The sequence below is a fragment of the Liolophura sinensis genome, chromosome 10, assembly GCF_032854445.1.
Source record: "Liolophura sinensis isolate JHLJ2023 chromosome 10, CUHK_Ljap_v2, whole genome shotgun sequence".
Classification (NCBI taxonomy): Eukaryota; Metazoa; Mollusca; class Polyplacophora; order Chitonida; family Chitonidae; genus Liolophura; species Liolophura sinensis.
This window is the reverse complement of record NC_088304.1, coordinates 19,804,501-19,948,679: the sequence shown is the minus strand read 5'-3', so window position 1 is coordinate 19,948,679 and position 144,179 is coordinate 19,804,501. Positions and strand designations below refer to the sequence as shown.

Below are 144,179 nucleotides of genomic sequence, written 5' to 3'. Positions count from 1 at the left end.
TCGGAGACAACCAACAATACGTTCTTCCAAAGGCCTCGCTTTCTCAGACTGTCAAAGCCTCACGGCTCGCTGCTACTACCTATGATCAATTATGTCGCATTTTCGAATCCAGCACATGGTTTTTCATTTGCAGCCTTTATGTCAGGAAGCTCAATCCTCGCACCCTGGTCCTGATCGTTCATACAAATGCAAAATTCTTGAACACGGCGTTAAAAACCTTTAATTTAAAACCCAGTAGAATGCCGTGAACACAGGTTATTGACAGGAAATCTTGTTTTATCTTGCGTGAAGTGCATGTTGCAAAGTCCGTCATTCTGTATGTGAATCAAATATTTGACACGATATATCTTTAACATGGATCATTCACTTAACGAGGGGCCTGGGAGTAAAACAACATCGACTCTTTTCTTACACGATGTCAGTCATTGAGAATTTACGCCTACAAGAATGCCATACGGAAACTCGTCGAGTAAATCGCTAGTGCGACAATGACTTATGGTTCCGCAAACATTATATCTGTATGGAGAAGCAGGTTCTGATAGCACAGTTGGTAGAGCGTCCGCTTCCAAAGGCGGTAGATCCAGGGTCAGTCTTGGGTCGGGCCACACCTAAGACCGTAAAAGAGGAAGTTGTAACTTCCTCGCTTGGCGTTCAGCATGAAGGGGATAATGCAGCCACTGGTTATACTAACGTGTCAGTGTAATGTTTCGGATGTCGTCTCAGTCAAGCAGCACCAGATGAAAGAGCGGTGGAAATCCGTGCTGCAAAAAGGATCACATTACATAAACTCTAGAGACTCGTCATATGACTGAAAAATTGTTAAGTACGACGTTAAACCCTAAGCACACTCAGTCACTCACTAAATGGAGAATCATACATACGCCTGTTGGATTCCAGCTAAGATGATAACCGCCACTCTGCAAACATAGGCCTGCTTTGTTCCAACTAACAAGATAACCGTCACACTGCAAATATTTGCAAGATTATTTACTTTCGAAGTGGCTACATGGTCTTAATTAAAACCTTTCCGAGTTAACATACAACCGTTAGAAGGTTATGAGCTATAACCAACACGACTGTGTGGGCGACTTACTTGCCGGGTTGTAACTCTTTGTCGTTCATGACGTGATTAATCAGTTCTTGGTAAAACTAATGGGGAAAATTTCTTCAGCGTCACCGTCATTTAATTCAGGTGATTATCTCGAGGATTTTTTTCTTCACACACCCACACATTTCCCTGACAGCAATTTTCTATGTTTAATCAGTAAACCAGATTTTTTAAAAAGATCTCATGAACTCTACTTACACGGAAAGATATCGCATGCTTTATGCCCTGAAGCGTCGGGCAGCCTTATGCCCCCCTATGGCCTGCACTGGTTCAACAAGTTGAGAGGTCAGCAATCCCAGTTATCCAAACGATCACGTGTTCCACACAATCGAGGCTTCGACGTTTAAAATTCTTCACTTTCAATTATGAAAGTCCTTTTTTTGCAATAGTCGCAAGTAAACAGCGAGTAACAACATTTTAAGAAAAATCAGTGTATCGTTTTGAAATGAAATGAAATGAGAACTGAGGGCAAAAACGTTGTCCCTCTAGAGATCACCGATGTCGTAGTCTTTCAGTATTCATCTCGTCTCCTTGATAAACAGAACTTCTGCCTATATGACATAAACAGCAATGCGTTTTAAGGATAAGTATGTGGTGCTTAATCTTGTAGCTATTCTTTACATCGCCTTAACAAGACACACGCCACCTACACTTCTGGCCGAGTAGTTAGCGAGCTGGCACAGCAATAGTGCCTCAGGAGGTCCTAACCAGTGCAGCAGATGTCAGTTCAAACCCAGCTCGAATTGTCGTCACATTGCTTCTGGACTCCCCACCGAGGTCGCATCATTATGATATCGTATCTACAATGAAGTTGCCCTTTAAACCAGGCTGTTATGTCTTATCCGGGCATCGGCTGGTGTAGTAGAAATTACTTAACCTCCATTAAGCTACAGGTTATTATCATCCCAATGCTGGCTCTGGGGAAGAAAGAGAGGACCCTTTTACTTCAGTATAGCTGTATATATGTAGCTGACTAGTCTCCAGAAGCACTTTGGCTTGTTTGTATAGCAAACAGGGTGAGAGATACATAGGGGCGCTGTGCAAATTATTGGCGAATACCATTTGTTATAATCCCCAACGTCCCCAATCCCACACACGTATTTTAACAGTTCCTGTGTGCTGCACAATCTGGTATAGGGACCTGGTACAGACGGCTTTGACCGGGCATTTGATTTTACTGTTGTTTCTCTTACTATGGAGAACGCATGTTCGAATTTAGCTGTAGCGTGTTCCGTCGTATAAAAGAAGGATGGTCACGTACCTCGCAAAGGGCAGTAGTTTTACCCCGGCCATTCCGATGGTCTCTGCTCTCAACATTGACATGTGGTCGCTGTGAATTCAAGTCCAGCTCATGCTGGTTTCATCTACGGCCGTACGTGGGAAGGTCTGAAAGCAACCTGCGGATGGTTGTGGGTTCCGACGGGCTCTGCTCGGCTTCCTCCCACCATAATGCAGGCCGTAGTCGAATAAGAGAAATATTCTTGTGTACGGCGTAAAACACCAATCAAATAAATCATATAAAAAAAACTCTGACAAAAAGTGCCGTTTCACTGACCGCAATGTTAAACACCTACACGAGCATATGTATGTTTGATACTTAACAGAGCTACAAACCTTGGGACTGCAAAAAAAATGTTGTTAAGCATTACGAGCTAAGAAAGCTAAGAAATGCGAACGAAGAAATCTAAGCAATGACAGCGAAGATGGTTAAGAAGTGCGGGCGGATAAAGTTATAAGCAATGCGTTTGAAGAAAGCTAAAAAATGTGAATGAAGAATGACTAGGCGGATGCGTACCAATTGCATAATGGTTATGGCTTTTTTACGTGTGTCAAATATCAAAGATCGTGTATAACGACAAAACGTATATTTCTTAAGGCTATGCACATTGTCTTAGCCGTTGGACCAACAACCATTACAAGAGTGAGTGAGTGCGTGAGTGAGTGAGTATTTGGGGTTTAACGTCGTAGTTAAAATTTTTCAGTCATATAACGATGAAGGAATCCTTAGAGTGCATGTAATATGTCTCCTTGTTGCCGAACGGATTTTGCTGCTTCGCTGAGAACTTAACCAAGCCAAGATTGGTGTTTTACGCCGTACCCAAGAATATTTCACTTATACGATAGCGGACAGCATTGTGGTGGGTGGAAACATGGCAGAGCCCGGGGGAAACCCACAACCATCCGCAGGCTGCTGAGAGACCACAATCCTTTGACAATCTCTTTCGGGAAACAGAACTGAAGATTGGGTGCTTTCCCGCCTGTAAAAGACAAAGGTCTGTAAAATCAACAAAGTACTGTTTTGTTTTAGAGAAAATAGTTGAACATCGACAATCCGTTGGTGACTCGCCTGAGCCAAAATTATTATTTTTCCATCCTTCCATTTATAAGAGCGCGCGTTGTTTTCTATTTTGGCAATGCAACATAATTATGAAACTCATCAATCTTGTCACTTCCTCCATATTTTAAATGGCAGATTGATACACGTCCTGATTGGCTTGAGACGTGAATTCTGTTTTTGATTGATATAGATCAAAGAAACAAGAGACGTGAACCTCCCCCCCCCCCCAAACTCAATGTACCGAATTAACGAATTGGCATGCATTTAGCACGTAGGTTTATTAAATCACTTCTTGGAAAATATGAAGACGGTTATAGAAAAGTCATAACTTTCGTGGTGGGCAGAAAATGATGGGAATCAAAAGGGACTCTGCATATGTATCATTTTGACATCCGATCCCTGTTGGCATTCCTGGTATCTCCGCAGCGGGAATGTCCGCGTAACTTTTGTGTCAGCGAAAGCTGTATTGGAATATTCCATGAAGTGTTTTATCTAATTTCTTTTTAAATTACGCATTCATGTATTTATTTATCCCTATAAATACCAGTGATACTCTACTTATCGATTCCCGTAGTAGCCGGTGAGCAAAAGACCTTGCCTTCACGGGTGATCGACTGTGAAATCATGGCCACGTGGGATAGGTCCTGCACGGGGTAACACATCACGAATAACAATTATGTCGATTAGTGCAGTCATTGGGGGCTCACTAGATTCCAGCGTGTCCGAATCAACTAGTATGTGCAGATCTGATAGCAGTACCCGAAGGCCTGTACGCAAGTACACGGGAATGCCGTGCTAGATCGTGACAAATGAGCAAGCAGGTCGTGGTATGCCAAGCCAGACAAATAGTCTCGTATGTTACGCTGGATGACAGATGGACAACCAAAATATCAGACTGCGGCGCTTGTCTTGCAAATTTATAATAAAAATGACATAAAGTACGTATACTGTAGTATTAATATATTTAACATTGTACATGTATATATTGTATATATCCCAAGGCAAGCTTAAGAGCAGACAAACGGCAAAGAAAACTCATCTGTGAAGATGTTCATTTGTATTGAGTTTTTTTCTTCAGCATGCTTATGTAAAGCTACACAGATTGAACACGTTTTTCTTTTTTTTTCTTTTTTTTTTTGTAGTTTATGTCTCAATACGAAGCTAAACTGAAAAACATGTATTTATTTATTTGTTGACAGAACAGAGTATTATTATTTGCATTTTTGATTACCGACGTGACATATAAATGAGAGTGAAATGGCCCTTGTTATAGACATTTTGGACCCACGGTGGCTCAGAAGAATTATGCTTTCTTCTGTAAGTCCCTCAAGGCCTAGCCATTGAGGTAGCAGGTTCAAATCCACATAAAGCTGTTTTTTACTGCCAGATATTGTTGGGGCGAAGGGTAAGATTTGCCCTTTATGGTTTAAACACTCATCATATAATCACGCCTTGACTAATACTTGCTATTCCACGCTTCAACGAAAGCGAGTGATATTAATGTAGGACCGCCTGTCTCTTAGTGTTTGGTAATTGAGCAATTTTTGTCCGATTTTGATATTTTGCGTTGCCGCTTCCTCCAGTTCGAAAAACATTGAGATCCATGTCGTTGCTTTCTGTTCATTTGTTCCCGTGTTGATGACACTTAGTATGAAAATCATATATTGGTCCTTTAGATGAAGCTTCAACCTCGATCTTTACTGCATGCGGTGGCTCAGTTGGTTAGCGCGCTAGCGCAGTGTAAGGACCCAGGAGCCTCTCACCAATGCGGTCGCTGTGAGTTCAAGTCCAGCTCATGCTGGCTTCCTCTCCGGCCATAAGTGAGAAGGTCTGCCAGCAACCTGCGGATGGTCGTGGGTTATCCCCGGGCTCTGCCCGATTTCCGCCCACCATAACGCTGGCCGCCATCGTATAAGTGAAATTTTCTTTAGTGCGGCGTAAAAAACCAATCAAATAAATAAACTTTACTGCATGCTGCAGTTTTGGATATTTAGCGGGGTATATATATTTACTTGATTCGCACTGTAAAAAGGGAAGACAGATTCGAGTCGTGGAATATAACACTGGTGTTTAAGTTTAAAACACTTTCCAACTAGAAGAGTGTAAACAATGTTAATAATCGCCTGTAAAACCCTTTTACATGTACGGTAAAATTGTTTTAATCCATGACATTTTATTTCGCCCAAGGTTTAGTCGCTTTTAACACTAAAACAAGTGCTTTGTGATAATATTTTTTGATTGCAGATAGAACACTATGAAAGCTAAAAACATGAAACTCGTATGAAACTGTAAGTTAAAGCAAAGTTTACCCATTATAGGTATTTAAATACCCTGTTATATCTGCACTGAAGCGCGTCATGGATCACGTTGTTTGGCGCTCATATTGGATTTATATGAAAAGTATTTCAGAATCGTTTTTCAAAACCAATCAGGCAGTCAAGTTGATATTTAAACTGTAGCTGCTCAGAGCCTATGAATGTTTAATTTAGGCATGTAGTCTGAATGAGTTAAAAATTGGTGAAAATGTCACGTGACGAGAAAATTCGTGTTTCCAAAACCCCATGCAGACCCTGATTCCTTCTATACCAATATTTTAAACCTGACATGCTAGCTTGAACCAGACATCGCTGCTTTAGAAGCTCTTTTTTATGTCACTGCCGAACGGCACTTTAAAGATTTTTTTAACATGCCATGGTGGCCACTTTTAAACTGGCAAACGTTCCCACGTAATTTAAGTCATAAGGTGAAACACAAGGGGTATCCAGGGATATTCATGGAAGGTCACACAAAAGCGTCATGTCAGCCAGGCCGAGAGAAAATTGGAAGCAGGAGGAATTATGACATTTCTTAACTGGATTAAACCCACAAGGCCTAATGATGGGCAGTGAACCATGACCAGCTGCCCCAAAAGGAGTGAGTGAGTGCTTGGTGTTTAACGCCATACTTAACAGTTTCTCAGTCATGTGACGACGAAGGAGTCTTCAGAGGGCATGTATGTGTAATGTGCCTCCTCCTTGCAGGAGGAATTTCCACCGCTCTCTTATCTAGTCCCCTGGAACGACCAACTGAGCCATCGTGGCAGGTCACAAAAGAAAATGTGTCAAGACTTTTGTATCTGTCGTTTAATAAACAGCCATCAACATTGGTATTTGAACTTTTTCATCAATAATTATTTCAATTACTGAGAAGATAAATGTCTTGTATTTCTATTTGCTTTATTTTCTGTATACTAAAGCATTGGATAATCAAAGCAAAATCAATATCTATCATTGTTTTCCATGGCAAGACGTTTTTCCAAATTCTTATATATATAGCTTACAATATTCAGTTTAAGAACGGAACAAATTATAAATGTTATTATTAACTATCAAACTAAACAAATTCAAAATACTTACAAAACTATAAGACTACAAGTAAACTCTTCACACAGGAACATGAGCTATCGTTGAACAAGCTAAAACTGGATTACCATTATTCAACATCGTGACCAGATGCAAGAAACGAAACAACTCCTTACTGGAGTACAAAAACAGCATCCACTCTTTAATCTGATGGGTAAAACCCGGGTCATACCCGAGTCAGGTCATACCAAAGACAAGAAATGGCACTTGTGGCAGCCTCGATTCTCGCTCGCCACTGAGAGGTTAGAGCAAGGAAACAGGACTGGTTAGCCCGGGGTTAGTATTATATGACAGGGTGGGATGTCTATGTCTGGTGTCTTCGACATGATACATCAGTGGCATTTATCTTTACAGTTTCAAGCCAAAGCGATTTCCCACGCGTCCCATGCTGAATTCTTCACGCCAATAAGCTTGCTTTGTGTGCTTGCAAATCCTCGACATTGGCCGGTTTTTGTGTTGTAATTGAAAACCCGGCAAGGATGCAGGCAGAGTCGGGAACACATTGTAGCGGCATACGTTTTCTTCTCGAACACTTCTTCATCTTTCACTAGGAAACCCCGCATCACTAGCCTGGAAACTGAACGAACACACGATGTTGTTTCACAACAGTTTCAGCTGTCTAGCGTTTCCTTGCGTCCAGACGAATAAAGGCATAGCCAAATTTACACATTGACAATAAAGAGGGCTTCAAGTCTCATGACCACAAATTGCCTTAGCGTCAAGTTAAACTAAATCTTAACTTCAACAAATTTTTCTTTACTAAAATTTGCGCTTAGCTGGAGAATTGTTTTTATTATTGTTATTAGAACAGCATGACATTACAAAAATGACGAGAACCCGAATTGACCATGAGAGACTATTGTTTTAACAGTCCTACGTACTTGTTTTCTTTTCCGTCTTAAGATTTCGTGGGCGACGGAGCTGAGATACTCCAGGTTCTGCAAGAAAATAATACAAAATAAACCGTCCCACTTAACATGATTTGATTTCATTAACTATTTATTTGATTGACTGCTGTTTAACATCACACTCAAGAAATTTTGGTTTCTACGATTATCGGTGGAATCTAACCTGAATTAATGATTTTTTTTTATTTAAACGTATATTGGAGTAAACGCTGTACTTAGTGATAATTTACTTATACGCTAGATAGAGACAACCTAAAGGAGCTCTGCTAAAAAGCTCTGTCATTGTCCAGTCACAATGTACTTGACCAGAGCAATAGGCATAGGTGAAAACGCGGCACACCAGCATGACGTGACACGCAGATTAACCCAACCTCTCGGATACAGGACAAGGGCAGATATTCGATGGGGTGGTATTTGTGTGTATTCACAGTTCGATTTTACATTATTTGAAAGTCATCACCACTCACCGCTTTGGTATCTTTTTCTTTCATTTTTAGTTGTACTCAAATGTTTCAACAAGGTTGTATTGTTCGGGTGTGTATACCGACCATCGCAATAGCGCAGCATTTCATCAGGATACGGAACAGAAGAAAAGTGGCTGTGTTGTTTACAGCGTGTTATCTGTTATGAGCTATGATCTGATCCGGGCCTTTTCTTAGGCGGGGATTTCAATGGTCGGGCAGAAAATCAACAACTTCATGAAATACATCTATTCAGGTGTTCAAATACTCATGCAAATGAGATAGATCTGATTAGGAATTTCCCGAGACCAAACTGTTAAGAAGTTTAGGGCAAAGTTGTTAGATTTATATAATCCATTTAAACTTTTTTAAAAGGTACACTTAGTGTGACCTAGAATCTGGGCTCCGGGATCACTAGGCGTTTTTAAACTTAGGTCAAAATATCATATCACTAATTATTATTGTTATTTCTTATGTAACAGCGTCAAAATAGTGATTGACATCGTAAATTCTTTGTAAGTTATTGTAAAACAAATTTCAGCTAAATTAACCTAACATACAAAGGATAATGATTGAAATTTTAACTCAAGCCTAAGATCTCTTCTTGATCCCAGGCCATGAACATCACATATCTGTGCCATAGTGGAGATAGTGTAATCGACATATGCACTCCCATGGTTCTTCCTTTGATTGAGCTGAGTGAGTTTGCTGATCTGATAAGACTGACTTGATTAGCTTGTGTTATGTCCATGACCAATGATTGACGGAATGGGAGACCCAAGACGAACTACACAGAAGGTCTAAATGACAGCAGAACGTATCGTTTTCATCTGTGACGTTGCAGTGCGTGTGTAGGTCGTGTATGTTTTATGAGCACACATACACCGATACTTGTGACGTAATAAAGGAAGGATGAATGGGTTCACAGCTTTGGACAGACTTGACACAGGCGGGATAGTTCATTAGTTCCCTGATGGACAAACTAGTGTGTCAAGTTTATTCCATCAAACGTCCTCACTCCAAATTTCTTAAGTTTCACAATGAGTATAGTTCTCTCGTAAGTAAACATGGACTGAACGTCCAGAATTTCTGGCCCTCTGGTTCACAATTGTGTTTAATTCCGCTTAACCCGAGGTTAGGGTTGTATATTCATCGTGTTGAATAAGCTCACCACGTTGAATATATACAGTTGCAATCGACAACTGATATTCTAGCATGTGTGATGGGTCAGTTAGAGTAACCTCCCTTTAGTGATGTTCTTTTGCCATGTTATGTAAGAAAGTTACTCTTCATTCAGATTACATCATGAGTAGATCACATCTAATCAGGCAGCTGAAATAATCACAAGAAGATGTTGGAACCTGTGACATGTTCAGCCCTCAGTGAGCAGTTGTGATGCTGTAAGGCTAGTAAGAACAGTACCAGTCCTGTCAGGTGGCTGTGTTCCCTAGTGGTGAGGTGGTGTACTATAAGCCATGTCAGACTATGGACCTCATGAAGAATTAACCGAGTCGCCTAAAACATAGCTTGTGTCTTTTTAACATCACTGAAAACTGGTGACGGCTTCTCTTTGCAGGATTCCATGCTATTTTTTAGTTTATGTAATTACTTAGTTCTTTGGTGGTTTGTTTTACACGTCGTTTTGGGAATTGGCCCTGCGGTTAAATATCTGGAACGACCTTATTGGTTGACGGCTGTTATACGAATGTCTGCTTCGGCGCATAATAAATATCTACTACCCCAAGAGCCCAACTGCACCCCTGTTATCCCCACCAACTTCCGTCCTTCTTCCATTTACACCTGCAGACAACAAACTGTACCGTACCTGTTGTATGTGTACCAGGCGCTCTCGGCGATGGCGTTAGTTTGGACTGTTTCAAAACACATGCCACTTTGATATCTAATATATCAGTTTGAATCCATGATGAGAAATTACAACAATCTAGTATGTAACCATTTGGGCGAAGTTTTGGCTGTGTTCTTGAGTTTAAATGTGATGAAAACACGATATTTTGAGTAATTCTACACCAGTGACGTCTAATAAAATGCAATTTAACATCACTGCACTTTTTTACCCAATTCTGCTTAAGCCATGGTGCTAGGGAGACGTGTAAATTCCTACTATTTATGCATTTACATGAACAGTTAGAATAAAGCCCTGACTGAGGTAAGTTGACAAGAGGCCGTATTTCACCTGTTACGTGCGACCATTTGCCAGTTATCACACCGTCGTCGATGATTTGGTTTTACTCTTTGTGCTGTACGTCTTTGATTATATTAAACACAATCATCCTGATTACAGATTAACCATGACCACTGTTGGCTTAGTTCTGGATTGCGGTTGATTTCTATAATTGACAATAGCCATAGTTCGCTTTTGCGTGCAATTCGTGAACGATCTACAGGCAGTCTGGACTATTGTCATTCACCAGAACGTATACATGCTTGCATTGTGATAGTAGGCAATCGCCATATGTTTTACAGTAGCTGATCACGTAAATGCGTAAATAGCAATAACTTATACCCCCCCCCCCCCCCTCTAGCACCAATGGTTAAGCAGAGTAAGGTTAAACTATTCAGTAATGTTAATTGCCTTTATTAGGCGTCACTGATGTAGAATTTCAAAGGTGCTAGCCCAACCCCTCCATCTTCAACTCCACACTTCCCTCTCTGCACCCTTCCGCCATTTACATCTTCCTGAATTCAAGAGAAATTTTCATTTTAAGGTTGGTGAGGCTAAGCTGCTATTCTGTTTGTTTCCAGAAATTCATTCCCATTACTTACTAACTTACTTTCGCAGTGTGACGCAATACTATCTTGCAGTCTTTTATAATGTGACCAAGCTGAAAAAAAACAAATTATACTAAACCTGTTCTATGTTCACGAGGTGTTGTCCATATCTCAGAGGCTACCGTTGTTGCTCTTTCTTCTGCAATTAGATACATAACAGTGCGTTGATGAGTGACTACATATGAGATGGTTCATCGCACATTTCACGTTGATATGCAACATGTCTGTTTTAATCCATGATGGAATCCATGATGGGAAATCACAGTATGTGGCCCGTTTGAGTACATTTTACGATTAAGATTCGCTGTAACCACTGTTACATGTAGCTCAGTGCTGACTTACGGTTGTGGTTCCACACGCGGTTTTGATTACTTTAACTGACCATAACAGTAGCTCTCTAATGTCAGCATTTTGTGGTGATTGTACAGACAATCTGACGACTGTCATTCACCGGAACGGCAGTCCGCTTATTGTTAAATTTTGGTTCCTCACACAGATGAGGTAGTTGTAACCTGACGGAGATATCACCACTCTTATTAATAAATGCTAATGGTGGGGATCTTGTTTGCATTTTCTTATTTCTGACTCCAAGAATAAATAAATCTGCTTCGTCGGTTGTGATAAACAATTATAAATATTAAAGACTTACAGAATAGAAAGTAATACCAGAGCAGCGACGACAGTGTGATGGCTGTTAGTCACACCTAGCTGATGAAATTAGATCTCTTGTGTCCTCAGTTAGGGTTTTATTTCAACTGTTCATGCAAATTCTTAAATTTTTTTTTTTTTTTTTTTTTGATTGGTGTTTTTACGCCGTACTCAAGAATATTTCACTTATACGACGGCGGCCAGCATTATGGTGGGTGGAAACCGGGCAGAGCCCGGGGGAAACCCACGACCATCCGCAGGTTGCTGGCAGACCTTCCACATACGGCCGGAGAGGAAGCCAGCATGAGCTGGACTTGAACCTCACAGCGACCGCATTGGTGAGAGACTCCTGGGTCATTACGCTGCGCTAGCGCTTTAACGACTGAGCCACGGAGGCCCCAAATTCTTAAATAGTAGCACCGTAACACCGTCGCTTTAGATTATTTATATATTTGATTGGTGTTTTACGCCGTACTCAAGAATATTTCAGTTATACGACCAGCAATCATGGTGGGAAGAAACCAGGTAGAGCCCAGGAGAAACCCACGACCATCCGCAGGTTGCTGGCAGACATTCCCACGTACAGCCGGAGAGGAAACCAGCATGAGCGACCGCATTGGTGAAAGGCTCTAGGGTCATTAGCCTACGTTAGCGTGGTAAGCAACTGAGCCACGGAGCCCCTCCCCCCCCCCACACCCCCACCCCCCTCCCGTCGCTTCAGAGAAAAATAAAAGAGAAGTGAATTTTGAGCCTAACTGTTTTACCTTGCATATGTGTTATATTTGCCATAGTACTGACTGGGACATCTACAGGAATTGACACTCCTTTGAAGGCAGCCCTAAGATCTGGAAGATAAGAAGCAAACAGTAAACAGTATGTAATTGACAAAAACACAGATAATTTACAAGTAATGCTTTATTTTCTACATTCCTAGAGCTACGCGATGTTGATAAGAATCAGACATATGCCCGACACTCAGCCCCTCGCCGGACTTCCAACTAACTCTGAATCTGACGTGTGTTTATGGATTTATTCGAAATTAAATGCAGCGGTGAAGTTTTACAAAAAATAATATGTTACTGGTAAGTCAAGTCGTCTCGGTATTTAATTGTAATTATACATACATATATGTGCAACACGGATCTGGATAAATCCAGTTCCTTTGTACATGGTCTGACATTATATGCGCAGTTATTTTTTTACATATGTAAAAATGTTGACAGTGAGTAGGGGCAAAAAAAAAGCTGTCGGATGGCTGACAACAGGGGTTCCCTCTCTCAAAAGTAGCTAATACGGCTGCCCCTGATGAATACAGCTCTCTTGTAAGTAAATATGGAATGAGTGTGCAGCATGTCTGTCACTCTGCGAAATAATTGTCTAGATCTAGATCTCTTAACATTAACAGTCCCACAAATGTTTCTAATGTATCTTTTACGTCTTCCTCTCATCCGAATTCGTGGCAAGCTGATGAAAAGAGGAAATTTGAGGCCTTGTCGGCCCTGCATGATAAATAGACCAGACAGTTGGCCGGCTTTCGTTGCTCTCTCAACGAAGAGTGAACAACCGGCCTCAAAAATTATCTCATGTCTCATATATTTGTTTTCACATCTCCTCAGCATTCCCTGAACAGCTGTCAAGGAATGATTCGTTATAGGGATGGCGATATAATTGACCTATTCGAAGAAGAAATCTACAAACAACTAAACTCACGCGGTGTTATCAGAGTTAAACGTTTCGCGATGAAGAAGTCTGGTAAAATCCTTAAACTTAATACATATCTTTTAACCTTCAACTCTATCTCCCTTCCGTCGTATATCTACATTGGCCCGTATATGGTTAATGTGGATTTATATATCTCTAATCCGACACGATGTTTCAATTGCCAAAAATTTCGTCACGGAAAGGGGCAATGCAAAAATATTGTTTTGTTTCCGATGCGGCAGTCAAGGTCATGATGGTTTCGACTGCAGCAACACAGTTAACTGCTACAGTCGCGTTGGAGATCACATGGTCTCCTCTAGGGACTGTCTGCCTTTCCTTAAGCAAAAAAATATCAACTTAAAGATAAAAAACGATATACCTGGAAATTGGTCTCACTCTTTGATGCTTCCCCGCAGACTTTGTTTGCCAGTGTGGTCAATCTAGTAACATTTGTTGCCACTCAAACCTCTTTGATTTGACCCATTGGAAACGACAAACCTAGTTCTATTTCAGTTATTTTTTTACATATGTAAAAATGTTGACACTGAGTAGGGGCCAAAAAACAGGCTGTCGGATGGCTGATGAGAGGGGTTCCCTCTCTTTAAAAGTAGCTAATACGGCTGCCCCTATTCCTCCGGCTTGTTCTTTCGGCTCAACCTGTGATTTATTCTTGCTCAACCCAGACTACTTCAATACAACAAATAAGCAGTAAAGAGTACCGAACAAACCGATAAACTCGAACCCAATCCCTCTAAACATAATAATAACAAAGGCGAGTTCAAAAATAAACCTCAAATTTATTTATTTATTTATTTTATTGGTGTTTTACGCCGTACTCAAGAATATTTCACTGATACGACGACGGTCAGCATTATGGTGGGTGGAAATCGGGCAGAACCCGGTGGAAACCCACGACCCATCCGCAGGTTGCTGAGAGACCTTCCCACATACGGCCGGAGAGGAAGCCAGCATGAGCTGGACTTGAACTCACAGCGACCGCATTGGCGAGAGACTCCTGGGTCATTACGCTGCGCTTAGCGCGCTAACCAACTGAACCACGGAGGCCCCTACCTCAAATTAATAATAATCAAATTAATCAACCAAACAGCGTCCCTATGAGACCACTGGGGATACTGTCCAAACTTTCAATGTCTGTATCGTTGGAGGACGTTGGTCCTTCAACATCAGATGCGGATGTAATGGATACAACACCCGCACCAGGGAGAGCTTCCAGCCGATCTGCAAGGAAGGCTCATGTGATGCATTCATAAAATGTACTGGACCAGGTAGAGATATTTTTACCTTTATCCTAACTAGATTTTAAGCTCAAGTTGCGTTGTGATTAGATTTGTTAATATTTACATTTTAATGATTTTATTGTCTTCTATGTTATTTTAATCATACTTTTACATGTTACACGTTTTGTACATAACATTTGTCATTTCTCTTGCTGAGGTTTACCTGTTGACCTTTAAAGAAATAGAAATAAAAAGTCATTTGTTTTACCCAATAATTGTATGTGTGTTCAATATTTCCTGTCTGCATAAGAAGACTAGATTTCTGTAAAGGGTAGGGAGCAGAACTAATATTGGGTATCTTGTTGAATTTGTGGGGAAGATATGGGGCGGTATGACAAATGTTGCGCGAAAGCACGTCAGACCACCATCATGCTCATCACTAGACAGGAAGTGAGCAAAACACGTACTTTGCATCGCTTGTCACTGAATAGGTAAGTTATGGAAATGTTTGCACATATGGAGAGAAGAATTCCACGTATATAGAATGATGGTTTATTCAATTGTCTGTGTGCCATAGGTTCAATTGTGTGCATACAGTATGTGAAATAACTTTATATTTATAGAACAAGTACAGAAAGCACATATGTATACATATATTTTTACAGACGCACAAAAAAGCACTGCTTTATAGAATACACATAAAAAGGATTTTATATAAGCTAGGATTTATGAAAAATGTTTGTCTTGCTATTTTTGTAATGTACACTATAGGCTTTACATCACGTCTGTATCATGACCTGTTTTACTAAAAATGTAGTCTGGGGAACAGGAAAACCGTTATAGCTTCCACAAGGATAGCATTTCTGAACGCTTCAGGAGAGAGTTGTTTTATTCGTCAGTGTGTGTGTTCTTTTTACTTATGTACGGTTCTTGTAGCCACTGTTGACAATGGCAAAGTGTAATATTGGTTTTAAGAACGCTAAGAGTTTGTGTCAATATGTGCGCCAAAACACGGATCCAGTGACATCTGTTAAATAATCATAATGTCGATTACGCCTTCTGACAACGTCTACACCGATTTGGGGAGCTCGATTTAAAATGGTAACCGTCACATTATGAGTCTCGAGTTTTAAAAGTTATCTATTTTAGTGATTGATTAATATGCAACATTGTTCTCCTGTGTTCATACGACGATGTGATACACGTGGATTAATTTATTTGGCTGTGTCAAAATGCTACACGCCTGATTATTTCACTGATGCGAAAGTGATTGACTTTACGCGTGGATGAAACCGGAGTCCCTGGCATGCCACCCTTTGGTCAAAAAATATTGCCATACGTGACGTACAATACTAGATTGGTGAGAGAAAAATAGTCTTCACGGAAATTTAATAGGCCACTCAGGCGTCCCACAGGTATTGAAAGCGAGGGAAGCCTACCCGTCATATGCCCAACTCCAGTGTTAGGGACCATATGATTTGTGCTTAGTTTTTGAGTTTTAAAGTATTTTTGGTTTGAACGATACCATTTTAAACGTTCTTGTGTTTAAAAGGACTTGGCATTTAAATGGCATTTTGTGGGTGTTTTATTTATGCTCCATCTGAAGTCTGAATTCATGACAACCTATGCTTTGTCCAAGGGTTTCAACAGTGAGAGTATGAATAAAAACAAAGTATAAAAATAGTCCTTACCATATTCACAAACATATCGCTGCTCGTCTGAACAGCTGTACTTTTCCCAGAAATAGTCCATAGCACCAAATTCAATGAACCCACTCTTTAAAGTTATGCAAAGCGTCCTTGTTTTGAACCAGGAATTAATGTTTGTTAGCCCGTTTATAAAAGAGCTCCAGAGAGCACCAACAACAGGAGTACCTAAAGTCAAGAGAAACGACGAGTAATATACACACTATTAGCGTTCCAGAGTAATCTCTGCGTCGAAACAAACATTCATATACCAGCCCTAAACTAAAATGGACGCTCTAGGCCAAAGACTACCCACCATTTTTTCAGATCTTTTTAAGAGTGTTGAAAGGTATTTCAATAATTGAATATTATGGTGGGCTTTATGAGCCATGCTGACGGTATCTAGGAACTCTTGGCGTCACATCACATTTTTTTATGATGTGCACCAGAGAGAAGAATTTTTTTGGAACATCGTGTCATTCATCATTTTCGCATGGGTAAAAAAAGTTATTCCAACATTCTGTATTGTGATTAGTGGTGGGAAAACTTCCGGTGACGTCAGCGTTCCTAACTCTGATAGTATGGTCCATAAAGCCCAGATTAGAATTCACATGGTTGAACGCTTGTCAATCTTTTCGCAAAAATCTAAAAAAAAAATTAATTAAAGTATATTTTTGCACAGGTTTAAGTGGTTTGTTTAGTTATGCCTAATTCCATTTTAAAATTTCTTTTCCTTTAAGCGAAATCTGACACAGTTATGACGCAGTGTTTTTTGGAATAACCTTCACACACCAGCTTCTGCAGTAATGGACGTTAATCGAAATCGTCACATAATATACACAGGATCCAACAAATCCTACAGCGTGAAACATCTACACGCCACATACACAATCCATTGGTGTGCTGCTATCCAAGTGAGGCTAATATACAATGGAATTTAGTGCTTCCGTTGTTTAGTGGTTGGCTTGCTATCGTAGCACAATGACACAGACGTCCTTTCCTTAACAGAAGAGTATGTCTGTACCTTCGCGTCACACCGATATGCCGCAAAATTTACTAAATTCCAGGAAGGTATGTCCCCATACAAAGCTCGCTTTATTTCGGGGTCGAGAAGGTGTACCGCCAAAACTGTAGCTACTCTCTTAACGAAAGCACAAGGAGAGAAGTCATTTTAGATAAAGTTGTGTTGTGGAATTGCGAAACATTCTGCTGTGAACTGCATATGGATTCTTAAAAACTCCAAACGTCTCAGAACTTAACGCCTAATAGCACGTACAGTATACGACCATCTCCACACTACCCTTCCTCACACAGATTTAACTGATAAGATTCCATCACTATCTGTATCGGTGTTTTAAAAAACTGGTCACCACTACATTAATGTCAAAGGCAACAAATCATTCTTCAGTTCCACTACATACAACGGGTACCATTCATGGGATGCTTCGTTGTCCATTGAGTTGCTTGACTCTTTTAATGACATCTATACTTTCGTGAAATCGGGGAAAACTATACATCGACAATGTATACGTATTACGATGGGTACAAACTGAATCCCCCTTTCTGATGACCTATACCTGTTCTCGTATGAATACGACTTTGTGCAGGACATATTAAGGAATAATCCTCAGCAGGTCCGATCTCTCTCATTCTGTAAGCGTTATATTGATGATCTACTGGCTCTACACAATCCGTATATAGCAAACGCCGAGACACCTTCGCTGGATTTAAAGGAAACCACAGACTCCAGATGGTACCTCTTACTTCGGCCTATATTTTACAAAGACCAACACGGTTTCCTCTCTCGAAGACTTTACAACAAGAGAGATAGTTTCAATGTTAATGATGTAAATTATCCATACTTACACAGAAATATACCGTAACATTTGTTAGATCCATTGTGTTTTGTGATGATTTCAATCAAAGCCACGTTATTACTGCAAAACTGGTGTATCAAGGTTATTCCTTTAACCAGTTTCACTCTAAGCTTCTTAAATTTTACCATGAATATAATTGTGTTATAAGTAAATATGGAGAGAGCGTCCAAAATATCTGGCACTGTGCTTAATCTGGGGTTGTATATTCAGCGTTGAATTAGATCGCCACATAAGATGCCTGAACAGTTGCAATTAAAGCCTAACTGGGATAAATATTTTGTTATTCACATTTTTTAATACTAGCATGGTAATTTCGAGCCTTTTACACTTTTTAGTTCTTTGTTGGTTTATGTTAGACGTCGTTTTAGGAATCTGCATTGTGATTATTGACCTGGAAAGCCCATATGGATTGACGGCTGGTACATGTCTGTTTTGACGCATAGATTTGATAGCCTTGCGAAAAGGCTTTTATTTTTTTTCCAGGATAAATCAAGGGATTTTATTTTCTTTCCGGGATAATCTATGTTCTTAGATAACGATATTAAAAATGCAAGTCAGTTTTCATTTCCTGCTGTGTATTTTTTTAAATTTTTAACATCGGGAAAGAATCAGGGAAGTAAAGTCTATATAAAGACTTGGAGCATTTGTGGGAGTGTTATTAGAAAACATAATACAATGACCGAGATTAATGTCCCGTATCCACCACTGCGAAGTGCCAACAGGTGCCGAGAGGTATACTCAGTTATGTGGTCTTTTTTGTACCGAAACACCCACCTTTTCTCCACCCCTGAAAAAGGTCACACGTATTTATGCGTCGAAACAAGCATTCGTGTACCATGCGTCCACAATCAGGGATATTCCTAGTCAATAATCGCAAAGCCAATTCCCAAAACATCGTTCAACACAAACACTAAAGAACTAAGGAATTATATAAAGCACATTATTAGGACGGAATCATACAAAGAGAAGAAGTCAGCTTTCAATGGTGTTGGAAAGACAAACAAGCACCACCTGATTGACCCCTGACCTACCAGCCGTCAGCCGTCAGGATCCCGTCCTCTTCGATTGCCGGTCACGGTCCCACGGCAAACAACGCCCGTCCCCCGAAGCTCTTATAATATCCTAACTTGGAGTTTACTTTTCACGTGTTCGTAATAAGTATTTAACGCGATAATGATCTCAAAGCTCAGTTTGCCAGAAAAGAGTAGAAATTCAAGTCATAGAACGTAAAACTAAATAATTAGTCAATAAACACTAATAATCAAACGTATAAATATTACCATCTATCCAGTAAGCTTTGCCATCTCGTTCTGTTGCAGCAATCCATACCGTCCAAAGTTCTTCTGTCAGCACTGTAACCACTTTTTCCTGGTTGTCCGGCTTAAACAGCTCGCCACCAGCGGTTCTGCAATCATTGAGCGCAGCTGACCACGTGAGTTTCTCTGCGTGTATGGTGTAGCAAAAGTGACTATGAATCACACTCTTCCATGCTTCAAGGCTGTCGCACCAGTCCTGCATTACGCTGTAGTCAAGGCGAGTTTCTGAAAAATGTATCAGCTTATATCCCTTTTTTGGTGGGGCCTCCGTGGCTTAGTTGGTTAGCGCGCTAACGCAGCGTAATGATCCAGGAGTCTCTCACCAATGCGGTCGCTGTGAGTTCAAGTCCAGCTCATGCTGGCTTCCTCTCCGGCCGTATGTGGGAAGGCCTTTCAGCTACCTGCGGATGGTCGTGGGTTTCCACCGGGTTCTGCCCGATTTCCACCCACCATAATGCTGGCCGCCGTCGTATATGTGAAATATTCTTGAGTACGGCGTAAAACACCAATCAAAAAAAAAAATCCTTTTTTGGTTATTTATGGAACTTACGGAAAAGTGATATTTCTTGCGATTTTATATATGGACCAATGCTCCTTGATTCATTCTTTATTTTGTAATGAGTTACCACTCTGATTGTGTAATGAGTTACCACTCTGATTTTGTAATGAGTTACCACTCTGATTGTGTAATGAGTTACCACTCTGATTGTGTAATGAGTTACCACTCTGATTGTGTAATGAGTTAACAAAACGTTGCAATTAACAGATATAACTAACCATCAACTCGGGCAGCATCCGAATTTCGCAAACTGCCTATTTCCGAACCACATGTCTTCGTTGCTAAAGTGAACTTGGCTGTTCTTCACAAAATTAGGGTCATTCTATTTCACAACGATTGTTTATAGTTCCTTTTGCTCATCATTAAAAAAACTTGTTACGACGTCCAAACAAGTTGTCAGTTGCCATTTTAAAGGTGTAAACCTCAAAGATCATTTCTTTCCGAACGATGCCTAGTGCGACAGACTCAAATCGGCATTAATGAAGTTTGGTTTGTTTTCAATGCGCCAGGCGCATTTGTGTTTATTGCGACGATATGGTCTATATTATTTCCAATACGAAGGGGATATGTCAGAGTTAGCGTAGGATAACTGATTTTATAGCGTACAGCCATGGCATACAGACGGCAGACACGTCAAAGCACCAAAATCCAGGTTAGTGTGTTGGAGGAGTATAGATCTGTATTTCTGAAACCTAAGGTGCGAAAAAATTAACTAATTAAGGGCGTAAAAATGTTGATACAGTCAAGCTTCCACATCATCCATATGCTACTACTGAAGTCTAGGCATCGACAACATTCATATGCTAATACTGAAGTCTAGGCATCGACAACATTCATATGCTACTACTGAAGTCTAGGCATCAACAACATGCATATGCTACTACTGAAGTCTAGGCATCAACAACATTCATATGCCACTACTGAAGTCTAGGCATCGACAACATTCATATGCTACTACTGAAGTCTAGGCATCGACAACATTCATATGCTACTACTGAAGTCTAGGCATCGACAACATTCATATGCTACTACTGAAGTCTAGGCATCAACAACATTCATATGCTAATACTGAAGTCTAGGCATCGACAACATTCTTGCGCTACTACTGAAGTCTAGGCATCAACAACATTCATATGCTACTACTGAAGTCTAGGCATCAACAACATGCATATGCTACTACTGAAGTTTAGGCATCAACAACATTCATATGCCACTACTGAAGTCTAGGCATCACCATATATAATATAAAAAGTTTCACAAGCTTTCTTTCCATATTCCGGGATCATTAGCAAGTGACTAACCACTTTATTTCAGATAATATAAATGGTATACAGGGAAATGTTGCCAATCATTGACAGAGTTCACGCGTGACCATGTTATTACATCACAATACATTGTATTTATTTATTTATTTATTTATTTATTTATTTATTTATTTATTTATTTATTTATTTATTTATTTTTTTATTTGGTGTTTTACTCCATACTCAAGAATACTTCGCTTTTCACAGTATTATGGTGAGTGGAAACCGGGCAGAGCCCGGGGGGAAACCCACGACCATCCGCACGTTGCCGCAAGACCCACATTACATTGTAATACAACGTCATAAACACATATGGAAAAATTATATATACCTGAATATATATCTTAATAAGTATCTAACAGTTAAATGCTTAACCTTGGTGAGTAACAGGCAGTGATAACACTTAATGCTTTAGTTGACTGTTGTGTTGTCTTTGTCGTTTATCTTTTAACGCCAAACTCAGAAGCACATTCACATTGTTTGACGGTTATCACGTTTATGTATGGATGATGATCGTCGCGTACCCTCAGGTGCATGTTAAACTTCCTGGCTTAATATCAAAACGGAACCAGTAGGAGAAATTCTTTGTTACGGTAAATAGTTTGATAATCGCACAGATGATATATACGTCTACATTATCAGTTTAACGCACCTAATAGCCAAATGAAAGTTTTGATGTTTTTAAAAATATTTTTGCATGATCCATTCACTCTTTGCTTGAGTACTGTAGGAGACAAAGACTCCAATAAGGACAGAAACCATTTTATGGTAAAATATCATATGATTAAAAACGTACAGCATAGAGAGCGAAACCAGAGCAGCGACGACAGTGTCATAGCTGGCAAATGGTGATGCCTTTCTGTCTTTTTGTAACTCCTATATGACATTTTAAGTTTTAAAGCGTTGTGTTCCTGTTATTAGCCTCCTCCCTGTACCCGTGGGGACGATAGGCAAACTAGGTTTCTGTAATACCGATTCATCACATTGAATTGATTTATTTAATTTATTTATTTGATTGGTGTTTTATGCCGTACTCAAGAATATTTCACTTATACTACGGCGGTCAGCATTATGGAGGGAAGAAACCGGGCAGAACCTGGTGGAAACCCCCGACCATCCGCATGTTGCTGAAAGACCTACCCACGTACGGCCGGAGAGGAAGCCAACATGAGCTGGACTTGAACTCACAGCGACCGCATTGGTTGGCCATTTTCGTGCCGTTGCGTAATTTGACATAGCTATTATTCTGTTGGGTCAAACCTGTAAGGAACGTGCATTGTGTTCCCATTATTTTCTGAATGCTTGGTAAAATGCCGTGTAATGGCATTGCAACCCGTGTATTATATCAACTCTTCTACTAACGATATATGAGCACGCTTAGAATAGAACAATAAATTTATGCGTCGAAACAGATATTCGTATACCAGCCGTCAACCAAGATGAACGTTTCAGGTCAATACCCGTATGGCCAACGCCCATCCACCAAATTTAACATTTTTAACACAATCCACCAAATAAACTAGAAAATATATAAAGTACGAAAATAGAACGAAAGCATACGAAGAGAAGCAGTCCAAAGTTTTCATTGACGCAAGGACTGGTCTATGTGCCTCAGTGAACTTTATGCACAATCCGTAAGTTTGCGTGGTGGAAATCTCGGCCATGTACAAGAGAATATTTTACAAATGAAATGTCTATAGTTTCGATTCAGTAAAGAAAGGCGCCACTTAAACTCACGGTGGTTTTGTCTTTATTTTCACCGGAAGACAGAATGACAACGCAAAATTTTGAGTCAATCGAAAACGTTTTCATGGAGATTTTACACGGGACATGCTTCATGAAAATAGACTATCTTACCGTTTGTGCTGTACAGAACCTGTATCGCCGACATAAGTATAGAAATATACCCATATTTAACACTCATTTTTCCCTCAGGCTATAGTACGTGTTCTCGGGCCAAACCTTCCACTTTATTATGATGATGATTACTCGTCCTCGGGTAAAGGTTTTGCATAATTTATCAGTATTGAATAACTACACACAAGGTGTTTACTAAATTATACATATGTATGTCTATATCTATTTACTGTTTGCACTGTGTACAACATGTATGGCGTTGGTAGCCGGTAAATAACATTTACATGACGTGAAAGAAAATATCTTCAAACATGATATTATATGTTTTTCTATAACTACTTCTCACTACTTTTCTATAACATACTGGTTCCCATTTGCACAGTACTTAACTTTTTAATTTGAAAGGATGTCCTTATTCATGTAACTTTTTACCTTATCCGGCGAGGTAGGATAATTTTTGCTTGGCCACAGGATCTTTCCTTCATTCACAAACCTTACCACACTCGTATAGAGGTTAATGTTTCAGCCATCTGCGAGAGAAGCACCTTGTATTAGTCATTAGGATTCCCACTCTCATTATCACTCAATCAACTGTCAGGGCTCTTCCTAGACATACCGTTTGATCTGCCCTCCTGTGCGTTGGGTGGCTCCCAGTGTTGAAGGACACCGGCATCTGCTCACCATTAACGCTCGAAATGTGGCGTGGAGGATTAACGCACGTCGGAGACACCTGAAAAGGTTTGACATGTTACACATGTATCAAAAATGCTAAACGCGTTTAGTATAGTTCACGAAGTGTCGGTTTCATGACGTTTAATTGCTAAACACGTAATCGTCGTTTACTGGCCATAAGGCATTTGTGTGAGAATATCTGAGGTAAGCATATAAATGACACAAGGACAAGCACTTATCTCCCTAAACATATAGAATTGCTTCACGGAAAAGTAAATACATTATTAAGAATACAAGTAACAGGTAAGCATGTTTATATGACGATTTTTATGACGCTAGAATTTAGTTCAGTTGCTAACCGAACTTGTTTAGTCTAAACGTGTGTGTCTAAACATGATGTTATTGAAAATCTTCGAAGCTAACTCCATCTCCTAACTATTCAGACACTCCTTGAATCTGTTATCTTAACATGAGGAAAGGGCTGCGAAGCATGTATGCAGAAGTAATGAACTGATATATATATATATATATATATATATATATATATATATATATATATATATATATATATATATATATATATATATATATATATATATATATATATATATATATATATATATATATATATATATATATATTATATTATATTATATTTTATATAATATATGATCTGGGAAAATATTGTCACACTGGCGAAATTAACAGATACATTTGGGAATCGAAACGAAATCCCATCTATGTAACAGCATAGCACTGAATGCCCTTGGCAACATGTACTGGAGCACTACCGATAGCTTACCGGAGGGATACATGTAGGCCTACAATGGGCCTGTATATTTATGTGCACCATGTATTGGTTATTTATTATTTCATTTGCGTTTCCAAAGGACTGACAGCCAGATATACGCGTCATTAATTTGTGTTGCAGATGAATTGATGTTGTTGAATGCCTGGAGACAATGTGGAGAAGTCAAACAAACTTCCCCCATTTGCACAGGTAAAACAGATTGCCATCTTTTTTGCTCGTATACAATTGCAGATCACTATGAGTTCATTTCTTGCTTAAACGAGTATTTCATGATTGAACGAGAGTAAGGTGACACTATCACCATATATATTGTACACAAAAATAATGCGAAATCCTTGCTATTTAAAACACAAAGTATGCAAGTAAAAGAATAACAAAATTTAATAATGATTTAGAATTGTGTGAGAAGCTATTTGCACATATACAGTACGGTAATAATACAAGGTAATGAATTCCATGCCAGATAACTCTTTAAATTAGTAAAATATTTACCAACAATATGCAAGGTACGAGTTATTTATACGTGATAATTCCATCTAACAACAGTGACCAGAAACACGTTAACTGCTAATGCTGGTAACTGCTTTGGTAAGGGTATATAGTATAATTTCAATGATTACCAAATTCATTGCTTACATCTTGTTTTGTATTGACTGTTCTTTGGCACACACATCGTGCTGCAAGTTTTTAAGGTCATGTTCCTTTATCTCTGCGGGGTTGTCCTCTACTTCTTTCATCGATAATTTGAGTTCAGTTTAAATATAGGCTACATAGCACGTTTCAACCGATGAAGTGCTAAAGCAAGAAGGTGATGCGGAAGTTAGATTATCCGTCTAAAGTGTGCACCTCTGACGACAATCAGGCTTGGATTTCAATAGGAACAACATGACATGTGACAGAAGATATGTGCTAAGCCTCACAAATTTCCGTGATTGACATACTGAAGACTCAATTCAAAATCGGACTACACGTACCTGCAGTGTTCAGTTGAACCAAGGTCCTACTGTAGCGAAGCGAATGTGAGGTAGGATTTTTAAAGGTGCTTAATTGTGGCATTTAAAAAGTGAGTTCATTATCATAATATAAGGACAAGACTTGCAAGACTGCAAATGTTTTCCTGGACAATGTCTATGGGTTATAAGTTTTCTGGATCCATTATAGTTGCAGACTAACACACATTGGGTTTACGAATTGTGCATAAACTACATTTACATTATTACACTATGATTGCATGTAGTTGTATGAATTTAAACTTTCAGTTCAGGCGAACAGAGTAGACGTATATCCCTCGTTATTATCATTGTTTCCATAGTAACATGGTTCCCTGGAAATGTTCATTTATTTATTACTTTCGTATAATTAAAAGTTCCATTCATGGTATCTTTTGGTGAGCTTTTATTTTCTCATTGCATTATTACATTATCATATGAAAACAATAACTCACAGGAAAGGCAATCCTGTTACTGGACATTGGCTGACGTACAATAGTGTTGTACTATTCAGGTAGAATGGTTGTAGATCTTGAGAGAGAGATTGTTGTTTTCTACGGTTTAACGTCATTTTCAGCATTACTACAATACTGTATGTTGAATGGTTCCTTATGTTGAAAAACTTTCCTTAAATACAGGTGTGAATGAAGACGATTAATTCCACAGTAAAACAAGTTAAGCACCTCTTTTTTAGATGATGACGTGAAAAAAAGTGGCAGCGGGTAATGTGTGAAGGTTTGCAGTTGCTTTGTGCATAGGTGTCAGCTTACCGTGTGTTTTGGGGTAAACACGTTTAGGATTTCCAGACCAAAAAATACTTTGTGCCCTCCACGTGTTTAATGCCTCCACATTTCAACCTAAACACCTTTTCTCATGACATGTTTAGCCAACCATGTGCTTCAAAGGTGAAAGCAAGATTGTGTGGAACTTTGTGTTTGGGCCCTACGTGCATATCTTTGTGTGAAATAGCGAATGAGTTCGTCGCAATTCATATTTTATCCTCGTCTGTAACTTAATATCTTGGGTGTTCTATAGAAATATGGTCCATGGAATACTGGTGTGTGCTGGATGGGGGGGGGGGCTGTAATTTGTTTCTATTTATGCATTTACATGAACAGTGAGAAAAAAACCCTGACTGAGGTAATTTGGCAAGAGGTCGTATTTCACCTGTTACATTTGATCATTTGCCAGCCGTTATACAGACGTCGCTGCTCAACTTTTTCTCTCTGTGCTGTACCCCTTAATTACATGTTATTTATTTTTAAACAGAGAAAGAGAGTTGATAGTTTAAGATATTAAGATGTTTGTTCCATTCTCGAGGACCTTTTTAATAAATCGAATACAATCCTAATACCCCACTCAAAACCATCCAAAGTCGTCAAACCAAAGAACTGTTTCGAAACTTGTGCTGTTCGTGTGCCACAAATCCAAGGAAATAACCGCAAACAGTTAAAAAAAAGTAGAATAGTCAGCCGTTTTTAATGACCAAGGTAAGCAACAAGTCCTCATGCCGATAAAAGTCAAACTTCACAAAAAGGACAACGGTCTTTCTTTTTAATACAAGCACCACTTGACCAAGAAAGAAAAACTTCACAGTAATCTGTAATAAAAACAATTGCATTGTCTTTGAAGCTGACAAATGTTAATAAAGTAATACTGTGTGGAGTCTATATGAACGAAAACAAAGATATGTTAGTCATTTAGACACACTGGACATTCCCCGTGTTCTACAGGTAATCAACATCCGCCTCCTCTGAGTCAGAATCTTCACACGTCGATGCTTTTCTTCTTCCAACACAGTCCGACTGTCAGTTTCTACTATCAGTATCCTTTGAAATATTTCTGCCGTGGGTGAACAAATTACCTGGTAAATCTGGCCCCTGTGAAGCTACATCCAAACAAACACGGTCAGACATCTCACCCATAAACACGAAAAGATTTACACAGGAATCATTCCTGTCCTTCTCCACAAGTTCTAGCGGTTTAGGTCAGCCTTTCCTGAGAAAAAGTGCGAACTCCTACATTAAAACCCCGAATCCCAATTATTTGGAGCAATGCATATTTACAGTTAACATTATATACGTATTTACTATTTTGTTGCACGCCTCGGTAATGTGAAGCTCATCCCATGCTCACCTTTAAAAAGCTTTACTCATTGAGGTAATGGAACCCTAGTAGTGCTCTTAATAGTTCTGGTTTGAACTCCTCAAGTATGTCTACAATGCTGGCAATATTAATGCACCCGCTTCCGTTGCCCATGCCACAATCCCTTAGTAGGCCTTATGTTGTTTCTGGATTGAAGATTAAGCTTTTTCTTAGCTCCCTAGTCTAAGCTATGGCCTGTAAATGTACGTACTCGGATGGAAGGTTAAACTTTTTTTAGTTCCATCATACTACAATAGAACGTTGTTTATTCTTAATGTTTTGGATCATGGAAGGGCGTGTACATCTACAGTTAGTTCACCAGTTCGGAATTATTTTTATTCTTTCGTGTCATATACCGATTCTGAAGTAGTTCCGGATCACATTTATTAGTTCCGGATTCCGTCATCTGATGATCCCGAAGGCAATAATACGAAGGGAAATAACTGAAATAAACACATCCCCAAAGGCCTCTGGACGCCTTGCGACGAGATGAGTTGCCCTGTCGCTCGTGTCAATTGTCAGACTGCTCACACTGACAGGTCGTCCGCGAAATGACGCAAAGGCTTCCCCGATCTGCGGTTGAAGTTGTCATATAACAGGTGTAGCCGATGAAAGCGTAATGGCCCAGGAGCCTCTCACCAATGTGGTCGCTGTGAGTTCGTCCAAATCATGCTGGCTTCCTCTCCGGCCGTACGTGGGAAGGTCTTGCAGCAACCAGCGGAAGGTCGTGGGTTTCCACCGGGTTCTACCCGGTTTCCTCCCACCATAATGCTGGCCGCCATTGTATAAGTGAAATATTCTTGAGTACGGCGTAAAAGACCAATAAAATAAATAAATAACATCATTCTTAATGAAAAACGAGAGAGAAAAAGCCCAAGGCAGTGACAGGTAACTTAAATTTCATCATATCCTTGAACAACTTTTAACTGTTGATGAAGTAGGCCTATACTGTATAGGCCATGCTTCATATCTTTACTGAATCTATTTCTGAACGATATGGAGATGCTGACGTTAAATGTTTATAACATATCTCCCTTTGGTACCTTTTGCCCGTAAACTTTCCAACTTGTTCATTGTGTGCTTAAAACAATGGTGACACCGTCATGTTCTAACCCTCTTCAATGTGCTCATTGTACTTCTGCCTTTGAGGAATAGGTAAGAAACTTTGGAGAACTTTGGAGAAATTCTGGTGACCCGTTGGCCTTCTCTGCCTCCAAGTCTTTCGATGTTTCTTACTTGTAATCTTTGATCTATCTTTTGACTGTGGCTTTGAAACTGTTGATAATTATTTATGGCTTATAGAAACCATCAAATGATTCTTTCAGTTTTTGTGCAAAATTAATCTTTCCAACGCTCGATTCAGGGTAAAGGTGATAATGCTGACGCAAAACTTGGTTAAACTGTGTTTTGGGAGGTCCAAATGCTGCTGTAGGAGATATGTGACATTTCGTACAAGTCTGTACAACTCAATACTTTTCTCCATGTCATGCTGAAAGACACCCATATCCACGTGACTAGGAAGACTATCAATTAGCAATAAGACAGGTCGTTCTGGTCCAGCATTCTTTTGCAAAAAAATCGATAACTTTCTTGAATACTTTAGCTGTCATCCAACCCTTCTTGCTGTATTCAATTGCTGTCCCTGTTGTGGCGCCAGTTGGTGGATAACAGCCCTTAGGAGCTGGTGTTCCGGATCTACTGACTCTACAGTAGTACAGCTGAAGACATAACTTAGAAAAGCGCCATTTCTTGTAGTTATGATATAATTGTATGACAATAAAAATACCAATGGTTCCAAGAAATCCGAAAAGGCAGCCAGAATCAGGACTCAAAGGAAAAAATTCGAAAGTCTCAAAATCGCTCTCACGTAACTTCGTGTCTAACCGAACGTTAATTTTCACGAAACTTGTGTTTTTGTAATCGCAACTGATTCATCTTTCATAGTAAACAAACTTTGTTTCATTTAGCACAGACGGTTTAGGAGTAATTTTATAAAATATACGAGGGTGATCCGGAACTACTAACGATCCGAAATTGGTAAACTAACTGTACATGGGGCCTGCTAATGAAAGGTTGAATTTTTTTGTTGGTTTCAATTTGTTTATTTTGGTGAATGATTTGTTTTGTTACTTCCAAAACTTTTACTTGTGTCAAAACTTCACTTTGCTTTCTGTACTAAACAAATCTTCTCTCGAAAGCATCTATAAAGACGACAAAGATTTCTATTAGCTATAGGGCTACAGTTTCTTATGCAAACATCTGTTTAGAGAAGTTTATTGTCTCTCTGGCTACTTCAACAGATTTATGGAGTCTCTATGTTTACCTTATCTTTGGGCTTCACTTTCCCTGATATACACATTATTTGCAGAAGTTTCCCATTTCCAGTGAGTGCTAGGGGCGTATGTCCATGATGACACTGATCGATACATGTGTCTTCCTAGACTGCAACAGAATGGTTAACCCATTCACATAGATAGTGACTGTTGTCAGCTAATTATTTGCTCAGCTAATCATAGGATTGCAGTCGACACCCATACTACACGGACAGTCGATCGTGGGTAGGAATTTGCATGTCAAAGACCACTCCAGCGGGAAGGTGGAGTTAACTGACCAGCTGATCTGGCTTAGCTTTTTGGGTTGGACATTAGCGGCTGTCTGGCAGGCAGTACCCACCAATGAAAATGTCTGGCAGTCCTCATTCATGACACCTGGGGATATGCCAAACATCTTTGATTTGGGTTCATCAAGTTAACTGACGGGCTGATTCAGCTTAACTTTTTTAGGAGGTGTCTGGCTGGCACTGTCCACCATTAAAAATGTCTGGCAGTGCCCGTTCATGACACCTTGTTTGATTTGGTTTTGTCTGGTTAACTCACCAGCTGAATTAGCTCAATTTTTGATATCATTTATGTACGTCTGGCGGGCACAGCTCACCACGAAAACTGTCTGGCAGGTGTCAATCATAACGCCTTTGACGATGCCAGACATTTTGCTTCACTGGGTTACCTTGGGAGATGATCTAGCATGATTTTAGACCTCTTTCTCTGGGCGCTGCTAACCACACCCACGAGAATATACACGGCAGACGCTCATTTTCCTTGCATGGCCATGTGCATGGATTTCTGGCATATTCTTAGACATTGGTTATCTTTCCAGCTACGTTGAACCCAATTTGCTTCCGGTCTGTGTAAGAGTCTTCTGACCACTTTTATAAAGGCCACTAAACGATGGTTAATCAACACCGTAATCCAGCACTTGAAACAGAACTTTCCAAAAAATTAACGCTTTTAATGGAGTTGGAATATCAACACCTTTACAGAGTGTTGAAGCATTAACGCTTGATAGAAATGGTCAGATGTTTAAACCCGAACTCAAGAATATTTCACTTATATACGAAGTCTGCCAGCATTATGGCGGGAGGACATCTGGGAGTGTCGTTTAGGCATTTGTATAAAACTTAATTCTTCATAGTTAGAAACAACCCTTTCAGCTAAACCAATGATAACACGCAGAGCGTCCTTCTGGTTATTTTTATGGTATTTAAATGGCTTTCAATGAAAATATTCCATATTGGTGATGTCCTAAAGCAGTTATACATAGCTCTTAAGCATTTTATACTCAGACGATATTTAAAAATTCTGAACATTACGTGGTCAAGGCCCGCGGCACGAGGACGGTATCGTTCACGTGCGATGTACTCTATGTTCGTACCGCGGGGCGCGGAGCCCGGGCCGAGACGCCCTCATCCGGCTTCCATACAACGCAAACAGCGATTAGTAAGTGCATTTCCGGTGCAATGGTGCAACACTGAGTGCGCTTTACATCAGGTTTTCAAGTGCAATCAAAAGAAAATCAATACATATGGAGCAAACATCTACGAGCTTAATTCTGGCGTGTAGTCATAGAGCATACCATGTTGTAAAACACTTTTGTAGAAGCAAAACACTTTCTACGTGTTTTATTGTAGGCTACCAAGTGGCTAAATCTTGAAGGAAAGGAAGTGTCATGTGGCAGAGGTGTTTTACAGGCGATTATAAACAGTTTACATGCTTTTAGTTGGCAAGTGTTTTAAACACGTCATGATATATTTCACGACACAAAAATGTCGAGCGTGTTTAGAGTGTCCAGAATAGCTGAAACAAGCGCATCATGTAAATGTATATTTTAGAACTTATACATGCAGTTAAGATCGAGGTTTTGAAACATCCTCTGAGGACCACCATACGAATTTGCGTACCGGTACTAAGTACGGAACAAAAAAAAAACGGAACAAAAATTTGAGACGGTTATTGCCTGGAAAGCAACGAGAGATAAATGAATCAAAGCGTTAAATATGCAAAACATGGATACCGACGTTTTTCAGAATTGATCGGAGGAAACGGTAACACAAAATGATATCAAAATCGGACAATATTTGCCACAGTTACTGCTAGGAGACCCAAGTCTACCAGACAGACAGACTTGCTCAAATAAATATCTCTTGTTTTCACTCTAGCCTGGAATTGCAAGTCTTAGTCAAGGCGTGGTCATGTGATGTTTAACTCCAAAAGGGCAAATCTTATCCCTGGGCCATATCGATCTCCGGGAGCCACACTATCTTTAACTGGATTTGATCCTGCTACCCCAATAAGCGTTGGGGGACTTACAGAAGAAAAGATAAGTCTTTTCTGCCAGGTTGGTCCAAAATGCCAAAGTATTTAAATAATAACACAGACCAGTTCACTCTCAGTTCTGGTTGTAAAATTTAATATACATGTCAGCAATTAAAAATGCAAAGGCTAATACGCTTAACTGTCTACAAATAAATAAATAAATATGTTTTTCATTTTGGCTTCGTACTGAAACATACAAAGTAACAAAACATCAGGTGTACACTCTGTGTAGCTCTACATAAGCATGCTCAGTTAATAAACACAGCACAAATGAACATCTTCACGGATGAGTTCATTTTTCTTGGCCATTTGACTGCTCTAAAGCTTGTCTTGTGATACATGTATGAGGTCGAATATAGATACTGTAGGTACTTTATGCCCTCTTACAAATTAAGTTCAATTATAAATTTTCTAGACTAGGGCCGCAGTGTGATACACAGCTGAGAATTTAAACCTAAAATCATTTTATCAACATCAATGAAACGGATGTATGAATGATAATACGTGGCTGTAGAGAACTGCCAATGGCTCTGTGTATAATTCGTAGTACATGCTACTGACTACTCATGACAATAATGTATACAATGGTACTGCAGAGGCCTATAATGTATAAAGCGGTACTGATATGGTATATTGAATAAAACGACAAAAATGGTACAGCAGAGATTTATTCAAGACAACAGCGTATAAAATGGTACTGCAGCGGCCTATGAATGAGAATGATGTATAAGACGGTACTGCAGATGTCTGTCCACGGCAATGCTGTATAAGATGGTATTCAGTCTCGTGTTGTAACAGTGTATAAGATGGCGCCACAAAGGACTATTCGTGGTACAGCAGAGGACTACGGGTGGTAACAATAAATAACTAGGTGCATCACATACATACTCATGGTGACACCGTATAAACAGGACCTTTCACCATAATGATATTTAAGATAAAGATTAATACATTATTCTTATACGCAAATATTAACTCGGAAATTATAGACTCGAGTCCTGGTATAAATAATGTATACAAGTTGCGATATCCTATACCTTTTCAGGATTTTTCTCTTCACACTCTGCTATGAATGCTAGTCGATCATACTACTCTAATTTTTTGAGACACTTTGTCTGCTCTTTCCAGACACTACACATGTAATTGTAGAAGAAATAATTAGTTCCTTTTTTTTTCACATGGGTTGTCCATCTAACGAAAATGATATTCATACCTTTAATTTTCCAAAAAGCCGCGAGAGAAATGTAATTCCTTGCTTTCAGCACTACTAAGATCTGTGCTAAATATGAGGAGAATTTGGGTTTACAGATACATATGTTTCATAAAACAGTGTAGCCAAAAGAATCTGGTGGTCAGGCACACAGCGTATATCCGGCATCATACCCGAAATTTGGCTGATAATTACATCTGGTCAAATAATTACAATTATGCGTACTCATATGAAGCAAAAAAATATATAATCTGTAAAACAAATGATAGCAAGTTTCTAACGACTAAGGCTACCAAGAGATGCCATTTAAAAGCGAGCAAGTCCAAAAAACACACGGCACATATAAAATATGGCATTGATCTCAAGAGAGAACAAAAACAGTAAATATTCGCTCAGTCAGAATACAGATCAATAATCTATCCAGTCTTTTTCAAAACAATTTTCTCGAACACTTGTGGAATATTGTATATAACAGAATCTTATTATAACACATACTATACCCTAATAAAACAAAGCTTATTATAAATTGCACAACTATTGAAGTAATCATAATGTTTGGGTAAAACTTTCATACAATCTGACAAAATCAGAAGAAAAAAAACTGTTACCCAATATATTATTATACAATTGATTTAAATATGGAAAATTTGCTCTAAATATTCGCCATGAGACAAATAAGGGTCATAAAATATTACTTCTGATCCTAAAACTCACATTTTCCTAAGAAGACGTAAACCTACAATCCACACAACCCTAAACCATCTTTCTCCGATTAATAAAACCCTCCGAATCAGAGAAAATGGGTAATTTTTTTTTGTTACAGTCAATGTTTAAAATCTTATGTCAAATACAGTAAAGCACAGTTGAGTGAAGGTCTCACATTACACATATCACTTATAATACTGTAGTCCATGATGATGAACATACAAGTCTTTAATACACTCCCAACCATTCGGCAATGCACGTCTGGTGCAACCACTGTTAGCCAATGGGTGGCGTTGGTGGGTCGTTCATAATCACAACATTATTTGGGCTTATAGGCTGAATCTTCCCTACAAATTCCAAGGGCGAATGCACTTCTGAGACAAATGGAGGTCGTACTTTTGGCGCTGAAATTCTCTTTTTCTGACAGGAATTTTTTCAAACAGACCTTAAAACATCTAAGACGGATAAACTTCACTATCACCCACAATGATTACCGTAACTTTATAGTTGAGTTTAAAATATTAGGTTAAAAACATGGCTAAAAAAAACTCTTACTTCCATGATGTAATAAATATGTTTTTTTATGTTAATACACCAATTTTTCCTACATCTTCACTGATGATGAACCATACATCTTACTGCGGTAATGTCTTGTATGTCAAAGAAATGGACAGATTCTGAAACACTTTATTTAATGCAAAAGCCTGTTTCTCACAGTGAATTGTCTTCAAAATGACAAGACTGACATAGCTGCGAACCAATCTGAGAACATGGAATTCTCGCACTAAAGCCTGAATTCCACTTACATGAATTTCACACCATGAATTTGTTTATTCCAGTCATAAGCTTACTAAGGCCACCTTTGTGTGAAGCTAAGAAAATTCTATAAAATATCTGTACTCATGAAGTTAACTGAATCCTCGATCTGAAAGGCTAAATACAATCATTTCTCTTTCATTTAGATGCATTCAAACGTGCAACTTCTGTCATTCATCCATACACTGCATCTATGTGATTCTTCGAAAAAAGCCAAAATAAAAACATGCCATAAGTTTCAAACTTCTTCCTTAGTAAATCTGGCTGATTTCCAACTCATTTTAATCTTGAAGACTATCGTTTTAACTCGTCATTACACCCACGAAAGTAACTGGGCTATGTTTTTCTTAGGGGCAAACAGGTGACTAGTATTACTGGAGAATAATGGGCCATCTGGCTCGGGCCTCGAAAGTTGCTGTAGCAATGGAAAAGGTACCCTACTCCATTTAACAGTCTTGCATTACATATTTCACATCTTTGCGGATACATTAACTGTAAAAACTTTGATTGCAATGAACAATTCCCTCCGATCTAACATTCTCAAAACTGTTAAAATATTTACAGGGAACATGACTGATGTAGATTTTTTCAAGTTAATTCTCAAAACATGCACTAACTTTTTATTAACTTAGTTTGTTTTCATCATTTATTTGTTTGTATATATGTTTTTTCATTTGCTTATACTCGGTTTTATGATAAATGTTAGAATTTTAAAATAGCACACTGAGTTTCCCTAAATGGACTACACCATTGACAAGCCAAAGACTGAAAGAGTTTGCTTAATCACTATAGCTTATTAAGGCCGCCTAGGAGATGCTACAAAATCTTATAAAACATGTTTTAGTCAATGCAAATTTAAAAAGCACCCATTGATTACTGGTGTTTGCTGATTATGTACGCATTCAATGATATGTGCTACACTTGTACAAAATAAAGACACTAATGCACTACTTCAAAATGCCGCTGTGTGGGGTAGGTGTGGGGGGGGGGGGGAGGAGGAGACTTTTGATTTTATCATAATACCAGAATATCAACATATTGATGGTAATGGAAATCATCTACATTTATCGTATAACACACACAAAAAATAAAACTTCATTTGATATGGCTTTTTACAGAAAAAAAAAAAATCTACAAACTTACCTTCAATAAAGATTACTGACTATTAAGAAACTTAGCATGCGAAGTTTAACAGAGGGCCGTCAATAACTGCTTCCTTTAGTCACTGTACACTCACTTCACACAACTTTCCAGGATGATTCGTAAATGTTACATGCTAAAGATAAATCGAAAAACATATACCTGAACTTCTGTAAAGGGATGCACATGTACCAAATTTTTCAGATTAGAAACAAAAACAAAATGATCTGATCTTCTCAACACATACAGCTGTTAATTTCTGAGACTGTTTCCAGAGGTCAATGTGAAATCACAAGAATTTACAATGTGTGCAAAAAAAAAAGTTTGAGACAGGTTTGTGTGTTTAACAAATTGTAGCAGAAAATATTTCTGACTGAGACTCGTTTGGGGTATTTCAGACTTCAGACTTGTACATCTCTATAAAAATTTCCAGGAAGTTACATTGACTTCTTCAAGATGAGTTCCTAAGGGTGGGGCGGGAATTGTGAGGAAGCTGGCAGGCAAGTCTCTGGGATGACTTTCACAAAACTTTGTCAGTCATATTTCTCATAACTTTTGTCATAAGACGTGCAGGTTATGTTTCCATAAGGTTACATCACTTACAAGAAAATTTACAAAAGAGTTCTGTGAAGTTTTGTGAAAGTGGGCCCTGATCAGTGTTGGAAGGTTTGGATGGATTGTCTCAAGTAATGCTTTATTTAATAGGAAGTTAATCTTACAGGAAGAAAATCTTTTGCATGAAGATGAGTATAAACTTCTTCTACTACCTGACCTCCATTAGCAAAACAAATAGTTTTGGCCATTTTGGCCAAAGATAAAATACTCTGAAAATCCTGAGTTCCGTAAAAACCAGATGAAACTTCTCATCCCTGGATGTAGATGTACTAACTGAGATGTTCTCAATTACTGTACTCCACATAAAGTTTTTTTTTCTCAAAATTTTTTGAAGCGACACAGAACGCTTGATTCTGAATTATTCATCCGCCTTTACGTGGCGCCAGTTTGTTGACAAGTTTGCTTATTTCCAGCAGGATTATTGCAGGAAGTTCAACATGGGAATGTATATAAACAGTAATGGAAATTGTCCCATCAAATGGCATTCAAATGCTGAATTGTTTTCTTCAGTGCATGAGAAAGTTAGAAAAACTGAAGACACCCTACATGAAGTTCCTGAAGAATTTATAGCCTGACATGTCACAGGATAATAAAGAAGCCATACTGAATCTGGATCAACCCTACTTCAGACAATGACCTATCATTATAAATGATCACGTTTCCCCATAAAAGGAGTTCCTTTGAAGTCCTGTGGGGTCATAGACTAAATTTCAAATCTGAATCATACAATCTTGGATTTGATTGGATACAAAGAAATGGAAACTCGCTTCAATGGAGACAATGGACATGTGGTTTACAAATCAGGAGGGCTGCATATGTATCGGTATATGTCGGTCTAAGCGCTTGGAAGGTCCTACCACAAAAGAGACGTAGGGAAAATGGCCAGCAACGCAGTGGGACTTTTACCATACCTCAATCTGACCAGGAAGCTAGGCACAGTGGTCATAAATGTCAAGCAAACAAACAACACAAAAAAAATGCCATGTTTACCCCATAAAGGGGAAACCCAAACATTACTGGAAACCCAAACAATCATATTATGGAAGGTCAAGACAAAATAATATATGTATCTTCAACCTTATATAAAGGTTTCAAATTGAAAGTAAATTATTGCTGTGGGTGGGGGTGGGGGTGGGTGGAGATGGGGGTTCCGAGACCTAATATACATTTATAAACCATTTCGTCTTTCCAAAATAAAGCTACATGCAATAACACTTGTATATGTATGAAATTTGTTTTACTTCAGCATATTATCACAATTCGTAACTTCACCTAAGGTAACATGTTTTATGATGATGTGTTATTGGGACATGCGTTTTCCATCGGCTTGGAGGGCATTCCGTGGGAACTGTCTCCGTACGACGGCGCCTGCGTCATTATCTGAGGGGACAAGGCATTGACGCTATCGTAATCCCCTCGCAGAAAAGACTCCAGTTTATCCACACAGGCATCCTGATAATCATGGATCCATCTGAAAACAAAAAAAAAACAAATGACACATCTTAATTTACTGACTTTTTATGTAACTGGCGTTTTATGCGATACTCAAGAATACTTCATTTAAAAGATGATATCAAAGGGGAAGCCAGCATGAACTGGATTTGAACCCATAGCAACCAAATTTGTAAGAACTCTAAGTCATTGTACTCATAATTTTATTAACCTGATAGATTAGTTCTACATAGTCATATGTCATTACAAGGTGACCAAGCTTGTACTACTTCTTACCACTTCTGTAAAAGTTCATAAGTAATTTGTCAAAGGTTGGTGGTTTACACTACCCACTCTGGTTTTCTGCAACGCTCAAAACTTGCCACAATCAAGTGGGTGAAAATTACCTTTTTCTGGCATTAAACACCAATCCAAATGAACAACTAAAGTGAAAATCTTACCTGATTGCATTGAAAGAGCATATAGATCGTATATCCTCAGGCAGAGATTCCGCAGGGGGGAAATGGAAGTCAGAGTAAAGAGGGACAATGTTACAACCTCCATCTAGGGCAGCTGCCACCTCCTGTAAGGGGAGATAACCACAGTCAGACAGGCTACACAGCTAATACATAACAACTTATAAAACCACCAACAAATCAGCTTACAACAGTCTACAACTGTGGATAAAATGCAAGAAGATCACACCTTCATCTTTTGTAAACTGATACCTTTACACTGGTGGATTTATTGATTTAACTGGTGTTTCATGCCATATACAAGAATATTTCACTTAGCGGTAGGAGGAAAATGGAAACCTACCACCATCCACAGGTTGCTGACAGACCTTCCCACATAGGGAAAGCCAGCGAGTGGATCTCCGCAGTTTCATTTGTGAGAGGCCCCTGGGTCACTAGGCTGTACTAGCATGCTAACCACTGGGCAAAAGAGGAACCTTATACCAGAGGAAGCCAGAGAATATCTTTGCTCTACTGAAAATGCATATATTCGTATGTCCTTTGGAGATATATGTGCATTAGAAGGTAAGAAACTTTGAGTGAAGACTGGGTGCACAAGGTCGTAGATGTGATTGGGCATTATTAGGTGAAAATCCATAGAAAAGTTTGCAAACAGTGAACATCCATCATATCTGGGGACAAGAAGTATTTGCCATTCATGGTTGGACTTAATACTTACGGCTAAATCTATAAAGCCAAACTAACTCTGTTCAATAAGGCCTTTTTCATGAAAACATTTTTAGAATAAAATCTTTGAGTTGCAAAGTGAGATCTAAACCAATGTTATCACTGCATGAACTTGTGTATATTTACATACCCAAATTCCTCAACCTGTTCACACTTGACAGAGAAACCCTCATTGGAATTTGTGCACATTTTTCAATTGATTAGAGACAAAACAACATGAGTTGGTCAATTTCCAAGCTTCACAAAAAGTATAATTTTCAGTCTGCACAGAATAATGCCCTTGAAATATTTATTTATTTATTTGTTTGGTGTTTTACGTCGTACTCAAGAATATTTCACTTATACGACAGCGGCCAGCGTTATGGTGGGTGAACCCATGACCATCCGCAGGTTGCTGACAGACCTTCCCACGTACGGCCGGAGAGGAAGCCAGCATGAGCTGGACTTGAACTCACAGCAACCGCATTGGTGAGGACACTGCTGGGTCAACACTGCAGTAGCGAGCTAACCAACTGAGCCCCACCCCCCAACCCTCTCCCTTGAAATATGCTTGAATAACAACGTACAACGCGTAAATAAGACCTTAGGGTCACAGTAGTACAGGAGTTCTATCAGGCTCTCCTGTATATACCTGAGAGTATAGAAATGAGAGGGTCTCCTAACCTTGTGCACCCAGTCTTTACAGTCCTCGTCTCCGACACAGCGGTCCAGGGCATTCGGTGTGAGGACCAGGATGAAGTGTTTGGCAGATCTCACCCATTTCAACAGCCCCTCATCAAATTTACCAGCCCTCAGGGCGTTCTATGTCAAGAAATACTGAAAAGCCTCGTAACTGTAAGTGCACCTTCAGTAAGCTGCGAAAACAAGAAATACTTAGAGAGGTCACACAACACAGATCCCATGCTAAATGCATGTATGCAAAAAGGTAGGCATGAAGTAAGCTGCTTTTCACAATTAATCTGAGGGACCACAAAATGAGCCTGTACAACAAAATTTACCAACACCAGCTTGAGTTTAAGCCACGAGAGTATATGAATGCCTATTCTGACTAAACTAACAAAGTAGAGACAAAATAAGAAATCAGACATTCTGGCTGAATTTATCAACAGTGGACCATATTGTTTGGAGAAGTTATTGCATGTGAAAAGCTGGAAATTAGACACCTTGTTTTGAAATTATGGCTGAATTTATAAGCAAGGGACAAACAATATTTTTTGCTGTGGTTATTACACAGAAACCAAAGGCCAATTAGAAACAATCATTACACATTCAACATCTAACTGGGTTTCAAAGTCAACCTCAGATTAACAAACTGAACCAGGCAGATTTTTTGTACCAAAGTCAAAAAGGTTACTTCTGCGACTAGACTAAAATAAAATTCCCCCGGCCAGGAGGTAGATACAGCTTATATATCAACCTGTTAGGTAGAGTTACAGCGCACAAACTAGCGCATGCACCTCAGGAGCCCATACATGTACACACGGATAACTGAGTTTCACACAATACCTGGCTAGCTGAGACCCATTGGAGCGTCTGTAGCTGATGAAGACGTCTATACATTTCTGGATGGTGCTCTCCCCTTCTGGGTCACAGGAGTAACTGGGGAAAACTGGTGATGTTAGACCTAGATAGAATTAGTGAGAAGTGAACTTTCTGTGCAAACACTCTCCAAAGCACACCCATTCACACAACGACAGTGTATATAATATAAATATATTACCATAAGCTGTCAACGTTAGCATGTGTATTATTGGCAGATGGTTTTAAACAGGCACTCTAAACAAACTAAGAACCAGTAAGTTTCTCCCTATATTTATATATTACACCGTGAAAATGTTTCAAACTGAAGAAAAGTTTCATACATAAAAAGATTACACAGATCATGTAATTCATGATACCATAAACAAAGTTTACAAGGAAATTCTCACTTCAAAGTGAAGAATTGCCATCAAACACGCATCCAAGGGACTATACTCCTCAATGATCACGCATGATTCCAAAGTAATATATTCTTAGAATTACCTCCCTTGATAAAGCTCGGCCTGCCTCACTGAAGCACTTGTACAGAACAATTGACAAACAGAGGGTCAGTTTTTATGCTATATTTTCTCCCCAGATTCTCACCCCGAATACTGTCCATGATTTTTCTGCGGTGGATTCCGTTCTTGATTTGACAGTCTTCCCGGAGATTCTCATCTGTAAGCCAGCGTAAATGATCCCGATCTACACCACTCTGTAGCATCTGATACGTGTAGATGGAAAACTCTTTATCTACACTGATCAACCAATCATCAAGCTTTGTTTGATCACATGATGCGTAGCTGGCTGTAATTTTTAAATCCATAAGTTCCCGTAGAAATCTGAAAATGAGATAAATTTTCTTTTGTAAAACAATGTTTTATCCATAAATATTAAATGTAAATATATGTAAAATATAAATTTTCTCAAACTATTGAAATTTATACAGTATACAGGTGACATTTTCATTTCAATCCATATGATACACACTAGAGTATTGTATATTGGTATTAAATGCTACTCCATTGACCTAAAGTATACATGGACTCGTCTCCTTCAAAAAGACTTCCAAATAACATGAAGGCATAATGATGAAAATAAGAATGAATTACATGGAATTTTACCCGTTAGCATCATTTCCTTACTTTGCATCTTGAAATTAATTTACTTTTCAAGAAATACTTATATTTTACATAAAATTTAACACTTTTCTTAGTTAAAATCATTGTCCCTACAACAAAAATTTAAACAGATGGACAGACAACCAGACAGACGATCAGGGCCATGACAATACTCCTTAACCCTAAGGGCTGAGAAGGAAAAAAAAACAAAAAAAACCCCATTGCATCCTTGGTAAGAGAACTGGTAGCTCCGAGGCCGTTTATGACTAAGCCTTACCGTTTCCTGGTGATACTTTTGACCATTCCAACACTGTCCTTGAGATCCATGTCTGTCATCAGGAGGAGAAGGTCACCATCAACGTGGCAGTCCTGGAACTCGTCTGCGAACTCCTCAAACCCAACCTTCAAGTAACAACACAGATGTTTCAGTTTATTTACTCGCTTGCTGCTTTACCTTATTATAAATGTAGATTGACACATTACTTGTACATGTGTTTAAAAATGCTACACATGTACAATGGTGGCCACAAAAATGCTGCACCATGTCAAAACAGTGACAGTCATCTTGCAACAAAGCCACTCTTTATAATGGGGTTCACCAGACCTGTTTAAGGGAAAGCAAATCTTTTAATGACCTCAACAGAAACAAGTGAGCTCTTTACTTGATAACATGGTGGTGCCTCACGGTGCCTCACATTTTCTCACAGTGCGTGGTTTTCAACTGCAATATTTCAGTGATGCAACATCGTAAAATAAAAAGGTACGTTTTTTGGATTTTATGTGAGATACATGTACCTTTGTGGAAAGTTGGTGAGCTCTACAATGGCAGCAGAATATCAGACTGATCACATGGTGGGACTGTAAGTACTATATCTGTATGTGGTTGTATTAAGTGTGCATTTAGATTCAAATCAATCAGAGCTGTCAACAGACAGACAGAACTGAGCCAAACAGATTCACCCTACACATTTATCATGTGCGCATATACAGCACTGTAAAATATGTCCATGTCTATAACTCACAAAAAAACAACATTCACATTCAGAACTTATTTATAAAATTATTACATGTTTGCTGCCAGTTCTTCTTTCCTTTTTTCCACACTTTCATGGATTTTTAACATTAGGTCTGTCAGCAACCTGCGGATGGTCACAGGATTCCACAAGTTTCTGCCCAGTTTCGCGGTCATTTATGAAAATATTCTTCAGTGCAGCAAAAAATACCAATCAAATAAATGAACAAATAAACCAATCAAATAAATGAATCAAACTAATCTTAATAGGATAATTTGCTGATAATATTGCAAGGGAGGTAAGCAAGCAAAGTCAGCCAGGAGAGAATGTGTCCTGTAAACAGACACTGAACGGCAGCATGTCAACAGGATATTGCTTCTATGCAGAAAATCTGAAAGTCATTAGTACATGTTAGCCCTGGAGGGGGCTGTCCATGATAATGCGGGCACCAGCAAAAATAGTCATCCAGAACCACTACATGTGTGTAAATTTATCAACAATTTCAGAAAATATTATCTTTAATGTGCTGTTTGGTTTTCTTCTCAGTTGGTGTCACTTTGAATATTATTCCAGTACACGTTCTTCTAGGACATCAATAATCCACATGCTACAGCTAATGTAAATGTATAAATAAATGTATATATAAGACTGACAATGCCAGACAACTGGTTAAATTCTGCAAGACAAGAGCTTATATAAGGTCACACAATAATTCCCTGCAACACACACACGTTCCACTCAAACACATGCACCGGTACAAGCTATCCAATTAAGACCACACGATTATATGTAAAATCTGCCACACTAACAGCCTGAACCTGATATATTCATACATGTACCTATTAAGTATATACTTTCAGCCCTGAGTTTCCGCACAAAACAATATTAATTTATTTATTGTATTCACGTGTAATGTAATATACAAGAAATTTGGACTCATACTATATGTGACAATTGTCAGGTTTACTACAGAGAGCCTGGACAAAACCACCTTCATGTGCCAGGTACCTGAGAACGCCCCAAACTTAAAGGTATCATGTGAGCAGTTGTGATGCTCTGGCGCTTGCAGCTACGCACATGCAACACTTGTAACATACATAACATATAGGAGTCAGCAATGATGTGGCTGCCCTGAAATGTCTTACACCATTAAGAGATCACTGTGTCGGCAGTGATGTGGCTGTCCTGAAGTGTCTTACACCATTAAGAGATCATTGTGTCGGCAGCGATGTGGCTGTCCTGAAGTGTCCTACACCATTAAGAGATCACTGTGTCGGCAGTGATGTGACTGCCCTGAAGCGTCTTACACCATTAAGAGATCACTGTGTCGGCAGTGGTGTGGCTGTCCTGAAGTGTCTTACACCATTAAGAGATCACTGTGTCGGCAGTGGTGTGGCTGTGCCACAGTGTCCTACACCATTAAGAAATCACCATGTTGGCAGTGATGTGGCTGCCCTGAAGTGTCTTACACCATTAAGAGATGACTGTGTCGGCAGTGGTGTGGCTGTCCTGAAGTGTCTTACACCATTCAGAAATCACCATGTTGGCAGTGATGTGGCTGCCCTGAAGTGTCTTACACCATTAAGAGATGACTGTGTCGGCAGTGGTGTGGCTGCCATGAAGTGTCTTACACCATTAAGAGATCACTGTGTCGGCAGTGGTGTGGCCGTGCCGCAGTGTCTTACACCATTAAGAAATCACCATGTTGGCAGTGATGTGGCTGCCCTGAAGTGTCTTACACCACTAAGAGATCACTGTGTCCGCAGTGATGTGGCTGCCCCAAAGTGTCTTGCACCATTAAGAGATCACTGTGAGTCTAGATCAATTCACTCATCCTCAGTATACTTTGTACATGTACATCTTGTTGTTAGGGTAGCATTTTACACGTATAATCTGATTCTAATTAGACACATGTACCAGCATACGAAACATGTGGTTTAATAACTATACTTCAATATAGTTGTACATGTATACAAACTCAGCACAGAAACTCATGCAAATATAGAATTCATTGTATTCATATTTAAACAGAACTTGGAACCAGAATTAAGCAGGAAAACGAAGCCTGTTAATGATGAGCAGAGTATGACTACACAAAGATACAGAGAAAAGAACAGCCAATGAAACTGAAGAAAACGAGGGATGCAAATGAAAACATACAGCACATGTAAGATGTAGCCGGACACTTCTTGGTACATGGTGTGAGAGCTTGCTTGCATTCTCTGCTAAGAACAATCAAGAAAGGATCTTATCCAAGCACTGCATTTAGCTGACTTGACAGATTGAATGGTTGCTCTAAAATCACGTGGTGTTCCCAAATTAGTTTGTTATGTTAAGGTACATTCCTCAACCTTTTCACATAAGCAAGAGCAAACTTTCAGTGTAATTTATAAACATTTTAAGTCGACTTTGGAGAAACAAATACATTGGTTGGATTGCTCAGTGTAAGAGCTCCACAATAAGTGTAATTTTGTCAATCAACCTCAGAATGACGTCTTTGAACAGAATTGTCTTGGAGGTATTATGATACTATGGGTGAAAATGATCAGGCTGACTGGTAATTCACTTATCACTTTGAGAAATGTGACATTGGACATTTTTTCGTTGTAAAAGCAAAACAGTGCCTGTGTCTCAACTTATTATTAATACTGATACCTCTTCTGGTCATCGCCTCAGGGTGGGAAGTCCTCACAGTTACCTCCCTTTGATGTAATAATACACCAGGAACAGGGAATAGTTATCTCCCCTATTTCTTTCTTTATAACTTACATGTACTAAATTCACACATTAGGATAGACATACTAGATGATTTTCTTTTTTCTTTTTAATTACCCAGTGAAAAAACTGAAAACTAATAAATTTACACTTTATGGTTGGATGATTTCTTCTGTGCCAAAATTCTGATGTGGTCATCAGGCTGACAATTTGGATATTTTAAACATTCTGACCTTCTCCAAGAAACATACATGTATCACACTACCCTAATTATAACAAAAATCTCCCTAAAACTTATCCACTGTGGCAAAAATCAATGCCACAGAAGAAATAATTGATTACCTGATTATCTTTGTTTTACTAGTATTTGAAACTGTTCCTATCCATGCTGTGCACATCCATTAGATTCAAAATTAGAGGTTTACACTTCAAAAATTATGGAACATTGTATTCATCTTCCCTTTGAAGTTTTGCATTCAGTGTAGGTATCCATATGCAATAATTACATTTTATTTATCATTCAACTTATTTTGCAATCTTTCTTCTCGTTTACATCCTTTGGACTATTGACCTTCATTGTAAAATTTGCCACAAGCATGAAGCTTGCATTCAATCTGTCAGTCTAAAATATCATATGACAAGATCTCTGAATCTTGCCAACATTCCAACACTTTATGGAAAGAGATACTTGCAGGGGAGGAAAATTCATGTCTTCAAAAAGGGAAAGTAGACACTGAAGACTGAATAACAGCAAATTCATGGCTACATACTGGGGGAGCAAATGAATATATTAAACAAGTGAAGCGAGTGCCAAACAGCCAGACTTGTGTGCTCCATGGCAGGCTAAACAAGCAATCCCATTCACAAATACTGGAGATGAATAAATGATACATGTACCAGTCACTTACCAAGAACTGTCATCAAAAAGGGCCCATATGAAAGAGACAAACAGCCACAAATGCAAAATTTCACATTCCCTAATTTTGCAATGATAAGAATAGGATGTATACACATATACGGCGTCTTTTCAATATGTATCAACAATAAACAGAAACGCAGATCAATATAAAGATGAATTCTCAAAATGGTGAAAAGCAAGAGCAACGGTCCATGCCCACTCAATATTGCAAATGTCTGAAAACATAGGCCAAGTTACGAAGAATTACACAGTACAAAGTGGACCAGCAAGAATTTTATGTTATCCTCAGTGAAACTACATATACTCCTCACAGTGCATGTGGAGCTCTCTACGATTGCTTTACACCACTGCCACTATTAGACAGCTTGACCTTTGAGGCCTGTTTGGCACATGTAGGCTTGTTTAGGCTCAGCCTCCTTGACATGTAGGCTTGTTTAGGCTCAGCCTCCTTGACATGTAGGCTTGTTTAGGCTCAGCCTCCTTGACATGTCGGCTTGTTTAGGCTCAGCCTCCTTAACATGTAGGCTTGTTTAGGCTCAGCCTCCTTGGTCTCCTCGCGCGGAACTATTTAATAAGCATTCATCTTTAAATATGGTTCAGGTGTCCTTTAGAATCACCTTATGAATCCTTAAGATAAAGAAAATATATGTATATAATGTAATATTAGAAACAGAGGTTGAGTCAGAGTTTTAGTGGTTTCTGACTTCACTTCCTGCCTCATCACCATGACCCCAGTGACCTGGGCATTGTTCAAGATTTTAGTACCAAAATTTGCTGTTGGTGATGTTGGTAAAGCAAAAGTAGAGAGCGACACTGTATGGAGTATGGAAACCACCGTTTCTTCCCACCTGACCTTCATTAAAAACATGTTCATTGCAGGTAACCTGACAACCCTCCTAAAAAAATAAAAGAAATCCCCACAGAAAGAACTTGATTTTTTCTGATAGGGTTGACTTACCTTTTTTTTAATGATGATTTTAATGATTTTTTCTCATAACTTTCTTTGTACACGTAAATGTTGTGCTCTTAATTTGTACAACATCTATATGTGATTTTGAATGGAAAGTTATGAAAAAAATGCTAAGGACATTTTGTGAAAAGGGCTTCCAGGGTCTACCCACAACACACCACGTCACCCCCCCCCACCTCTGCCCCCCCAACCACCCTGCTCCCTCGCCCACCTCTGCTCCCCCCCACCCCATACATCACAGATACATCACTGAATGTACATGTACCCACCTGGGATACCCAATAGACCACATCATCCACTGTCCACACGGGCACCTGCTGCTTCAGCTGATGGGGCACTCGCTCCCCGATAATCTGAAGAGCCTCCGCTGCCAGCTTGGACGCAGTTTCATTAGGACTGCTGGCCAACTTCTTCAATGGTTCTATTGCTCCTATATCATAAAATATCTGCAAAAACAGTTCAAGCAAGTGGTTTTTAAAATACATGTTGACATGTATACATGTGAGCTTTCAGTGCTGTAATTATCAAACATGAATGTTAGTCTAACAGTCATTCAGAATCAGCTACAGGATGTCATCAAACATTGCACACCTGGGCTAGACAAAATGGTTTATACACACGTACATGAACAAGTACAGGAATACAATATATATTATACTGTACATACATGTACATGTACAGGAATACAATACACATTATACTGTACATACAAGTACAGGAATACAATATACATTATACCGTACATACATGTACATGTACAGGAATACAATATACATTATACCGTACATACATGTTCATGTACAGGAATACAATACACATTATACTGTACATACATACATGACCATGTACAGGAATACAATATACATTATACTGTACATACATACATGACCATGTACAGGAATACAATATACATTATACTGTACATACATACATGACCATGTACAGGAATACAATATACATTATACTGTACATACATGTACATGTACAGGAATACAATATACATTATACTGTACATACATACATGACCATGTACAGGAATACAATATACATTATACTGTACATACATACATGTACAGGAATACAATACACATTATACTGTACATACATGTACATGTACAGGAATACAATATACATTAAACTGTACATACATGTACAGGAATACAATACACATTATACTGTACATACATACATGACCATGTACAGGAATACAATATACATTATACTGTACATACATGTACATGTACAGGAATACAATATATATTTTACTGTACATACATGTACATGACCATGTACCGGAATACAATATACATTATACTGTACATACATGTACATGTACAGGAATACAATATACATTATACTGTACATACATACATGACCATGTACAGGAATACAATATACATTATACTGTACATACATGTACATGTACAGGAATACAATATACATTATACTGTACATACATGTACACGTACAGGAATACAATATACATTATACTGTACATACATACATGTACATATACGGGTATATACATGTATATTTGTACACACTGTATATCCAACATGTAGATGCACCTCCAAAGAATTTAAAATATATACCTGTACATGTATACTCCATGAATGTTACTTCAGACTAATTGCTACACTGTTCAAATACACTTCACATGTACACGTACCTGTACATGTACTGCATGTGTACTGTATGTGTCCAATATGTACACATACATGTACATGTATCTACTCAGTACGTGTACATGTTGGCTGTGTACAGTGTACAGATGTACAACACTCTCTTGTGCAACACAAATGTCCAACCAAACCTTCATCACAGAGTATCCCATTTCCGCAGTAGCCTACAAACTGAACAATTGTGCGTGCGCTGTAGTTTGTGCAGCATCAATGTTTATGATTCACTACTTCATGATTGACAGGTTTATGTATACCCATGTCCACCATCAAAATGTCAAGCTGTGCATATAACTGCATTTGGTGGAAGCTAAATTAGATGTTTACATTATCTATTGTGGCACATGCATGTAAATCGGGAAACAAAGTTTAGAATTTCTATGGCTGCAGAGGTGCAATGTTTTGATCCAGAATTTGTACTTCAAACTTGATATCACAATATAATAATCTGAATAACAGAAAGATTTTTTAACCATGGTACATACACATAAACTGGATGTGCATGCACACGCATTTACATACAAGCACATGTACATGTAATAAATGGTTTGCATGTTATGAAAATGCTGTCCTCTGCGATGTGACAATCCTGTTCTACAAATGACACTGGAACTCTTTCATTACTTCATTGGTGTCGAAGTGATGTATGAAGTCTAAAATTCCAGTCTACCCTTATTTTTTGAAACCTTCCACCCAGAGCTTCTCTATCTTTCCCATACTCGTGACATTTGAAACCAAAATGAGAAGTTACATGTGAGATTGGTTTGAATTATTTTGCACTATGAGTGTATGTGTCCACTGACTGCCCTGGTCACAACAAAATGTGCATGAACATGCATCTTTAAATCCATTAAAATGCATGTAAATTGCCTGATGTGTGATTAAAAGTACTTGTGGACATGTATATATTACACATGTTACTTGCACAGACATTCAACACTGGCAATCAGTGCTGTGCTTGGAATCCTAAAGCCGCTGTTGCTACGCTTTCATGAAGCTCTCAAAACAAATCCTGCCCTGATCAAACAATCAGGGCTTTCTCCAGCTGAATAGTTTGGGCACCCATTTGATTTGCCAAGATATCAGTTTCACCACATCTGTACATGTATAAGCAAATATACATGTACTGTGGATCAGCCCTGGACTGTTTTGTTTTTATATGTGTATCTGTGCTTGTTTGTACAGGTCCTGTACAGGCCCAGTACCAACAGGTAATTCCCAACAGATTCCAAAAGGTAATGTATTTCCAATACATCTTCATGTAAAAGTATACGCTGTGCTTTTTTTAAGGCACAACCAAACTGTCAGTCTTTCGGACAGTGTTTGGCCCAAGTATCTGAACTGTCTTTATTGTGTATACAAAGGAGAAAATACACAAATGAGGAAAGAGAAAGTAAGGAATACAAAATAAAAGGAAATTGCTTGCTTATTCCAGAGACAAAAATTTGGACATCCATACCATGTACCTGTTACTGGTTTCAAAATATATGTATGTAAAGCCGTGAATACTTCCTTGTGATATATCTTTACTCACATCTGTTTTATTCTGGTTAGCCTTGATTCCAGCCTCCATAGCAAAGTGGAAAGCAGCCAACGACTGAGCTTCCTCCCTCTTGCTGGACAGCACTGGTACCAGTCTGCGTAGCCAGGATTTGGAGCGTCCGTGCACATGGGAGCTGTCATAGTTCGCGAACTCAGAAGGTTTGTGAGACGAAATGAAGGGCAGAACCAGTTCCATGGTTCCTGACTTTAGCACTTCTGCCTCGATCTCTTTGTTTGTCACCAGAGTCGCAATCGCCAAACAGGCATAATATCTCACACTGTCGTCTTCTGAGAAGGCCAAGGGAAATAACCAATCCGGTACGTTCTGTTCGATCATCTCTAGCTGGTTTTCCCTGCCGCTGTAGATGGCTAAGTTAGCCAGCGAAATGGCGCAGTGTCGCAGCGTGGTGCAGTCGGACGTCCTGCACCAGTATAAGATCACATCCAAGCCACCCAGACGCAAAACATCACGACACGCCTCTCGTGAATGTTTAAACAGGCTCTCCAGTATTCCAGTGAGCGCCTGAGCCATCTCAGTGTCCTGTTTAAAGTGCACTGCCATGGTGACCACTCCCTTTAAGCCTACCTGCACCACATGGTGTCGATTCTCTGTCGTCATAATCTGATCGAGGAGAAACGCCGACATTTTCAAGAGATCACGATCTCGGCACTCATCCTTTTCGCTAGTCATGGAACAGTTCTTTATGATAATGTCCAGCCCGCCTTCAGTGCGAATCACATCACTTAGGCCATATGCCAGGTCGCGCCCGCACACAGGCGTCGCCCAAGCATTTTCTATCAGGTTCAGCATCTCTTTCATTGCTTCTTGCTGTGTCTTAGAGTCTGTCGTTTTAACCAACACTGTCACTTTTTGCCTCATCACAGCAGAAGAGGACTGCATCAGCGCTTTGAAATTGCTGCGTTTTTTCTGCGCCTGTTGCTCAAGGACAGAACTGTGTCCACCATGGGAGTACGTCACAGCAGCAGTGTAGTACGTTTTCTGACACTTCTCCTGAGACGACACTTTTGATGCCCCACCCAAGTTTTCTGTGCTTCCGCTACAGGAATCATTACTATCACTGGATAAACTGCGGTGAGAGCTTTTTATTTTTAACTCCTCCTTCTGCGGAATTGTCTCTAATGAAAACTTAACCCCAGAGGCCGATCCTTGGGCCATGTTTTCTCGGCGTATTTTAAGCCCAGCCTCTGGATCCTCTTCACCACTGGCCTTGGACAGGTCATAATAAACCTTGGAGGATTCTGAGACTCTCTTGATGTGACTCTCATGATGCACACGTGCATGGTGTGTGCTCTTTTGGCTTTGCACGCCTTCATTAAGCATGAAGCGAACTTCGCTACAGTCCTTGACCAATGAGGCGTCGGACTGTGACCTCTCTAAGGTCTTATAGGGGTCAAATTTGTTTCCAAGTGACTCCTCGTTGAGAACAGTTTCAGACAAGTTGCGACGAACGATTCCATCTTGGCCCTCAGAGGCTGACGAAGACGAGGAATCGTCAGACATGGCTGTCCCTTCTCAACACACTGAAACAGGGGATAATAACATGGCGATGAATACATACACAAAATGTCAAAATAGGCTGCTGTACTGATGGAAAAGATGACAGTGTTAGCTCACCTCCCCTCCAAGCCTCCCACCCACCTGTGACAAAAATGTTTTAAATGTAAAGCACATATAAACAAAAACTAGGCAAACCTCTCCATCAATAAGTGCCTGTATAAGCTTTTTATCTTGCAAGTTTGATTGTTTTACCAATATGCTGTGTGCACATATTTTGTGACATATTCAAAAAACACATTTATCAAAAACACTCCAAGTACTGAGATAAATATGCAGATACAAAAGCTGATATTATTAACAAAGAAAATCCCTGTGTCTTCATAGTACTATATATATATATATAGTATCAAATGCTATCAATGGTTTGCAGTTCCATACTCTGTGGGGGGCCTCCGTGGTTAGCGCGCTAGCCCAGCATAATGACCCAGGAGCCTCTCACCAATGTGGACGCTGTGAGTTCAAGTCCAGCTCATGCTGGCTTCCTCTCCGGCCATACGTGGGAAGGTCTGTCAGCAACCTGCGGATAGTCATGGGTTTCCCCCGGCCTGTGCTCGGTTTTCTCACCCCAGAATGATGGCCGCCGTCGTATAAGTGAAATATTGAGTACGGCGTAAAACACCAATCAAATAAATAAATAAATAAATTCATACCCTGTGCATACAATACATGTGCATGTATATCCTATACAGAGAAGATCACATCACCCAAATATACACATACCTTAATTCCTCAATATTTTCATATATGAAAGAGCAGTTTCCAGTGCAATTTATGCACGTTTTTAATTTGATTTTGGAGGCAAAACTATACTTGTTGGATTGGCCAATTACAGGGCTTCACAAAAAGTATCATTTTATCAGTCCACACAGAATAATGCCTTCAGAATAAGCTTGATTAAACACCTTACAATCATGTGAAAATGTTGAAGAATCACGGTACTGTATAAAAGAGCATGAAACATACTGCAAAACAAAAACGCTTCATCCCTGCATGTTCACTCATCACTGAACATGTAAAAGCATGTAGTCCACTGTATACACTCACATGATTTGGCTGTACAGGACAAATATTCACTCCGACCCAAATCTGATGATCACGCATAAAATATGACACACATGTAGTCAACCTGAAGCAGTGGTGATAACAGTACATGTACATGTACAGTGTGTCAGTGTACATGTACAGTGTGCCAGTGTACATGTACAGTGTGCCAGTGTACATGTACAGTGTGCCAGTGTAACTGTAACTATCTCACAACATGCACTTGTACTACATGTAAGCTGACGCAGTGAGACTTGAGATGTTTCCAGAGACTACCGGAAAGCACATCACATCAGCTGATGGAAGGAAGGGAGGAAGGAAACCAGCAAGATTTACTGAGTCTAACATTCTATATACCCGAATACTGAGTGACCCAGTTACCAAGGATACATATAACTTGTTACACCCACAGGCACAGGTAACAGCACACGTCTGTTTAGCCCGCTAAGGTCATCATGGTTATTCTAAAACATGCTGCACAACAAATTACAATAGGGTCACATGACTCACCAACAGCTCTTCATACTTTCACACTGACTGTACTACGTGTACCTGACTACCCCAGCAACAGGGCAGGGTAGGGCGGAATCCATTGGTAATATTAGCTACAATCACATGCATACCTGTCAGGAAAACACTGTGTATCATTACTGTATGTACACAAATGTACACATATGTACAAACTAATATTACATTTACCATAGCAGAGCACTGTGACAATACTGAGGTATAACTGAATTTGTGAACAAGGGATACATTCCACAAAGCAATGCTGCACATGTACACACATGTTTGGCAAGTTGATTTCCATAGTAACATAGAAAGTAAGTCTTTAAATAGCATATGTTGTCATGGTAGTAACATTCAACTTGGGGTACAGATATTTAGTGAAACAGGGTCTAGAATTTACTGCATATGTGGACTGCCCTAAATATTCTGCTTAATTTTTTTGCCACATCAGCAATAATTCAGCGATAACCATTTCACCTGATCATTGCTATCTGTATGATGCTTCTATTGTATTAAGTAAATGGATAAAATTATCATACATGTACATATCTACAATATAGCTTGATCGACTGCTGATAGCCTTGCTGGCTGAGTGCCTGAGGTGCTCTCCCTTAAGACGATGACCATAACTGATCATTCAAATGAAACTAATATTCTTGCTGTTTAAATGACTGATGAGGCTTTCTCTACCATCAGGTTTGATAGGTACATGTACATCACCCATAGCTACCAGTATATTTCATGATTTTTTTTTTTCCTATTTACATAAAAAACTGATGACTATCCTAAAAATGAAATCCATGTATTCTTGATTCAATATGAATAAATGATATAGAGCCACATGTATATGTGCCTACTGTGTACAGCTCTTAGTCAATACTCCCAGTACATGTGCGGTGTACCGCTGTATATTGGTCTAAAGACAAAAATAACAACTTCACCAGGTTATTAATAACTGGACGATGAATAAACCTGCTATGCCTCGATACCTACCCTCAGTCATATACATGTATATTACACGTATTTGTATGTATACTAAAACTATACACACATGCATATGTTATGTACATGTGCATGAAATTTCATGAAATGTGACTCAAATGATGCTTTCTGAAAATTTTAAGGTCTGTGAATGAAAAAATCTCTATGGAAACTTAACCGTTATTGGTACATGTAAGCCATCATATTTTTGTTCAAGTGGCTACAGTAGTTTTAAAACAACTTGATCAATTCGTTTGGGTATTTAACAGTTTGGGTATAATGACGAACATCCCAGTCTGTGCAGGAGAATATATTCTGATCAGAATCTATACTACAACTACATGTACATATTAACCAACAAATACAGACATTTGGTAACGTATCAGACCTCATACACATGATACAGGCTTAATTCACCCTAGGTTTAACACATGGTTGTTTTCTCATGTCTTGGGATATTAGCATTATCACCTAAAAGTATACTAAGATTATATATATATATATATATATATATATATATATATATATATATATATATATATATATATATATATACATATATATATATATATATATATATCAACATGTCTGTACAGGTACAGTACATAATGCATCACCTAGCCAAGTCTTCTTTGTACATATCCAAAATTCAAGCATGTACGTCTAATATTCATAAACACCAGCATTCTACTTTGGTATTTACTGGTACTGCAAACTAGTTCTGTACTAAAGCCTTTTGGTGATGTTGACAGACGGATAAGGCTTGATTATTTCAACTACTAGTACCCACACCATATGGCAATATTGTAATCATTCAATGAGCTAATTACAGCCATTCTTTATACGGCCCTGTCTCTGGGTCTGTCACTCCCACCGATTTATCTCTGATGAATGCACTTCACGGAGGGCATGGTCCAACTGCCGCACAGCTACAAACAGCCTGGCCACAGACTACACGTAGCTATCAATCAACACAAACATACAGATCTATATCATCTTGCCAGCGAGATGTTCAGCACATCCAAACTGAAGCAGTATGTGGTACATTGTCCTGATTGGTAAACAGAATAAACGCAGCATGATTAGTTAAACTGTGACAGATTACAAAGACCAGAGCTCTAGCTTCAGCCTATTAAATTAGAACACTGCATACGTACCTGAGTTTCATTATATGTCACTGTGCATCCAAAGAAGGCTGACCAAGACATAAGTTTCTCTGTGGTATATTCCAGTCAATCAGCCCTAAATTTATCTGACATAGTTTACATTACAATTATATATACATGTACGTGCAAAAAATTGACTGCTGCTCCATATATGTACATGTCACCAAAATATTCTTGACCCAGTGTCAAACCTCAATAAAATGTACATGTGAATGTAAGTAACGTAACTAATACAATACATCAACTGTACAATAAAGTATACATGTATATAATGTCTATGCGGTCGGAGTTCAAGTCCAGCTCATGCTGGCTTCCTCTCCGGCTGTATGTGGGAAGGTCTGCTAGCAACTTGCTGATGGTTGTGGGTTTTCCCCCGGTTTCCTCCCACCATAATGCTTGCCACCGTCATGTAAGTAAAATATTCTTGAGTATGGCGTAAAACACCATTCAAATAAATCAATACATAATGTCTGCATTATAAATATACCAGCACATGTAGATGTGAATGCTATTTGGGAGCAAGAAATTGGCCCTGTTGCCTCCCACTGAACTAGCCCAAGAACGGTTTGACACACAAGTTGGTCAAAGTATGGTCAGGTACCTTCATGTAACTGTGAAAGTGGCATTAGGGTGAGGTGGCATTAGGGAGAGGTGACATTATGGTGAGGTGGCATTATAGTCAGGTGGCATTAGGGTAAGGTGGCATTAGGGTGAGATGTCATTATGGGTGAAGCTCAATTTCTTCCACCCATAAAGCTGAGTGCCCCCACCAAGTGGACATACCCTTTACTAAGGACAGTCACAAGCTGACAAGTGTTACAGACAGCATCAGTGACAGTTCCATTATAAATGTAGGGTAAACATTGCAGATTTTGCTTGAATTACAAAACTGACACAAAGGTCACATAAACACAAGCCACTAGAAAGAATAACAGTCACCATACCTTGAATTTACAGCACGTCCTGCATCATGCGAATGCAGGAAAGACTCTTTTCACACAGCCCCACTCAGCCACATGTACATGTAGGTTAATGCATTCAAAATGAGGTCACCAGGACAGCAGAAAAATCCTTCCCATGCAGTGGTCTAAGTGCAGTGACCAATACTTTACAACAGACTGATGTTTTCCACTCACAATATGAAGCATTTTTTGAATAAGAAAGGCAGAATCCGGTTTCAACAAAAATTCTGTGAATATATTGGTCAACATACCTGTACTTCATGTACATTTTATGAACAGTACAGAGGCACACATCTGTGTTACTTTCATACATGTTACAATGTGTATATGGGTATATAACGTATACTGAAACTACAGATGTTTTTGACAGTTGGGGTCTCCGTGGCCTTGGGGGCCTCTCACCAATGCAGTCCCTGTGAGTTCAAGTCCAGCTCACACTGGCTTCCTCTCTGGACGTACGTGAGAAGATCTGCTAGCAACCTGCGGATACCCGTGGCTTCCCCCACTCTGCCCGGTTTCCTCCCACCGTAATTAACAGTTATATAGTGGACAGTGGATTGGACCATGCTGTACTGGTAGGCATATGATTCACGCATCCAGTGGCATGCATTGCTCAGCCTATCTTCACTACAGGTTAGGCATTATCAGATAGTACTAAAATGGATACCATGTACATCAGCATGTATATACATTGTATTGGTGGCACGCGTACGCCACATTAGTAGACGGACAATCTGACAGGCATGGTGGTATAACTTCATGTAAGCAAACATTGCCACTGGTGGGCTGATCACGTGGGGATGTACAAAGCGTCTGCAGACAAACAGTTTGCACCACATCAATTTCCAGAATCATCCTGGCATGAGACTCTGCTAGGACAGTAATAACATGGACCTGATCATCATATAACATGATTACTGATCAATGCCTGGAGCAGTCAGCATGAATTCAAAGTGTAAAGTGTACTGTACAGGTATAGGCTTCAGTACTATGATAAGAGATGATATAATAGAAAGATGTACGGCAAATAGGCTATATTGATCAATAGTATATCGTATGAAGGTAGCAACGGAGTTATTCACAAAGTGCCACTGTTTCGGCATCCATTCAGTCAAGGTCACCGTTGACGAGCAGTAGCTTCCAATCGTTACAAAGTAGACATATCAGTTTCCTGGCGCGCACTTCCACCTCCTAATCATGTCACCAGTAAATAGCTAATCGGCTCTGCATAATTAACATGACAAAAGGACTGTCGTGATCAACCATCAGAACTCACCAGCGATTAATTCCTGTTGCGTCATAAGGCTAAATTGGTAGACGCACGGACGGCTCCTCGTCTATTTTCTCCGACAGACTGACATTTTCTGACGTCGCCAGCTGCTTTCAGCCTCTGGGCGAGCGCATTTTGAAGGGGGTGTAAGCTAGAGGACAATATTATCTAACCACCAGAATTTCTCCTGCCAGTCTAAGTTAGAAAAAGGTATACTCCAGTGCTGAATTGTATGATTTTTCTTGATTTTATACTTTGGCATCCTTAGATACAGGACAAAAACTTATTTTCTCAGACCTCTTTATCCCCTATATAAATGGTCCCTTCCATTGACCCAGCATCCGATTTATTAACCTAAATACGCAAATTATGGCGCAGGGGAAATTGAAAACTAACGTTAAAGTTCCCGTCCACGGGAAACCAAAACACAAAGACAGGAACAAGAACAAAGGTCCTAAAAGGGGCGGTAAGATCATTTATCTCAGTTGACATAATTTTTGTGTGTGTCACGAATCAAATGTGCTGATGTGACACCTGAACATAGAATCTGAAACAACAACAACATGCATGGGCTGTACACGTGCACATGTTTACTTCGCTGTGTACGTCTCTGACGGAGAGTTTTAAAGTTTTGGTTGCTGCTTTGGCCACGTTGAATTGACGTCATTGCAGTGACGCATTTACTTTACGCTATAAACAACACAGAAGCGGGTCAACGATAGACAATGCCAGCAGCCTGAATTAGTCAACTTTCACAACTCTGTACCTGCATTACGATCATGCGTGACATGAATATGTATGATGGGGTAACACTATTTGTAAGCCAAAAGAAAGGAAAGGAAAAAAATCTGCCCTCTGTATAGGTGAAGGTCTGGTTAGGATATTGACCCGCGTATCCAGTATTCATAAGATTGTGGGACAGAAAAAAAGTATATGGACGAGGAAAAAATGACGTAGTTTTGTTTGTAGGGGTAAATAACATTTGTCAAGACATTTGAAAAAAAAAAGCCAAAAGTTACAACTTCCTCATTTAAGGTCTTAGACGTGGCCCAACCCAGAATTGACCCTGGATTTACCACCTCCCGAGTGAGCAAATGATTGAGGTTTAAAGTCGTACTTGACAATTTTTCAGTCATATAACGACGAAGGAATAATTAGAGTGGTTTACCCTGGTTACTCTGGTTCATGCATCTCACTGCCATGGAATACAGTCAAAATTCTGCTTTCAGTTTGAAACAACAATCAATCAATCAATCAGTCATTCACACTCAGCTTGCTTTTGTTCTTTCATAAAGGAAGAATCATTGCACCAAAGAAGGCAAAGCTCGTGCAAGTAGCCAAACTGAAGAAGGTAAACAAATTAATTATCTTTGAATGACAAACAAGATAAAGATAAAATCTTCTCTTGTAAATTCAGGTGTCAAAATGTTTGGTCATTTCACTTGTTTCGAAGAGCTTGAAATCAAAATGACCTCAAGCTGAGACCAGGTCACAATAAATATAGTGTTTCTAGTTATTGTGTATGCCATGTAGATATTATTAATAATAAAGACCTTAAAATATCAAACATTTGGTAGTAATAAGATGATTCAAAAATTTTTGTCATGCATTTTTGTCTTGTATAATTTTTCAAGAAATACACTCTATAGTGTATATAAAGTATTAAATCTTTGAGCGCTCAGTTAAATAATTAGCAAAGCACACAAAGCTGATATGCTGTAGTTTGTATTAAATTCAGCATTCAAGTACATTACCGGCACTGTGTCATTCATAAGGAACGGGATGATAATAGTGAAATGAAAATACATTTTCCTCTCTTACTGTTCTACTACCAGGGTCTTGAGAACACTATCAGAGCCAGCATAGAACAGGACGCATCTGCTAGAGCCAGTGCCATGGAACCCAGGTCACTTCATCTCGTCCAATCAGAGGGAGCGGCAGCCAGCAACAGATTTGGCAACCAATCAGGGAAGAGCAAAAGCAAGGGGAAGAAACATGGCAAAAAACCCTAGCATGTACAGTATGGTAGCGCTGGACTCATTTGTTGTTTGGATTGCCAGTTAGGCACAGTTGAAATGGATGGCATTGGTTCTTTGCAGAATCCGTAGTTCTCAGAGATCACAGGGTGTCAAAAGAGAAGGAATCTAAGTCAACAATAAAATTGCTGGAGCAGCTTTGTACTAAGGAACAGTTAAAAGTAATGTGTTTGTGAATTGTTCAGAAGTTTTCTTGAACATTTTGTTGTACAGATACATGTTTCTGTCTATTTCCAACTAGAGGAGGATAACAATGTAAATGTACATGCATGATTGTATTTACCAGTAAATTCTTCTAAAACAGCTTTGGATTTATTTATTTATTTATTTATTTTATTGGTGTTTTACACCGTACTCAAGAATATTTCACTTATATGATGGCAGACAGCATTATGGTGGGAGGAAACCAGGCAGAGCCCAGGGGAAACCCATGACCCCCCGCAGGTTGGTGACAGACCTTTCTACGTACGGCTGGAAAGGAACTCATAGCGACCGCATTGGTAAGAGGCTCCTGGGTCATTACACTGTGCACGCGCTAACCAACTCAGCCACAGAGGCCCCAATATGGCTTTGAATATTGTTTGCCTTTTTGTGCAGCTTGAAGTGAAATATTCTTGAGTACCGTGTAAAAATCGAATCAAATAAACAATATTTATTATAGGTGTATATTTATACGATTGGGGGTTTAACGTCATGCTTAACAATTATTTAGTCATATGATGAAGAGGAGTCATAAGGTGTGTGTACATATATGGTGTCTTCTTGTTGCAGGGCGAGTCCATGTCGCCAAATTGTTGCTGCCATTGAAATATTATGCTAATGACACCAGACATGATACCTCAATCAGTCACATTATACTGACGACGAGCCAACCAGTCATGCTTCCTTGCTATAACCTCTCAGTGCTGAGGGCAATGTGAGCCAGCAGCAAGTACCATTTTTCTTTGGTATGACCCGACCCTGATTTGTTCCCAAGGTCTCCCGACACTCTAACCATTTGGTGACCATCAACAATATTTATCATCATGAATTGTGCAAGTTATGGTAATTAATAAAAACATATGGCATCAGTGGTGGAATATCCTCCTCCTATTGCTGTGATTTATTTATTTGACTGGTGTTTTACGCCATATTATGGTGGAAGGAAACTGGCCTTGAGGAAACCCATGACCATCCACATGTTGCTGCTAGACCTTCCCACATACTACCTGAGAGGGAGCAAGCATGAACTGGACCTTATTATTGTACTTTACATTTGTGGAGCTCAATACACACAGTACTTAAGACATCACCCTTAAATGTTATTGGATGCCAGTAGTGTATGGTATACGCTACATACACACCTGGGGCTGACTCCACAAAGCCATCTCTGAACATTCAAAATCTGAAATTCAATCAAAGCTTCTATTGAGCTATCAGAAATGAACATTTTGTTCACCCTATAAAATGTCTACATTTCAACTTCCAGTTTTGACTTAAGTCAGAAATGGCCTTGTGGAATGGACCCTGTATTTTATACACGAGCCAAACTGTATGTAATGTTGAGGTGTCGTATGGTTGGAAAATAGGTACAGCAGTTCTGCTGAACGATGTGGTTCTGCTGAACAATGTGGCTCTGCTGAATGATGTTCTGCTGAACAATGTGGCTCTGCTGAACAATGTGGCTCATTGTCTGCATATCGGGCTGACAATTACATGCCAAGCTGTTTTATGTCACGCTTGATTAATGTCAGTATTTAAATACAAGTATATCCAGCAATGCTACAGGCTCACTTTCATCCAAATACCAGTATATCCAGCACTGCTACAGACTGACTTTCATCCAAATACAAGTATATCCAGCACTGCTACAGGCTGACTTTCATCCGAATACCAGTATATCCAGCACTGCTACAGACTGACTTTCATCCAAATACAAGTATATCCAGCGCTGCTACAGGCTGACTTTCATCCAAATGCCAGTATATCCAGCACTGCTACAGACTGACTTTCATCCAAATACAAGTTTATCCAGCGCTGCTACAGGCTGACTTTCATCCAAATACCAGTATATCCAGCACTGCTACAGACTGACTTTCATCCAAATACAAATATATCCAGCAATGCTACAGGCTCACTTTCATCCCAATACCAGTATATCCAGCACTGCTACAAACTGACTTTCATCCAAATACAAGTATATCCAGCAATGCTACAGGCTCACTTTCATCCAAATACCAGTATATCCAGCACTGCTACAGACTGACTTTCATCCAAATACAAATATATCCAGCAATGCTACAGGCTCACTTTCATCCAAATACCAGTATATCCAGCACTGCTACAGACTGACTTTCATCCAAATACAAGTATATCCAGCAATGCTACAGGCTGACTTTCATCCAAATACCAGTATATCCAGCACTGCTACAGACTGACTTCCATCCAAATACAAGTATATCCAGCGCTGCTACAGGCTGACTTTCATCCAAATAAATACACACTGATGTTTTAACGTGATTTATATCTTTGACATAATTTTGAAGAAAAATAAAATGGACAAGAATTGTTTTCTTGAATATATTTCACCATAACACTTGGGTATAGCTATATAGATTATATAACATATACATATGTAAGCTTACAGTAGGAATACAGTATCATTTCTTACTGTATCCATGTAATAGACCAATAATGGATTTCTTATTTGCAACACTGAATGAATACATTCACATGCGTTTATTACGCACCATGAAAGCAGCTGAATACTTGTACACATCAGTCCACATGAACAATAACGTTTCACATCACAATTTAATACTAAGTGCATAACAATCTGGTTGTGATAAAAAGCTGTGAATATTTAAAATGCTTCATACACATAGGTTACAGTGACTTCCATTATCCATGAAGTCGATTTCAGGCGGTGAATGCTACCCGCTGTAACTTACAAACAGAATGACCCCCCATGCTAAAGTGCAGCGCATTTAGGACCAGTGGAGAATATATATCGGGAAAATAGTTCTGACCATTTACAAAATTAAATGTAAAATGCACTTCTTCCGTATAAAGGCCTTAAGGCTGCTTTAGCAGTTTAACATTCACAAAGTAAAAGGCCACCTTAAGAAATAGCATATAAATGCACATGGTTGAAAATTATGCAAGAAGACTTACAGGCTAATACTCTAAGATAACTGTACAAAACCCAGCAGGAAATTCTGTATCATGAACTTGGTAGTTCACCTGTCAACCAAGTGAACGAAGAGCACCGATGAGCTCAATGTACTGGATAAAAACAAGTACCCTAAATGACCAAAAATTTCGTCCATGACTAAGTTGCTCATTCCCCCCCCCCCCCCACCCGATTCTGGAAGCTCCATGTTCTATTGATTTTGGCAAGGTGCTTTGAGAGGTGTTTGGGAGGTAGGGTGATATCCTACTGGGAAAATGTGAATTTTAGCACCAGAAGTAATACCTCACAACATTTATTTGACTCCAAAAATGCTCTTTTGTGGTCGAATTTTCGGTCGTTTAGGGTATGTAACAATTCAGCAGTGTTGCATGGAGGTACGATAAAAAAAAAAAACCTTACCCGGAACAGGCACTTGGCAAATATAATGACTGAGCTTGAGCACTTCCCATGTTATCACACAATAACCACTGACAGTTTAAAATTTAGTCATTCACATATTACAACATTTTATAACTTCATGAGAAGAATCACACATTTTATACACTTTCTGATTATCATATTTTATCACATACACATAAAACAGACGAACCTCACAACTTGAACGGCAGACTGAGCACTGTACTACGGCTGCCTCATATTTTAACCTGTATATATACATTGTCCACGCTTGTATAAGACCACGCCAATTTAAAGTGTTGTTTGATGCACAGAATCAATGTTTTCTCGATGTCACCAGAGAATGTACAAAAAAAAAATTACGATATGAAAATCGTCTAATTTGTGAAAAACTTTGGATAATCTCAACCATTTTTTCCTGTTGAAGAAGTATTTACATGACAATAAGGCCTTGAGAAACAAGAAATTTATTCAAACCCTATGATAAAAAAAAAAAACAAAGATGTGGACTTTCACTTTTATTCTTTTTGGATTTTTCAATGTACGCTCGCCCATAAAACATAAAATAAGATTGGTGTCGCCTTAACAATATGAATACAAGGACAACATCAACACTTGACTAACACCTTAAAGGGATACAGAATCTTTGATGATTGGCTGTGAGTGGAGATAGGGTTTCCTGGGTTAAATCTTGCAGCCTTGATCATACTTGAATAAATGTACCATATCTAAAATTCAGCTTAGGCAAGGCATAGCTTGGAGTTGCCTCTCACACCAGCCAATCAGCACTGATTCTGTATCTCTTTAACAACGGAGATAAATTTCTTAATCAGCATGTTTTTCCCACCACTAACAGTATACACATGTATGGAATATAAAATCTTTTACCATATTCTTTTCTCCATAGTAAATGAATTATAAAAGAGAGTTTATTACGTTTTGACAACAAAACTGTTTTTAAAAAATGTGAGCAAAGTATTCTGCTGTGGGCACCATAGTTTATTAATTACCGACAGCATTATCATCACATATAATGTAATATATATATATAATGATTATATATTTCATACCCGGTCGCTGTGAGTTCAAGTCCAGCTCATGCTGGCTTCGTCTCCGGCCGTATGTGGGAAGGTCTGTAGGCAACCTGCGGATGGTCGTTGGTTTCCACTGGGCTATATTTCATACCATCAGTGAATAACTGAACAACTTTAACATATTTCTCATCTTTTCCCAACTTCATCAATCATTGAGAATCAAATAGACAAGCACCAAAATAACTCTGTTATTTCATTGACTTTCTAAAAATGTTTGCAGATTAACAAATAAATGTATACCAGGTACTGAATGTAATTTACAGTATTAAACTTATAATGATTGTTCACAGAAATTGATTGCATCAGTCAACATTAGACTATATGAATAGTAAACAAATCTATCTTTCTGGGCATATGAACTGAGTGATTGGTGTGTAATACCATATTCATGAATATTTCACTAATGCAATAGCAGTTCTTTACCTTTGAGGGATGAAACCAGAGAACCCAGATGAAACCAGAGTACCCAGATGAAACAAAATGAAACCAGAGTACTCAGATGAAACAAAATGAAACCAAAGAACCCAGATGAAACCAGAGTACCCAGATGAAACCAGACTACCCAGATGAAACAAAATGAAACCAGAGTACCCAGATGAAACCAGAGTACCCAGATGAAACAAAATGAAACCAAAGAACCCAGATGAAACCAGAGTACCCAGATGAAACCAGACTACCCAGATGAAAGAAAATGAAACCAGAGTACTCAGATGAAACCATCAAAGTACATGTAACAAACTTTCCCTAACTCACTGGCACAATGTGTACTATATTTGTGGGAATTAAGTCCATTACGTCGTGAATGAAAAATGGGAGAAACAATCTGAAAGTGGTACGGCCGTCATTCGACTATCCCAGAACAAAGGGCTCAGTGGCTGCCTAGGCCTGGAAAGGTTGGAGATGCTCGAAAATCATGTTACGTTTTTTTTTCTTCAGATCCATGTAGTTTTATGCGCTCAACAGTCTATGGTGCACCTGTGTGTGTGTCTGTGTATGCACCTTCATTTTGTTGGTCAGCATTAAATTGGTTCAACTTTACTTTTGATTTAGTTTATTTATTTATTTTACGTCTTTTGTTGGTTTGTTTGTTTGTTTGTTTTGGGTTTTTTTGGATGAACAGTGGTATTGCTTCCAAAGCCAATGCTATACAAGCACTGTTGACCACTTGCCTGAATATAAAGTCTGAGGTCAGGATTGAACCGTTACCTCATGTAATTCAACCACCGGACAGAATAAAGCCAGCATATCTGGCATAATATGCATGTCAGCATGCAACACCCCTGAACATTCATAGTAATTGGGCACATGAAGTTAACATTTTCGACACAAACAGAATTCCATGATGAGATTATCTAGTAAACCCTGTGACTGTTTTTTGGACAACAAAAAGAGGTGCAACTAGTTAACATACAACTATTACCATAGCCAATGAGGTCATCACGCACTCGCAAGTCCCTTGTTAAGTGAATGTCACATGTTATCAAAAAGATAAAATGTCAAACCTTTTGACTGACAGACTATTGAGCTGGTTTGTATTTATTTATTTATTTTGATTGGTGTTTTACACCACTCAAGAAATATTTCACTTATATGATGGCGGCCAGCACCATGGTTGGAGGCAACTGGGCAGAGCCTGGGGAAACCCATGACCATTCGCAGGTTGCTGACAGACCACTGAGGTAAAGGTGACGTACAACTGAAGTACAGGTGAAGTACACCTGAAGTCAAGGTGAAGTACAACTGAAGTAAAGGTGAAGCACAACTGAAGTAAAGGTGAAGTACAGATGCTTAACGACTTCACCACACTGGACAATGCCATTCCTGTGTTAATACTGAAGTGTATGAAGTTTCACAGATTGCACAGAAGAAGGCTTTCTTGAAGAATAGCCTTGCTGCTAAAAATAAAAGGGGATTGGAGGAATGCCCAAATACTTTAATCAGTGTACATAATGCCCGGGACAAACATAACAGACTGTGTATTAGTCTGCGATAATAATTGTTCCTCAGTTAACTGTTACAATTCACAGTCTCTTGTGTGGTGTTTTATGGTGCCTTCCAAAGACCATCCAGAAACTGCCATGTCAATGGTGCTGACGTGGAGATGACAGTGTCTACGGTGCTGGAAGGATATGCTATGTCATGCCCTAAAGTTTATGTACCGACGTGTTACTGTATTAACACGTATATTCTCATCAGATTAATTTGCGCCTTGGCAACATGGGTATTTCAAAAGTTTTTACGTTGCTATATGTAAACCTTTTTTGTTAACACTACAAGTTAGCTAAATTCTGCATGTGGTTACAGTAGTGTTCCGACTCAGCTGCCTTCGTGAGCAGCCGAAGTCAGTTGAGTTAAGAGTCAATTGTTTACAGCATTTATAGCATAGTCAGCAATAAGATAACAACATTACCATTACCAGCACTAAAATATTACAATGTCAACTTGACCAGTTATCAGTTTTATGTTACCTTTTATGTTCAGCATTAACCTGCTCTAATACGAGAAAATGAATTTGTAAATGTTGTAGTCAAGTGGAGATACATAGTTCAGAGGCCAATGTCGCAAACTTCGGTAAAAGCATTTTTTTTAAATACTGAACTTTTTATACATATTCTGTTCACTCACTTTACCGTTTGCAAATTTGATGTTTCAACCCTGTGCGACAGGTACCTAATACCTCAACCTTTTGACAAATGAAAGAGTAACTTTCAGTGCAATTTGTACACATTTTTAATTTTACTTTGGAGACAAAACTGCATTGGTCACATTGGCCAGTTTCAGGGCTTCACAACAAGTATCATTTTATCAGTCTACACAGAATAATGACTTCAGAACATGCTTGAAATAAAAACCTTGAAAACGTGCGAAAATGTTGAAGACTTACTGTACATGTAAAATGCTTTAAGTGTCTCTTGGAATCCTGTTATTCATACTTTGGATACAAGGGAATGCATGCATGCATACATCAAATATTAATAGAAACAAAGGTTGAGATAAAATTCAAGATTCCTGTATAAAATTTACTGGTGGAGACAGTGATGTGAAGTGAATGCAGAGAGAGGCTGAGAGGAGTAATATCTACAACTCCTCCCCATCCCCCGAACCTCCCACCCATCCTCACTATCACACGCACAAACCATCGACAACATGGTCACCATCAACAACATGGTCTCATCAACAACATGGTCTCCATTGACAACATGGTCTCCATCGACAATATGGTCTCCATCGACAACATGGTCTCCATCAACAACATGGTCTCCATCAACAACATGGTCTCCATCAACAACATGGTCTCCATCATTCTGGGTTCTAATTCTCCTTGACAAGTTGTGGCTGATAATCCAGCTGCGCCGCTTTTGTCAGCGATTCAGCATAGAGGGGAAGTCTGCGAGTCATCTGTAACAACAACAACCCAGACAAAGAAATAAGTCATGTGATACAACAGGCACCTGATTGAAAACATTGTGGCAACACTGTCAATTGTACTTCCCATGGTGATGCGTGTCTTTCTTTGAGGAGTTTTGCAAGGCTAAATACAGACACACACAGAAAAAGTTACAAATGTGATCAAATATTAATGTTTAAACACACACAAAAAATATGCTGCAAGTGTCAGTTCTCATCTTCGGTACATTCTGCATTTTCACTTTCTTTTTTAACAAGAAAATGAATCAATGTTACTAATCAAAAGCAGACGCAATGGTATGAAAATAGCTTCCCTTACAAGTCATGACAGAATAAAACGAACACAAAACATAGCCATATCTGTACTGACATGTGTAGTGGATGATGTCCTCTGGATGCACAAAAAGAGGCCTGTGTGCAACGTACTCATATCTACATGCGCCTCACAAAGACTGCACAAAGCTATCACATCTTCATATCTGTTAAGTTTGTACAGTACTTGAAGTTGTGTAATGTCACAGACTTCACCCAAGGCATGAGTTACAATTCCTTCGTAAAACCTGCCCCAGCTACAGGTAAGTGTTATCCTCAGTGATTCTTTAACGTGTATTTTCATCTGCAGATCATTTTGAATCTGAATGCCATATAAAGGTGTGACCAAAATGAGTGAGTGAGTGAGTGAGTGAGTGCTTGGGGTTTAACGTCGCACTCAACAATTTTTCAGTCATATGACGACGAAGGAATCCTTTGGGTGCATGCACGTGTAATGTGCCTCCTTGTTGCAGGACGGATTTCCACCGCTCTTTTATTTAGTGCTGCTTCACTGAGACGACTTACCGAAGGAAAGTAAGCCGCCCCGCCCGAGCCATTATACTGATACAGGTCAACCAAGTCGTTGCATTATCCCTTTCATGCTGAACGCCAAACGAGGAAGTTACAACTTCCTCTTTTAAAGTCTTAGGTGTGACTCAATCAAGGATTGATCCTGGATCTACCGGTCCCGAAGCGGACACTCTACCAACTGTGCTTTCCGGGCCGGTGACCAAAATGAGATCATGCAACAAACTTAATGCACAACCAGCAAAATGACCTTGTTAGAGCTGTCTATTATTGCCACAATTAACAGTAGAGGCCTGATAATAGTTTTGCTTTGAGAATCTTGACGTTTTCCAGTCTGGGGGTGGGACTGAACTTACAGTTTGGTGTGTCCAACACTTCAGAGAGAAGCACGTCAACTGCAATTGGGCCATAGGGCAGGTTATAGTTTTGGATTCCCCTAGCATGTCAAAATGGCAAGGATAGCTACATTGTGATCTACATCTTGTGTTTATATTAGTATCTGAAGCACAGCAGGTACTGGGCAATGCTTTTTGTAAATGACACTCTTACTCTGAGATTAGTACCAACAAGGCCAATGGTGAACAACATGCAATGTCTTTGTACATCAGGTGAGTTTAAGTACAGATCCTAGTGTTGCATGTAAGTACATGTAACAATTTTTCTGTCACATGACGACGAGGAGTCATTAGGTGTATGTACATATGTTGAGTCTTCTTGTGGCTGCCGACAATGAAGTATCATGCTGAAGACACCAGACATGACACCCCACCCAGTCACATTATACCGACACCAAGCCAACCCAGTAATGTTTCCTTGCTCTACCCTTTCAGTGTTGAGTGCCAAGCATGGCAGCAGCAATTTAAGTACCATTTTTAAAGTCTCTGGTTTCATTTGCGAGGTCTCCCAATTTCGCTCAGTGTTGTAAAACGCTACACATTTTAAAGCTGGATCTTATGCCATTCCTAAGTGAATGGTGCAAGAATCTTGGCAGTATAATAGCAAAACGTCTTACCTGAAATCCCCATTTGTCCTTGACCTGTCTACAGAGGTTAAGGTCAACCTCTGCAATCAGCAAGCCATCCCTGACCCGCGACAAACCCTGGTGATAAAGCAAGGAAGTAGACAACCCTCAATGAATTCAACCGAAATCAACACTGATATTCCAATACACTAGACAAAACAGCTACGTGTACATTGCCCCTCAGTTCCATTCCTCAGTTCTCATTACTCGCTCAGTTCCATCCCTCAGTTCTAATTACTCGCTCAGTTCCATTCCTCAGTTCTCATTACTCGCTCAGTTCCACTCCTCAGTTCTCATTACCCGCTCAGTTCCATTCCTCAGCTCTCATTACTCGCTCAGTTCCATTCCTCATAACATTTGCAATGATTCACAGTTTAATACCTGCATAAAATTCAGGATAAAAGCACACAACTTTTCACAGACTAGCTGTGATTGCCACCAATATTAAAGGATACATTTAGTATCAGTAATTTATGTTACTGACGAATTATAACCATACAAATTTCACAAATATTTGTATCTTCACAGCAAAAATGGACATTTTTTCAGGAGTTGAAGTGAATGACAGCACCTGACTAATGTTTATGTCCACTGGAAGACTACCATTCAAAGTATCTTTCAACGGTATTAAATATTTTTCTTAGATTTTTGTCAACCCAGTAAAAGTTTAGTGAAACTTCGTCTTGTCACAGCTTAAGCGCGTCTCCTTTATCAACAGCAAGGTGATGTTGCTTTTACTCTAGCTCTCTAACATCGAAGGTGTTTCTCGTACAATAGTCTAAGCAGTAGCCTTTGGCAGATTGAAGTTGTGAACTTCAGTGATGAAGGACCAAGTGATAAATAGCTTTTTCGGAAAATGAACATACTAGAAGGATATTTCTTCCACTGCTTGAACTGTTCATACAGTAGGCCTACTATATTGTTTATACAATATATGAATCGCCTGCAGATGCCCGTCCAGGGTATTCCTGGTTCAGGTCGTATCCTCCAGAACGGAAAGATATTTCTTCCACTTCTTGAACTGTTCATACAGTAGGCCTACTACATGTATATTGTTGATACAGAGTAGCCTTCAGATGCACGGCCAGGTTCAGGTCGTAGCCTCCGGAGGCGTTGTGCTGGTGATTTTGACTCCTATTAAATGTTTACAAACTTGAAATATTAGTGCTGTAGGCCTACAACTGGATTCATGCTCAATTCTGACACAAATGGAAATAAATCCAAGCACCATTGAGGCTGATCTAGGCAATTGATTGTCGCTGGATTTTTATGCTTCAGTTTTGTAGTAGTGGCTTCTAAGGTGAGAGCAGTGCTGACCTAGTTATCTCGGATGTCAGAGAAAGCACCTGGCTTGAACACGGCGTTACAACAATTTTACTGTATTTTACTGTAAAAAAACACATCCCTTATTTGCAAGAAGGACAAACGGCAAATTTACATCCTTTAGTTCTAATAAATGCAGAGAAAAAATATTATATCATAAGATTTAATTAATTTTAAGCATTTTCCGATGAGATCTCATTCCCCTAAACCTTTGGCATCCTTATGAATTTTCACTGACTCAGACCTTTGTTATTTAGAAACTGCATGCTGACTAAATGCTAAAATACAGACTTGTCCCACAGCCCTATGTGGAATGGCCCTTTAGCTACACGTAAATAAATCATTGTAAACGATCTCAAAATGATGCCTTATGCAGTAGTTCTGTGTTATCATATGTCACTTCAAGGAGTAAATGGGCTAAGGCTTTGTCACAGCTTAGGACGCACAACCTGATAGCAACGTGTCTGATTGGATAAAATTCTCAAGATGGCTGCCTCGATTCACACCAGCCATTTATGCAGTTTTCTCATTTTGTTCTACATGTTATTCAGTGAAATTTCAGTCAAATAATAAAGTGTGATACTTTTAAGAAAGCGTGACTATCCTGATTTCGATTGAAATATATTTTAGCCAGGTGCCGTCTTGTCCTTTAACATAGGGTTGCATTTCTTTTGTGTTCCTTGTCTGATTTGTAATTTTACACTGTACTCAAGTAGAATTAATTTACACTCATACCTGCCAATGTCACAGCGTTTTAAGCACTCCATTTTACAATCCCTGAAATTTATAATCTTATCCAGTAAAATGTCTGCCAGCAACCTTTGGAAGGTCTTGGGTTTCTGCCAGGCTCTGCCAGGTGGCCTCCCACCATAATGCTTGCCATTGTCTAATGAATGAAATATTATAAAAGAAACAATATCCAGTAAACACAATTGAAAGCATGTTATTACCGGACTGCGACTTCCATCTGGAGCGGCGACATAGCTCGATCCTGAAAGAATAAACCACTTTTAAATTACCTACTTCACCTAAAATTTGGAAAGTAGAAATGCACTTTTCAGAAGCTCATCAAGGCCTTAAAATGATACATTTGAAGCCAACACCTAAGTTTTTCTGATAAAAAAAATTAATAAAGCTAAATAAAAAACTCTTAAATGGCTCTATAAATTGGATAAAAGAATCAGTCAAGCAAAATGTAGGACTTGAAAAATGTCAAACTTTAGGTGAAATAAAGTGTATGAACTTAAAATGCGTAAAAATGGTAGCCTATACTCTAGTAGTGTCATTAAACAGTTGTTCCAGGACAATAATCGCAAGGCCGATTCCCACAATGACATATAACACAAATCTCCAAAGAACTAAGAAAGTATTTACTTATTTATCTGATTGGTGTTTTACGCCTTCTCAGGAATATTTGACTTATACAACGGCAGATCTGCAGGTTGCTGCCAGGCCTTCCCACATACGTCCGGAGCACTCTTTAATATGTAGAACACTAAATGGTGGCATGTCATAAGATGCCGGCTCTTTATCATGTCTTACCACATCAGACCAATTAACTCTAGATATCTTATTTATTTATTTCATTGTTGTTCGACACTGTTCCAGTACTAAACAATAGTTCACTTACCGTATACAATGGAAGTCAGTTTTAAAGTGCCAGTTGTAAACCACTGACCTTTGGCAAGTTACTGACAAACTTTCTCAAGTCTCATGTACAGATATGCCCACAATATTGGTGCTGGTAGTAGGCCTAACAAAAGTTATACAATGGTCACATGACTGTTGACCTATGACTGACACCATAGCCCCCAAAAACAATGGGAGTAGGAAACTGGATCAAACCAGGGTTGGATACTGCTGTGTTTGTGATGCATATATCTCGCCCAAAAATACCAGATGAATGACCTAGGAAACTAGTACATACCATAGAAATGTCCAAAATCTTTGTGACCTGAAACAATAAATGCACACATTTTACCGAAAGACCCATTTGACAAAGATTTTGCAGAATCCTGGGAAAACCTGGTAATACCAGATAACAAACAATAGTAACGTTTCACAATATATTTTTATTTCATAAAAATAACTTACTTGCTATAAGCTGAGAGAACCTCAGCAACTGGGCAGGTAATTTGATATCCTACTGGGAAAAGGTAATCTTCAGTATCAAAAGTAATGTCTTATTTAACCCTAAAAATCACCTTATTGTGGCAAATTTTTAGTAATTTTGACAGTAATTCAAGAAACTATTAGTATGGACACTTGTAAAGCATTATCACTCACTAGGTTTGCCATCTCCGGAAGTGAATTCATTAGGAAACACCTCCTGTAAATTGATAGTGACGTGCATGTAGTTCAGAGGTTATGAGACGAAATCCAGTTCATGTGTTAGTTATCCAGCTTTACAAGACAATTTTTCAAGACAATTCAGAAAGGATTAAAAAAATATCATAAATGAAGTATTTACGAAAATGAAAATATAAAAAAAAAAATCAACATATGTGATTAGCCATAGATTAGTGATATCAAAATATTCCTGCACTATTGGTAACACGTAATTAAACAAATCTGTTTGTTTATTTATTTGAAATTCAAAACTATTTATGGATGGAGAAAACTGGGTTGGCCTGATAAAACCCCAACATCTTCAGTATACCTACAAAGCCAGGGACACACCAGACAGATTTTCTCGCCTACTTATTTGATTTTCTAAACATCCACCTAGTGAATCAGCACTGGTGTCTTTCACAGGCGATGTTGTCTGCTCCGAAATTCACTTGTATCCAAATTGTCAGATACTAACCAAGAAATACACTGTTGATTCCACTCTGTCCAAGCTGTGTGTCCGCGCCAACAAATTGTGTCGATCGAGATCAAACAACACGGAAGCGTGTTGACTTCTGACCTTTGTTTGTGACAGATGACTTACTAGGTCACATGACATAACCTACTGACCACAATGACCATAATATGTCTACATCTATGCTTCGAATATTGTCAGAGGTTAAGTTCGCCCCTACAAGTGAAAAAAATCTGTGTCCCTGGCTTAAAGAAACTTCCCAACATAGAGCTGCAGCCATACTGCATATGAGCACTATTGTTGTAATGATTCATAGGCTGAGAAAAACTTGGAAACATAAAGAAAAAAGGTCATTAGCAAACAAAGTTGTAAGGACTCACAGTTCCAACTCTATTAATGGCCACAGAGAAGTAGGAATTGGCAATGGCAGCACATCGGGCTTCTACAGGCCACATGGGTTCACTGAAAATTGAAAAACCAGAGGATATAGGTATAAGATCTTTTATCATACAAAAAACAAAATTAAAGTAACTGTATGTATGCTAACTACAGAAAATAATAACTTAAACTGATTTGGCTGCTTTTTTGTGTTTTTGGTAACTAGAATGGAACGCATCATATTAACGTCACCCTTATAAGCTAAATACATCTACCCTTAGAATACAAAAAAACATAACTCAAGCACAGGTAATTAATAAGTTTTGCGCAGGTAAACTCCTGCTACAGTGTAAGCACCTCTGACCGCACTCTGAAGACATACCTGAGTGCCCCCACTGTGGCTGAGGGGTTGAACACAATCTCCGCCCCATTAATCCCGAACATAAGCCAGTTAAGGGGGTGATGCCGGCCATAGCAGATGTTCACTCCAATTTTACCTGTCAGGCGAAAAATGATTAAGTGCGTTTGGGACTATAAAGTACATGTACATCACTAAAATATTAGTATGTGCAGCCATGCATTACACTATGACAGAACAAGGATAATTCCGAGCACACTTTTCTTTCAGCTATACATGAAGTGATGACAACATGAGGTTAATTGCTTGTACACTTTTCTTTCTGCTATACATGAAGCGATGACAACATGGTGATAATACCTACCACACTTTTCCTTCCTCTCTACTTGAAACTATTACAACACAAGGATAATTCCTTGCACTCTTTTCTTTCCTCTATACTTGAAACTATAACAACACAAGGATAATTCCTTGCACACTTTTCTTTCTGCTATACATGAAACTAACAACACACGGATAACTGCTTGCACACTTTTCTTTCCTCTATACTTGAAACTATAACAACACAAGGATAATTCCTTGCACACTTTTCTTTCTGCTATACATGAAACTATAACACAAGGATAATTCCTTGCACACTTTTCTTTCTGCTATACATGAAACTATGACAACACAAGGATAATTCCTTGCACACTTTTCTTTCTGCTATACATGGAACTATGACAACACAAGGATAATTCCTTGCACACTTTTCTTGCCACTATACTTGAAATTATGACAACACAAGGATAATTCCTTGCACACTTTTCTTTCCACTATACATGAAGCGATGACAACAGGGTAATAATACCTTGCACACTTTTCTGTCCACTATACATGAAACTATGACAACACAAGGATAATTCCTTGCACACTTTTTTTCTTAACATTATTTTCTGAGTCAGATATTATACTGTAGTTCGCCTGAAAAAAGAAAACTGTTGACTGATTGAATCTGATCAAGAATTTTTGGCATTCAGGTTTATGGGTGGAAGAAACCGAGAGAAAACACGAAAGTAAGCAAGTTAACTGTGAATACATATTCACCTCATGATGTTGCAGACGTAATCAGTAAATGTTTTGACAAAGACATTGGTCTTACCAAACTGGGTCTGAAATACAGGGTGTCCTGTATTACCCTCCATATAATAGGTGGCCTGGGGAAAAAATTAAAACCATTATATCTTTTTTTGCCTGTTATGTACTATCGTCTTTCAAAAACTATTAGTGGGTTGACCAAAATGGTAAGTAGATCTACTAAATCTACATGTAACTTAGTATCAAATTTAAGACAAATTTATGAGAGTTTTAGAAGTAAATACTGATTGCTTTTATAAAATTGAGGGCACTTTTTCTGTCGGCGATTCTTATATGTTGCCTGAAGTACATTACATAAGGTCTATAGCTACATATTGTTGGTGGTTACATGTACGTGTTGTTAATAATGTCTATAGCTACATATTGTTGGTGGTTACATGTACGTGTTGTTTATAAAGTCTATAGCTACATATTGTTCGTGGTTACATGTACGTGTTGTTTATAAGTCTATAGCTACATATTGTTCGTGGTTACATGTACGTGCTGTTTATAAAGTCTATAGCTACATATTGTTCGTGGTTACATGTACGTGTTGTTTATAATGTCTATAGCTACATATTGTTCGTGGTTACATGTACGTGTTGTTTATAAAGTCTATAGCTACATATTGTTCGTGGTTACATGTACGTGTTGTTTATAAAGTCTATAGCTACATATTGTTCGTGGTTACATGTACGTGCTGTTTATAAAATCTATAGCTACATATTGTTCGTGGTTACATGTACGTGTTGTTTATAATGTCTATAGCTACATATTATTCGTGGTTACATGTACGTGCTGTTTATAAAGTCTATAGCTACATATTGTTCCTGGTTACATGTACGTGCTGTTTATAAAGTCTATAGCTACATATTGTTCGTGGTTACATGTACGTGTTGTTTATAATGTCTATAGCTACATATTGTTCGTGGTTACATGTACGTGTTGTTTATAAAGTCTATAGCTACATATTGTTTGCGGTTACATGTACGTGTTGTTTATAAAGTCTATAGCTACATATTGTTGGTGGTTACATGTACGTGTTGTTAATAATGTCTATAGCTACATATTGTTCGTGGTTACATGTACGTGTTGTTTATAAAGTCTATAGCTACATATTCTTCGTGGTTACATGTACGTGTTGTTTATAAGTCTATAGCTACATATTGTTCGTGGTTACATGTACGTGCTGTTTATAAAGTCTATAGCTACATATTGTTGGTGGTTACATGTACGTGTTGTTTATAATGTCTATAGCTACATATTGTTCGTGGTTACATGTACGTGTTGTTTATAAAGTCTATAGCTACATATTGTTCGTGGTTACATGTACGTGTTGTTTATAAAGTCTATAGCTACACATTGTTTGTGGTTACATGTACGTGCTGTTTATAAAGTCTATAGCTACATATTGTTGGTGGTTACATGTACGTGTTGTTTATAAAGTCTATAGCTACATATTGTTCCTGGTTACATGTACGTGCTGTTTATAAAGTCTATAGCTACATATTGTTCGTGGTTACATGTGCGTGTTGTTTATAATGTCTATAGCTACATATTGTTCGTGGTTACATGTACGTGTTGTTTATAAAGTCTATAGCTACATATTGTTTGCGGTTACATGTACGTGTTGTTTATAAAGTCTATAGCTACATATTGTTCGTGGTTACATGTACGTGTTGTTTATAAAGTCTATAGCTACATATTGTTCGTGGTTACATGTACGTGTTGTTTATAATGTCTATAGCTACATATTGTTCGTGGTTACATGTACGTGTTGTTTATAATGTCTATAGCTACATATTATTCGTGGTTACATGTACGTGTTGTTTATAAAGTCTATAGCTACATATTGTTTGCGGTTACATGCACGTGTTGTTTATAAAGTCTATAGCTACATATTGTTCGTGGTTACATGTACGTGTTGTTTATAAAGTCTTATAGCTACATATTGTTCGTGGTTACATGTACGTGTTGTTTATATCTACATGTATATAAATGCTAAGATTACCTCATTGAAATCGCCCACTCGTGGAATGTGGTTTTTTCTTGTCTTCCCAATCACACTGCCACTGTTTGATATTACCACTGAAAAGCAAACACAAATTTTCCTAGTAGAGATACAATTTAAACTCATCCCCAAAAACCCAAAAGATGATTCTTTTTTTAAATGTTACTCAAACATTTCTCAAATGCCACATGTCAGATTCTGTCTGCTTGTCTGTTTGTTTGTTTATACATCATATTTACCTGCTGTGTTCCAGATAACATCGTCAATGTCTTCATCTCGCTCCAAAATAGGGGAGATAATCACCATGTTGTACCTCTTTGCAAGCTGCAAACAGACAATAAAACATGCAACATAACCACGGCCACAATCTCCTTAAACATTTTCTATACCATCCTGTTCAGAATGTAGCCTCTTTTATCGTTGTTCTCCAGGCCTTAGCGGCAAGAAGCAATTTACTCTGCTCTTTCATGTGGCCTTACATGAAGGCCATCAACATTACATGAACCAGGGAGAAATCCTTCAGCTTGATATTAAGTAAATAGACTCATGCCAAAAAATGTATCACAATACAACTGCTTACATCAAGTGATTGGCATGGCCTTGGAGTCAACAGTTAATAAAAGTGAGCCCATCTGTATTGAGGTATCTCAAAACTTACATTTTAGGCTCAGCGGGGCTGTTTCTCAAAGGGGTCGGCCTAATTACCGGCCTAATTATCACAATGTCACATACTCATGGCATAGGTCCCCTTGGTATTTGCAACATTACGATCCCTTTGAGAAACAGCCCCCTGCAGAACACTAAATACAGTAAATGACCTAAAGTATCGCATGTTACTGTCGTTCACTTTCGCATGATCTGAGTTGGGAACACGTTGAAAAAGAGAGTGATTAGCCCTCCACCCATTTCATTACCCTACACGGCACTAAGCAGCTCTGGTTGCTAATCCTCGCCACATGAGGTTAAGTCACTGAGAGTGAGGTGTACAGGTTTCCGCACAAGCAGGCCTACATGTACATCTCTACATATACCCATGAAAGAAACAGAAGACAGTTTCAAGAAGGACAATGTCTATTTAAAACCTTTAAATTCCAAACACTTCCTGAAAGCATGATCATGCCAAACAAGGAATCTACATGTGCAATGTACACAGCAGACCAACTGCACAATGTTCCCACAGACCAACTGCACAATGTACGCAGCAGACCAACTGCACAATGTACGCAGCAGACCAACTGCATAATGTACGCAGCAGACCAACTGCACAATGTACGCAGCAGACCAACCGCACAATGTACGCAGCAGACCAACTGCACAATGTACACAGCAGACCAACTGCACAATGTACACAGCAGACCAACTGCACAATGTACACAGCAGACCAACTGCACAATGTACACAGCAGACCAACTGCACAATGTACACAGCAGACCAACTGCACAATGTACACAGCAGACCAACTGCACAATGTACACAGCAGACCAACTGCACAATGTACACAGCAGACCAACCGCACAATGTACACAGCAGACCAACCGCACAATGTACACAGCAGACCAACCGCACAATGTACACAGCAGACCAACCGCACAATGTACACAGCAGACCAACTGCACAATGTACACAGCAGACCAACTGCACAATGTACACAGCAGACCCACTGCACAATGTACACAGCAGACCAACTGATTATTCGGGTTAGGCTTACGTTTAAGTCAAATCGCACCGTTATATGGTGAACGGTTGTCTGCTGAGAGCCGTCATTATGCAACGAATATGTGTAGAAACGTATTTAGTGGAAAATAAAAATATCTGTCACCTGTGTGCATATAATTCCAATTTGGTATGTCAGTCTACATGCACAATTTGTTTCTTTAAAGTAGAAACTGAGTTCTTATCACATTAGGAGTTCGCACTTCACTGTCACTGCCTTTATAAACAAAATGTTTTATAGTTCCCTACATAAGTTTTGCCCAGACTTGACAGATAAGATTCTTCTTTTGCCAGTAAAAGTCACATGATCGATGGGTAGCCACGTGGTAATTTCGAATCCTGTGCTTCTAAGTGGCTTGTATCTACGTGTAAATAAAACCAGTCTGTATGACTAAAAACTCAACTGAGGAGACACGATTAAATATTCAATAAATTAAATATCCATGTTACGAAATACGGGCGGAAATTGACAGCGTTTCAAATTTCACCAGAATGAACAAGAAATGTTCAGCTGCAGCCGTGCAAATGCACATGTGTGGGTGTCACTTTGATCACAATTTGACATCTTCACCTCGTCTGCTGGTAGGCCTAGTTTGCAAGTATGAATTTATGGTGTGCTAAATTCTGCCACAGCTTTGTATACAGAGGGCCCTGCAGTTCAAAAACAGATATCTGACATGACACTCCACATGTGTAAAGGTCCTGGGTAGTCACACTTAATCTCCCCAGAGTTTTCTCCCACATTCCCATGTATCACAAAATAACGATAATAAAACAAGTGAACATACTAAAATTTTTATGATGAAAACTGAGGAAAACCTCAACTGTTAATGGTGGGAGAACAGACTGAGAGCTCAGTGAAGCGTGAGTTTGTTTATTACGTTCTTGAACTGTCAGCATAATCCACTGACCACCCCTGATGCTCTCCCGCAGCGCGCAGTCAGTAACAACCACTAAAAACACAATGAATCCTGGGAAACACTTTCAGACTCCCAAAGCGAAACTTTAGGTCATTTACCCTATGTGTGAAATTGACACTAACCTCGGACAAAAAGGCTGTAGATGGTCCTCTTTCTGCTGACTCTGCAAATTGTGTCCAAGGCAGTTTCTCCCTTGTGCAAAAAGCAAAAGGCATATCTAAAACAGAAAAAATACTCGTAATGAATTAGGTAATTTCAAAAGGCTATTAAAATTCTAACTTCTGCCATCATGTGGTTAACTCTGAATAACATTATGGGCAGTACATGTATTTTGTTTCGTGTGCAATCATAAATATTATTTCCATCTAAAATTATGTGAAAGCATACGGCTGACTATTTTTGAAATGTAAATTAAAACTTTCTCAACTCTTGTAGGCCACAAAACCAATCACAATCAAGAAGATAACTGACAGTCATTACAATAAGGGCAAAAAACTAAACCCAAAGGTTTTTTTCACCATTTATGCACAATGTAAGATATTTCTAAAAATCGGCCCTGACCTGAAACAATGATTTTTTGTTGTTGTTTTTTCAACCTTCTGCTTGTTTACACATTTAATTTCACATCACTGATTATACAGTAAATCCATGACCAATAGGTTAATCCCTCTGCCATGCTGTTGGAGGGCTTCTCCAAAATTCCAGGGAGATAAACCATCCACATAAGGGGAAGTAACTCTTTCTCTCTGAGCGCTAATGTCACCAATAATACATAATTTGCAACATTCTTCAGCACAGTATTAAATATAAATCAATCATCGAAATAAATACATAAAGTACAAAAATACACAGCCATACTCCAGGCTTCCTGCAGGCAGACGATGTTCACCCCGGACTCCCCGGCCATTCTGATCATATCACCCACATTGGCATGAAGAGCTGAACGCTGGAAAACACAACAGAAATGGTAATCAAACCTGAGGCTGCGCTACATAACGCAAAGCCCATATTCCGAAACTCCCACTCCCACACATTTCGTATGAATTATGAGGAAGTAGGGAAAGATTGGAGTTCAATCTTTTCGTTCACACAGGCCATTAAAGGTAAAAACCGTGCTAGAATACTATGTGTAAGATGTTAAGACAACCTTTGCTGATCATCTGTCTCACCATGTTCGAGAGGCATAAATGACATGTTTTTCTGCTTGAAACATCTTATGTTCAGAGATGTTCAGCTCCTAGATTTTCTCCATTGTTCAGCGACAGCACTCTAAATTACTTTTTGCGGCTTTTTGTTCAGACTACCACATTGCAGTAAATATGATCAAAAATAGTTGCCTAACATTTCTGACAGCTCACGTGGTTCTGTAGGACTTTTTTACCTTTTGCTATAAAAGAACTCAACCTTGAAACTCCTCAGTTGAGAAAAGCATGGTTTTCATCTGGTCACAGTGTAACACTCAAACTCAAGCACAAACTGTCTAAAATGTGGCATAAATGTGAAAAAACACAAAGTAACCTTTTTCAAAAGTCAATCAGATCAAGACAAAAAAGACAAGAAAGTGTGCACCAAATTTGAACACTGAGATATCTTCCTCAGAAAATTACTCCACACACCGCTCATGCACAAATCAGGCGATCATTTCCAATTTCAGTTCTCCAATTTTTCCTATCTCTCTCATGGTAATTTTGTCAGAATAAAGCATCTCAAAGACACTGAGACACCCCACTGTCTAAACCTATGGTGACAGTTGCTCATGACGATGTCACCTCTATTTGTAGAAATCGCATGCAAGACAGACTTCTGCAGGGACTATGACATATTGCATTGTGCTTTACATTGTAACTCTTGTGAATATGTAAATTTTCAAGTTACATATTTGCAACCGACGTCCATTGTACCTGCTCAATTATTGATGCAGTTGTAGGTAGCACAATCTTATTCTGAATGGCACCAATTCGCACCACCCTTGGTGACCTGGTCTCCTCCGGGGCTGCCTCAAAGACATAGCCTGCAAGATCCACATTCTTCCCTTCAGCATCCAACACCAGCTCCTCAGGAAGTTTGAGCTCTCTGAAAAATAGTCATTGTGGCAAATGAACTGACTGCAAATGATTAGTTGTTGTGCTCTCATTGGTATACCGAATTGTGTAAAAAAAAATAACCAAGTACAAATGTGAATTAACCAAATCTAAATGACTGTTTTCATTTTTCTTTTGCAACCAGTAACAAAATCACTCTGTCCTGGACATACACCTGACTTGGTCTGAAGTTCATGCATACATTATCGTCCGTAATTAATTTAACTACGACACGTTTATATTTCAGTTTTAAAAATCACTTAAGGTACTTGTTAAATCAGTAGATAAAAGGTAATACTTTAACAAGAATGTTAAATTTATTTATATTTATATATGAAAACAGATTTCACCATTTTTCAATTGCATACATTCCTTCCAGGATTTGAAAGAACCAACTGCAAGTCAATGGACTGGATGAGGTTTTGATATCTTGGATCCATGATATCTTGCATATATATTGTCTTATGCAATATAACTGCCCCCGGCTCTGCCCAGTTTCCTCTCACCACAATGCTGGCTGCTGTTGTATAAGTGAAATATTATTGATCATGGCGTAAAACACCAATCAAATAAATAAATAAATACAGAACGACTATGTAGGCCTTTGAAAAAAAGAAACAACAATACATTGTATTTAAGCACAGAAAACAGAAGTGTTAAACGAATAAGTTTTCATTTCCTTCTCCATATTGAATTAGCCTGTAAAATCCTGACCCAGTGACACACCCACAAAGATGACCATGTCTGGTTATATGCATACATATGCATACATGTTATATTCATAACATGTAGTCTATATCTGATAAGACAACAATGTAAGCCCACATGAAACTGGCATATGCATTCGACTGCATGCATGAAGCAAACAAGATGACAGACACGTCGCTTGCCTTCCACATGAAAATATATATCAGGATACCTCAGCTCTTTGCCATACAAAATTCTCTTGACCTCTTTCAGCTCTGAAGCTGGCAGTTTGTCTCCCAACAACTTCTCTAAACTTTCGATTTCTGCTGCCATTTCCACACCAGTTGATACCAGACAGTGAACTTTGACCTCTGCGGGCACTACCATTCCACAATTTCCGTACACGGGAGAAACAGGTTAAATTCAGTGCAAATTTTTATAGTGTTTTTACCGCATTTGCGATTCATTATTCAAAGGTATTACGTAAAATATTAAAATCATAACAAAACACGGAAAATGAACATATGTATTTCATTTATCTGTGGTTGTTTGCGCAAAGTACTAAACAAAGTCAGGTCCTATCATCCCTGGAAAAGTTACAACGAAGTGGGTCCACCTTTTGGACGCGGTATTTAAAGCTTTAGGGGGTTATCTAACCAAAATAGAATAATACAAAATATTTCGTCCCAATCCTTTTGGGAAAATGTCATGTCGTTTAAGTGTATATTATACCATGTTCTCAGTTAGGCATCGATATAATTTTTAGTCAAAATCAACAAAAACGTTCTTTATTATATGTCCCTTCCTACCCCACGAAGACCATTTTTAGACCCTTCCGCAGTACAGTCTCCTCACAGTGCCGGATACGAAGCATGTGGTTGTTGTTGCTGCAAATCAGTTGGTGACAAAAGGCATTATTTTCTTAGTCTCAGGGTTTTGATCGACGATATAATGGTAGCTAACGTTTGATATCATGACAGAGAACTCGAATGCAGGTAAAAAATATGTTGAATTTGGGTAGAAAAAGCGTTATGTGCTTCAAAACTTTATTTTTAACTGTAGCTAAACCATAGGCGTAAACGAGTTATGCCCCTTGGTGAAAATTGCACAGATTTACTCTTAGGTTTACACACTACGCAGGGATTTGAACTCTCTTACATGTTTTTCAGTCATGAAATTTGGGTGTAGGTAAGTTCAGGTTGTTGTCTGTTGTTTGTCATTGACCCATGTGGCATTTGTAAAGACTAGATTGATCCTTTTGTTAGTCAGTGAGCCCCTTAATTATCAGGTGTTCATTCTGAAGAGTTCCTCAGTGAACTCTGGGACTAATGTAACATATATTAGTCCCAAATGAATTAAGGTAGCCCAGCCATGTGACAGCATCTTAAAATTCCTCACCCCCTTCTGAGATGATTCTGGACTAAAACATATTCTTCAATATGCTCGCAAAGCCATATTCTCATGCTGTAAACAAGAACCACAACTTTACAAACCCTGCAAATAATTTAACTTTGTCACACCCATCACATGTTTTATGCTTGCCGCTATCATACGAAAGTGAAATATGCTTGAGGATGGTGTAAAACACCAGTCAAACAAGTGAATGAGTAAATCTCATACGTTACTTGTCAGGGCTCGAATTAGAAAATCTCCTGTGGCCTGCAACCTTTTACCAGTCATAAAGTTTTAGCAGACACAATAGCAGATGACCTGCAATTTTTAAACATGGACTGCCAATTAAGTAGTTCAATTAAATTAAACGTTGAGGTCTATTTTCAACAACTTTCTGATATTTGCCTCCCTCAAGGTTTTATCATGGAATTCCAAAATCCAGTTGGCCCATAACAAATTGGGCTTTTAAATTCATTCTAAAGCAGGAGAGAATGGGACCTTTAGTATCATTTCTGCAAGTATAAATCCAATCCCAAGTCAAAGTGTTGTTGCAATCCACAGAAATATTTCCTTTTCGCCTGTCAAAAAATGTTTAGCTGTTACGGCGAATCGGGCTTACTAACATTTTGAAACCGCGCCAAAAGACCTGGAAATGAACCTAACAGGATCATGCAGCCCCTAATGACAAATTTAGCTATGGTTTCATCGGTCATCATGGATTGAAAATAAAAAGAACAATTTGCCCGCTCATTCGAGAAATGAGAAAAGTCAACTCTTAAGGTTTCAATCAAGACCTGCGGCTATTGTTTATCATCTCCGCAGCTGCCTCATTATCCATATTTTCTGATCGTGACCTTAGATTCAATCTGGACTTTGAAGAGAGAAAAGTTAACATTTTATCAGACTTTTATCAGCATATAACTAGTTCGAAATAGATTTAAATGTGCACCTGTTATTGAAAGGATCCTTATATCTTCAATCCAAACAAGAAGTAAACATTGGTTTCGCTTTTAGATGACACAAAAACAGTAGTGCATGATGCAGTATGAGCACACATGCGCACTCAAGCAAAGGGAGATAATTTTGTTCTGAAGTTTTCAGCTACTTTCAAATTCTCTCTGTGGTTTGAAACGGCCACGAACGGTGTTTCTTTTGTTTTCGGTAAATAATAAATTAGTTGTATCTTTATCACGCCATCCTAAATTAGAAAGCAGAACTTACAGTTGTCTATACATTGACATCTCATGCTAGGCCTGTGATTTTATGTGTTGATATTTTTTTCTCGGCACGCCGGTTTTAAGTTGGCCTGCTATGGCAAATTTTTGGCCTCCTTTTGGCCATTTGCAGCCCCCCATTTCGATGTTGTATGTTACATTTTCAGATGTGTAGGCCGGGTAACAAACTTTTACATCGGTCATCCAAAAAAAAAAACAAAAAAAATGATGACTCAAGTGACAATGTTGGAATAAAATATTGTTGAAATAAAGATGAAGTTCCTAGATGACTCAGTGTTTATTTTGTTTGTTTCCTTAAATAGGAGAGAAGATCTGGCAAACAGCTGAACAATTGTTAGAGGAGGTTAGGAGAGTGTACACTCAGAATGGGTCATGTGAGTGTTCTATGTTGTGAATAACCTGCAGAGCCAGACTGGAGATTCCTTATAATGAGCCTGTCAAACTGACATATCAGGCTTACGCTTGTTCCTTGTTAATAGGAGTGAAATGTGGTGGTGCTTGCACATGTAACAAATGTTGGAGGAATAGCATAGCAGTTTGTAGCTCATCTGTATGTGGATATTAAGCTAGCGGATTCTTGCAGCACATTTTCAGTCAAAAAACATTGGCATATCACCTTCACTTACATGTATGAATGCAGTTGTTGTGAGTTCAAGTCCAGCTTATGTTGGCTTCCTCTCCGGCCGTATGTGGGAAGGTCTGCCAGCAACGTGCAGATGGTCGTGGGTTTCACCCCGGCTCTGCTCGGTTTCCTCCCACCATAATGTTGGTCGCCATCGTATAAGTGAAATATTCTTGAGTACGGCTTAAAACACCAATCAGATAAATAAATCAATAAATACATGTATGAATTATTTGTTTTTCTTCTTAGTCTGTGGGGATAAACATACATGCTAATACTTCATGTACATCACACAAAGTATTTACTACTTGTAAACTGCTATGTATTTGCCGAACTTTTGGTATGGTATCATATATTACACTGTGATATCTATATAACATATATTAAGAATTAAATGTATGAAGCATGACCTTAGTCATTAAGACATGGTGTATAGACACGATCAGTCGTTAAATGGACTGTTAATACTTATCTTCCCCCGAAATGATGAATTTAAAAACACTTATCACTACAGATGTTCTCAGTGAATTTTTTTTTTTTGTGTTAGACAATGGTGATGTCTGCATAATTTGCCTTCGATTTTGTCTGTCTCCCTTTGCTACTGTGAATGCAGACAACAAGGGAGACAACTATTTGGCCTGCACTACTGGCATTTTTATTGGTCTAAGAAAACCACAAATGTACTTGGACAAGCAGACTTGCAACAGTTTCATATATATTTCTATACTCCATGCAAGTAAATGAGATTACTGTGACATGTTAAGAAAATGTTATCATTAAATCTGAAACATTGAGTCATGCTTCATTCCAAAGTCTGGAGACCCCTCAATCAAACCTGGGTCAGGTCATACCTATTTTTAAGACTTTAAAAATTGTATTTGCTACTGTCTCACTTCGCGCTTAGCACTAGGAAACAGGACTGGTTGTCCCTGTGTCAGTATAATATCACTTTGTGACTGGATGAGTGTCATGTTTGATGTCTGCAGCATGATACTTCAGTGGCGCAGCACTTTGGCGACATAAACTCACCTTGCCACAGGAAAACACAATATATGAACATACACTCTTGTCGTCATATGAAAAGTTGGTAAGCATGACGTTAAGCCCCAAGCATACATACATTATACATGGATACATTTCTTGGAGTTGCCACAATACTCTTCTTTGTGAAGCTAATCAGTTGAAATGGAAATAAATGTAAATTTGTAATATATGCAAGGTGCAGCTATAATTGTAAAACTTATCGTTCTGGTTTGTTTTCAGTGACTGATGAACTTCTGTCAGCGTAAGTAATAAGTATTTTATACTTTGATGAAGGTTTTATACTCGTTAGGGCCATAAGTGGGAAAGTCTGGCAGCAACCTGCAGATGGTCTTGGGTTTCCCTCTGCCATTTTTCTTCCCATCATAATGCTGGCCGCCGTCTTATAAGTGAGATATTCTTGAGTACGGCGTAAAACACCAGTCAAATAAATAAATAAATATTCTCGTTAGTTTTGTGTTTAATTCCATCAGAACTAGCCTGTCTCACTCTGTACACATGTAGGAAGATTTTTCTTTGAAGAACGATATTCTGTATGTTGTACATGTGCTTATCAAGACTGGAAAGATGCTATAATATGGTGACACATATAACTGGGACTGTTATATTAGTCCAGGCTATGATATAGTTACTCTTTGCAAACCACTGTAAATCCTCAAACTTTTCAACCTCTAAAGCAATATTTTCAATGGAATTTATGCGTGCAGTAGTTATGAAATTGGCACTAAAATGATTTGTGTCACTGGTTTGTGTCACTTAAGATACAAGCTTCATAAAATGTGGGATTAAGATGGACATCTACCTTAGTCCCAGATAAAACTGTGCAAATTATAGGTCTGCACCCCAAAGCTCTCTCAGAGCATTTCAAAATAGTTGTCCTAGTGGTGAATTCTCAAGGTCATTCAAAAATTAGTGGGCCTTAATTTATTGATAAGAATAGAATAAAAAATAACATGAATTTGGAACGTTACACTTTGTTTCACAGGCAGTAGTATTCTATACACTTAAAATTTCTATGCATATTTGAATTTCGATTATTTAACATCTGCACTTTCAGGTTAAACTTTGTGTTTCAAGCGCCGTTATTACCTGCCCTTGACTTGGTGGACAACAGTCATGTGACACGTCTCGTCTCTCCATCAGGACGCTGTTTGTTCCAGGTAAATTGGGCAGCTTATGCAGGTTTGGCTGCTGATTTGTTATGCATATTAATGATGTCAGAGACGTGGAAAGTTTATCTCAAAAATAGGATTTCATAATTACAACTCTGACTATAAGATGGATAATCACTTCAAGAATGTCGGGCCAAATGCCAGAATAGATTTTATTTCAGTAATCAGTGCTATTCTTAAACAAAGGTCGTTTAAAACACCACACGAAACCACACATGCATCAATAAAGTATCCAGCATAAAGTTTGAAATGCATATCTTTATGTTTTGTCATATTGCATAACTGAAATATCAAAGCTAAATGTAAGCAAATTCGTGCACATTGAGAATATTGAAAATCTGGCAGTTAGTAGAAAGCTGCAATCTCTCGTACAGTCATAAGTGCCTCAGGAATATCTTGTTGTAGGTTGTGGGAAGTTCAGGGACTCCCTATGTCTGCCTGCCCTCCTCCATCTACTGTGCCTGTCCAGCCTTCAAGTTCTCAGGTAGGTGAGGCTCCAGAGGGGCATTCTCACTGGATGAGAAAAGCACTAGACTTAGCTCACGAGGCTCTAGAAGCTGGGGAGGTACCAGTAGGATGTATCTTTGTTTTTGAAGAAGCGATTATTGCTAAAGGAAGGAATGAAGTGAACGAAACTAAAAACGCGACGAGACATGCGGAGATGGTGGCAGCTGATCACGTGATGAAGTGGTGTGAGAAAAATGGACGAAAGAAAGAGGACGTCTTTGCACGTTTGACTCTGTATGTGACGGTTGAGCCGTGCATCATGTGCGCGGGAGCTCTGAGACTCTTGGGCATCCCCTTGGTGGTGTACGGCTGTAATAATGAGCGTTTTGGTGGTTGCGGATCAGTTTTACACGTCGACACGGATGTTATCCCGGACCAGGGGCCACCATTACAGTGTGTCCGAGGTGTATTCGCTGAGGAGGCTGTACAGCTGTTAAAAGACTTTTACAAGGGAGAGAATCCAAATGCACCTGATGAAAAACGTAAAGTGAAGAAATGAGTTTCGGAGTTGAAACGGATAAGTAATGGGAAACAGGCCTCATTTGTGGCCTGGACCAAATTATGTGGGCTGTATCCTTATATCCTCCCCTGAATAAAATCTAGATGGTGCGTATCTTGGTCAAGGGACATAACTTCTAGTATTGCCTCCCACTGTTTAATTCGGGCTCGGTGTACAGGATAGCTGTGCTATCAAAGTAACCAGTTACAACTTTTGTACTGTTACCACTGAACAAGAATTGTGGGTTGCAAAGAAATAATTTGCACAGTTTTATGAAGCTTGCACCTTTATTTGTGACACAAACAAATCATTTTGGCATCATTTTGATAATAATTGTATGCACAAATTCCATTGAAAAAAGTGAGTTATAGGTAGAAAAGGTTGAAGATTTACAGTATGTATTTGTAGGGCAATTTTGAACAGTACAAGTACTAGCTTAGTCTGTTATGATCAGTTATTAGACTAACACAGACTATTGTGGACAGTGACAAGCCATTTATTGTGTAACTTCTTTGTTTTTGTCTCTTTCATGTTCTTTGTCAGTACTGAAGAAAAATGATCACATAATGGTAAGTTGGAAATGCATGTTGATACATGGAAATATAAGAACATTTAAAATATTCATATTTTCAGGGCCATGTCTAGAAAAAAAAAAAGTTGAAGGCTTTTAGTCCTGCCACTTCTTCATTGTGACAACATTCACAATGAGAAAAATTGGAAAATTGACTCTTCAGCAAATTTTGAATGAAAGAAATTTTATAAAATGGAACTCGAAATTGATGTTTTCTGAGAGCTTTCTATGATAAATTTTTATCAGTAAACTATCACATTTGTGTTCAGTTTACTTACGTTTCTTTTGAGTTTTAATACAGGTTCATTAGCCTGCACTTTGAGAGTCCAAACATGTTCTGGAACTGAAATGGCTCCACTTTGCATGTCAATATGCCTAGTGCAACGTTCATTCATTGAAGATCAGTTCAATCAGTCTTCTGCCATTATGATGTGCATATTTGTATGTCACATGCGGGAAACTTTCCCAGCAACTTGCCCATGGTGGATGCATTATTTACCCCGGTGCAATCTGGTTTCCTCCAACCATAATCTAGTTTCCATTGTAAGCTGTGATTCCCCTACCTTTTGGGACATGCTCTTTTTAGGCAATATACATATAATTGTAACAGGGGGCCTGCGTGGCTCAGTTGGTCAGCGCTAGAGCAGCGTAATTACCCAGGAGCCTCTTTCCTATGCGGTGGCTGGGAGTTCAAGTCCAGCTCATGCTGGCTTCCTCTCTGGCCGTATGTGGGAAGGTCTGCAAGCAACCTGCGGATGGTTGTGGGTTTCCCCCAGGGCTCTGCCCAGTTTCCACCCACCATAATACTGGCCACCGTCGTGTAAGTGAAATATTCTTGAGTATGGCATAAAACACCAATCAAATGAATAAATAAATAAACACAATTGTAACAGGAATATTTTTTTTTTGCGTCATGAGTCCATCTAATGAACAGCACATATGTATCTTGATTTTTCTGAAATATTTGAGACAGAAATGTAATTTTTGGCTTTTCACCTCCACAGTGTAAGCATGTGTTAGCAGTGAAGTTGTCTGAGGCTATGGGCAAAACACAGAGGTATGATGTGAGTGACCGTGAGATTACCAACCTTCTCACACACCTGGACTGACCTCTCAGATCACCAGGGCACGTGTAAGCATGTGTTAGCAGAAGCTATGAGGAAAACACAGAGGTATGGTGCCAGTGACCATCAGATGACTAACCTTCTCACACACCTGGACTGACCTCTCAGATCACCAGGGCACGTGTAAGCATGTGTTAGCAGAAGCTATGAGGAAAACACAGAGGTATGATGTCAGTGACCGTCAGATGACCAGCCTTGTCACACACCTGGACTGACCTCTCACATGTAAGCATGTGTTAGCAGAAGCTATGAGGAAAACACAGAGGTATGGTGTCAGTGACCGTCAGATGACCAGCCTTGTCACACTCCTGGACTGACCTCTCACATGAAAGGTTGTGTTAGCATGAGGAAAACACAGAGGTATGGTGTCAGTGACCGTCAGATGACCAACCTTGTCACACACCTGGACTGACCTCTCACATGTACGCATGTGTTAGCAGAAGGTATGAGGAAAACACAGAGGCATGGTGCCAGTGACCGTCAGATGACCAGCCTTGTCACACACCTGGACTGACCTCTCACATGTAAGCATGTGTTAGCAGAAGCTATGAGGAAAACACAGAGGTATGGTGTCAGTGACCGTCAGATGACCAGCCTTGTCACACACCTGGACTGACCAACCTTGTCACACACCTGGACTGACCTCTCACATGTACGCATGTGTTAGCAGAAGGTATGAGGAAAACACAGAGGCATGGTGCCAGTGACCGTCAGATGACCAGCCTTGTCACACACCTGGACTGACCTCTCACATGTAAGCATGTGTTAGCAGAAGCTATGAGGAAAACACAGAGGTATGGTGTCAGTGACCGTCAGATGACCAGCATTGTCACACACCTGGACTGACCTCTCACATGTAAGCATGTGTAAGCAGAAGCTATGAGGAAAACACAGAGGTATGGTGTCAGTGACCGTCAGATGACCAGCCTTGTCACACACCTGGACTGACCTCTCAGATCACCTGGGCACAAGACAGCCTTTCTAGGACACGATATTGTGCATGTAGCCACTAGATGTTTGTCATGTTTTATGATTTTATGGAGATACTGTATTTGAACTAGTTTCGTCAAAAAAGTGTGTTTTAGAGACAAAGAGATGTAATAAAATATGACATTTTTCCATCTTTTCAGTTTTCCATTAGGGTCTGAGCCTGCTTTCCAAACTAACATCTGAAGAATAGAACTCTCAGAATCAGGCTAAGTGAGGAACTTATAGTCAGTTACAGGACATGTGAATTGACAATAGAAAGTGGTTTTTAAAGGAATTCATAGCCTAACAGAAACTTTGTGTAAGTGGACACTGCCAGGGCTAATATTATTATTAATATTATAACCCATTACCTTTTGATATTCAGAGACTAGCTTGTAGCAAAAAAAGTTACCGCAAAGTGGACTGTCAGTAACTAAAAATATGACGTGTATTTTTAATATTGCATCTTACTAAAGGAGGAACGCCACAAAAGTGGTTTTCGTTTTACTGTTTTTAATTCACATTGGTTTGCCCCAGTTTACTTGTCATATGCATTTACTAGTTGTACATGTTAAATACTTGTATATATGTCTTTGATTGATTCAGCTAGATGTAATGTATTTGATGAATTATTAATATTTTTGAAAGTATCCTGAATGTATCCTGAAGATCGTCATGAAAAGTAAACGCATCATGCCAAGTTTGGAGAAGCATGCGAGCATATAGAATATCAAGTAGCCTGAATGTGTCATCTTCCAGAGACTAAATATCGAGTGTCAAGAGGTACGAATGTGTCACATTGAGTATTGAGAAGTGTGAATGTGTTGTATTAAGAGATCTGAATGTGTTAAGAAGCCTGAGTGTGTCGTGTTAAGAAATCTGAATGTGCTGTAATAAGAAATCTGAATGTGCCACATTGAGTTTTAAGAAGTTTGAATGTGTCATATTCAGTGTTAAGAAGCTTGAATGTGTCATATTGAGTGTTAAGAAGTTTGAATGTGTCATATTGAGTGTTAAGAAGTTTGAATGTGCCACATTGAGTGTTAAGAAGTTTGAATGTGCCACATTGAGTGTTAAGAAGTTTGAATGTGTCATATTCAGTGTTAAGAAGTTTGAATGTGTCATATTGAGTGTTAAGAAGTTTGAATGCGTCATAGTCAGTATTAAGTATGATTATTATAGGACTAGTTTGGAGAAGCATGCAAATATTCTTGAGTACAGTGTAAAACACCAATCAAATAAATAAAATCAAAATCCTATAAGATGTACATCTTTGTTTTGTCAGAAAATTACTGTACTGCATCATCTACAATATAACACTGTATTAGTTTCTAAAGTAACATCCCTTTGTCTTTCTGCAACAAATAAAGTGGCGTCCTGTTGGGTGTTTGACCAGTCCCCATTAAGATCACATCATTTGTTTGTTTTATTTCTAATTGCCATACATGTACATGAGAATTCTTGACTTGCATGATGGTGGAATGTTTCACGGGTAGAGGAAACCACCCTGTCTGGACCAAACCACAGACCAGTGAGTTATTGGTCAGCTTTATCACATAAGGTTATGTTGGTATGTATATATTGTATGCTTGGGGGTTTAACATCGTACTTAACCATTTTTCAGTCATATGACGATGAGGAGTCACAAGGTGTGTGTACATATACTGTATCTTCTTGTGGCAGGGCGAGACCATGCCACCACTGAAGTATCATGCCAAAGACTCCAGACATGACACCCCACCCAGTCACATTATACGGACAAGTCAACAAATCCTGTTTGCTCTAACTTCTCAGTGCTGAGCGCCAAGTGAGGCTGTAGTCTTTGGTATGACCTGACCCAGGTTTGATCCTTTCAGGTCGTATCGGTGGAAGGTAGTGGTAGTCATTGAACTTTATCTTATCACACTTTCCAGAAGCACTCAATAAGAGACTTAATTAATCTTACGTATTGCTACGCCGTACAAAAAACAAAAAAAAAAAACAAAGCTGAACTCCAGTTTGTGTGATTATTTTTTAGTGATCTTTACTTTGGTCAGTTCACAGAAATTGTAAAATGACAATGCTGCAAATGAACATTATGATAGGCTTTAAACAAACTTTCATAAATAATCTACAAGAATAATCGGCTTGCGATGAATACTAAATACAAGTGTCTTTGGCAACCAAAGTTTGACATTTATAATATGTACATACATTTTCATGGTATACATGAAACAAAGAAAAAAAAACACACACACAGAAAGTGGCATTGTTATCCTGAACATGGTCCCACTGAAAAATCTGTCTTCGATTTTCATTTCCTGTAATGATTTTTTTCTTACATTTTTCCAATCTTGAACAAAAAGGTAAAAATATTTTTAAGCCCATTATTTCAATCAAACAGTTTGAAGCAAGATAGTTAAATTAGCACATATCTGATGACTGAAATCAATAAGAGGACTTGCACGATAAGCTGACAATATCAGCCTTGTGCCTACTTATGTTGTCTAACCATCCCCCTCCCCCCTACAAAAAAAGTAGAAGCTAAAGATAAATGGACAGTAAGTGTATCATAGACAGCCAATGACATTAACAAACCATAATTGACCGAGCTGGGCAGAAGAAAGATCAATCATACCATATCTGACCATCAAAATTACAGCAACTCGTCATTTCAGTCAAAAATTCAAAGTCAAAACATAATTGTTTTTTGTTGAGGTACTGTAACCATCTAAGACAGACAGCATATGTTTATCAATTTGGAGGTTATTTTACAACAGGGTCAATGTGAAAAATCAATTACACAATACATATCCGTGATGTAACGCTACTGGCTTTAACATTGAGTTATCTCCCCTTACTAGGGGCTGTCTTGTATACAGCCAAGATTGTTTAAAGTTGATGTGGCATGTGCACACAGGCAATTGGGTCTGCTCCCAATTCTTGTGTTGTCAACATCATAAAACATGACAGTATAATTCTGACTTAAAATCTGAAAGTTGCTTTGCTGATAATCCCCAGCATTCCATACAACTTTACTCTAGTATTATTTGTGATTTTCATCCAAAATTAGTTTTGTCAATATCAATGTAATCTCAGCTCTAAGACTTTGAAGAAAACACCTCTAAAACTGTAAGCTGTGCCTGTACAATCACCCAGAAATAAGCACATCTGTATACACTGTATATCTGTAAACAGAACAACATGTAAGTTCTACAGGATCTTCAATACCCAATGAGCAACATCAAGTTAAGGCAAAAAGTGTGGCACACAAAATATACCATGCGGCACGAAACCATCACAGGAGATAAGGCAGCAATATGACAGCACTAGTGACTTTCACAAACTCGGCACATTACAATTCACTTCACCCGGCATTGCAACATAATTATAAACACAAACAAACGAAATGGCAGGCCTTCAACCAAAAGGGTAATTACCCCTTTTTTTTAATATCACACAACTCAAGACTGAAGTCATAAATTGCACGTCCTTAAAATGCAAAACTCAGAAAAGGAAAGAACTCGATTTGTGGTTGGTGCGTTGTTTTCCCAGAAAGAATCAGTATACAAATTTTTAAATTCCTTGCGCAAAGCCTTTTTAACTGTTGCCGTGTTCAAGTTTTTGACCTAAGTCTTAAGGTGTTTGATGAATACAGCGGGCCCTGGGTATCCCAACCATGATGCATTTTGACATCTATTCATTGAATCATCAAATGTGACGAACCAAAGTTGCCCTTAAACATGCGAAAATGTTGCTGAAATATAGCAGTCAAATGAAAACAGAATAAACTATATTTCACGCATCATGTATCTTTGGAATAAGAGCAAATGACATTTGAGACGTTTCATTTTGATGGATTCATCAAGTTGGTGCAACAAACTATACGGCTATACTGTACCCTATAGAGATTGAAGGAAGGCCATTTCAGGGCCATATCTAGTCATTTTAGTTCCAAAAAAAAAACATTTGGGCTACTAAACTACATGTGGTCAAGCTGTATTAAAACTAACATGGAAGCTGTGCAAGAGTATGACGGTTTACCAATAAAAAGCTATGTTTTCATGCAAATTCCTTTCATTCACATGAAGAGCTTTCGCAATGTCACCTTAGCAGTTTGGGATGAAAACCATTAATGTTTCTTAGATATGGCCCTGCATCCATACATGTATCTCAAAGTCATCAGCCACATTGCCACAACAATCATGGACGTACCTGAATACGGTATATATATATATACACACAACGCACAAATCTAAGGAGGGAAAAAGCGTTCTTAACCTGGAATTTGTTGCAGAACTTTGAAAGACCACATCAACACAGTTAAAGCATGTTACATGTACAAGTATTATTGTCTTCATTACATGGACACCTGGGCTAAGGCTTCATATATAAAAGTATCAGCCTTTGTATGAAGGCTATAAACTTATTTTCACCTTGCCCCCTCCGACTCCCCCCTTCCCCACCATCAGTGTAAGGGGTATATATACATGTAATATACTTATGTTCATCAGTGAATACCACACTTCGTTGCAGCAGTTTCAGACCAATCAACCACATACAATGCACACATACATGTATACATGGAGTACACGGATCAAACCTTATCAATTTCTGTACCATACATGTTGTCAAATTGCACAACACTGAAGGAATTAACCTCTCTAGTGCTGAGCCGTATTTAATATCCAGGGGCAGCTCCCACACAAGGATCCTATGCCAAAGTTGACTATATCACCAAGATCTCAATCAAAACCCCCTTGCACGAAGAGACTGTAAGCTACGATAGTTGTAACATTGGCAACAGGCCCTTGTATCAATTCATTATGTGTGTAGGCCAAAGACAAGGTCGGAAACCAAGTTTCACCGACTTTAGAAATAAATAGCTTGTCTGTTAGTTTCATCTGCACTTCCTGATGTTGTGAGCCTCACGCTGCCAATAGTTTGTCAGATTTACCCACAATGTGGACTTGATCAATGAGAACATGAGAAGGTGGATCAGTGTTTGACCAGGACACAGCCCCATGGTGTTCCACTATTCCATCCCATAATGTTACCTACCATATGTTTTTGTGTATGATTGGCCCATACAAGTGGGGGTAACACACATTAGTACCCAGATCAACATTAGGCTTCTGGGCCCAAGGATACGGTATTTTGAAGGACACACAGATACTGGACTTTTCCTGCCAGCCAGGTGCTTCACCTGCTTTTTGATTTCACAAACTACTAAACGATTTTGATGCCGACAGTTTCCTGCCCCCATTATTATGTTATTTCCTCTTCAAATCCGGTATCCTTTGACACAGGCCTTTCTCTATTGTGCTATATTGTATAAATAAGTTGAAAATCATGGAATTTTTCTTCTCCATATCTACATTTCCATGCAGCAGTTTTGCCTACACACAGAATATTCAAACTATTATGGCATCCTAGACTTACACGTGACTACTGACAGTTGTCCGAGGAAAACCACACATGAAAGAGGTTCGCAGTGACTATCATGAACGGTGTCAAACAACAAACTATTCTACTTGACACACAGCACTCTCTCGATGGATCAGGGCAATATTTTTAATTGAATCCTCACTATCCCCTCCTTCAATTCTGAAAAAAAAATGCTGTGTCGCCACTGAAGGATGGGAACCTTGGGGTTTCATAACTTCATAATACACTTAGTGTCTAATGCCGGTACAGTAGATCCCAATTTTTCACTTATCGAATATTCAAACTATTAAATCCAGCTACACTGTAAACATGTTCACATTATCCAGGGATACCAGTAAGTCTTTAAGGTGTTCAACAATACTGTTCATGCACATAGAAAACAGAGAGATCTTCAATCACTCGGTATTTAAAATACTCTTGAAGAATACACAAGGGTGTCGTTCTGATTTAAATATGTAAGAGATTATTTGTACATATAGCCAAGCAGTTGTGTAAACAACCGCATGTAAAGATACGTCCAGGACAGAGTCTGTTTACTGACCAGTCACCTGTGGTAAACTGCAGCAATGCCAATCATGAAGGCAATAACAGCGCACCCAACCCATCAAATGATACATGTCCTTCATCTGGATTTCAATCAAAAAGAGAAATCTATTTCACCTAAACTTTAGCATTTTTCAAGTGACACATTTTCCAAGATTCTGATGGATTCACCAATTTCAGTGAAATCTGATTAATTCCGTATCAGCAAACTCAAGCGTTGTTATCACAAGTATGTTTTTAAGGTCTTTATGTGCTTCTGAAAGCACATTTGTACATACCAAACTTTTAAGTGAAATACAGCAATCCCAGTTTCCTTCAGCTTGCACGAGTAAGTTGTGAACAGACTGAAGGACTAGCACACTGCACGTATGTTGTATCCTTGCAACTCAACATGCAGATTACCTTAGATTGCACATAGGCGCAGTTTACATAAACGGTACAATCAGAGTTTATACTGCCGTAAGGTGTACACGTACAATGTCTTCTTGCAGATCAGCCTGATGACAAACTTGTCCACAGTCCTTAAATTTGCACCTACAGGCAGCTGCAATGTTGTTCCTGTATGCTATATTGGAATGGGGAACTCAAAAAACTCTTGTATCGAGACGGTCTAAAAGTGTGAAATCAATGCTCTTTCCTTTATTACCTCACAATTATCAGTGTATGTGTGCTCATAAAACATATATGCAGTACACATGCACTGCAATGTCCCAGAAGAAAACGATGCCTTCTACTGTCATTTTGACCATCTGTGTAGCTCGTCCTCGAGTCTACCATTGACTCACGTAATCTTCCCATCCAAACTTCGTTCAGTACATGTATCTGATGGCAGCAATTCCAGAAGGCCTCGAAAGCTCATGTCCTAGTCGACCTTGACAATCCGCAGATAATCTTGCTCCTCAGCAGTACATGGATTAATATGGACCAAGGTGTAAGTTCAGAGCATTGCACAAAGCCCTGACAATACTGCACACATCAAGTATAAAGCTGATTAAACACACACCCACACGATGACGTCACGAGGACATCTGTCAAGATTTGGCATCAATCTCAAAATGTTTATAGATGGATGTGACATAGGACATGACGGACTGCCAATCTGGACGTTCCATCGCAGCCATATCATTGATATCCTGCAAACACAGAACAACACTCCAATCACAACCAAATACAATCTAGTCATGTCATTTCTTTTGACATTTATTAAAGACATACATGCACTTGCATAATTTATTATGCAAATAATCTTGCTCTTAATGAGTTCAATTATCACTAAAATGCAGAGAGCAGGCCATTCTCTGAGCATTATATTTAAAATGTCACGAATTCATACTTGCTAAAAATAATATCTAGGTCAAGATTTAGAACAACTTTATTAATACATGTATGGCCAGTTGATCAAGTTGTATGTCGTACTTAACGATTTTTCAGTCATATGACGAGAAAGAGCCATTAGGTGTGTGTACATATAATGTGTTTTCTTTTAGCAGGGTTAGTCCATGCCAACAAATTGCTGCCGCCACTAAAGCTCCATGCTGAAGACATCAGACATGACACCCCATCCAGTCACATTATGCTGACACCGGGCCAACAAGTCCTGTTTTCCTGCTCTAATCCATTAGTGCTGAGCGCCAAGCGAGGCAGCAACAAGTACCATTTTCAAAGTCTTTGGTATGACCAGACCCAGGTTTGATCCTGGGTCTCCCAACTTCAAGGCAGGCCCTAACCATTAAGCCATCCATGCGATCTCAGTATAAAGAAAAGTAACACATATTAACCATAAAAACTGTACTGAGATCTGCGTTAACAGTGAGACTTACCAAGATAGGGGGAATGCCAACACTTTCTGCTGCTTCAAAGGCCGCCTTAAAATTTCTCCTCTGAAAATAAAATAGTTCCAAAATAACAATACATTGCCAGTGGGGAAACCTCCACCGTACAACCAGCATGAGATGCATTTTTCACCAGCACAATCGTGCAGATCAAGGCCTAGTAATCTGGTGTATTTTATACTCTAACAAAACAGTTACGCACACAGTTTAAGACATCATTTATAGGAAACTCCTAATTGTACAACTACCCATACAACTTCATACCATGCTGGGTCTATGCGTCGAAACAGGCATTCATATATCCACCGTCAACCAAGATACATGTATACATATCAAGTCAATAGTCGCAAAGACAATTCCCCAAAAATTCCCACAAACTACCAAAGAACTAAGAAAGTATGTAACTTTAGCCCTTTCTACCTTCATTAATTTCCCTTCAGGCCACAGTAATCAACAGTTATGTTAAGATATGTGTACAGACTGATGGAAGGAAAGTTACCCTCAAAGTAAAGAGCTTTATGTAAGACCACACGACCCTCCCTATGAACACTGTTGACCCTTTACTGCCACAAATACCATGGGAACAGATCTGCAGTTTGACGTTCAGAAGATCTTACCTTGTCATCATTGTTGAGTTCACTATACGGAATTCTCCCTGGTAGATAATTGTGTAGGAGAGCACAGAATGCTAAACCATCGTTCCAACTGCTGCTGAAGTTGGTGATATCAACCCCCTGGGAACAAAAATACAATATATATATTACATTGGCGAATGATTAGCTTCCATGTTATTACACTGCTCCCTCGAATTCACGCACATCGATTTACCACAAAACTGGAATTAACGCAATGGTGTGGTGTCCTCCATTTTTTTTTTTTGTACCAGTATCAAAATATTCATGAGGAAAAGGGCAAAATTCTTGTCACACATACATCTTTAGGCATCACTTTTGACCAGATTTGAGTGTATATCAAGTTTTTATTAATGTAAATTCAAAATATGACAAAAACTGTGCTGCAAATCATAATCCTACCATACGCGAGTAAACAATAAGACATGCTCGAGTGGGAGTCTCGTAACAAACGTGTTGGGTGCTATTAAAGCCCTCCACGTATGATGCTGCTGTTGACTCCAAGTTGTTTACCTTTATTTTCTAAAAAGGGACGCTTCCCTGATGAAATTCAATAGTTGAACAACATAATTTGGCTGCACAATATTCTGCGCATAATTATGAATTCTCCTGGTATGTGGCACTGTCCTTTTGGTGCATAAGTTTACAGTACATTAATGAAAACACAAAATGGTTGAGAGTTCATCAGTGCAGAAAAAAACCTGTGAATTTCCTCACAAGGTTATGATTCCTTGAAACCCCCATGAGGCTTCCCTACCTGAGCAGTGGGAATTTGGTTGAAAAACATTACCACTCTGTTCAGCTGTTATGTAAAGAAGAGTGGAAATGTATTGTGGAGTGAGCTTTGCTCAACCTACGATGACTTGGCAAGAATCCTCCTTTGTGTCTTCAGTCCAGTGATGTAACAGCGTGTCGCCTCCATCTGTGTTTTCTTACACATTGTTATTTATCTGATTGCTATTTTACGCCATACTCAGGAATATTTCACTTATATGACGGCGGCCAGCACTATGGTGGCGGGAAATTGGGCAGAGCCCGGGGGAAACCCACGACCAACCGCAGGTTACTGACAGGCCTTCCCATGTGTGGCCAGAGGTATTACACATTGTCAAGTCAAATTAAGGTTTGTCTTAAGAATTCTTGACATACTCTTGTAATGGAGGTCTAAATTTCTCATTTCTTAAAGATAACAGACTCTCGTCTCGAGCTTAAAGCAATGGTAAACCACTTGACACATGATAATGTTCCATTAATTCAAGACTTTGTGACACAAGCAAGAATTTTTATAACTGTTAATGTATTATTAAACCGGGTAACTCAACAGGAGTACCTCAAATTCCTCTGTGTACATTTTGTATCACATTGTCATCGGTCACGTTCAGATTTCTGCTTATTCCAGCCATAACATATTACCTCCCTTGTCAGGATTCAATTTTGCAGAGATTCAATTATAACACGAAATGAATCTTTTGGGTCCGGATGAGCGTGTTATTTCTAGGGAGCAGTGTACTTACTGGATTGGTCTTCTTAACTCAAGAATTTTTTGACTTATATGATGGTGGGGGAGTTTATGGCTGGAAGAACCACAATCATCTAGTAGCCTTGATATGAACCAATTAAGGTACATGTATAAGAAACAGATTTTACTGTCAAGTACAGTAAAACATGAAGATTTGTCTTGGAAAATAGCCCCTCTATGGCCAATTAAGGAGAGGTAAATCAACATAAACAAATTTCTGAACATTTATCCTGCCAAAGTATTGGGAGGAAAAGTTATCTCTCCTCTAAAATGTAGCTTACTAATGGTGAGTTATAAAATGAACAAAGCATATTACAGGGGTTTGCAATTTACCCGATAAGCCACAGTCTTCTGCTGGCACCATTTGAGTAGAGCATTACGTTTTGAGCCTCCCATGTGCTTGGCCAGAATCCCTAGGGGATCTTTACCACCAGGATCACGTCGGTCTCCATCGACACTACAACAGCAACAACATGGTTAGATGCAGATTTATTTATGTATTGTTCAATGCCATACGGAAGAAATTTTCACTTACACAATGGCAGTCAATATTACAGGTAGCGGTAACCATAAGATTAATAAAGTGAGTAAGTGAGTGCTTGGGGTTTAACATTGTGCTCGGCAATTTTTCAGTCATATGACGACTAAGGAATCCTTAGGATGTATGTAATGTACCTCCTTGTTGCAGGATGGATTTCCACCCATCTTTTATCCAGTGCTGCTTCACCGAGACGACTTACCGAAGGCAAGTAAGCCTCTTTTAAAGTCTTAGGTGTGACTCGACCCAGGATTGATCCTGGATCTACTGCTCCCGAAGTGGACGCTCTACCAACTGTGCTATCCGGGCCAGGGATAAACAAAGTACATGCACATGTATAAAAATCTGCCATCGAATGAACATGCTACTATGAAGACATGCATGAGTCATATTTTGTTTTGTGAGTACACTACTGGACGATGCTGGAAATGTTCATGCAGTTTTTAAGTTTATATTATTTAAAATTAAAGACAATCTTAAGATAAATGAAACTGGCATACAGATAAATGAAACTGGCATACCCTGTGATTGCTGTAAACAAGTGCATTGATATGGACACCTGCATATGTAGGTGTGAAAGTTGCTAACCATGTTTACATGGACATTTGTTTACATGTGTTTCTGGACACATGCAGCATGGAGAAAACCGGAGGGCCCAGAACATTCCAATGGATTTACATGTTAAAACCCCCAGCGGCTCCCCAGAGAAGCTATTTCATGGAACAACCAAGGAACGCATGTACATGTAGTTAGATGTGTACATATAGTACTATTAAGCTGTTATCTGATCTAAATGAAAAACAAATTATTTCATTAAAAAGCTATAAAGATTTGAAAATTGTCAACCTGTTTTGATGTTAAACCTGACAAATGTCTGACCATATTAGGTATCTCTTCTCTTTCAAAAGAGACATAAACGCTGTTTTCTTTGATCTTTACACTGTAGCACAGAATTCTTCCCCAGGTAAGTTTTATCAGGTGTGAAAGCTGGAGTGAACAGACAAGCCTGGGGATGTCCCACAGTCTACCTGTCCCCTGGAAATGTTAGCGACGCCTCCTCACACAATGAACAGGACAAAAGGAACAGGGATACAAAGAGCTGTCCTCACAGACATGTTAACAGGCCATTAATGACATTAGTCACTGGGTATCTATGTCACTTAAAATGTAATGGATGGTAAACTTGAAGTATACATGTAATGTGAGAGTATGTAGGGTATGGTAAGAGGACTGGTCTATATGGGAATATACCCACGTCTTTATACTGTACACTGTACATGTAATCTCACAGTATGTAGGGTAGGAGGACTGGTCTATATGGGAATATACCCACGTCTTTATACTGTACACTGTACATGTAATCTCACAGTATGTAGGGTAAGAGGACTGGTCTATATGGGAATATACCCACGTCTTTATACTGTACACTGTACATGTAATCTCACAGTATGTAGGGTAGGAGGACTGGTCTATATGGGAATATACCCATGTCTTTATACCGCACACTGTACATGTAATCTCACAGTATGTAGGGTAGGAGGGCTGGTCGATATGGGAATGTACCCATGTCTTTATACTGTACACTGTACATGTAATCTCAGAGCATGCAGGGTAGAAGGACTGGTCTGTATGGGAATATACCCACGTCTTTATACTGTACACTGTACATGTAATCTCACAGTATGTAGGGTAGGAGGTCTATATGGGAATATACCCACGTCTTTATACCGTACACTGTACATGTAACCTCACAGTATGTAGGGTAGTAGGACTGGTCTATATGGGAATATACCCATGTCTTTATACTGTACACTGTACATGTAATCTCACAGTATGTAGGGTAGGAGGACTGGTCTATATGGGAATATACCCATGTCTTTATACTGTACACTGTACATGTAATCTCACAGTATGTAGGGTAGGAGGGCTGGTCTATATGGGAATATACCCATGTCTTTATACTGTACACTGTACATGTAATCTCACAGCATGTAGGGTAGGAGGACTGGTCTATATGGGAATATACCCATGTCTTTATACTGTACACTGTACATGTAATCTCACAGTATGTAGGGTAGGAGGGCTGGTCTATATGGGAATATACCCATGTCTTTATACCGTACACTGTACATGTAATCTCACAGTATGTAGGGTAGAAGGACTGGTCTGTATGGGAATATACCCATGTCTTTATACTGTACACTGTACATGTAATCTCACAGTATGTAGGGTAGGAGGGCTGGTCTATATGGGAATATACCCATGTCTTTATACCGTACACTGTACATGTAATCTCACAGTATGTAGGGTAGAAGGACTGGTCTGTATGGGAATATACCCATGTCTTTATACTGTACACTGTACATGTAACCTCACAGTATGTAGGGTAGGAGGACTGGTCTATATGGGAATATACCCATGTCTTTATACCGTACACTGTACATGTAATCTCACAGTATGTAGGGTAGAAGGACTGATCTGTATGGGAATATACCCATGTCTTTATACCGTACACTGTACATGTAATCTCACAGTATGTAGGGTAGGAGGGCTGGTCTATATGGGAATATACCCATGTCTTTATACTGTACACTGTACATGTAATCTCACAGTATGTAGGGTAGGAGGACTGGTCTGTATGGGAATATACCCATGTCTTTATACCGTACACTGTACATGTAACCTCACAGTATGTAGGGTAGGAGGACTGGTCTATATGGGAATATACCCACGTCTTTATACCGTACACTGTACATGTAATCTCACAGTATGTAGGGTAGGAGGACTGGTCTGTATGGGAATATACCCATGTCTTTATACTGTACACTGTACATGTAACCTCACAGTATGTAGGGTAGGAGGACTGGTCTATATGGGAATATACCCACGTCTTTATACCGTACACTGTACATGTAATCTCACAGTATGTAGGGTAGGAGGACTGGTCTGTATGGGAATATACCCATGTCTTTATACCGTACACTGTACATGTAACCTCACAGTATGTAGGGTAGGAGGGCTGGTCTATATGGGAATGTATCCACGCCTTTATACTGTACACTGCACATATGCACATGATCAATGTAAAAATCACACACTTGATCCATGTATATATTTACATGTCTATCATGTGAAATTACATGTCTATCATGTAAAATGTCCTCAAAAAGTGTGCCCAAAACAGGAAGTTTGGAAAAAGAAAAAAAACATGCATTTCTGCATGCATTTTTCTTTTGAATTATTCTTATACACCACTCTGTTATGCAGAACTCCAGCATGAGGATTTCACAGAAACGATCGTTCCGTTACGGTGTCGGTTCCAAGGTTAAAAAATCACGGAACCGAAAGTCCCACAAACATAAGCCTTGGCGACACAGTACCATTCGGGTGAATTGTAAAAATAGAGCTTAATGTGGGGAAGACAGTATCCGTGAAGACCCTCAAAAAACTGTTTTGAGCGTAGAATTTTATCCCTGGAACTGACGAAGGAGCGGTGACAAAACTTTAATGTTGACTGTAATCAGAGTCTCATACAGACATTCACCCAGAGGCCAAGCAAACTGGTATAACAACACGCCGCTGCAGTCAGTTTGGAGCTATGTCAATGGATTTACATACACTCACGTGACATATTTTTGATCATCAAATCCCAGGGCAGAAAATTCAGGGAACCGAAAAATGTTCCCACCGTTTCCCCGAGTCCCAAAAAGCACGGAACTAAAAAACAGTTTCCCAGAAATTATGAAATCCTCATGCCTGAGAAATGTACTTATCCTTCATTGGACACAAAAAAGTGCCAAACCATTTAGGTTTGGTATACATGCACCTACATACGTGTATGTATCATGTCTACATAGACAATGTACCTTCAGAAAATTAGGATTCAATCATGCATGTTTTATCAAACACACCCTCGCCAAATGAAGATTTTAATATGGCTCTAAATACAGTGACTAGGGGATATTTGACTGATGGGACCTTTTCTTACACGTTATCACTTAAATGTTGTTATGGTCATCATTTGAAAAGTGCCATAACAGCTGGCTGTGAGAGTAACATGCGAATTTCACATTCATTTCTGAATGATGCGAAGCTCTAGGATAGAAAACAATGTTATGGGTTTATGTGTTCCTTAGTTTGTATGTACTGTCGGTATTCAGAAGTAAACCATTTAAACTTCTGTAAGGTATACTAATTCCTGGTATTAAATCGCTACTACTGATTTCAACAGAAAAGTATATGCAAACTCCATACACATAAACTTGTGCATGTTGCTGGTCAAGAGCTTACATAGGCTTGTCAGGCCACGGAGTAAATCAATTTCTGAACCAAGCACATGTACATGTAAATTCTATATTCACGTAAATTTTACAATTTGGATGAAAGTTCTACATCCACATACATAAAGTCATTTGATGCATGGATCCTTGTCTAGCATATTTTCAGTTAACATGATTCAAGTTTTCAAATTTACTTACCCAACCCCACTGTTTCTCCGAGATCCACTTCCTCGAGAGAGGAAGGAGGCAATGCTTGGTGAAACCGTTGTTATTTCAGATTCCCCTATTGATACCGGCACAGGTGCAGATTTGGGGGACTCTAATGGACTCTTGTTTTTGTCAAACGCACCGTTCGCATGCCGCTGCAAAGGTGAAAGTCTTTCAGGAGTAGGTTTCTTTAGCACAGAGCGTAAGCACACTGGTGATTCAGATGCCACTGTATTCCTTCGCACAATTCCTTTACCATTTTCTTTCATTGGAGATTTGTCTGTTTCTGGTCGCAGACATATCGGCCCATCTGTGGTTTCCGAATTCCGTCTAGAACTAGCACGACTTGAGGAGATGGGGCAGCTAGATCCAGATTTCACCTGCTCCTCTATTGACTTTATCAGGCTTTTCACGTTTAAGCTTTGGTTCTTATTGCTATCATGTCTTTGTCTATTTTCCCTCAGTGCACAAAGTTCCTTGTCTATTGGACTCTTCAGCTCTGTAGGTGACATTATGTGCTTGGAGGGTCTCTGTTCTAAGGCGTTCTGGGCACGCAGCGTCTCTAACTCATCCTTCACCTGGTTCAGCTCGGACACCAAGTTTCGACATTTCCCTCTTAAGCTTGTGTTCTCCTGGACTAAATTATCGAGCTCTTGTTCCTTCTCAGAGCGGAAGTCATTGGCGATGACCACTGCCACCTGTAGATCCTTCTGAAACTGCTTCCATTCCTCGCTCTGCTCTTCGTGCAATGACTGCTGCTCTCTCACCTTGCACTCTAGAGCCATGCGGGTTTTGCGCTCCAAGTTCAACTCTTGCCGGCACTCCTGTATCTTGGCTTCCAGACCCTTTTTCTCCTCGAGGTAGCGGTCACAATCCTGGTCCAGCTGGTCAATGTGGTCCCTCAAATTCCGAATCTCCTGCTGAAGCTCATCTTTCTCTTTCTCGGAATTTTTCACACGGAATTCCAAATTATCCATCTGCGTCTTTCCGTTGTTCTTGGTCACCTTCAACTCGTCGTCTCTCCTCGACAGTTGATCTTTCAGCTTGACCACTTCACACTGGCAATGCGCATATGCTTCCTGGATGTTTGCCAGCTTGGCTTCAATTTTATCCTTCTCTGTTCTGGTATTGTGAAGCAATTCCTCCAGGTCGGATTTGTCTACGGCCTTGCTGTACTGCTCAAGTTCTGTCACTTTGGACTTTTCATTTTCCAGAAGTGTCTTGTATCGCGTTAACTCTATCTGATCACTGGAGTAGGACTCCTTCAGAGTGGTCATTTCTGTGTCCTTCATTTGTTTGTCTGCCTGTAATGCTTTCACACGGTCCTCTAACAACTGCACTTTGTCTTTGAGAGCTTCCACAACGTCCTGCGCTTCCCGGTTGTCATTCTCTGACGTAAACAAGGCACTGCCTAACTCCTTCTGCAGACACAACAGTTCCTCCCGTTCCTCAGCAGCACTTTTCAAAAGGTCCTCCAGCTGCTTTTCCTTCTCACCTTTGTCAGGTAAATGTGTTCCAATTAGCAAACTTTTCAACTGTTCAATCTGCGTCCTGCAGTTTTGCAGTTTCCTGGTTTGTGTATGAAGTGATTGAAACAGCAGATCTCGCTCTGCTGCCAAGTCTTCATTCTCCTCCGTCAGCCGGTTGACAGTATCCTGCAAATCACCCAGCTCCTGGAGAGTGGCTTGTAACTCCTCGTTGGTGCTGTAATGCGTCTCCTCCATCTCCAGAATGCGCTCTGTCAAGTTTTGTAGTGCCACCTCGCTCATCGCGTCACTGCTTTTGTTGCTCTGTTTATCCCAGTTGTGGTCTGAACTGCAAAGGTCAGCCAAGGTGAAGCCCGGCTCTGAGGCTGGAATGGACTCTGAACGCTCCAAACCGTCCCGAACAACACTCCCCATCACTGACCCTCGCGCACATTCCACAGACAAATTGTCAAAACTAACACTCTGGGGCATGGTAACATCACTACCGCTCTTAGCTCTACTGTGCGATGCCTCTTTTAACATGCAAAGTTTCTGAGTGTCTGTGATTTGCTCCACTGGGTGCCCGAGCTCTTTGAGTCGGTCTTGCAGGAGTCGATTTTCATTTTTCAGAAATTCCACTTCTTCCTCAACCTCTTGACCCTGTGCCTGGGATCGCAGATTACGGATTTCTATTTTATATTTTTCTATCTCGCCTTTCCGACTCTCCGCTAGCTGTGTCAAGTCAGATATTCTGGACTCTAGATTCTTCTTCTCCTTTTCAAAATTTGCCAGGAGCTCTGCGTTGTAGGACATGACTTCTGCGGGTGCCGAGGTCCTATTCCGTATGGACTTGTCCTTGGTTTGGACATTCTGCGTGCTTACCGCACGCTTCATGGATTGCGCTTTGTTGTTCTGGACTGCACTTCTCACCAACGAGCCTGCCTTATCGATTGACTGCGTACTGGAGGCTTTCCGCATTGATCCAGGAGTTGTGTATTTCACAGTCTTAGATTTGCCATAAGTCACTGTCTTCGTCTCTTTTTGACCGACGTTCTCTTTGTTGCCTGCCTTTGCCTGTGATGTGCCAAGGCTGGACTTGGGTCTCTGGTGAGGAAGTCCTGAGAGTTTCCTCTTCTGGAAGCTGCTTAGGTTCTCATGACTCTTACTAATGTAAGTCTTGGGTATCGGCACTTCATCAAGGTTATCCAGAGACGACGACTGTTTCAGGTTAGCCGGGGGCGCCTCAGCAGGCTCCCCTTTCGAATGGTGCTTCATCAGCGAAGATTTCTTGGACGACCCTTTTTCCTGTTTCTTCATTGCACCCCCGAGGGGTTTTGAGCCACTTGTCTGCAAAGATAAGAAAAGAAAGAGTTAAAGCATGAAAAATTAACCCAACAAAGAAATATAAATGTACCGTGAGAAATAGCATAGGACAATTAAGGCACTGAATGCCCTCGGTGAGTTGCAAGAGGTAGTGTACGTGTTTACGGCATAATGGACCCATAGCCGTAATAACCTTGAAAAAATAGGTCAACCGTTCTTCTACAGGATTAGGTGTACAACCTGGAAAAAGTCTGATGAAAACTGCTTGGAGATCAAGATACATCGTGTTAACATGCCTGCCACAAACTATATCTCAGGTGCATGAGCCCAATGACCATGAAAAAAAACCTGATCAATGTCACAAAAAATGAATAGGTTTCTCCATGAAAACTAGGTATACATGTTGTGTAACTTTGGTAGGCCTAGCTCCAAACATTCAAGAGATTGTTTGCAAATGAAAAATGGACAAACAGGTTGAACAGAGTAAGACAGATGCTAACTGCCCCTACAATACAACCACATGTAGTACCCTAAATGACAATAAATTTCGTCCATGACTATCTTGCCCATCTTTCCTGATTCTGAAAGTGCTTTCAGGTTTGCTTGGAACATGGGACAATATTCTACTGGAAATCAAAAATATTTTGTGCCATTTATTTCCCTCTAAAAATGTACTTTTGTTTGGGAAATTTTACGTCACTTAGTGTAACTGAGAACATGTGAAATATCTCATTATCCCGGCCTATAAAATTACACGACGGCTCCTGCAGATGGATTCACCCCATGACTAAGACCATGTATGCATCCACGTGAAAGATCTACAAACATGTAGATAAACACTGGTTTATCTCAGATTGACAGTGGATAAATGTATCTGCGCTATAAAGGTCAAATCTCTGATAACCACGACATCCACATGTGACTTCACGTACATGAAAATTAGCTTATTGCGTGGTAAGCTTTCACACTTCATTAAACGGCCAAAAAAAAGACTCCTGATACAAAACATGATATTATGGAAAGGGCAACACCTTTTATGTAGAATCTGCTTTGCCATAGAAAGACAAGGACAGAGAACAATAAATGTTATAGTGTCTATTACAGATGTACATATGCATAAAAGTACATATGATCAAAAACATGTACTGAAGACAAATAATGCAAAATGCACATGAATACACAACTACATGTGGATGTATGACAATGAAACAACAAAATGTGAATGAAAGACTACCAACTTCTCAGAAACAAAATGGCTGGCAGCCTGACAACAACTACATGTACATGTATAACCAAATTTGACCCCAGTGAATTCAACACCTAATGGCAAATGTTTATGTTCACATCCATGACAATCTGACCGACAGCCTGAAGACTAGAACAAGTGTCTATATACATACACCTACAGTGATGGGCATGTTGTTTGCCTGGTAGTAGCTTGTGTAGTCTTCAGAAATAACCCAAACTTACTGTGTGCATTACATATCCGCATAGGTGATGCGACCTATACTACACACCCTATCAGTAAAACGTGAACTTAACCTGTGATCCAAGTTTATAACATTCATATATGGCTGTCCACACCGGCTGTCCTGCCTTTCCCGTTCCTTGACAGTCTCGCCACTAATGCACTTCACTGCACCTGACAGAACCTATCATGACACGAACAGGTGAGTTTGAAAGTGCTGATTAGTATGTCATGTTATAACGCGATCATTAAACATACCTGTATAGATGACAAATGCGCAAATACATACGTCTGCATATAAACGAACAACTTGCATGTACAGTGGACATGTATACATGGACCTACATGTATCGGTGTCAAACTGACCTAGGCTTCTATGCCAATTGTATTTAATAATACACTTCTTGTATTTATTAACCTTCACGTAATTACCCATTAACTACTGACTATTGACACCATGTTACAAAAGAAGGTAGTATGTGATCAGTGCCTACGCATTAAATCATCATTGCATACAGTCTGTATACTCTTAAATGAAATCAAAGTTGATATCAACACTTATGAATGTGTACATAGAATGCTACACAACAGATCGAATATAAAGCTTCATATCCACTGAATGAATTTAACTGAAAACAAACATATCATTAAATCTTTCTGAAGCAGATCAGCATGATCAAGGCCCCTGTGCTATCAGCAGGTTAAAACGTGCAAGGTGTTAAATAGGAAGCTCTCTAGCTGAACAGATAGGGATCATCTCTGTGCTACCAGGCCTAATATCAGCTATCGTAATGTTTGAGCCAGCGGATATCTGAGCCAAATGCTCTAAATCCAACACGACACTGGCTTTGTCTGCCGAGGCAAACATGCCGAGATCAAATCCAGCAAATCAGGGAAAATCTCCTCGCACATCAAACAACTCATCATTCTTAACATGCGGGTTTCATACTTCATGGTGTGGCTACAGAACCTCTGTCAAATGTTGACTCTACACCCCCTACTCTACACAGCAGAAACACCACAGAAAACCTGCAGCAGACGGCCAGGTTGACAATCGACACTTCTCGACCATGTCTGCTCTATATCCTTAGCTCTGAGATGTGTTAACATGGTATATTTGATCACCATTACCAAAGACTTTTACTTTTTCGTTTGGTGATTTGGATGAGAGGGGTGGTGGGGTGGGGTGATGGTGGTGTGGGGTGGGGTGATGGTGGTGTGGGGTGGGGTGATAGTGGTTGGGTTTGGGGGTTGGGATTTGTTCATCTTCTTTTTTTTAAATAATATGGATGAAATACTTCATGATGTTATACTGAGCACCATTTATTATTCACTTAAACATAATCACAAAATTATCAAAATGAGTCAAAATCTAATTACGGCAGACACAAGTAAATGTAGGTAAATCAAGAAGATACCTGTACATGTAGGAGTTTAACTCTTTACCTTGCCAGGTGTATCAGGTTTATGACCATCTACAAATATACACGTAGTTCTAACTGGATCAAAGATAACTGTGTTTACATTTTAGGTACTATCACCTCTTTCCACAAAAATAAAACACAGAACACAAACCTGTAGAACATGGCTGGCAGACCATTCCTGTCCCATCCTGACTAGTCAATAAACCTTTTACACAACGAGATCAAAGCATCATTCCTCAGCATAAGTGCTTGGTGAGACTAATAGCTGTCAACTACTTAACACCCTTTGCCCTGTTCAAGGCTGCTTCACACGTCACCTCCATGTACCTGTAGCTTTGTCACGTCTGCATAAGGACACAGCCCTTTTAACGACAGTCACAAAACTCCTCAGTCAAAAGCAGAGTTGGCAAGGCAATCCTCAACTTTCTTGGCAAAGTCTCCTGTGCTCCACACCCATGTCAGGATGCTTAGAATTATTTATATCTGATAACCTACAAGCTTACATGTACGTGGTGAAACACACAAAAATATCCTTGTGTGCATCAAACTGGCCCATGGTCCACAACGTATATATACAATACCATTGTATTAGCCATATCCTGTATCCACTTAAATGCACCAGTATACAAGAATGAATGAGTGAATGAATACTTGGGGCTTAACAGTCGTGCTTAGCAATTTTTCAGCTATATGATGACAAGGAGTCATTATGTGTGTGTACATATACTGTGCCTTCATGTGGCAGAGCACGTCTGTGTCTCCAAAGAGCTGCCGCCACTGAAGTATCATGCCAGAGACATTCAACATGACACCCCACTCAATCACATTACACTGACACCTCACCAGCCAGTCATGTTTCCCTGCTCTAACCTCTCAGTGCTCAGCTCCAAGTGAGGCAGCAACAAATCTTTGGCATAGTGTTTCTGGTATGATCCGACCGACTCTGGTTTGATTTCGGGTGTCTTTTCCGGGTGACTTTGAGGCAGACGCTCTAGCCGTTAGGCCACCGAACCAGTCCCCAGTATGTAAGAATACCCATGTATACAAATAGCTTTAACAAACTATATTAATAAAAGAAAATCACAACTCCTTTATTAATGTTAATTTCCCCTGAGGATCACCTTTAACAGAACAGTTTAATGAACTCTGTTGTACATGTATGTAGTCCTCCTTTTGTAAACATAGTTTGATCATAATATCAGATGAATACAAGTTATATGAAGAGCAGGGGACCTCTGTGGCTCAGTTGGTTAGCAAGCTAGCGAAGCATATTCACCCAGGAGCCTCTCACTAATGGGGTCCCTGTGGGGTCCCTGTGAGTCCAGCTCATGCTGGCTTCCTCTCTGGCTGTACGTGGAAGGTCTGCCAGCAACCTGCAGATGGTCGTGGGTTTTCCGCGGGCTCTGGCCGGTTTCCTCCCACCATAATGCTGGCCGCTGTTGTATAAGCTAAATATTCTTGAGTACGGCGTAAAACACCAATCAAATAAATAAATAAATATATGGAAAGCAATATATGAGAAATGCCACTGCAAGATATAATATGAATGCTCAGTATTAATTAGAGTCACATTTAGGGTCACAATAGCGCAAAATGTCAGTTTTATCACATATTGCCACAGGCACTGATACATGTCACTTTCACAATAGCGTCCAGTCTGATAGCGGGAGGATGGGGAAACCCACGACATTCAGAGGTTGCTGGTAGGAACCCAGCAAAAGCTGGACGTGAGCTCCCAGCGACTGCATTAGCTAGCACGCTATTCACTCAGCTACAGTCCCCACATCCTGAATTTTTAAAACCCTTGAACATTTTAAATTTATATTTTATGTTTTGCATTTGTGTATATATACATTCCCTAACGCTACCTACATGAAGCTCAGGGCCAGTGTGAAATGCATACATGTGGATTAAACATTTGTCCCATGTGTAGCTGTAGCTCGTTCAGTACTATGTAACCGTACATGTACACACAAATAAATAGTTCAGATTTTATTTCTGAATGACAGTAAATATTTGCCTATCCTATAATGAATGGCGGCCATGTATAGCAGCCGTGAGGTCAGACCACAACTTCAGGTCACAGACTGCCACAAACCAAACATGACCACATGTGTGCGGCACTGTGCCCCACCCTCCCCTATCCTAACACAAACACCCTACTCTTCCTGCATTCCTGTCTTGTTACACAGCATTCCACAGGCATAAAGTGTAAAATATCACCCCCTCCCCGCCCCGACCTAAACACACACACATTCAAATTATACATGTACTTTAAAATACTGCCCAGAAAAAATCTCATAAAACGTATCAACTCTTAAGAATCTGCATTTCCTGATGCATGACTGTAATGCTACACAAGGGAAACGATCCCAAACTCATGCCAAATGTCAGACCATTTCTGAATATCTCCATACAGTGTATAGCACTAGCTATATGGTCAATGGTATGGATGAGATTCTGATTCCAATCATTACAATGAAGCAATACACAAAACATTCTGCTCTCTTACAAGCACAAAACCGCATCTATCTTTTCACAGCTGTTATATAATTAGTCACAAGTTAGATATCATACCAATAATGACCTAACCAGCTACAGAACATGCTTTAATATCTACAAAGATACTTAGATATACCCATATCTGTTCATTTGCAGGTGAGGGGTCTACACTAACACTGCTGGAATTCATACTAGAATCCTAGCCTCGTCACGTCAGGTCACAATAGTTGACCCTTTACAAATGGCTTTTCTCCGAACATCTGTTGTAATCTCACATACTTTAATTAATCAATAACACCCATGTACATGTACTTTACCATGAGAAGTCAATGCGCAGAGGTTCATATACTTGTCCCTGGTCAATCAAGATGTAAACAACTACATGCACTTAGGGTTATTTGGGGGTAATGTGCACCTGAAAGTCTTGAAGGACTTTCCAATTAACAAGGAGTACTCCAAAATTATTAAATTATTCACATGAGTTTATTTCATCTGAATGCAGCTTTGTGCCAACTAATACCTAATGGTGGTGTTCACGTGGAAGCTCTTGAGGTTAACAAACGTACTGTAATTCTTCAAACTTTTTACGTGTCTACAAGGTGTTTGTTCCAGTATATTTTGAAGGCATAACTCTGCATAGACTGATAAACTTATATATTTTGTGAAGACCAGAAATTTGCCAATCTAACCAATGTAGTTTTGACTCTAAAGTCAAATTAAAAACATGCATAAATTGAACTGGAAGTTGCTCCTTCATATGCAAAAAGATTGAGGAATTAGGGTATGTACAGTTTGCACAACATATGTGCTCACTACTGATAGATTAAACCTCATATATGACCACTTATACGACTTTAATAGATCATGTGAACAGTGACCTTTCTGACAATAGCCCTGTGTCCTTGAGTGCGGATGCCGTGGTTTTAAGTGATGAAGCCACACTATGTGACAATAACAGGCATAGTTGTGTGACTATTCTTCCTTCAGGCTTAATGCAACGGATAATGTTCAACATCCCATCACTTTTGACGTACAAAATTGCTTCACAATGTCATCTTCAAAATTAATCTCCCATCATAAAACCTGATCTAATTTTTATTTTTTATTTTTTTAGTTTCGAATGACAAATCCTAGATAAATGTCCATCCTAGAGTACCTCATACTACTGATGCAAACATTTATTAGCACACAAGCTCTCTTCTTTTTATTTCCCACTGAATTAATAAACTGCCCTAAAAATAGCGCAGCAAGAAAGCAAATTCCTTCAAACTGGAAAAACATGACATGTTGTATGAAATAAACGAAAATAAATGTGTTACTCATCTCCAGGCAGGGATCTATCAAATGTCACATGTCTAACTCACATGACCTGTGGAATGTCATAATGGTTAATCCAAAATTTAAATGCTAATTATGAACATATATAAACTGCTTACATATGTGTGTGGGACACAATCGATTTAATTAGAAATATTTATTCTTATACACAGATGTAGATGAAAGCGTGACGATCATGATGATCTCATCTACATGTGCCAACTAAGTTAACTTGTCCTTTACAGTGCATGTACCCTGTGAATTTCACACAGGTTGACGACACAAAAATGGCTTTAATGAGAATTGAACTCTAGCCAGTGCAAGATATATGAATGATGATGTACATTTTTAAAGACCTAAACATATGAAGCTAGAGATTGTATGTGCAAGTGAAGGCACATGACCATCAAATGCACCCTGAAAAAGTACATATTTTTGTACATGTGCATGTAGGTCACAGCTGACTTCAATTCAGGGACACAACATCAAGATGGAGACCACCATAAATCTCAACAGTCATGATGACGGTCAAGTTGTAAAATCTACCACGATACAACATAAAACTACAGCATCTTCACACCTCAAAGACAGCACATGGATAATATCAATTCATGTATACATGGAGTTGCAGCTTGTATTGTACTTTTGCTATCATTGAACAAACATATGTAAAACAGCATCATTCTCTAATGTCAACTTACCCCCATTGCCTTGCCAGAGTAACAGTGTCCAAGACCCAATAATATGCCTTTCATCCACCACACTTAAAAACAACAGCTATCGTTGCGTCGTTTTGGGGTTATAATTTCTCATGCTCTAGAACCATGTGATTATGCAAGTGACAGATTCTCCAATGTCATCTTTGTCACCTCTGTATGGGGAAACCCTCACACAGACTGAGAGCAGTACCCCCTCTACCTCAACCAGGCTGGGTGTCACACAGACTGAGAGCAGTACCCCGTCTGATGCCTCTGCTAGTCTGGCCTTCAGTCTGGACAGACACAGGGTAATAATCCACAGGCATGCCACAGTAGCCAGGCTCTCTAGGCTATGCCACAGTCAGCATTTCTGATTGCGTGTTACACCAGGTGGGTGTGTTGTTACCTGTGTTATGGAGGCCTGTTCGAGGTCACCATTTCACTGTCAACACTTCAGCATAAACAAAACCACTCCAGCCATTTAGGCCTATAACCATCGCAAAGCACAACAGAAATGTGACACTTCTTCAGGAAAATCAAGGGCTCCTGGGTGTCACAGATTTCGGGGAGCAAGTCTCCAAGTGGCTGCATATGGCTCAATTCAATGGTTGACCTCAGCTGTCTTGATGCCCCTCAGCTTCCCTGTGGCAGCAGACCTGAGTCCCTGTCCCCCAGCCAGCCATTAAGGTGACAGTCTGTCTGATTCAGCATCAGTCTGCAGGACAGCAGCCCTCCTGCCAGCTATGCTTGCCTATAGAACTCCTGTGTACCCATAGCCCCCCTTACACTGTACACACACACACACAAACTCTGCTCACCAGGAAGTGGCTATATCAACCTGAGTAATGCTCCACACACATTCTACTTGTTCAGCCACTCAGACCTTAGCTGTGGCCCAGGATCTTTTGTGCGGCCCCCTGAACTCCTGAGACTTAACTCAAGATTTATGATCTATGACACCCTGCCTTAGGCCAACCACAAAAATTTCTGGTGTCACTCCCAGAGAAATAAATAAAAAAAAAAACCTTATACACTCAATGTACCTTCAGCATGAATTTACTAGCTTTATTAGTTTTTTTTTTCTTTTTTAAACACCTAGGACAGAAATTTGCCTGAAGGTAAAGTTTACATATAAATGGAGATCAGACATTCAACTGCTGGTAGACAAGAATGAACTTTGATGAATGTACTGGTATATTCCAGTGTTACAGGTCAATACTGACTAAACTCTAACAGTCTTTAACACCACTCTAAACACGCACCAGTATTTGCTCACTGCTGTTGGACAGCAGGTTAGGTGTCTACATGATTTGACATTATACTCAGAGCTTCACTTTTGGACAAGAATGGCCTATTATTTTTTAGCAATCTCCAAAAGGATTTGTTTGTTTGATTACGAGTTTAATGTTGCTCTCTAAATTAATTTGGTCATAACTCAAAAGAGATTTTGAAAATCACCCAAATTTCGTTTTTCACTGCAATTTCTTGCAGGTGGAGTGCTTAAAGAGGTAAGTCTAAAATAGAGTTGACAATGTTTCGAGAAAGTTGGCCATGGTCAACTAAATCAAGTTCTGACCGTGATGGCCCTGCTCATAAACCAGCATGGATTAAGACCTCTCTCCTATGATGTAAACATATGAAAACCAAATCAAATTATGGCTCCCATCTCTTTTCTAGACCCACAAGCTTTTTAGCCACTGAAGAATATTGGTAATTCGAGTCTTATTCGACCCTAATTTCATCCCTCATTTCATCAGTTCACCATTCTCTTGCACATTATAACACAGGCAGGTTGTGTGTTTTTATTTCGTTTTATTAGAGTTTTACACTGTAGAATATTTCACTTATACCACAGTGGCCAGCATTCAGGTGGGAGAAAACTGGGCACAGTTTGGGAGGAACAAACGACCATCCACAGGGTCCTTAAAGACCTTCAGATATACAGCCAGAGGAAAACTGAGTTTGGGAAACGTATGTAGATGGGATCACTATCACGTTTAGGTGTTTGCCATCATTATGGGGTAGCTAAGTCGAGACGTGACCAAGGCGGTAAAAGGACAGATTAAAGTGAATATAAAGTATGCCACTGTGTATACATAGAAAAAAATGATATATATGTAAAAAAAAATTTCTCTAAAGTTTTGAAAGCCTAGAAGACGAAGTTCACCATTGGGGATATAGCACTGACAGACAAATAACTATAAGTAGCCATGTTGCAGAAGCCCTTAGGAATTTGGCCAATCACTAGCTCTGAAAGCGTCACATGATAATTACTTGTCACATCAAAAAACCTATTAGCTCTCAGTGTGGTTTCTTATAACGGATATACAGGTATCTATGCAAAAAATCAGATTTTGCGGTTGGTTTAAGAGTTATGCTGATGCATTTTGGATCACCCATTTATGAGCAGGGAACCGAGAACGGCTGCCCTTGTCACAATGAGTACAGGTAGAGCAAGATACTGCAGTAACTTGTCAGGGTGAGCTGATGATTGTTTGTCATTTATTTTGCTGATAATCGATGTAGAATTTTTAAATAGTTTTCAAACATTTCTGGAAAGCTACTTTATTAATTAACTCTGTTTTATTGGCTGACTTGTATTTTGTATTCCAAATGACAGCAAGAATCTCTAAAAATAAAAAAAAGCAATTTTCAAGAAAGGAGCTGCACCATCAATCAACACAACAAAAATAAATGCACTTTTTCTTCCTTAAGCTGGCAGTGAACTTTAAAAAATCTGTCAGCCGAGTGTAAAATTGAAATTTATGGCAGTTTTGTAAAACAGAAGACAACACGACGCTTGAGTCCACAAACATTGCCCAAACTAAAAGAAACATTGATCCTTAGAACACAGCTGATACTCTTTGGTTGGATATCAGGCATTTTTGTTTGTATTTTCTCATTGATTAAGAAACTAATCTAACTTCATAAAAAGTTGAATGAATCAGTCAGAATCATTCAAAATGTGTCACTTACAAAATGCTGGTGTAAACAATTTGCTGCATTTATAACATCAAAAGTTACCTCCCTTTTGCTGTTAACCTTGATAGGGATTTGTACAACTTCTTAAGAATTACTCATGTGGAATTATTTAGAATTCAGTTGTGTATTTTCAGGCTGATTTATGGATGTACTATACGGCTCTACGCACGTCCCAATTTACAGCATACCATTTGTCAAAGCAAGATCATCTTCTGTTTTACAAAACTGCCATAAATTTCAATTCTACACTCGGCTGACAGATTTTTTAAAGTTCACTGCCAGCTTACAGAAGAAAAAGTGCATCCGCATTTATTTTTGTTATGTTGATTGATGGTGCAGCTCCTTTCTTAAAAATTGTTGTTTTTTTTTTCATTTTTAGAGCTTCAGGCCAAACTTCATGTGATTAACAGTATCTATCCTGCCCCACTTAATCTGTATCACTAATGATACTTTGAATGCCAGTCTCTGTAGCATCCACAGACTATTTTCTCCTTCAAATCAAACAGCAGTTTGATGTTGCCTTAACAAACTAACTACGCCACAATGGGATAGCTGAGACGATTTAGCCAGTAATATACCCTATTAGAGGCGATTGTGCGAGCCTTTAGATATCAGTGAACCACGACAGGCCCTGGGGGCTCACCTGAGGAGACGTACCCACGACACCTTGGGGGAAACAGCCAGGTCTATCTGCCTCTTTTGGAGAGGACAAAGACTCAGTGGTAGTCTAGGTAAACAAACGCATGTACACGTATAACATTACTGTTCTAATACTAGACACATAATAATTTGTAAGGTATATATTAAATTTTTGGCACAACTAATACATGTAATGTAGTTATGAAAATACATACACACGCAGATGGCAAGAAAATTAAGGTGAACAAAGCCCTGAATATATTTCTATAGTAGCACAGGTAAAACTGCAGGGATTTGTATAGCATGTAGAAGAATATTAGGTTAAAATTTTGAAAATCCAACAAATCAGAAGAGATTGTATATTCTGATATGTTTCATGTATCGTATTGTTAGACACAAAAACTCATGTATTTATACATGCAGGTGTGCTTGTAACCATATACATGTACATTTACCTGTAAATACAAAGAAACTATGAAAAATGTTTTCCCTAGTGATCTACAGTATTCCTCAAAACCACCTTGATGTAAACATTGATAACCTGACAGCTGGAGGGATGTAATTTCTACTGTGTACAATACATGTCCACATATGCACCTGAACGAACAGGTTCTTTCAACTAGGGGCACTTTCCACATAAGCACACAACCACGAACCTAGTGCAAATTAGCAAAACATCCTGCAAAAAAACTACCTTTAACTCAGATGCTTCATTAACTTAACGGCTCATGTTAAAATGATAAGAAAGTCAAAAACTTAACCGACCAACAAACTTCTATATCTGCTTGTTAGCTAATAAGAAATGATAATACACATAAACCCCCTTAATCATCATCATAGAGAAAGATGTACATGCACCTATTACACTTTCACTTTCACTTGTAATACAAAAAATAAAATGCATGTTAAATGCACATGTATGCATAAATGTTATATTACATACATATATATTTGCTATAGATGCAAGTGGATCTACAGGTATAAATACCTGTATGCTCAACTACATGGAGGACAAAAACTGCTTCCTTCAGACTCTCAGAGTTAATTAATTTCCCGTGTGTGTGGTCATTGTAAGATGGTTGCTAAGATATCCCTGAGCTCATTAGTTTATCTCTTATCTGACAGTCCATCAACATTCCTATAGCCCTCATATTCTGGGGCAGGCTTGCTGATATTACAACGTGTATTTAGGTTCAATTTGCTACATATATTGTCACTGCCCAGTTTGCAGAATTTCTTTACTATACTTTATCAAGTATAAAATGCCATCAAAACATACATGTACTAAATAAATTAAGAAATAACTGTAACATTATGAGCAGCCACCTAAGCTTTATTTCACACATACATCAAATGGTTAATAACAAAGTCAATACTATGCATGTAAATCTGTTCACTATTGTACATGCAAATTCAACGCAGTACTCAATAAGTTATGTTCACTGTCATCCGTGGGCTTTTTCATAAAACAGGCAATCATTATACCATATACCATGCACCTTACATGAAGTTCTTACACCAACTAAACAGGGGTTAGAGTGGTTAATATACAATATTGCATACCTGTACACAGCATTGCAAAGCACATTTTCGGAACATGTATATTCAGAAACTGGTATTATGTTATCAATCAATTACTTATTTGATTCAGAAAATGTGTTAAAAGTCTGTGATCTCTATATTCCTGATAGCAGTTTATAACCTTTAAAGAATTTTGTATGAACCCTCTTCTGCTTTTGAAGAGAAATCTTTGTAATGAACCATTCTGATTCTGGTAAGTAAACATCAATCGAACTTGGTTCAACATATCCATGTACGCCCAGCTATCCTGTTTTATACCAAGCATTTCAGTATGTGAATTATATGATAAGCTGAACTGATTGCAGCCCTCGATGTTGACAGGTGATAACACTGAGACATGCCAAGCCATATGCATAGGTGAGAAATTCCAATCACCTGGCTTGGGTTGTTATTAATATGTAGGCGATTTGTGTCACCTGACCGTCACCGAGTTCAACTTTATCCAGACACCATCTTACATAATTAAGCGCACAACAAGTCCAACTTACTCAGATTACACAGTGGGTTCCCTTCCCATGGTAAATTAGAGATACAATGATCTTTGCAAGTTGTTTTGAAGATTGTTTGGAAGGTTCAGTAGTTATTTTCATTGAAAAACATTAAGTTTAAGCTCCAAAAATAACTTTTTACGACATTTCTTTTTCTCTAAAAAAAAAAATACAATTTTTGAGCCAAAATTTACCATATTTGCAATACCTATTGATGGCACTACCTGGCAAAGTGATCCTGTAAAAACTCTGGCAAAAAAAACCTGTTGTTGTTGTTGTGATAATATGCTGGTGTCCATTTGCTGTCATGCAACTAAGTATTACCTATGATACAAGTCAGGGTTCCTAATGAGTTGTTTGATTTATAAAATTTTATCACTGACTACTTGCCTAAAACTAATGCATTGTATGCACAAGCATATGGTGTGGGTCATAAGAAGTGTAATTCTCCCAAACCAAAGGCTCATTTTGACTCATTATTTTGGCACTAAGTGTCGAAATATCGAGTCAAACTGAGTCAGTGGCAGTGCCGGAATATCAAGTCAAATTGAGTCTTTTGCTTCCCGGGGCGTACCCTATGTGTCAAACTTATTAGTGGAACTCAAGTTTTGTAGGTCATCTCCAGTCAAATAAAGGGTACATTAATTTAAATAATAATAAAAAATAAATAAACTAAAAAAAAAACAAAAAAAAAACTCTTAAGCACTCTGAGGAAGATGTTCTGAGCAGGTTTATCACAAGGTTAATTAAAATACAGGTATGGCTGTTCAGTTGTTTGTTTTCTGTTTGTCAGCCAGTGAAATGCCCTGAGGGCGATGTGTGTTCACCATGTTTACTGGTAACATAGGTTAATAGCGTGTTACTTATCCTTTAATGTACAAATGGATCAACAAGATGACCAGCTGTCCATCTATAGGCAGTGAAACCAGGTGACCCTTATCCAGAACTCTATCAGCTTCTACTTGTACAATGAACAGCCAGAAATCTCAAATCACATATTCAGTATGTACGTGTATGGGTACATGTATGGGTACGTGTGTGGGTACATGTATCATACATGTATGGGTACATGTACCATACATGTACGGGTACATGTACCATACATGTACAGGCACATGTACATGTATGTAAACATATTGACATACCATACATAGGACAGAGAAGAATAAGTGCATGTGTACATAAATTTGTGTTATGTAAATGGCACTTATGTTTGGATCTGTATGCAAATGTGGTCAAAAAAAAAAAAGAAGCACATGTACTTTGCAGTTTATTTTCTTGCGTCTTTATGTATTTTTAGTTTTAAAATCAATCAGTGTGAATGAGTCATGCAATAAAATTAGGTTTTTCTGTAATATATATACATATACACACACACATATATATATATATATTTATATATGACCTATAAATAATTTTTTCATAGATATTATTTTGAAATCTCTTCCTGTGTTTGTTTTTTGTTACGGGTTACAGGGGTTGATTAAATCATAGCAAAGCTAAGCATGACTGGCATCGTATACATGCAATAGCCTAATTCCTCTACCTTTTCGCACGTGAAAAATCAACTTTAAGTGCAATTTATGCACATTTTTAAGTCGACTTTGGAGACAAAACTATATTGGTTGCATTAGCCGGTACCATGGCTTCACAAAATATGCAATTTATCGGTCAACACAAAACAATGCCTTCAGAATATGCTTGAATAAACCCATGCAAACATGTGAAAAGGTTGAACAATTACTGTACTCTAGTTCTAGGATTATAAAGTCAAAAAATACAGGAAAAGACCTAGATTTCTCTCAAAAAAGTGCAATTTTACAGGTAATTAAATGCCATAAAATATTAACTCTGAGAATCAGTAAAGATGAGCAATTTAGTGAACTCAGGCGTAACGTCTGTCTTGGCGTGCTGCTGGTCTCACAGAGAAGACGTGTTCATGAAAACAGTGAGCGTTGCCACTGAAATACTGGCAGTCTGATCTATTCTTGATTGTGACAAATTTGTTACATCAACGTGCTGCATGGTTACAGGACCAGATATTTCGTTCCTTTCGGGCTCGTGAAAATAGTTATCATTTCGACGAAATATAAGCCCCTACACCAACCCCATACCTTAGCGTTACAGTAATTATTAGGGGTAATTCCTGTACATGTGCAACTATTCCAGCTGAAGTAAACAGCATTAACACATACACTTAAACATCTTCATGTATGTATAAACAAAACTCAACACTTACCCATGCTATACATCCTCAAGCAAAGCCACATAAACAATCAAGCTCCCAAGACTGGAAATTCTCACAAACTTTGACAAAAGTTGACAGATGCCAGATTGTCACCTGATGCAGTACAACTAAACTTCCCAGTCACAGTCAGCCGCTGTGGGAGTCACGCTACACTGTACGTCTTCTGGGTGAATTCCAATCAACTGGTAATAATTAATGCAATAAGTTTTTCAAGTGGACAGCCCATCAGTTCATTTGCATAAATTGAGGTATTCAGTGCCTCCCTAAAAAGTACATTGTTCTCCGCATACTTTTTCTTCACGGCATCAATCTACTATGCACAATATACATGCAATGGTTCAAACCCTTTCTGTTATCTGATCATGAAAATACCCTCGACTTCTAGACGCTCGGCTCCACTCCAAATATAGGTCAGGGGACAAAAAAAAAAAACAGGAGCCAGCAAAATGAGGAAAAACAGAGCTCCAGCGGACTTGTGGCATATGCCCTGCAGGCTGATTGACTATGATCAAATATCTGCTGGTCTTAGCCATGCCCTGTCAACCAGCACTTAAGTGTCCCTTTACAAGTGGAAACCCACCATTAAAACTAGAGCAGCCAATTAGCCTATACAGGCCTAGCATAACCACTACCGATCACTAAACAAACACATCTTAATAATTTACTAAAGTTTTGCGCCTTACATTATGACTTTTCAATCTGAGAGGCAGAATATACAGTGAGGTCTAAATGAATTTAATGTGCGTTCTTTCATGTACACATGTACACACACTGTAACCCTATTTTTAGATTTCGACATGCATCAGGGTTTTTTTTTTTCTTCTTCTTTCATTTAAGTTGAACAATAAGATGTATTCATTTGACAAACTAAACACGAATTAACCCATCAAAGTTCAGAAGGAGAGATTTATTTTAAACAGATTGACAGATGAGGAATATCAGTACGACAACGGAAAAATCCATCAGCATCCTAAAAGCAAACTCGTGTTCTTCAGTCCTGGAGTCCAAATCAGAGGTTTCCACTAAATGGAATGCCCACTGCCACACATTATCACTTAATTAGCCCACTACCAGGCCTGAATATCGACATACACCTGCCTGAAGTATTTTGTATAAACAACAACATGTACTTGTACCATAAGACTTCAGGTTTCACGTCTGTTTAGCACTTCAAGCACTTCTAAAGCTGGACTTGAAACATAAAACCTTGAAGGCCATGACTTAACAGGGTTGTATAGAAAGTGTGCTTTATTGTGCCACACAGTGTACAATGTATCTGTCCTAAAAATTTCATCAAAAAGTACATTTTTTAAGACGCACACAAAGGTCATAAAATAATACTTTTGGTGGTGAAGGTTACCTTTCCCAGTGGGATATCATTATATCTTCAAAGTGGAACTCGCAGAATCATGCAAAAAAATGAGTTCAAAGTTTACAGTACAGTTTGTATATATACTATAAATCTTCGACCTTTTCAACCATTATTTATTTATTTGATTGGTGTTTTATGCCATACGCAAAAATATTTCACTAATACGAAGGTGGCCAGCTTTATTGTGGGAGGAAACCAGGCAGAGCCCGGGGGAAACCCGAGACCATCCGTAGGTTGCTGACAGACCTTCTTTCCACCATTATATCACATTTTAAGTGCATACAATTAGGTTGTAAAGCTTGGAAAATTAAGGTATAGCTTAACATGTAGCTAAACATGTATGATAAATCAGTAAGTGCAGAAGACACCATTGACCAATCCTACACAACAGTTACATTTTCATTCCAAACGTTAAACGTCAGATGTATATGTTTCAGTTTTCATAGGAAATTTACGGTAAGATCATGCACACAGAGCATGTATTTTTTTCAACAGCATTGTAATATCCCTTATACTTTCTGATAAGACACAATTAATCAATTCTTGATGGCTTACACAGACGTTCTCTTTCACATCATCCGTGTACAAATATGCTACCAGACATCAATGTTTTTAGGACAGATATTAATTAAAATTTCTGTGGCAGCTGTTTGATTAACCTCCCGCAGTGTATTATTATCATGTAATAAACTGATTCGGTATATGAACAGTATGGATGTGTTATTGTTACACTTCTATGTACATGAACAGTATGGATGTGTTATTGTTACACTTCTATGTACATGAACAGTATGGATGTGTTATTGTTACACTTCTATGTACATGAACAGTATGGATGTGTTATTGTTACACTTCTATGTACACAAACACTTGTCATACATGCATGTACATACATATATATATACATACATATATAGGAAAAAAATAATAAAACGCCTTAACTTTCTACATTATGTCATATTGCCACTGCAGTTTCAAACGTCATGTTATTTTCAAGGAATACATTCCTTATTCTATGTAAATTCTCCTCACTAGGGGATCTTTCTCTATTTCTTCATATATATATATATATATATATATATATATATATATATACACATATATGAAAATGTAATTCAATCTGGTATAAATTGAGGAGAATCAAAGTCACACTTGGGTGGTCTAATTACATGGGCCAAATAAAATTCTTACATATGTATGTACTTTAAAATCTCAACTGTTTTACACACATAAATGTAAGAAGATAATAATTATTAATGTTAAGACGTATAAACTGAATAAAAAAAATGTTTACACAGTCAGGTTAATAACGTTCTATTTAAAATTACAAAAATCTCAGGTAAAAATGTGTCACCTCAATGTTTCCTTGACAGCAGAAACCACTGTAACTGATATAAAACGTATTTTTATACTAAGTACATATAGTACAAAAATATCTATACAGACATTTCCAGAAATTTCACCGAAATGTTTTGGAAAATGTGTTAATAATATTCTCTGAACTGAACAAATGAGGCATACAGTGGGTAAAACATGGAAATGTATGTACTGTAATTCAACCTGTTTTGCAGGTTTGCTAGGTGTTGTTTCGAGCATATTCTGAAGGCATTATTCTATGTACTAGACTCATAAACTTTTTAAGGAGCCCTGAAATTGGTCAATCCAAGCAATGTAGTTTTATCTCCAAAATCAAATTAAATATGCGCTTATATTGCACTGAAAGATGCTCTTTCATGTGCGAAAAGGTTGAGGAATAAGGAAAACCAGGAAGCACAACATGTAAGTACAAGACAACAGTAAATACAAGACAACAGTAAAAAGAAGACAACTGTAAATACAAGACAACTGTAACTGTAAATACAAGACAACTGTAAATACAAGACAACAGTAAATACAAGACAACTGTAAATACAAGGCAACTGTAAATACACAAGACAACTGTAACTGTAAATACAAGATAACTGTAAATACAAGATAACAGTAAACACAAGATAACAGTAAACACAAGACAACAGTAAACGCAAGACAACAGACATGACAGAGCGTCTCACTAGGATAACCCACAAACCTGCACCCTGCAAGTTGCAGTTTCACAAGACCTTGTACTGGACATGTACATGATCATCATGACAACCAGTTGTTTGTCTCGCACATGTACAGAATAGACATCATAGACCTGTACGTATTGCACCAAAACTTTGGAATGTAAACTGGTATTTTACCCAGTATAAGTTTCAGTTCCTGCTGTATTCAGTTTCTGCTGTATTCAGTTCCTAATGTATTCAGTTTCTGCCGTATTCGGTTCCTGCTGTATTCAGTTTCTGCTGTATTCAGTTCCTAATGTATTCAGTTTCATTTCCTTATTATGCTGAGAAAAGAGTGAGTGAGTGCTTGGGGTTTAACGTTGTACTTAACAATTTTTCAGTCATATGACGATGAAGGAATCCTTTAAGTACAATATTTCTACCTGCAATGTACATGTATGTATACACATTGTAAAGTCAAGCGCTTCATCAGATAATTCAGGTCAAATATACATGTGTAATTACTTACATGTACACACTGAATATTTCAACCTAAGGAAATCAACCATGTATTAATCATATAAATCCATTCAAGGTTTAAGTGTCTGTTGCGGCTAGATGTATACAATGTGACAAATACTCCTGTGATCTACATGCAAGATTCATGTTGTCTGGACACTCACTCTAATAGATGTCTGGCAAATTAATCTATCTTCTTCATGTAAAGAAGTATATACCATGGATTACACCCCAGAACAATGCCGCTGCCATTACATATCAGTATTAGCCATCACTACGAGACACGGGGGAGAAGGCACCCGCTTCCTCTAGAACCTTCTGGATCCCATGCTGTTCTCCATGTCCGGAGAGCCTACACACCTGAACGCAATTCATCTCCAGGTGAGATGACTGGATGTACTGGTCAAGTTGTACATGTAGACAGCCAGGGTGTATTCCATAGCTGTCACATTTCAACACCACCACTCACGAAAAAAGGCAGGTTGTTCAGATATCAGCTTCTTGATTTGCATGAGCACCTTTTTAGTCCAGTAATACAGCTTTCTGAACTATCAATCAAGAACATCCAAACGATCACTCTTAAGCAGTATTGATGCAAGCAGGTAAACCAGATGCCCCACACATTGGTTACAAACGTTCAATCATTCTGTGACGTCATTGCTTTCACTCGGAATGGAATGAAAGGCAAAACTGTCATGAGAAGGGGTGAAGGGGCACAGCCCAGCAACTCACATACAGCACCTTCTCTTCAGTAAGTGAAACCCATTCCACAAAGCCATTTCTGACCCCAAATCAAAATTTGAAATGTGATTTAATATGAAAGTTTAACATGAAATATGACATTGTATAGGTCAGTATGGGAGACTACTCTACCACCAGCTTTAAGCGTCACTAACAGTTTTGAGTTATCTCCCTTAAATAAGCCTGCCAGCCTTTTTACTCATGCTCAGCATATGTGAATGTGCAGGTGAAGACATTTATTTCCACCATGCACACTTAACAATGATGAAAGCATATGCACACTTATACCCAATGCCACTCAAACGAAGACGCATGCATGACTGCCCTGCGATAACTGATGAATTGACTGAGTCAAAGGAAAAGCAGTAGGCTACAAGCACACTGTACCAGTACATATCCAATGTAAATAACAGAAACACACGCTGTCCATGTTGTAACTGCAGCATTTCTTCAACCGGTCACTCCAAGAAAACTTACTCCACTGCTGCTTCCATAAATTGCAGACATGATATTTTTTCCTTAAAATATTCTTGGATTCTATACACTGGTTTTGGTGTTTCATCAGATATTATCACTAGATATATATATATATATATATATATATATGATTGGTGTTTTACACCTTACTCAAGAATTTTTGACTTATATGACGGCAGCCAGCATTATGGTGGGTGGAAACCAGGCAGCGCCTGGGGGAAACCCACGACCGTCCGCAGGTTGCTTGCAGACCTTCGTACCATGTGTGGCCGGAGAGGAAGCCAGCATCATCTGGACTTGAACTCACAGCGACCACATTGGTGAGAGACTCCTGGATCATTACGCTGCGGTAGCACGCTAACCAACTGAGCCACGGAGGCCCCATTGTCACTCTAGAGGAAATTTGCTAAACAAGCTTTATCTACATTAAAAAAAGGATTTACTTTTCTCCAAGTGTTTGTGCTTCACCATTTGAGAATTTCAACCAGTAATCCCTGGATTCTTAGTCCATGCTCCTTCCACGAGACTAAAAGGGAAATTCAATCCAAGTACATGTCAATTGTCCTTATGTAAATCTCACCCTGTTTAATACATCACACAAAACGTCACTGATAAATTCTCCGTACAAATATACATGTACACTAAATTACTTAGTTTAATTGGATTCTCACAGAAATCATTAAGAATAAACTACCTCAGAAATGATAGAAGTTTTGAAAGGCTTTAAACAATTTGCTCACTGAACAAATTTCCCTTTCAAGATTATTTAAACACAGCTTCAATATGGACATGATCAAATAATGAAAGATATTTAGCAAATGGTCTGACAAGAGTTTCAACTCATGCATGTTCAGCTGTCACGGTTATCAAATTTGCATCAGTAAACTGCTTACTCAGCAGAGTAGTTTGATTGAATCTGCATGAATCAACTTCAGATGAGTAATAAATAGATGAGTCCATATAAATGAATAATACACTGCCTATATATACATACATGTACATATTAAACGGCATTAAACAGCAAATAAATCTGACTTACATCCACTTAACTTAAGTCTTAAATACATTCAAATCCTCCCCAGAACCACACTGGTACATGTATAATACTACACCCTGTTCTGAACGTGAAAATTCAATATCTGATTGATATATACACGAACATGTATTGCGTTTTAAGGGAGCCAGAGCAAGGGGGTATAATTAAGTAGGGGCTAGACAGCTTCTCACAGGGCGGCCATGTGTGGGGTCACAACTGCAGCTCAATTTTCTCATAATTTACACAGCACACATGCAAGCTACATATTGATCACTCAGCACAAGGCTGTAATCTGCTGCAAAGGCTTACATAGCAACCTAATCTACTTAGTGCATTATTAACCTCCATGTCAAAGACAGAGGTATATGGAACTTTCTAAGTAATTTGAGAGAAGTGCAAAGTTAATACATATCATTAATACATTTATTCATTACACTATGGAAAATTGTGATTTGAGAGCAACGTTAACGCATGTACTAAAAGCTAACATTGAAAAGCAAATTCTGTGCATAACTTATTTCAATATGGAAATGTCTGTCAATCAAAGATCCACACCTCGTGAATTTGAGTCAACTCTTGTACAAATATAGTAGTATAAATGGTATTTTTTAAGAGAATACCTGAAAGTAACTTCTGCAAGGTAATTAACCTACTGTACCCGGTACAAGATATCTAGGTTACTTCTCAGGTCATAACAATGGGAGATGCCCGGATGAGCTACACACAATGTTCACAGGACAGTAGAACGCATCCTTTTCATCTGCGACATTTCAGTGCATATGTACTTCATATCTGTTTCACGCGTACACTTACACTGAAAACTGTGACGTAATAAAGGAAAAGAATACATGAGTTCACAGCTTTGGATCATCTTGATACAGGTGGAAGGAAGTTATACCAGTTACCCATTCAAAAACCTTTATGTAAGAAAATATAATTTGGTTTACCACAATTTTAGGATTTATACATATCCACGTAAAACCTACTTGTGATGAGAACATAAATTATGCAACATCATGCACACCATAAAAACTTCACATGGTATACAATGTTTGATATTCGATCGAAAAAAGCCTAAATGTGTTAAAATTCAAACACTTATATAAATAAGTATTCTTACTTCAACAGATTCGATTTCCAACCAGGGTCATACGTGTATTTAGAAAAGAACTGAGGTTCTGATCCCAAATTTAAAGGGTGTCCAGAACTAAAATGGCTAGAAATAGGCCTCCGTGGTGCTGCCAACACTGAAATTGAGAGCATCAAAGAAACAGACATGAGAAGCATGTAAGGTGTTCAGACACTGATTACCCTGCATTTGTCTTCAGGGCCACCACAATACTTCATTACAACTGAAGGGATATAAGCACCCAGCTACATGCTAACACCCGGACACATTTACCTGTATATTCCTGGTTGACAGAGAACCCATGGGGTACCACGCCTTGCAAATCTCCCTCAGGTATATAACATGTTGTTCACCTGATGTCGTAAGGTGAGTCTGTCATCGTATTACACCCGAGATTCAATAGACGGAGGCAATCCCCACGCACAGTCAATATTTACACTTCATAACCAGTCTATGGTTACAGAATAGACATGTATGCCTTCTGTCATCAAATCCACATGCACACTGCCATTGGTGTAGTACATTCTCTACTAATACACAGCCTTACATGCACATGCTCACAGCCTTCAACAATCCTGTACGTTACAAGGGTTCGAAAACTGAAGACCAAGTTTGTCATCTTATTGATCACTACAAATGCACTGCTTTTCAGTTCATGAAAAATTGATAAAAGCGAGCATCTCCCTCAACTTGAACAATCTCCGAGACTTTCATCAGAAAACAACCTGCATCCCTCTACTTCTATAGTAAACTGAGCAGATACCGGACTACTTTGACCAAAGCTCAAATTTTACTTCATTTGATTCTCTGTTGGCTAGGTAGTGGACTACTTTCCAGGGCAACCTTATTTCTGCTCCAGAAGATAATGTGAAGTCCTCAGTGCCTACATGCTCATGTAAGTCAGCAGTAGAAATATGCCTTTGTGAATAACATACATTACGTTTACAGTGACTACTCTTTAAAATTGATGCCCTAAAAGAGAACAAAAAATCAAACAACTCTTGAACACCATTGTATGTACATAACTTTGAAAAGATCAAAAATATACATATACAATAAGAAACATTCCGAGTGAATAACTATGGACTTAAAGGCCAGCATAACTTCACATTATCCTGACAACACAGCGACATTACTAGGTCAGCCTCTGTGGTTGGGGGAGAAAGAGAAGAGTGGGGGGGGGGGGGGGGGGACACAGGGAGTTGTTCAAATTATCAGGTACAAGACTGACAGCAGTGAGGACATAACAGTCTTGTTTGGTCAATGAAAATACCTGTACAAGAAGATTCAAGGTGTGGCATTTCCATTTTGGTTCAGAAGTACATTCATGTAATGTTGTAAATATCCTTAAATCATGCAGATCATAACTGTTCGCATAATATGATAATGTTTTGCCAGTACAGTAATGCATGTGTGGTGTACAATGTCATTACAAGCTGCTGTAAGGCATATCTGCATCTTTTACTGATCTGTAAAACAGGTTACAGAAAAAGCCCTCTATAAAATTTGTCATATACTGTACATATTTGCTATCTACACTGTACATCCATACATGTTCATAACACACAGGCGCACAGTTTAAATTTTGATAAACTAATTCTATTTTATTTCCTTTAATCATCAATGTGCCAGAATATGTTTAAATACAATACGTAATTCAGCTTCTCAACTTCAGCTGACATTCAGATGAAAAGCCCAGCAGAATCAAGACTGCCACGATAACCTACATGTACCTCAATACAACATTCACCCTTAGTCAAAGTTGCTTTTTGCTTTTTTCATCTGATTGGTGTATCAGTCATGTAAGGAGAAATCGTGTTTTAGAGTGAGATTTGCAGGTGATCGGATATACCGCTGTTCACATATCCTATCATTATGAATTACATTCACACTGGAAGGTGGGATTTCACATCACCTGAACTATATCCCATCTGACTGGTCTACAGCTATAGTCTCATCAATTTGGTTCACATGTAAAAAATCAATTCATGTCCTTGTACATGAAGCTTTGACATCTGGTTGGTCAACGGTTGTCAAATCAGTTCTCCTATTTTGGGATGTACATTTATGACAAAAACCTGGTAAAAATTAAAAACCTATAGTCTGTATATGTAGAATACAGCACTTAATATGTAACCAACAGTTCATTTCACTTTAGATTCACATTCTATATCAATAAATTTGGGTTAAACTTGGTCAAATCTCCTCTTTTACGGTTGCACTGGAATTGTGTCATATTTAGGAAGATCAAATCAGATTGATGTTGTTGTTGGAGCTCGTTAGACAAGATAATTCTGTTCTGAATTATACTAGCGATGTTTTTAGAGAGAAATAAACTATAATTTGGCACATAACCAGCGACAAAAAAAAACAAAACAGGATCACGTGGTCGGGTACAGGCACCTTTGGCACCTGGCCTCAGATGCAGGTGGACCAAAAGCAACAAGGTAGGAGCATCTTCCACTATTTATTAAACAGCACACCTTTCAGATTGTAATAACATCAAAGAGATGTGAAGGACATTACCTGAGGTAAAGAGAATTATATATTCATTTCACCATCCAACAAGGTGGAAAAAGAAGATATACGTAGATGTGCAGAGATACATGTAAATGCCATTTTTTTTTAGTTTCAGAATCTTTATAGATTCAGTACGACAGAGAATCTACAAATACTTCATACTCAATCTCTGTAACTGTTGAAAAAAACAGAAACAAAAACATGTAAATTTCAGTTTTAATTTAAATAATGATATGCACTATTTTTCGTGCATACTATTTTACTTTTAACAGGAGGTTGAGATAAACTGGAGGCTGAGATAAACTGGAGGTTCAGATAAACAGAACTATGGATTGAAACACAATCTTCTTCCTTACCTTTGACCGTCGTCCGTTCTCAGTTTGACCAGTGGCTGACCGGTACATAAATTTGACGTAGCGCAGCATCTTTGATGCTCCACTCCCAGGGGGGAAATCTATACCTGCTAAAGTACACACCTCAGCCTCAATTTTCTCAAGTTTAGAACTGTCCTTGTGGGGACACCATACAGCGGTATGGCTATGGCCCTTTTCAAATATATTCCTTGTGCAAACACGGCAGTATTGGGGGGCCCCCGGTGGTGGCTAGCACATGAGGGAGCTAGTTCACACACAGGCACAAACAGCCTTGCGGGATAATTATCTGCTTCCTGGGCAGGTACATATAATGGTTTTGAGGACCATGTCCCCAGACTACAGTTATACAGTACACGGTGCAGCCAGCTTCACCCCCCAAATACACCTGCAGTACTACAGTCTGCATCAGCTGGTCTGACTGCTGAACATTGCCCTTAACACCACAAAGGTGAATATAACCACAAGCCCCTGGCCACAACCAGGATCCCCTCCCTCAAATTTCAGACTAAACAAAGGAGAATGGGGAGAAACTGCTGGTGTGTCTGCTGTCCAGGATATGAAGTCCAGTGTATGTGAGGGTGGGTTGGTGAGGCCTGAGCAGGAACTGGACTGATCACTCCCTTGCAGCTAGGGCAGGCAGTTAGGGTGGGGACAGGGCTGATGTAACAGATCAGCAGGGGGGAGGGGTAAGGTAGGCTTGACATGCAGAGGTACTTGGAGGTGACTGACTATGGGGTTGCTACAAACACAGTTATGAAAACCTCTGGGTGTAGGAGGTAGACTAGTGGACAAGGTGATAGTGATCAGCATGACTCAAGACTCCACAGATCAGCAGGGGTTGGGGACAGGCTTTACTACACTACAGAAACCAGTGAGCAGGCAGGCCAGCCAAACAGCCATACTGATTGGCCCTAGGGTCATGAGGGTGCAGGAACAGGTACCTAATATACAAGAGGGACTGACAGGTAGTCATTACAGCCAGGGTCAACGGGAATAGCCCTGGGACATGCTAAATGCATTGTAAGGGAAGGGTAGGGTGCACTTTGTCCCCTGTCAAAGGTAAACACTGGTGATAATAGAGACATCCAGACAGACAACTGTGGTTATGGTACATGTGGACAATAGCAAGTGCTTCAGGACATGTATGATGTTGTTACAAATCTGCAAAACTGACAGTCATTAAAAAAAAAGAAATGGGAAATAAAAGCACTGTTCTAAAGCAACACTGCAAGTTAAAAAAAAAGGTGTTCAGGTTGCATGTTTATGTTACCTAATGGACTCTTGTAAAAGCTGATACATCAAGTCATTATCTATATTTTAAAATGCTGCAGCAATAAGCAACATATTATATACTGTAAACATCTATTCACAGTTTCCAGCACCCAGGTTCCTTACACGGAGCAGGAGGTGATAAATAACATGGAGCTAAATGGGCGAAATGCTGATTTTTGCAGATTCCTAGAGTTTAAAATACCACAAGACACTGAAACTATACTGTCTGAAGGCTAGACACATTCTAATCACTTTCCCAGAGAGAATTTCATACCTAAAAGCTACATCTGTTTCATTTTTTTTTTTGCTAAAATCTTTATCAATGTCTTTTTCAATGGGTTTGTTTTCACCTCCAGTACTCTAGCCACGTAACCTAAGACTACAGAGTGTGCTGAAGATTGGCTCAGAGCAGCCATGACATCTCTGTAAAACTATGAATACAATGTATGAACACTCATATTCTGATACAGACACTGTAAACAGCGGGAGGGAGGGAGAGGGGGGAGGGAAATGGGCGACTTGTCGGTGAGGATTGCCACATACCATATGCTCCAAACCAGGTGTTGCTACCAGTACAAATAGCAAACAACAGTCACAGTCTTAGCTAACCTAAGCCCTCTCCCTCTCCCAAAGTTCAATAATCTATTTTCAAATATATACATATATAACCAAAATTATATATAACCATTATCAATAAAATGGGATGAGATTGATGGAACGGGTGTGGCCAGGCATGTTCAATGAATCACCTTTGTACTTATTCAAAGGTAACTGTTTAGTCACTAATCCTTGTTATAAACAGGTGTTACATGTTCATGTTATAACAAAAGGTAAACTTCCTAGAAACTGATGCAACCTGGCCTAGGTTAACTTGACCGTAGTAATGCATGTACTTCAGCGGACACAAATTTCAGCCATATACTGCTTAACCTGTTACATGTATAAACGATAAATAAAATACACTTAGATGTATTCATCTGGTACATGTGGTATATGTACTGCAAGGTTTTACAGCTGACATGTAGATGTAAATAAATATTACAACAGTTAAGAAACTAGGTAAACACCTTGCACAACCCCCTACAGAGCAACATTAAAGATTTTACTGTTAGGGTTGACTTTACACCCACAAACATGTACATGTATTGTTAATATGGCGTGCCTGAGTAACCTTGCCATGTGTATATACGTGTACAATACATGTGGGTGTACAGTGTGTACAATACATGTGGGTGTACAGTGCGTACAATACATGTGGGTCTACAGTGCGTACAATACATGTGGGTCTACAGTGCGTACAATACATGTGGGTCTACAGTGCGTACAATACATGTGGGTCTACAGTGCGTACAATACATGTGGGTGTACAGTGCGTACAATACATGTGGGTGTACAGTGTGTACAATACATGTGGGTGTACCGTGTGTACAATACATGTGGGTCTACAGTGCATGTAACACTTTGAGGAAAAGCTGGAACATCAGTACGTCTTATCCAACCAAAATAATGAGAATAATGCTGGGTTTCAAAATGAAGACAAAAGCAAAAAACAAATAGACCAATCATTTTGTTTGTTTGCCTGGAAACAAAGTACATGCACATCTAAAATGTGTACAGCTTTTCAGAATAAGAGCAAAAATCCTTATTTCCCATGGATGTACATGTATATCATCGCACACACCCATTTTCATACAACTACTGTATAACTACTGCAATCTTTCAACATTTTCACATGTTTGCAAGGTGTTTATTTAAATATATTCTGAAGGCATTAATCAGTGTACACTGACAAATCAATACTTATAGTGAAGCCCTGAAATTGGCCAACCCAGCCAGGTCATTTTGTCTTCAAAATCAAATTAAAATGTGCATGAATTGCACTGAAAGTTGCCCTTTCTTTCATATGAGAAAAGGTTGAGGAAATAGGGTAGATGTATATATCCATGTACCTGGTAGGTCAAGGCGCTTTAACTGGGATTATCCATGGTACAATGAAGCATCACAAGTTCTTGTGGGTAAGCTATACATGTAAGTGGGCAGCATCAGTGTGGGGAGACATCCAGTAAGTATTAAACATACCTGACCGCACATAAACTGGTAGTGTAATACCCGACCTTTCACTCAAGTTGTACAGTCAGACCTGAATATAGATGCTAACGTCCCAGCAAATGCACCCCGACTGAGTCATACCAAGCACTGAGAATATTAATTGTCACATTTCCATTGCACTATAATACAACCTACTTTCACAACATCAACTTGATGTCCTGCTGGAAACATCAGGATCCGCACCAAAGTATATATTATAGAGCCTATACAAATGCAGTTTTTCGTGCAAAGTTTAGCACAAATACAGTGCATACATAGAACGGTGCCTAAAACTGAAAGTGTATTAGATTAACGAATGCAAGGCTCCAAATAAAGGCATTTCAGAGGCCAAATGCTTCTACATTTCTGGCCTGGATCCTGGAAAATGAATATACATTGCATGCCATATATAGTTTATATTTTACACACTTATACAACAATCTCAAAAATGACAGCATACTACAAGAGCTACATGTAGTAAATGTGAATGTATATGTACATGCGCAATATATCATACATATGTAAGATCTGGAAGTCATAAAACATGGCCTCCCAGCCAGGGCTGAGTCATTCCAAACATCTACCAGTTCTCCACCCCAAAACCCCTAACATCTCCCTGAGCTATTTGACCCTGTGTCTTGTGTCCTGCTAATGTGCCATTGTGATCCCAGGGCTTCATGTTCTCCATGATTGTTAGCACATGTGTTTAGAGTGGGTGTGGCATGAACATTACAGGGGCATGCAGCAGTTTCCCTATGGATATAAGACATAGGGAAATACACTGAACGCAGAATATGTATGCAACAGTTCTTGTACGTTGTATTCTGTTGGTGTGGCCGCACTTCATTATAGGGATGTGGAGGTATGTGTATTTACTTATTTGATTGGCGTTTTACATCGTACTCAAGAATATTACATTTATTCAACGGCGGCTAGCATTATGGTGGGAAGAAACCGCGCAGAGCCCTGGGGAATCCCACGACCATCCGCAGGTTGGTGGCAGACCTTCCCATTTACAGCTGGAGAGGAGGTACATGTATGTGTAAGTGAATACCATGACATCATCATTCCTTAAAATTACATGTACTTTTCTGAAAATGCGTTACATGTATCAAGGAAGGAGTTATTTAATCAGAAGATTATCAAGGTAGCAGCCATTTTATTCATATATTTATTTGTTTGCTTGGGGTTAGAGTTACATGTATGCCGTACTGAGGAATATTTTATTTTCACAGCTGTGGTCAACTTCATTGGTGGACAAAACTGATCAGAGGCTTCAGAGCACAGAAACACCATACTATTCACCAAGTACTCACACCTGACAAATCTGCCGCCTTAAAATCATTACATCTTACTGGTCAAGGGCTCTTCGGCTGTGTCTAGCGCCCTTCCCATGAGTCAATGGGTTATCACTATAAGTGGGTAATCGTCCATGCTAGCTTGGGCCAATCAAGACCGTACCTATGCTCACAACCTGAAAAGTCCAATCAAAAATTTAAAATCTAAGATTGGCAGACATATTGTTATAGAGCCTACAAAATGTATATTCATATAGTATCTATATTTAGTATGTGAATCAATTTTAAATCTAAAGAAATCCTGACCACATCATTATGTTAAACCTGTCAAATACAGATACAGGCAAAGGTAAACATGAAGTTAGGTTGTCACATTAACAAAGCAAACCAATTTATGCCAAAGCCTATGTCCTGGAAACATGTCAGGCCTTTCTGAAGTAAACCTGAAGGGCTGACCACACTCTGCTGCGCTGGACAGACCTGGACTGACCTGGACTGACCACTACATGTATATTCACACCACACACAGGTGGCCATTTATCCTGTAAGGATTAGTGACATGATTTCTGACCAGGTCAGCCATGTACATGTGGCTAAGGCTTTAATGCAGGAGATTTACATTTATAGCAATGGACAGAACATGGAGAATTCCAAACACCTGTTAGTGTGTAGCTATCACCCCTACACTTCACACAAAGCTCTAACATTTCACAGTTTGTCACAGGTACATGGCTACAAAAATTAGCAGATCCTGGACTAGAATAAATTGGCCAAAAGATTTCCTAAATACCGCTCTGAAATCCTGTCATGCCAACTTTCACTTAGTTCTCACATTCCACAATACAAGTAGAACAGCCTACTGAACTTCCTCCGAGACAACCAATCATTTGGCACTGGGTTCTTGTCAATGAACTATACTAAACAACAAGAGAGTTCAAACTCTTTTATCACTAAGGGCAAAAAAACCTCCTACTGCATCATGTGACTTGTCAGAAATGTTGGGTAATAAGTTTTGCTCATACTCATTATAACATGGGTATCTGACACAGTTTCACAAGAAGCTATATGTATTCAAAGCACACACAGGGAGGAGAATACTGAAGAGCTGAAAGTGTGTAAACTTAAAACGTTCCAAAAGGAAAGAGGTGTCATTTGTGTCTCCTGCAGACTTTGATTAGAAAATTAATATCAACATAGGCTGTCCAACATTTCTGGTACATGCAAGTTATAATCATATAGTTGGTCTTTTTTTTAAACTTTTGAAGCAAAAGAGCTTAAAGTTGAAACTCCTACAATAGAGTGAGTGAGTGCTTAGGGCTAATCATCATACTTAACAATTTTTCAGTCATACGATGACGAAAGAGTCCATAGAATCTATGAACGTGTAATGTGTCTCCTTGCTGCAGGACGGATTTCTACCACTCTTTCGTCTAGGGCTGCTTCACTGAGACGACTTACCAAAGGCAAGTAAGCCATCCCACCCGAGCCATGGGTCAACCACTTGTTGCACAATCCCCTTAATGCTGAACGCCAAGCAAGTCACAGCTATCTCCCCCGAAGCAGACCCTCTACCAACTGGTTACCCATATTAGATTTTTTTTTTTTTTTTTTGATTGGTGTTTTACGCCGTACTCAAGAATATTTCACTTATACGACGGCGGCCAGCATTATGGTGGGTGGAAACCGGGCAGAGCCCGGGGGAAACCCACGACCATCCGCAGGTTGCTGACAGACCTTCTCACGTACGGCCGGAGAGGAAGCCAGCATGAGCTGGACTTGAACTCACAGCGACCGCATTGGTGAGAGACTCCTGGGTCATTACGCTGCGCTAGCGCTTTAACCGACTGAGCCACGGAGGCCCCTCCCATATTAGAGCCTTTGGTCACATGATCACAGATGAACATTTCCTTGTACATATATACATCCACATGCAGGCAAACTTACCACAATTCTACAATTTCACTCTTCCTAGTTCCTTAGATTGTTTATTTGTTTACTTATTTGACTGGTGTTTTAATTACGCTGTTTTCGAGAATATTTCAATTATACGATGGCAGCCAACATTTTGGTGGGAGGGGACATGACAGTCAGCCCGAAGGAAACCCATTACCATCTGCAGGATGCTGGTAGACCTGTCGAGATTGTAAATGAGCGAACTGTGTTATTAATTGAGATAACGAAACGTTTATGGTTTCCATGTATATGTAACTTCCATACAAATCTAGCAGCCAGAAAATGTACATGTAGCATAAGGGAACCTTGACATCATTCTATAGGTCACTTGATATCAGTGACCACACAGATGAAACGACCACACAGACGAAACTGCCACACAGAGAAGCGGCCACACAGATGAAACGACCACGCAGGTGAAACGACCACACAGAGGAAGAGGCCACACAGATGAAACAACCACGCAGGTGAAACTGCCACACAGACAAAACAGCCACACAGACGAAACGACTATGCAGATGAAACGATAACACAGACGAAACTGTCACTCAGACAAAACAGCCACACTGAGTAAGCCGCCAAAAAGATGAAAAGACCATGCAGATGAAACGACCACACAGGTGAAACAAACACACAGCTGAAATGAACACACAGCTGAAACGAACACACAGGCATTTACAGCGAGGCAGGAGACAAATACCCTTGAATACCTAAAGTAATAAAACAGCCAATAATAAGGCATGATCTGTACACATGTAACAGAATAGTACTCATATCAGTACATTTACCTGCTGCCACATGCTGACAATCGCCATGAAATGCAGAGATTGCACTCTGTAGAATCCAACAGGTGAGGAGAGCGACTGGTGTGACAGCTACTGTATCGACTCCAAACTTACTCACACTACATGTAGCTACATTTCTGAGAATAAAATCTTTACAAGTCACCTTCTCAGGCAAGAGAAAGTTAAGCTGTATGCCTCAACCAGGTCAAGAAAACAAAGTCAGTCCTCGCTGTTGTTACATAGTCTACATAAAATTTACAACTACACTGATCATACCTCTGAATGTGTCATTTAACGCACACATGACCATGCATACATGGTATTACTTCCACGTGACAGCCACTTCACAAACGATAACTTCACCACAATATCACCAGGATATTATAAACCAATAAAAAGCAGAGCAATAAATTTGTGTAAAGT

The 144,179-nt window shown here is 39.1% G+C and overlaps 5 protein-coding genes across 6 annotated transcripts; 2 read left to right on the top strand and 3 right to left on the bottom strand.

The window, feature by feature from the left end:
* Positions 1-37,952: 37,952 nt before the first annotated feature.
* LOC135476186 (NAD(+) hydrolase SARM1-like) lies at positions 37,953-58,743 on the bottom strand. Its single transcript, XM_064756119.1, is given in 10 exon segments — positions 37,953-38,417; positions 38,839-38,960; positions 40,243-40,374; positions 40,376-40,433; positions 41,086-41,203; positions 41,704-41,939; positions 42,496-42,620; positions 48,105-48,281; positions 51,049-52,598; positions 58,572-58,743. Coding segments are annotated over 9 exon segments (2,682 nt in total). The 5' UTR covers positions 52,579-52,598; positions 58,572-58,743; the 3' UTR covers positions 37,953-38,233.
* A 169-nt stretch (positions 58,744-58,912) lies between these two features.
* On the top strand, positions 58,913-60,712 carry LOC135477190 (leydig cell tumor 10 kDa protein homolog). Its single transcript, XM_064757347.1, has 3 exons — positions 58,913-59,031; positions 59,861-59,916; positions 60,401-60,712. The coding sequence occupies exons 1-3, from the start codon at positions 58,935-58,937 to the stop codon at positions 60,575-60,577; spliced, it is 330 nt and encodes a 109-aa protein (XP_064613417.1). The 5' UTR covers positions 58,913-58,934; the 3' UTR covers positions 60,578-60,712.
* Positions 60,713-68,474: 7,762 nt separating this feature from the next.
* LOC135476529 (beta-ureidopropionase-like) lies at positions 68,475-84,263 on the bottom strand. The gene is made up of 14 exons (XM_064756575.1): positions 84,155-84,263; positions 83,056-83,227; positions 82,013-82,100; positions 81,277-81,371; positions 78,761-78,845; positions 78,522-78,598; positions 76,536-76,590; positions 75,419-75,533; positions 75,039-75,120; positions 74,142-74,184; positions 73,783-73,809; positions 72,806-72,846; positions 70,524-70,610; positions 68,475-68,662 (listed from the first exon to the last, which is right to left on the bottom strand). Exons 1-14 carry the CDS (start codon positions 84,253-84,255, stop codon positions 68,576-68,578), a joined length of 1,155 nt encoding a protein of 384 aa, XP_064612645.1. The 5' UTR covers positions 84,256-84,263; the 3' UTR covers positions 68,475-68,575.
* A 521-nt stretch (positions 84,264-84,784) lies between these two features.
* On the top strand, positions 84,785-92,094 carry LOC135476721 (zinc finger SWIM domain-containing protein 7-like). Of its 2 annotated transcripts, XM_064756839.1 has the most exons (7): positions 84,785-84,917; positions 86,852-86,923; positions 88,435-88,456; positions 89,270-89,372; positions 89,790-89,868; positions 90,934-90,959; positions 91,966-92,094. In XM_064756839.1, exons 1-7 carry the CDS (start codon positions 84,896-84,898, stop codon positions 92,068-92,070), a joined length of 429 nt encoding a protein of 142 aa, XP_064612909.1. In that variant the 5' UTR covers positions 84,785-84,895; the 3' UTR covers positions 92,071-92,094. The 2 variants fall into 2 exon arrangements, 1 of the variants encoding a protein (XP_064612909.1); XR_010445125.1 differs by lacking the exons at positions 84,785-84,917; positions 86,852-86,923 and having other exon boundaries at positions 89,790-90,959; positions 91,966-92,088.
* Positions 92,095-99,511: 7,417 nt separating this feature from the next.
* Positions 99,512-136,566, bottom strand: LOC135476471 (cytospin-A-like). Its single transcript, XM_064756501.1, has 7 exons — positions 136,343-136,566; positions 108,024-110,845; positions 106,904-106,909; positions 103,341-103,464; positions 101,474-101,590; positions 100,845-100,904; positions 99,512-100,157 (listed from the first exon to the last, which is right to left on the bottom strand). Exons 1-7 carry the CDS (start codon positions 136,409-136,411, stop codon positions 100,056-100,058), a joined length of 3,300 nt encoding a protein of 1,099 aa, XP_064612571.1. The 5' UTR covers positions 136,412-136,566; the 3' UTR covers positions 99,512-100,055.
* Between the last annotated feature and the right edge of the window lie 7,613 nt (positions 136,567-144,179).

What these genes read in the sequence shown, in the direction of transcription:
- LOC135477190 (XM_064757347.1), top strand. Translation starts at nt 58,935, where the DNA reads ATGGCGCAGGGGAAATTGAAAACTAACGTTAAAGTTCCCGTCCACGGG. An exon ending in CAAAGGTCCTAAAAGGGGCG is followed by an intron (nt 59,032 to 59,860) that starts GTAAGATCATTT and finishes TCTTTCATAAAG; the next exon opens with GAAGAATCATTGCACCAAAG. An exon ending in AAGTAGCCAAACTGAAGAAG is followed by an intron (nt 59,917 to 60,400) that starts GTAAACAAATTA and finishes TTCTACTACCAG; the next exon opens with GGTCTTGAGAACACTATCAG.
- LOC135476529 (XM_064756575.1), bottom strand. Translation starts at nt 84,255, where the DNA reads ATGGCAGCAGAAATCGAAAGTTTAGAGAAGTTGTTGGGAGACAAACTG. An exon ending in CTGCATCAATAATTGAGCAG is followed by an intron (nt 82,101 to 83,055) that starts GTACAATGGACG and finishes TGTGTTTTCCAG; the next exon opens with CGTTCAGCTCTTCATGCCAA. An exon ending in CTGCCTGCAGGAAGCCTGGA is followed by an intron (nt 81,372 to 82,012) that starts GTATGGCTGTGT and finishes TTTCTGTTTTAG; the next exon opens with ATATGCCTTTTGCTTTTTGC.
- LOC135476721 (XM_064756839.1), top strand. Translation starts at nt 84,896, where the DNA reads ATGACAGAGAACTCGAATGCAG. An exon ending in GTACACTCAGAATGGGTCAT is followed by an intron (nt 86,924 to 88,434) that starts GTGAGTGTTCTA and finishes GTTTGTTTTCAG; the next exon opens with TGACTGATGAACTTCTGTCA. An exon ending in TCCAGCCTTCAAGTTCTCAG is followed by an intron (nt 89,869 to 90,933) that starts GTAGGTGAGGCT and finishes GTTCTTTGTCAG; the next exon opens with TACTGAAGAAAAATGATCAC.
- LOC135476471 (XM_064756501.1), bottom strand. Translation starts at nt 136,411, where the DNA reads ATGCTGCGCTACGTCAAATTTATGTACCGGTCAGCCACTGGTCAAACT. An exon ending in AGAAGACTGTGGCTTATCGG is followed by an intron (nt 101,591 to 103,340) that starts GTAAATTGCAAA and finishes TTTTGTTCCCAG; the next exon opens with GGGGTTGATATCACCAACTT. An exon ending in TTGGCATTCCCCCTATCTTG is followed by an intron (nt 100,158 to 100,844) that starts GTAAGTCTCACT and finishes CTGTGTTTGCAG; the next exon opens with GATATCAATGATATGGCTGC.